Source organism: Mytilus galloprovincialis, chromosome 8 (assembly GCF_965363235.1).
Source record: "Mytilus galloprovincialis chromosome 8, xbMytGall1.hap1.1, whole genome shotgun sequence".
Taxonomy (NCBI): Eukaryota; Metazoa; Mollusca; class Bivalvia; order Mytilida; family Mytilidae; genus Mytilus; species Mytilus galloprovincialis.
In genome coordinates, this window is record NC_134845.1 from 42,961,335 (window position 1) to 43,105,513 (window position 144,179).

The following is a 144,179-nucleotide window of genomic DNA, read 5'->3' on the forward strand; positions in this document are numbered from 1 at the left end:
TAAAAATGAGTAGTGTCACATACATGACACAGCAGAAACCTAAATATTTTGATCACGACAGGATATCTCTAACCAGAGATATACAAAATGTATGTCTCTCCTGCAACTACATTATAATGGAAAGAACATGTTTTTGTTTGTTCTTTCATTAGGCAGCAACCATTTGATTTTCTGGGGGGGGCTATGTTTTTTTTTGGAAAAAAAAGTTTGTTTCCATTTTTTTGAGAAAAAAATAATTTGTTTTTGATTCTGAGAAAACAAAATTGTTTGTTTCACCCTCAGCTGCCACTATATGTAATGCTAAAATTGAAAGAAAAAAGTTGTTTTCGACTTGTCGCGAAAAAAATAGATTGTTTTTCGCCGCAGGCGAAAAAAAAATTTGTCCAGAAAAAAAAACCATAGCCCCCCCCAGAAAATCAAATGGTTGCTGCCTTATCAATATTCCAACGTGCAAACCACATGACATGTGTACTGATATTAACTTTTCAGACTTAATAAAATAGTTTTCACCAGTTATTTTTCAATACTGTATATTGACTAATTAATGTTACTCATGTGTGACCTTGGTTTTTCGCATCTTCATTTCTTTTTTATTCATTTATGGTAAATACTTTTGCAAGTTTTGGTTGGCAGCTTTCAACATATGTATTTGTCATATAACCTTACCTTATTTAATGATTGTTGCAGAACTTGCACGTCTGCACACCTTTGTAAGACAATTTAAAGGCGGCGAGACGATCTAACAATCGTATCAGTGATGACTCATTTTGTCAGCAAACCTATGTTGACATTTTTATTTTTTTGAAATACGCGGTAATTAGCCCGGATACATGTCAACTCGTACTTTCGGCAACTCGTACTCAGCCAACTCGTACTTTCGGCAACTCGTACTTCTACCAACTCGTACTTCTACTAAGTCGTACCCAATATTTTTTTAGCATTATAATATAAGTTTTCTACGTTTATATCAGTAGATATGGATATTTTAACTCCCTGAAGTATCCCAGTGCACCCTGAGGTAGATCCATAGAATATGAAAAGGATATTTTTTTACTGAACATTGCGTTGAACATGTCTTAGTTTTTTCGTGTTAGTAGAAAATATTTTTAACATTATAATGCTTCATATTTTATTATTCACCTACTGATTTATCTACTGATAGGATTTGTATCTGAAAAAAAATCCTCAAGTGTCAAGGTGTGCTCGATCCTTAGAATATTTGAAGAGATTTTTTACTGAATATTGCGATAAACACGTTGTTTGTTGATGTGTTAACACTTTGTTTTTTGTTGTTTTTTTTTTAAATAAGTATGGCAGTCAGTTCGTTTTCCGTTTGAATTGTTTTACTGGTCATTATAGCTGACTATGAGGTATGGGTGGGTTTTGCTCATGGCTGAAGGCTGTACGATTACCTATAGTTGTTCATTTCTGTGTCATTTTGGTCTCTAGTGAAGAGTTGTCTCATAAGCAATCAGACGAGATCTTAAAAAAAAAGGACTTTGTGGCAAATAAATCAAGATTTTTATAGAAAATCCACAGCCTTTAAACATAAACCTTAATACACAAATTATTTATTGCAGTTCGCGTGCCGGTGATTAATTGATTGATCATTGCTTCACACCTGAAGTATGTCGATTACCAGTTAATCGGCCCTTATTCACACACGAAGCGTGCCATTAATTATTTAACCGTTATCAAAACAACTTCACACCTGATCTAATCTTTCTGCATGTACGTTTGCACTATATTTTAAAATGTATATTTCATCACAATACTACTATCATTTATGTACGTATTGACCTCAATTATGATAAAAGTTAAAATAAAAATTAAGCCAATATTTAGAAGAATTACGAGAGGCGTATTAAAAAAAAACACTAGTATCACTATTATTTACACACACATTGTAAGACATTTTTACAAGGCTTTGTTGCTATTAATAATAGTAATAAGGGTCCTACAAATACAGCTTTTTGAAATATATACTCTTATTGGCCCCAAACATGGACCAAATAACAGGATTAGGGGAAAATATTATTGAGATACACAATTTATATATCGTCTTGCATACATTACAACGTGGACGAACCATGATTGCAATTGAAGATGATCATACATTTCACCATAGTTTATATATTTTTTCTCTAAGCTTGGTTTTTACAACGTTTAAGCCATGCATTTTCTTTTCGGTGAGGATGGTGATTGTTTAAGTATAACTCAACGGCCTTTGATGATCATAGTGCCGCACTTATACCGATTTTTTGTTTTCATTTACTTCTCTCTGTTTATTCTACTTTTAACAAATCCATTCTATTTTTGTAGGTATGTTATCCACTAATGACCACTGATTAGCATATTGTGTACTCATAATTATTTTAATGTGCATATCAAATAAATTGCCGTGCTAACAATTTCAAACAATCAATTCTAAGGAATACTAATGATTATAACGATTAGCATTTTATAAGCTTATTTAAAACAATTATGATTGAATTTTATTAACAATGAAAGTTGTTTTTTTATTTGTATTTTGCTATATAATGATATACGAAAGAAAGTTACAATAACTATGCATATAAACTTGATAAATAATATCAAATAAAACATGGTTACGAGTTGGCAAAAATAGGGTACGAGTTGGTTGAGTACGACTTGCCGAAAGTACGAGTTGTCGTGTACCCATTAGCCCACTGACGGTAGCTGCAAAATAAACTTTCGAAAATGAAAAGTGGGTTTATAAAGTTCTGGTTGATACATTATTTGGAGAAGCACGTTACTCTTTATTACTCATTAAATTTCTTTTATTTTGTATTAAAATATATATACCATTTACAAATTTATACTTTGCGATATATTGCGACATAAACAATCACACGTGGTGTTCCAAATTCCAAATACACTGAATAATATATTAATGCAGTAACATACCCACATAATTTTTGTACATTAAGGTAGACAAAGAGAGAGGATGTTACTGTTCCTTATTAACTGTTGAAATGTTTTCAATACATATCAAGAAAATTTAAGACCCCTAGATTTCCACCAAAATTAGGCAAAAACAGAAACAAACGTAAATAATTAGTAATTTGATAGTAATTTAGTAGGCATGCGAAAACTCTAAATATTAAAGTAATAAAGAGACAAAAAAAAAAAAAAACAACATCGCAATATATCTGCTGTATGTCTCTTTCTACCTGATAGTAGGGTCTGATGGTCTATAGTCCGAGATTACTCTGACGTCCAACGGCTGTTTTGCCAGACAAGCTGGGGCCGTGGGCAAAACAGCCGTTGGACGTCAGAGTAATCTCGGACTATAGACCATCAGACCCTACTATCAGGTAGAAAGAGACATACAGCAGATGGATATACATTGTCATTTTGGGACCTTTTATAGCTGACTATGTGGTATGAGCTTTGCTCATTGTTGAGGACCGTACTGTGACCTATAGTTGTTAATTTCTGTGTCATTTTAGTCTCTTGTGGAGAGTTATATACATGTAATAGTAGAATATTTAAAGAGTTCAATAAGCAATTTCAAGATTTACTTAAGTTTAAGTTAGCCCTGAAGAGTCTCTTTCCTGCGCCTAAACAAAGAAATCTTACACGTACAGTGTGACATTTCTCAGAGAAACTATATATAGTACCAAGTTGAAAAAAAGCTAGCACAAAGAGACCAGTTGTGTCAAAATAATATTGACCTTATGATCAGTATCAGGAACTCTCCCCAATTATGGGATGCCTGGTCAATATTTACAGTCGTCTACAACTCCTGACCATTATTGGAAGATGATGATGGGCCTTTATGGCTAGGTGGAAATGTTAGACTAAATCAAATCTATGTTTTCTTCTTTTCATTCTATAAGAGGATGTCAATGGGAAACTAAAAAAAATGAAAAATATGAATTCTTCATAAAGTTGAAGTCTTCTAATCATTATTGAAAAAAAACCTTCTAAATTGCTGGGGAAAAGAAAGTCTGGTTTGTCTGCATTATTGGATTTCATTGCCATTGATTGATGGACTCAAAACCCAGAATTTACTAAATTCAGAAAAATACCATCAATTCAGATTGTTTAATAACTTGAGAAAACAAGAGGAAACAAATGCACAATGAAAATAAAAACATTCAATGCAAAAAATGCTGAAGACTAACATTGCCTCATATGTTTTAAAATGTCATAATCAATATCTTTATTATTTTTAAGATTTTTCTTTATGCTACATGAAATAATGATGCTGTTTCCTATGTCTGCTGATTTTAAACATCCTGAAGAAAATGGTGTAACATGACGCAACTGAATAATTATTTTGACTTGCTGTGGTGAGGTACTAGTTATACTAAAGTTTGAAATATAGGTCTTTGAATGCATTAATTCTCCTGATTGATAACATTGAGCATGCATGATGTGCAGGTACCCAAGGGTCAGGAACAAAACATGTGTTATTGCTTTTAAATGTCATCAAGTTTAATCATTCATTATTGACATAGAGTCTGAATGAAATAAAATATGATGTGAATATATATATATCAATGAGACAGCAACTGAACAACACAATATTACAAAATTCATTAAATAATTTAGAGGTCCACCCACAGTCTATAATAACAGTTGACAAATAGTCTGTGTGTAATTATTATACGACCGCAAAAATTGAAAATTTTTTGGTCGTATATTGGTATGATGTTGGCATCGTCGTCGTCGTCCGAATACTTTTAGTTTTCGCACTCTAACTTTAGTAAAAGTAAATAGAAATCTATGAAATTTTAACACAAGGTTTATGACCACAAAAGGAAGGTTGGGATGGATTTTGGGAGTTTTGGTCCCAACATTTTAGGAATTAGGGGCCAAAAAGGGCCCAAATAAGCATTTTCTTGGTTTTCGCACAATAACTTTAGTATAAGTAAATAGAAATCAATGAAATTTAAACACAAGGTTTATGACCACAAAAGGAAGGTTGAGATTGATTTTGGGAGTTGAGGTCTCAACAGTTTAGGAATAAGGGGCCAAAAAGGGGCCCAAATTGAACTTTGTTTGATTTCATCAAAAATTGAATAATTGGGGTTCTTTGATATGCCGAATCTAACTGTGTATGTAGATTCTTAATTTTTGGTCCCGTTTTCAAATTAGTCTACATTAAGGTCCAAAGGGTCCAAAATTAAACTTAGTTTGATTTTAACAAAAATTGAATCCTTGGGGTTCTTTGATATGCTGAATCTAAAAATGTACTTAGATTTTTTATTATTGGCCCAGTTTTCAAGTTGGTCCAAATCAGGGTCCAAAATTAAACTTTGTTTGATTTCATCAAAAATTGAATAATTGGGGTTCTTTGATATGCCAAATCTAACTGTGTATGTAGATTCTTAATTTTTGGTCCCGTTTTCAAATTGGTCTACATTAAAGTCCATAGGGTCCAATATTAAACTAAGTTTGATTTTAACAAAAATTGAATTCTTGGGCTTTTTTGATATGCTGAATCTAAACATGTACTTAGATTTTTGATTTATTTTTTAATGGGCCCAGTTTTCAAGTTGGTTCAAATCAGGATCCAAAATTATTATATAAAGTATTGTGCAATAGCAAGAAATTTTCAATTGCACAGTATTCAGCAATAGCGAGAAATCTTCAATTGCACAGTATTGTGCAATAGCAAGAAATTTTCAATTGCCACTATTGGGCAATAGCAAGAAATCTTCAATTGCACAGTATTGTGCAATAGCAAATATTTTCAATTGCACAGTATTGCGCAATAGCACGAAATATCTAATTGTACAATATTGTGCAATAGCAAGAAATTTTCAATTGGAGTTATCTTTCTTTGTCCAGAATAGTAGTTGAATCAACTTAAATCACTGTTTTATACAATATACAATGCATATTCACTTTTACTACCAACTGATAAATTAAAACAATCTTTACCATTCAGTGATAACAAGCACTTTATTTTACATTTTAATATTTTATGATGTATTAAATGAGTAGTTATTGTTGCAAACTCCATTAGAAATTTGAATTGAGATCAGTTTTAGAAAAAGGGAAAGGGGGATGTGAAAAAAAAAGGGGGGGGTTAAATTTTTCTTATTTCAGATTTCATAAATAAAAAGAAAATTTCTTCAAACATTTTTTCAACAGCATAGTGAATTGCTCAAAGGCAAAAAAAATATTTTAAGTTCATTAGACCACATTCATTCTGTGTCAGAAACCTATGCTGTGTCAACTATTTAATCACAATCCAAATTTAAATCTGAATCCAGCTTGAATGTTGTGTCCATACTTGCCCCAACCGTTCAGGGTTCAACCTCTGCGGTCGTATAAAGCTGCACCCTGCGGAGCATCTGGTTTTTAAAAATGATTTTAGTCTCTGCATGTGAATTTTGTTGGAACAAATGACATTGTCACAATGAAATCTCAATACAATCATGACAATTGCGATCTGCATTTTTAAAAAATTTTGAGAATTTTTGCATACTTTGATCCATATATAAACAGTATATCTAAATTTAGACTTAGCAATTAACAATATTCATCATGTCCATGTTTACCAATATGAAAATAAGGAGATGAGGAATGTTTGATTTTCAGTAAGTTTAAGATAAAGTGGTGATCATCCAGTTCATTTTAAGATGAAACTGAGTAACTGATCGTGAAATTTTATCAATTAATTATGTTTACATTTTGGTACGTTGGTAAGTGGTGATCAGCCAGATTATTTTGAAATGAAACTAAATAACTGAATGTGAAAATACTAACTATTATCCACAAAACCTATACACTTGAATCAAGGAAGATGTTCTAGTGTAACCAACAACTAAACAGCAACCCAACAAATTATAAATATTTAAAGGTTTATGTAATGATATGTATAATAGTGAAGTTTGATTCTTTCCTTTTTAGAATATATTTATTCATTATATTCATTTTCCAAAAATATTATGGCTGCCTAGGCTACAGAAGTCATTGTCAATGAATGATAAAATGAAGAATTAAGAACTGAAGATAATTGGAAAAGAGTATTCATGGTAGAAAACACTCAGATGTTCTACACAAGATAAATGATTAGGTAAGTGGAATGGTGTATTCATTTAGACAAATTATAGTCAAATTTTGCAGATGACAGCCAACTTAGTGGTTCGAAAAATATAGGAACATACCAGTTTGTCTGTCTCTTTGAATGTTCTATTGATATGTCTAAATTTACAGTACTTATATTTGTGTCAAATAATTTTCAAATTTTGTGATAAAAGTACAAGAGTTATTTCCCTTTAAATGTAGATGACTCCAGCTTAAACATTGTTTTATGAATAAAACCCAGAGTAATTTTATTTTGTTTTGATAGTTTAAAAATTTTGTGATTAAAAAATGTAAAACTTATTTCCCTTAATAAACATGATAAAGCAGTATACATATTAAGAATGAATTAGATTGCCAAAAAAAATATGATATGAACAGGAAAATAAAAGAACGTTTCAGAAATGTTTGAATTTTTGTTGGGAAAAAGTACAAGACTTATCTCCCTTAAAATGAAAAGGTAGACAAAAATGTAGATTATTAAAATTATATAAATGGTTGTGTAAACAGAATCCTATGAAAGGTTTTTTGTTTAATTTCAATATTTATTTATCTCAAAATGTACAGTTTTCATAATTTAGCACACAATATATACAGATATATATGTGTTACAATTATGAAATCAGACAATTTATTGAATATTGAAACTGTAAAAAAATACGCTGAAATGTTCAATTATGAATTATCTTAATTGTTCTATGTAAAACCAGGTTTTGATATTGTACTGAATGTAATTTTTTTAATATTTTAATGTTCAGTAATAAATTCACTTCATCTCCTAGATAAAGGGTTTTGTTATTGTATAAAACGTATTTTTTCTTATTTTTAAGTAGCTTTTTTTTTTTATATATTTGACACCTCCTTGATTTGAATTCCCCATATTACATGTATAAATTGGATCACTAGATTGGGCTTATATTAGAAGTTTATGATTATCATAGCATGTATTATTTGAGTCTCCTATTGTGTAGGAATGAAAACGATATTAGGTGGAAGTATGTAAGACAGATATTTTATAAAAGGCTAGATAATAATCAATACTCCAAAAGGAACAGTACTATATGTCTGTTTTTAGTGCAATAATATTGATTTTGTGCTCTTAGACCAGACAAGTTACATAAGAAAATGGAATCCATTATTAAAATTTCTATATCATGTTTAAGCAAACAATTTTACAAGTTAAGGAAACAAATAAGGGTATTTCCTGAATATGCAAGCTGGGCTCATGCATAACAAAAGTCAGTAGTCCAACATATCTTCTTTGTAGCCCAGAATAAGCATTGTAAATTAAAAGACTGGTAGCACTCTTGACATCAACAGAGAAAAGTTTTGGACACAATGGTGATTTCTGGGTGTTATTTAGCTGACTATGCGGTATAGACTTTGCTCATTGTAGAAGGCCACTCAGTGACATACAGCTGTTAATTTCTGTGTCCTTTGGTCCCTATGTGGAGAGTTGTCTAATTGGTAATCAAACCACATCTTTTTTTAATTATATTTGTTTTTCGTAAAAAAAAAATTATAACTAGTTACTAGTCTTAGTTTTCTGAATTGATTTGTTTCTTATTTTTCGTGCTGGGGCTCTTTATACTTGACTATGTATTTCTCATTTTTAAAGGTTATATGGTTGCCTTTTACAATTGCTTCTATCTTCTTTATATGAACTTTGGTGGATAGTTGTCTCATTGGCAATCATACTACAACTCCTTATTTTTATTCTAACTGTAACGAACTTGTTTTATTGACTGTCTGACACATTATTTCTGTGTTTTCCACTGTTAGCGTGTCCATTAAAATTAAGTTGCTTCTTTAAATAGAGTAACACTTTTACTTATGGTGTTGGCTGAAGCCTGATAATAATTTATATTATTTTGTTCATTTAATTGTTTTTAATAATTATTTTCATCATGTATGACCCAACACTAATGTCTGGCCATAACTGATATAAATGATGAATTTAATTATTTACGCTAAAATTGTTGACTTAGATAATTTATCCCACCCAAGAGTATATCTATAATCAATAAAATAAAAAGGGAATAATTCCATAGAACAATGCAGAATTAGTCTCTTTATGACGATTTTACTCTTAAACAGTCAAGTTAGAAATCAATAGTTGTATATGAATCACAGAGTACAATTATAATATGACGTTAGAACATTGATTTTTTTCTGCATTGGATCTCTTAGTATGATTCCATCTATGGGAGGGAAGTGTCTTATAGTAATTGATCAGAATAGGTTTTGTGTCTGGGCTAGGTTTAATGTAGGATAGGTCAACCATCTACCATATTAATGAAGAATTGTAAGTACCTCTAATTGGTCTTGCTTCTTGATTTTACTTTTGTTTTGTTTTTTTATAGCATGGATGTTGTTAATCATATAAAAATTTCAGTTTGATATTGACTGGTAAATATTGACCATTGTTGATACAGAATGAACCTTATGGTTAACACCAGATGGCTTTTTCCTGGTTGAAGTATTTTGTTGAGCTGCTTTTCCTTAGAATTATGCACTAAAAAAATCTCCAGGATTCATAATTTAAATTTTCTGGCATCTTTTCTTTCTGATAATCTTGACATTTGATTGATTATAAGTTCAGTGCTCCTCATCCTTTAAGGAAACTGTGCTATACATACAAGTCCTTTGCTGGCAAAGCCTCAAGGAATTAAAGAATTTGTCATCTTTCTATTTGTCTGTCTGTCTGCCATGGACCAGTCTGTCGATCCAACTTTTACAATTTCTTTCAAAGTTATAACTTTATATGTTTATGGAGTTACAGTAAAACTCTGTTTAAGTCCCCCCTTTTTTTGAGGAATTGTATCTTTGAAACTGAAAAAAAATAAATTTTTAACTGTTCCTACATGGATAGTAAGGTTGACTTGATTTGTTTATTATCATGTAGGTCATATTACAGATCATGCTGAATTTTGGTCTTGTTTATCATTTCAATACAAAACAGCCCCTCAACCTTAAAATATAACTAACAGTAGACCAAGAAAAATCCAATTGCACAAGTCTGTTATCTATTTTTATCTATATTTATGTTTATATTGCTTATATGCGCACCAGCAGTCTTCGGAGGTCAACTGGATAGATAATAAGATGCAGGCGGCTAGACTAAAATACACATGAAACCATGATACAGATAACAAGTCCATGCCTTGTAAATTGTTTATTTTAGACTTTTCATAATTTAGATATACGTTTTAGTGTGTTATTGATTAGATATGATAATTTGACAGCCAATGCCCCTTTAAAAGGTTAAAAATGAGTTAACTTTTCATATTTAAAAAAAAATGTTTTTATTTAACTTATCACTATTTGACTTATCATTTAAATAATACATTGGAAATGTAATTTTTCACCCTATCTGTTGTTATATGATTAAAGCTTTTTGTTTTAGAGATTAGCCTCAATTCATTTATTTCATCATATTTCATTATGTTTAAAACTCGTTATTATATCAGGTGTTTTCTACATGTTATAGGACACACCTTGTTGATCAAAGAATTACACAGAAGTGGTAATTTTATTAGATAAGACTTTATTACTAGAAAATTGACCGAACACATCCAAATCTCCATTACTAAACATTATATCATTTTAATCATCAATATTTAAATAACCGTGAGGATTTTTATAAAGTTCCCACAATTCTCCATCGTGGCTATGAATGAAACTCTAAAATACGGTTAAATTATTAATTATAAGCAGCTTAAATTCTATCTGTATTATACAATTTTTGTATATAGTAGTTTTTCACTATAAAAGAATTTATATAGATTTACTGGATCACCTTCTGTTTGGTGTAACTGACTATTTGACATAGTCCAATCATCCAAATGTATATGTAATTTTATATTGAAAAGTCTAACTTTTGACATAAATTCATTTTCAATAGGGAATCAATTTAAATAAACTAGAAAACCTCAGCTTTAGGTTTTGTTGTCATACCATTTTATAATTTATTGAGGTGATATTGACTTTGTATTTGTATATTGAGTTGTTTTTGTTATGTAATGTCTTATCTAATGCGTTTTTAAATTTTGTGATATTGAATAGATAAGATGGGAAATTGATATCTTTTTTAAATTGGTAACCAATTACGTTAGAGGAAATTCGGTTCTTTGATATTGTGACAAAAGTACATTTGCATTTTGGTGCAATTTCGGTCATGGTGACCGAGTTTGACTTGGGTGCACGCAGATCGACATTTGTTTACTAAACAGGGTCATTTATAAAAGGAAAAGACTTAAATACTTGTATATGAAAAGGTCATACAATTTTTGCATGCATTATTTCACATCTTATCTATTCAGATAAATAGAATATTTTTCTAGTCTTTTTGTGAGCTACTTGTATTTTTACAAGATAAGTCAAACAATAGACAATTGATGGGGTTGAAAGCTTAATTTATATTAAAGGTAAAAAGAAAAAAATGGATTTAGATTAAAATTATTGATGGTTTGACTGTTATTAAGTTTCTTCAGAAATGATAATGTCAGCTTCTGGCTTCCGTTATTATGCCTTATTTTAATACTGACAGATGATTTTTCTTTTTGCAATGTATAGATATAATAAATCTGAATATGAAATTTAATTAGTCTAAAAAGGTGTGAGTAAAAATAAAATACTGTTCATAAACAGATGTCATATGAATATAGGGCAAATCACACATTTCATATTATTGATCAATTGTATGTCTCTCCTAAAGTCTGGCTAAAAGGTATAAAGATCAAATTTATAGCATACTTAATCATACCTTATATACAATTGAGGAGATGTGGTATGATTGCCTATGAGACAACTACTAACAGCTACCAGATTTAAAATAATTTGGTAGTAAGCAGTTATATGGTAGCAGAGCTTTTTCATTTGTCCTTAGATCCGAATGATAGTGTGTATTAAAGTAAATAGGGTTTTCCAATTGTCCATACTTTTATGGTATTCAACTACTTTGAAACAATTAAGTCTGTGAAATTTAGTGAAACTGTCAAAGCTAAAGTAAGGGAGGGGATAGGGGGTTGGGCATATATCAAAACATAAACTGTTGCCATTTATCAAAAAATGAAACATTTTGATATGGAGCTGGAATTAATAATTTGCCAATAATGCTCATAAAACTTTGCTCAGTGCTCAGAGCACAAAAATCATGCTCGAATCATGAAATCCAGCAATTTGATTGGTTGATTTTGGAATATAAGTACAAAAAACTGACTCGAAAGTTTTATGACTTCAGTTTTATTATAGGTATACTCAAGAAGTCAGTAACTGAATATAAGAGGAATTTCATATGTAAACAAAAAAAGGTGGTCTTAATTATTACTGCCCATTTTTGACCTCTAACTATAGCAAAAAGGTGAAATATTAATGTAAAGTTTAAAGTTTTATGAAGTAAAATCACTACCAAAATTATGATCTAGTTTTTATGACCCACCTACGATAGTAGAGGGGCATAATGTTTTCTGGTCTGTGCGTCCATTCTTTCGTTCGTCCTTCTGTCCTTCCATCCATCTGTCCCTCTTCAGGTTAAAGTTTTTGGTCAAGGTAGTTTTTGATGAAGTTGAAGTCTAATCAACTTGAAACTCAGTACAAATGTGCCCTATGATATGATCTTTCTAATTTAGATGCCAAATTAGTGTTTTGACCCCAATTTCACGGTTCACTGAACATAGAAAATGATAGTGCAAATTTCAGATTAAAGTTTTTGGTCAATGTAGTTTTTGATGAAGTTGAAGTCCAATCAACTTGAAACTTAGTATACATGTTCCCTGTGATATGATCTTTCTAATTTGGATGCCAAATTAGAGTTTTTACCCTAATTTCACATTCCACTAAACACAGAAAATGATAGTGCGAGTGGGGCATCTGTGTACAATGGTGTACTATGGACACATTCTTGTTTTATAATATTTTCATAACATGCTTCTTGCTTGAGATAGAAAATTATCACTAGAAACTAAGAGCACACATGCTGTTATCAATGTAAACATCTATGACATCATGGGCCAAATAGCCTTTAAAAAAAAGGATGTTTCTTGGCCACATCTCTTCTCGTGGCTGTTTGTGCCCTGCGCTGAGTATGTATCTGAGAAACACCCTTTAGTTTGAAAAACCATCAATAATCTATAAGTCTCCTCAATCATCTTAAAGCTGACAGGACTGGAAGTTGACGTAAAACTAGGCTTATAACTTGATAATCTTTTCTACAAAGTACCATAAAACTATCGTCATAACCCTGGTTAATTGTCCTGATTTCACAATGTAGTTGGGAAAAATATAATTTATTTTGCAGTTTTGATTTGTTAGGTATTAAATTGAATAATTTAAAATAATAAGGAACATATAATTGATTTCCATGTTATCATGATCATATTTGTGTTTATTGTCAGGCTTAGATAGGTCTGTATTTGAAGATCAACAATGACAGCATATCAAGTACACCTTGTAAGAAATAATTTAATTCTTCAGGTGTGGAACTGTCATAATTTGTAACACTTAATAAATTATAATACACAATTGAATTCGTTTCAGATATGAAATTCAAGTGTTTACAAGTGGCACTCATTGGTATTTTAACATTATATCAATCCTGAAGTTGTTCAATATCATGTCAAGGTCACACTTCATCATTCAGGGGGACATTATTATATCTTTTGATCTTTTATCAAACACTGAAGTAATTTCTTAACATAATTCTTTTTCTGTCAGTTGAAAGCAAAGAATTACTGTATGAATTGTATTTTATTCTTTTCTTTCTTTTGAAAGATTTGGATTTGAAATTTTCGGAAGCTAGAATTTGAATGTAATTGTTTATGAAATAACTCTTCCTTTCATGAATATACTTACTCAATTTATGAGTGTACCACCATGCTTGAATATACCTCCATAACTGATAAGCAAATTGTCATTTATAAATATGAAATATATACAGTTTCATTATCACATTATATTAAATAATCTTTCTGCATTATTTATGACCATGATGTTGCATTTAAATTTTTTTAGAAAATTGTAAAGATAATATAATATTCAGCATTTAAGGTTTCATTTTTTCTGTTCCTATTGATATTAATAAATTTCAGTTTTGATGTTATATTAAATTATATTAATTGAAGTTAACTTTTATTCAGGTTGTTGAAAAGTGTTTCGTCAATGTTTTGTCTAAAAATTATAGTTTATATATGAATTAAAAGAAAAATGTGTAAACCTAAGTAAGAAAGCAACCCAACAACAATATGTAAAACAATAAGACACCTTGAGGTCAGTACAGGTCTTCAGTGATGGTTAAGCAAATACCATATTTAAACATCTAGCTGAATCTAGACAAATTGTTGACTGCAGCTCTGAGGTAAGCCCCAAATTAAGATTTTTAACAGGAAATTTGCGAATATTCTGACAGGTATCAATTTTTGTCTCAAAAAAGTAATGCTTATACAACTATCAGTTTTGTAGTGAATAATATTATTTCAAATTGCATATATCCATCAAAAATATTTGCAAGGGAATTGATAATATATAATGTTTTACCACAACATAATGCATTCCAAATAGTTTCAACACTTTTTTGTATATTGTTGAATATTCATGGACTTTTTATTCAGTCATTCAGATGATTTATCATATTAACTTTACAAGGCTTTATTTCAAACTTATTAAAAGGATAAAAATGTTGCATGCCAAACTTTTCTTAAAATTTATAACATTTTGGGAAGACATGACACATGAATATGTGGGGCAATATTGGCTAATAGTCTCTATTCAACAACAACAGCAACATAGACAGGTGCAATTTAAAAACTAAAAACCAAATACATGTAATAACCATCTCTCCAATACAAAATCATACTCCCTTCAAGATGAATAACAACAATAATGAGCTATTCCTGGCAGATCAAGTAATTTCCAGCATGCATTTTGACAGGTGTCTAGTGTACATCAATACATGTACCAGCTTTTCCCCCAATTATATATTATTAGATATTTGATGTTCTATTGAAAACATTATAAGAAAAAAAGGGGGAGGAGTAAAATATTATTTGAACATGCTTAGTGGGTGTAGTGTCTCCATAATAGAATAATTACCGTAGTCTGTTATACTGTGGAGTCATTTATTTTCGTGGGTTGAGGAATACTTGCATTTTTGTGGATATTTTATTTCGTGGTTTTGCCAATCTCTGCATTTCTGCCTACAGAAAATTTGTAATACGTTGACCATTTAAATTCATGGTACACCTGTTCTCACGAAACACACAAAAATTGGTATCCAACAAATATTATGAAGCCACAGTAGTTACAGTTGTAAGTAAATGGGATTAAAAAGTAACGTACCCCCCTATAAATGCATAATCATAACCTATCATTACCGTGGTCATGATCTGACATAATACATCAATTATTGGAAACTGCATATAATCATTCCATATTATGCATTGTCTTGAATCTGATAAAAAGAATCTGCTCTGCATCATCTAATGATTTTATACTTAGTTTCTTCTGTCTACCTTTAACGACTTAAGACTTATTGTTATATGTGAGGTGCACCAGGTGTTTTATAAGATAAGGACATAGTTATTGATTGATAATACTGGTATCATATGGTTAATTACAATTATAATCTAGATTGAAAATCTTAATAACATGGGATGTGTGCAAGACACACTTTTATTTCGTAACAACTAAAGTGGGCCTCTAGATGACAATTGATTGATAGACTTAAGGATGAGCTGGACATCAAAACTGATTTTGTAAGTTTAAAGAAACATGTTTTTTTCAATACATTCAGACTTTTAAAAAATATAAGTCGCTTGAAATAGTTTTTTTAACCTGAATATTCTTTGTCGCAAATTGATCGATCATTGATCTGCAAAAAACTAATCAGTCTCAATTTAAATTCTGATTACTTGATGATTACCCTCTTTAAATAATATGTTTAAGGTTACAACTAAACATGACAAATGATCACAATGTTATCAATAAATCAACAACTTTAAGATGTATAGTTTGATCAAATCGAAAGGTATTCAAAAACTAAATGTGCATAAAAATGTATTTTCCAGAATTTTCTGTAATGACCATGGTTACAGTGAGATGATATGTATCCTCATGAAAACAGAAATAAAAAGGCTACACAATCTGCTTAAATGGTTTCTGAATTTTTATGGTACAGTGTCCTGCTTCTGTTATATTGTTTTGTTGGGTTTTTTTACCCTAATGTTGCAACCCTTGATTAAACTATATCATCTGATAAGGGTCTGAATAGGGGATCCTTCATTTCTGTATTCTTTATATTGAAGCACCTCATCATTCTCTATTCTCTTTTTCCTGGCCCCCATTATTCTCTATTCTGTAAACCATCCACACCTTCATTTATCCTAATATCTAAATTAGAATTCATAGCAAAAATCTTCAAGCTAAGAAAACAAATTGAAAATCTAAGCAGCTTCTGATAGAAATTAACTTTATGCATGTGCACATGTACATGTAAATGAATAAGACTTTTATCAATTTTAGAACTTTCTAATATGAAATAAAAGATGAATTCTGGCCTGTTTCGTAGGGTTCTTTTTACACCTCAATTTTAAACGGTTGAAGAGTTTGCATATGGTCAATTTCTATCCCACATAGTTAATATGAAAATCATTTGTTTTAAACATTTAAAATATGGATATACCCTTTGCACTTTGCAGTGAATATTCTAGTTGTCATAGATCTAGTATTGAGTAGGAGTAAGCTGTCACTATGTCTAGGAATGATGCATTATATTTGATAAACATGTAATTTTATTCTGTATCATTTATTTGTCTGACAGTCGTTATGTCTAGTACAAAGCTGTAGTGTGTTAAGTCTAGTCTGTAGAATTAGTGTAGGTCTTGGACTTAGAGTTTCATCTTGAGATAATAATTTTGTGACAAATCCTTCATGCTTGGTGTTTAGTTGTGCAACAGAATAGGTCTTAGATGAATCTAGGATACCTTAAGTTACCTGCAGAGTAAACAGGATTTAAAGCTGAGATACCAGGATACCTTGAATTGGAGTACTTTATCCTTAGACAGAGTTATTACAGATATGGGATAATCTAGTCTTAGATCATACCACATCTTCCTAGATCTATTAGATGCATGATTTTTTTTTTAGTTGTTAATGGCTTTGAACTAGCTGTCAGTAACTGTGTGTACTCTCAGATCTGTACTTAGTGTCTTTTTGTTGTTGGGATGTACAAGTACTGGGCCACGTCCACTTGTATTTGTAGTATATTGTATTTTTATCCATCTGATGAATTAAGCCTTTTTGAACTGATTTTTATAGTTCGTTCTAATGTTGTTCTGTTAGAACACTGTCCCATGTTAGGAAGGATGGTTGGGATCCTGCTCGCTAACATGTTTAACCCCGCCACATTCTGTATGTACGTGCCTCTCCCAGTTCAGGAGCCTGTAATTCAGTGGTTGTGGTTAAAATGTTTATGTGTTACATATTTGTTTTTCGTTCATTTTTTGTACATAAATTAGGAGGTTAGTTTTCTCGTTTGGATTGTTTTACATAATCATTTCGGGGCCATTAATAGCTGACTATGCAGTATGGGCTTTGCTCATTGTTGAAGGCTGTATGGTAACCTATAGTTTTTAATTTGTGTCATTTTGGTCTCTTGTGGAGAGATGTCTCATTGACAATCATACCACATCTTCTTTTTATAATCTAAACAGAACAATTTATTACAAGGACAAAACTGACAATGACTGAAGTTAGATCTAAGGTGTTTTTTTTAACCTGTATGTGTTGATGCTAGTCTTGAGATAAAGTTCAATCTGAGGGTCCACAAGTAGATTCTGAGTGAGTTTGAACAGTATTTATTATTGAAAAATAATAACAATTAAATTGTACAATTTTACATAAGAGTCAAATATTCTGAGTTATTAGGATAAAATATATGTGGTAAGAAAAAGTCTTGTTGTCTTGAATATAATTTATAGGTAGTTAATTTATCTATCTTATACCATCAAAGAAAGGTCTTTAGCGTTTAATCTTGATCGAGGTAGAAGTTTGAAGTGGATGCACTGATCGTGTATGTTGCCTGGATGCTGGAACATTTATAAGTCTAGGGTTTGAATTTAGATGTGCATGCACTGCTCTAAGGAAAAATTTAAAAAATTTAATTTGCCTTAAAAAACAAATTGAGATGAAGTTTCATATCTTCTTTTGCTGACTTTCATTCTTTCTTGGAAATTAATGCACCTTTTTTGCTGACAGTTGAACATAATAATTTAAGGATTTTATGTGTTATTGTTATAAAACTCATTGTTTGTTGTTACATAATGCATCAGTGTATGGAAACAGATTGTCAGGGAAATAATGTAATACATTATGTAGTTATACAATTTATAGTTTTCACGGTAAATGTTCAAAAGAAAAAGAGTGACTCACAATCAACTTAATATTTTTTTTCATATTGATTTTAGATTTTTTTTAATGACACAGTCACCGTTTCCCATTGTCACATCAACATCCATTTAAGACACCTTAATTACAATCTCACGATCGGTAGAAATAATCGTAAATGATGCAGCTTAATTATTCCTAGAAATTATATTGATTTTTTCGCCTTGTTTGTATGTTGTAAGCTTTGGTAATCTAGTTAGAATATCTGATGAAGTTGTGAACTGTGTTTCATTGACATTTCACATTTTTTGCAATGAGACTCCATGTAAATTGATGGTTGTAGAATTATTGACTGGAATTGTATTGGCTATTGATTTCACTATTCCATGACGTCTGGGATTCCAAAATGGCAGAAAGTCATTTTAATCTGATCAGGTGATGTAATATTATGTTTTTTTTTGGTTATTTTTCACTGGATTTTAGAGTTTTATTATCTGTCATAATGGTTTGAATAAAACACACCAATAAGATTTACTATGAAAAGATAATTCTTTGTGTTGCTCCTATGCATTAGGTTTTGTCATGTTTGTGTAGGGAATATGTGTCATAAATTAATGTACAAGATCATTGATTTAATTACATTTAGTTTAATTGTCTTGTATGCTGTTATTATTATAACCTGAGTTTTAATTGCATGCACTTATATATATGGCATATATATTATTGTGATCTCTTCTCTATGATACTACCGGTACATGTTTCTCTTTCAGACTATATTGTCGCTGGTCTTCTAAAATGTTGTAAATTACAAATTTTTCAAGAAAAAAATATCTCACAAACAGCCTTGAAAATTTTGGCAAAATGCATGCTTCCAAAATGTTGTATGTGAACTTGAACATTTTTGTAAATAGCAGTGAAATAAAAACTTTGACATTTCTTGATTATCCAAGAACTTAAAATTATTTTCACAGAAATAAAGAAATGTACAATTATTTTTTTCCCAAAGCCATTCTACAACGATTTTCAAGTTTTCATACAACATTTTGGAAGCAAACTTTAGAAACAACTGACAAATTGGCAATTTTATAATATGTCTTATTTCACACATTTTGATTGGTCTAACTGTATGCTATTTTTTAATACCAAAGATTCCATTGGTGTCAAAAAGTATTTTTAGCCAAAAAAGTCATACACGACATTTTAGAAGCCCAGCGACGATATATGTTTATTCAAATTGGTGTGCAGTCCACCAGACTTTGTTTTGCTATACTTTTTCAATATATTGTATCTTTAACATTTATCATTTAATAACGGACTTAACATGCTTAAGTGCTAGCCTACCTAAGAATCAGGCAGTGGTGAAAACATGACAAACAAAAACCCACTCAGGTTGACATTAATTTATGTTCAAAATGTATAATGATGCAAAAATATACCGTTCGTTTCATTGTCCTGTTCTGGTAATTGGAGTTAAAATTTGGTTACAATGCACTAGAAATGTACAAATAAGGGGAGCTAACTCTGTTATTTGCTATCATTCTAACCAAAGTTTATCTAAAGATTTCTCAAGTTACCAGACACGCAGATATTAAAGACCTACCATTTCTAACTCAGGATGAGTGTTACTTCAAAATAGGATGGCTAGGTAGGTGGGTTTTTTACAGCCATGTCTTGATTTTTTTCAAAATTGTCTGATTCTTACAAAGACTGGCACTTAATGTGCACTGTGGTTCATTTGTTTCTGTATTTGATAATGATTTTGTTAGGTAAATTTTGAAAGTCTTATGTTGCACTGTTCACCAATGTCTCAGGTTAAGGGAGGGTTTGTACCTTCAAACAAGTTCAACCCTTCTACATTCTACATGTGCCTGTCCCAAGTGAGGAGCATGTAACTGAGTGGTTGTTGTTTTTTGCTGTTACTCATATTGTTGTTTGTTTATTGTTTTTCATAGTTTGATCTTGTTGTGATGTTACACCATTGTTCCAGGTAGAGGCAGGAATTTGGCACCAAAAATTCTTGTTTAACTCTGCTATATTATGTTTGTGACTGTCCCAAGTGAGGAGTCTGTAATTCAGGGGTTGTCGTTTTTTTTGCTGTGTAACATATTTGTTTTTGTTTATTATTTTCTATATACATTAGGACGTAAGTTTTGTATTTTGAATTGCTTAGCATTTGTCATTTAGGGGCCTTTTACAGCTGACTATGTGGTAAGGGCTTTGCTCATTGTTGAAGGCCATACAATGATCTATAGTTATAATAACTTCTATGTCATATGGTCTCTAGTGGAGAATTGGCTCATTCTCAATCATACCACATCTTCTTATTTTTACAACTAAAAACTTGGTGTGCCCTGTTGTTTATTTGCTACTGTATTTGATGTTGAAGTTGTCATGTATATTTTGACTCAATTTGTCAAACTTCTTTGCCCCTTATACTCTTTAATTTGTCAGTATTATCCTGCTTCTAAGTGCTTCAAAGCTCAGAATTATCATTGTCAACTTCTAGCAAATAAATCCCCTAAACTTCATGAAATTTGAGTGAGGTCAACTTGTAATCCATGATAAGTAGGGTCACTGACTTTAAAAGAAACAAAAAGAAAAATATAGGTCACTGTTCTACCTTCCACAATAAGCAAAACACATTACACATAGTCTGCATTTTACTATCAAAACTACAGGCAAATATTTCTGAGGGTCAATAGTTTAAATAAAAAGTAGACTATTTGTTATTATTCTTGATGAAGTTACTGCACATTTGACTTATTAGGGGAATTTTCACTTTCATCATTGATGCATAATGTTACTATTTTGGTTTTCATTGTTGTAATTTGTACACCGTTGTTTTTCAGTCTTTTTTTTTATATTTTTGCCATGATGTTGAAATTTTATTTACAACTTATGAGTTTGAATGTCCCTTTGATATCTTTTGCCCCTCTTTAAAGGTATATTTAGATGTGTATATAAAATAACAAATGATGAAGAAAAACGAGTTGATTATAGTTTCTAGATAACCTAAAGATTTATGTCACTTTATTTACATGTTAACTGTTGCTGGGGTCATTAAATATATATACATGTTCACTGGAAACACCTTATAGAAAGACAACAAAAGACATTTTGATTGTAAAAAAACATAATGATCTCAAAGACCAAGCCGTACATTTATGTACCCAGAGAATTAGACTAACTGAGACACTTCAAAGTATCTTAAATATGCTGCATCTGTTGTAATAAACCCAATTATGACCGAAATATCTTTGTGAAATAGTATGCCCAAGCGGACATGTTCAAAGCCCCAAACGGACATTTTTAATGATCGATAGTTTATCAAAATTGAAATGACCGTTTTATGAAAAATGCCTTGAATAACAAACCAATTCTATTTGACCGTTTGAGGCTTAGAGCAACCAGACTTTTTATGAAAGTTTCGGTCAAGTTCGGAATATATGGCCGTTTTGGAAGCTTTGTCTCAAACTGTGGTTAGTCTATACCCAGGAAATCAACAAAAGATTGTTATCCAACAAATAATAATCCATTAAATGTTAATGCATTAGTTTAAGCATGCTATAAAGAAAGAAAGATAAATGTATGACACAGACAAATGACAAATAGAATTTTTAAGTTTTACTTTAAATCAACCAAATCAAATGTATTTAGATATGAAACTATGCGACCCTTTTTATATACATTTTCTGATTACTACATTTAGATATGAAACTATGCACCCTTTTTATATACATTTTCTGATTACTACATTTAGATATGAAACTATGTGACCCTTTTTATATACATTTTCTGATTACTATATTTAGATATGAAACTATGTGACCCTTTTTATATACATTTTCTGATTACTATATTTAGATATGAAACTATGCGACCCTTTTTATATACATTGTCTGATTACTATATTTAGATATGAAACTATGCGACCCTTTTTATATACATTTTCTGATTACTATATTTAGATATGAAACTATGCGACCCTTTTTATATACATTTTCTGATTACTATATTTAGATATGAAACTATGCGACCCTTTTTATATACATTTTCTGATTACTATATTTAGATATGAAACTATGCGACCCTTTTTATATACATTTTCTGATTACTATATTTAGATATGAAACTATGCGACCCTTTTTATATACATTTTCTGATTACTATATTTAGATATGAAACTATGCGACCCTTTTTATATACATTTTCTGATTACTATAAGTGATACTTAGCAGCAATGTTTACATATATCTGATATACATTGAACTTATTCTACCCTTCATCACATGTAGTATGACAGATATCATATCTTAAGATGACATTCTCCACAGGAAATAACATGCCCAGTGATAAGGGGAGATAACTCAGATAAAAAGTATCCCCTGTGAAGTGACAATATATATGTCATTGTGATTAGATATTTGGGATAGTTTGAAAAACTATAATAAAAGAAGATGTAGAAAATATTAAGGGTATCCAACTGCATAGAGAAATGAACTGAAATAGAAATATAACTCGTTTATTCTAATAATTTTCTTTATTTCTATATTTTTTTTAAAAACTGAAAATTATTTCACATTCATTCTTCAGAAGTTCAGATTAAAATATATTTAGAATTCTAATTAGCAAGATAAAATTTTGTGTTTTAATTGATTAACAATTTCTATATTGAATAGTCTGAGTCACTTTTGTATCATTATACGGTAATGATAACAAATTACAAAAAATGTTTACCATTAAATTTGCACAGCTTCCAAAACCTTTATTCCATTTTGTGGAGAGAAAAGTTTCGGTAAAAACAAAATAAAGGTTAATATTTTTAGGCAAAAGCCATAGTTTGCTCTTTTTAACACATCAAGCTGTACAGCTTTTAATTATTGTGTTTTCCACCTAAACATAATTTATTGACTATGTGTTGTGTAAAAGGAGGAAATGTTTCAGTTAGTTTATGAGTATTAACAATAACAATGTTGTTTTGTGTGTTTCATTTGCATATTTCCTCAGAATTTTAGGTTTCAAATCAATACTTTTAAGTCAATACATTATGCAGATATAGATAGATTTATATAAATATTTTGCACTTCTTTCCAATTAATAATCTTATAATCAATATGCATCAATATAAATGAAAAATAAACATGTTTGCTCCATGTTTACATGCTGAATTAATATTTGATATAAAATTATGAGGAAAATTGATGGATTATGATAAATGCACATTTCTAAGATGATTTAAAAGAGATAAATCTTGATTGGCTGCCAATAAAGACCAAATTTAGCTATTTAAAACACTATAATACAATGACCTCAGAGTTAAATAAATGTAAATTATGTTTTTTCATATAAATTACAAGTCTCTTTTAAATTTATGTTTTTGTCCGTATATGAGTCTAATTTCTGCGATATTTGAAAGTGCAGACATAAACATGATGTCTTTTTCGCTCACATGACCAAATCATATGATCTGACAGATAACATATTTGTTTTAAAGTTCTGACGTCATACTCATCTTCAATTTTTTTTTTGATCAGTAGGAAAACCACATAGGAATATGTAATTTTTGTTGCACTGAAACAAGTAATATAAGTACTTAGTACTGCTTTACTATGGTACAATGTGACATTGATAGTAGTCATGTGATTCTTTTGGTTTTGTTTTTTTTTCTTTTAAAATTTATGTTTTTTATTATTAAACATTTACTACAAGGTTACTACAATGTAGTACCATTGCAAACCAAACAATAAATCTTTGTTAGACTTTGAGGTTAGACCTTTTTATTCTCATATAAAAAATGTTTTAGATGATATATGTACAGCATGGAACATATAAATATATGCCCTCTCTAAATATGAATAATTATTACGGAAACATGGGGTTTAAATTTGTGTGTCAATAAGATAAAGAAAAACCAACCTAGCACATATATGGAAATTTAAAAAAATAAAAGAGGTGTGTATATGGTCTCAACATTCTGTGTCATTGGTCTCATGTGAGGAGTTGTCTCATTGTTAATAATACCACATTTTTTTGTGTTTTCTACGCATACACTGTTCCAACCAGATCTATACCATAGATGTATGACAAAGTTTTTGAAATATTGGAAACATTATACATGTATAATCCAATTTTCCTTTTTAAATAAACTAAGAAAACAAATGCAACCATGTTACATGTGTACTTTACTGGTCCACTATAGTCAAAAACGATTTTTTTTAAAACTTTTTTTTAAAAGACCTTGAAACTTTGTCCTTGAACTTATCTCCTCCAGATAAATCAGATGATATCAATCAAATTAACTATTACACCAAAATGCACTCAACTTTTGTATTTACTTTGAACTTGAATATATGGGTACATGTAGACGCTTAAGTGCCCAAAGCCTTGGTCCTCAAACCCAAACATTATAGGTAAAACAAGTGTATATTAGAATAAGGAAATGTTATTTTATTGCCAATGAGACATGTTACTTACTATCCATCAGATACCAAACAAAGTAATGTTAATTCAGAAATTATTGTGTGCATTTATTATTGCCATTTTGATTTTTGCAATATTGAGAAAAATCTTGTTTAATTCAAATATTGCGATTATAACCCTGTTGCATTTTTTGCAATGATAAAAACGTCGAAATAATTTCTGAATTTACAGTAGATGTAAGCAACGATAGGTCACTGTATGCTTATTTATAGAAGTTTTTATAATCTTTAAGGTGGTACCCAACACCTTAACTAAAATTAATTTGGCTCGTTTAATTTCCATAAAATTTTGACAAAGTATTAACTTTGACCCTTTGACAAAAATATGAAAATTTCAAAAAAATTCAACCAACCGTTTTATCAGAAACATTACACTGGTTATATAGCAGTTTGACAAACACTTAGTTTGATCATCGAGAAGCTTAATATTCCCTAAACAACACAACGTAATTAAACGTTTAGCTGATTTTATTTTGTAGTGTTAGGTACCACCTTAAAAAAAGATTACTTCAAGTACTTTTTAGGACAAGTATCCATTGAAAACACATACTGAACAAAGAACAGTCATGATACTTGAACATTTTACAGGGGTTATTGTATTGATAAGACCATATTTGAAATTTATTTTATCTGGATGACTATTTTTGGTTATCTTTTTTGAAAAAAAAAATGTTTTTGCAATTACAACCTTTTTCATGAATAATTTTTTTAGCCTACAAATTTAATCTGAGTATAGCATTCCATCGGGAAATGGAAAAATCTTTTGATTATTGGAAAAGAAAATTCACATAATATGATGCATGCATGTTAAAATCTTGTGTACAGAACAGTTTACAGCTCAATCATGTTTGTATCTCAGTAAGATGTAAATTCCTGTAATTCTGTGATTATCATTGGTTAATGACATATATAATGTCTGTCATGTTTGTTTTTCGTATATATTGATTTGTAATAAATTAGGTATTTGTTTTCCGATTCGAACTATTTCACATTTTCATATCAGGGTCTTTTATGGCTGACTAAATAGTAAGTTTTTGTTTTTGTTAATTTTTGAAGGCTTTACAATTCATTTAATTACTTACATCCGCATCATTAGGTATTTGTCTCATTTGCAAACATACCACATCTGTATATTTTTTGATAATTTCTAGTGTGTCTTAAAGTTCAATAGTGATTTCTGATGATTTCCTATGTTTCTATCATAATTCCTGATTACTGGAATTTGTTAACTGCTTTCACAATTATATTGATACTGTTTTCAAAGATGTGTCAGACACTCTTTTCCTATAACATTAACAGTACTAATTTCATTGTAACAGATTGTTACTGGTTGTTGTTGGATTACACAGCCTGATATAACAATGATATATCTCTATTTCAAGAGTTCGACTCGTAACTAGGAAGAAAAAGAACACAAATTTCCCCCAGAAATATTTGCTGATTCCATAATTTCCATGAACTTGAACCCTTGACCTATTTTAGTCTATATGTACTTTGACACTAGATATCACTACTCAGAGCAGTTGTATAGACAGGTGCCTGTGGTTCGATTCAATAAATTAGCTGGGATTGTCAAAAAATCAATTGAGTTTGAACTTTTAATACAGTCAAAGGATTTATTACCATATACATTAACAGCATTAATTTTTCTAAGCTCTGAAAAATGTACCAATTTTCGCAACATTTTTACTTTACAAATTCTTATGTTCCGTAAACATTTGAGTTCTGTTGTAGCATGATGAAGAAAGTGTTAAATTATGAGAAATGTCTAAAATAAATTTTAAAATCTATTTTTTGACATATAAGAGATCAAAGGATTTTTTTTTTTGTTGTTCTTTTCTATTACTTGAAATATTACTGCAATATTTACATTTACCAAATTGCCTTTTATTGCTCCCTATGTGGTATGGGTTTTACTCATTTGTTGAAGGCTGTACAGTGACCTATAGTTGGTAATTTCTGTGTCATTTGGTCTTATATGTATGGAGAGTTGTCTTATTGTAATCATACCACATCTTATTTTTAGCTCACCTGGCCCAAAGGGCCAAGTGCGCTTTTCCCATCACTTTGCGTCCAGGGTCCGGCGTCCGGTGTCGTTAACTTTTACAAAAATCTTCTCCTCTGAAACTACTGAGCCAAATTAAACCAAACTTGGCCACAATCATCATTGGAGTATCTAGTTTAAAAATGTGTGGCGTGACCCGGCCAACCAACCAAGATGGCCGCCACGGCTAAAAATAGAACATAGGGGTAAAATGCAGTTTTTGGCTTATAACTCAAAAACCAAAGCATTTAAAGTAAATCTGACATGAAGTAAAATTGTTTATCAGGTCAAGATCTATCTGCCCTGAAATTTTCAGATGAATCAGACAACCCGTTGTTGGGTTGCTGCCCCTGAATTGGTAATTTTAAGGAAATTTTGCTGTTTTTTGTTATTATCTTGAATATTATTATAGATAGAGATAAACTGTAAAAAGCAATAAATGTCGGCAAAGTAAGATCTACAAATAAGTCAACATGACCGAAATGGTCAGTTGACCCCTTTAGGAGTTATTGCCCTTTATAGTCAATTTTTAACCATTTTTCGTAAATCTTAGTTATCTTTTACAAAAATCTTCTCCTCTGAAACTACTGGGCCAAGTTCATTATAGATAGAGATAATTGTAAGCAGCAAGAATGTTCAGTAAAGTAAGATGTACAAACACATCACCATCACCAAAACACAATTTTGTCATTAATCCATCTGCGTCCTTTGTTTAATATTCACATAGACTAAGGTGAGCGACACAGGCTCTTTAGAGCCTCTAGTTATATTTCCACTTCATAACTGATATTGGTCTTCCCACAGTATTTGATTTGAGCGCCACTGGTGAGCCTAAAGTACACAAAACCCAAGCCCCTTGCTTATTAAATTATAAGCCCTGAATCTTTGAGATTTTTTTACTGATCCAAAAAAAAACAGGCCTAAACTAATATGATTAATCACAGCAAAGTCCACATAGGAAATACAGTACAAGATAAAGGAGGACTATGTTGTAATTTATTGCGGTGATTTGTGACATGTAATACTAACATCTTATTTGGGAAAGAACACACCCTGCATTAAATGCACCAAGTATGTAAGATGTATGCATGCTAGGTGTGACCTCTAGTGACCTATTTATAATATATGACTCTGCACTTGATCATTTTCTCCAATTGACATGTCTTTCTATTTGAAATGGAAATCATTAATTGCATTAAAACCATGTCGTAAGTAACTATTAAACACAATTTTAAGATTTTGTTTCAAATCTATCTATGTAATTTAGAAATTCTATTCTGCCTATCATGCTTAAAGGTAGTATTTAAAAAAAGTTTAAATAGCAAGACTGGCAGTCATTTCAATTTTCGTTTTTTTTATAAAATTCGTAACTTCCAATGCTTATCACAGCAGAAAGCCATTGCATCACATGCAACAATTTAATGAGGGGCGTAAAGGGGGGTATCTGCTTGGAAGAACGCGAAACAAAATGGCCATTTCACGATGAATGAACGAACAATTAAAAATTTCTTGCACGTTGATGTTTTTACCTATTTCACAATACACAGTGAATAACCAACCTTTTTCACGGCTGCATGTGAAAAAAAAATTGGAAAAACATATTGCAGGAAAAGAACCCTTTACCACCCTCTTTAATGTAAAATAAAGATGTATCTTAGATGTCCTGGACCACAGGTGTTAGTTGTAGGTAAAATTCACACCTGGATTTACCAGAAAAGACACTTTATTTCTCTAATTCTGCACTTCTACTTCTTCAAATATCACTTAATATTTTATCCATTTAAAAAAATTTACATATTTAATTTAATTACAATTAGATAGCTTGTCAGATCTTTTAACTTTTTAATGCATGTACTGTTGTTGACAAGTGTGTAGGACATATAAAAGTTTGGTCTGGTAAATAGTATGTACTTTAGCAACAGGTTCATAGTGACAGAAAACATTTAGCTGCTACTTAAGGGTAAGTAAGTCAGTGTACTGAACCAGAGTAGACACAGGAGGATACAGGTACTTGTTTTGAGGATTTTTGAGTTTTGGGGATATAAATAAGATATGAATGCATCATTTTGGAAAATTGATAATGACGATTCATTAATTTTTGTGGGTCTCGGTTTTCTTTGATTGAGAAACTGACTAACTTGCATTTTCTTGGATATTTTGTGGTTTTACCCATCTCTGCATACAAGTTAAAAGCCTTTGAAAAGTTAGTAATTCGCTGAACATTTGAATTTGTGGTTTACTTGTACTCACAAAACTTAAGAAAATTTGGTATCCAACGAATAATGAGGAATCCACGGTAAGGGATAGATACATTTAGAAATTTTAAAAAATAATGCAATTATCCATTAATTATTTACCAAGTTTAACTATAAATCTATGCACAACGAAGTCATTTAATATCCGCCGTCTTATTTTAAAAAGGACTTGAATTTATGTATATCTTTGACATGTAGGAAAGCTATCTAGCATAAGAAAATCTCTTGATGAGAGTATCTACAATGTAAGATAAGGCATTAATTTGGTTCCTCAAATCAAAACTTACAAAAAACTAAGTCAAGTTAACATAATTTTGACAAGAATTATGGAACGAGAGAATTTAGGTTTCAGGTGTTGACAGTTTTTTGTATGACATATGAAAATAAGAAGATGTGGTATGATTGCCAATGAGACAGTACTCTCCACAAGAGACCAAATGACATAGAAACTTCTATTGTAATGTCAAATTTCCTTAATTAAGGTTATGTTTCTTGCTGTTAAATCAGAAGACTGCAATACCATAACCTGTATTTTGGAAATGTTAATGTGTTTTTGATTAAAAAATATTTGATATTCATTCAGGATGGAAATTTTTTGGCCTCTATAAATGGTTTCATTTTTTGCTTGCATATACCAAGGACGTGTCCTTGAATATACAAAGTATTTTGTATGTTTTTATGTTCAAACAGAATTATTATTAGATTTTTTTTTACTATTTCCATTTGTTTTTCAACAAAACCATAACAATATAGATGTCAATATGTTACATGTTCTTTATTATTTGAGGAAAATTAATCAATACATCTTATTCAGTGATATTCACCATTTCTGACAGAAAAATAGATTAAAAGAGTAATTCAATTATCATAAAAAAAATCTATACAAATCATCATCAAGCCTGATTTATAAAACAATATTTAATATTTTCTTTCGCAGATTAATACAGTTGTTCTATTGAATAAGTTATGATTATTTTATTGACAAAAACCACAGTAAGACATTTACCTGTTAAAGGTACCGTTTACCTATATATACAACAGGTGATTGATAAGTCGTAGTATCGTGTTTAACCACTAGTGGGGATAGACTATAACTATATATGACTTAGGATGTGGTATACAGAATCAGTTTAATTTATTTATTTATGGATAAATAGGATAGCGTAATATATATTGTTAAATGAGAAAAATGGATATTGAAACGTGGAAATCACAAATTTTCGATGAAATTGAACAGGTATAGATTTTTTTAATTAATGTTATAGAATATGCAGAGCGGTGTAGAAAATATTTGTAAAAATACTTTGAGTTAGTAAATTTTAACATTTTTTTTAATACATGTATTGTAATTTATTATTTGGAACTACTATTGGGTTACCTATAATTTTGAATGTCCTATTGAGTCTAAAAATTTGAATTCAATTTGTTGATTTGAATGCTAAGATGTTATTTAGCAATTTACATCATTCCAGAAAAATTTCACTCTAATATGGCATTGAAAAAGAAGTTGATTTATTGTTGCTTTTTTAATGTCCAGTGGCAACTATTTCAAGCCAAAATCGGGCTCTCGTATTGTTAAAGATAATGTTGAAACATTTATTGTGGCAAAATTACAACAGGGTATCATTTAAGTCAGGGTATGATTTCCTCCTCTTTTTTTTTTTAATTTAGTTGATATTTCTTTGACCTATAAGCAGTACTTAAGTCATTGTATTTAAAAAAAATATTGTTTTTAATTCATTTTTAATGAAAAATACTGGTCACTTGTTTTGTATCTCTATTTATAGCGATTTTTTTAATTTTCATTTGCTCATCCTTTTATGATAGCACAATTTTGTACACAAGAAAATTTTAGATCTGTCTAATTTACTACAATCTTAATTTGTTCAAAGCTTATAATTTGTTTGATTGTCATATAATTTATCTAAGAATTTTTTTCTGATAATTCTTTCTTTGAAGAACATGAACGGTTTATTTTTGTGGTAAGTTTTTGTATACATAGTAATATATGTATTTGTTTGCTAGATAAATTTTAATTGAGATTATGATGATTGATAAGTACAAATGTACATATAGTTTTACATGTAGATTATGTAATCCATAGATAATACCATTAATGGCTATAGCTATCTTATTCTTTTTAAGTCGTTTTTGGAATGGCTATACAAAGTTTTAAATTTTTTTTTTACAATATGTGATTTTTTTTCAGACAAGTAACAGAACAAATACAAAATGTCTTTAGATCCTACAACATAGATTTTGCTTAGGCTGTATATTTCTTTCTTAATGTCTTATTAATGTATTGAACCACTGATCTGAACATTTAAAGTGCATGAATAGTTCAAGCAACATATGTTGAAAAAACTGCTAAAACAGTCATCACAAGAATGATTAGATGAAATAAATAGGGCAAACATGTACTGTTGGGTTGCTGTCTATATGATGTTTACCCTACATTTCCTTTTATTTATACTTGTTGAAAATTAAACTTTTCAAGGTATTTCAATTTTCATAAAAATTAACATCTACTCCTGTTTTTATTCACCAATGGAATGATAAAGTAATTCAAGAACAATTAAATTTTATTTTATGTTCAAATTACGGTAAAGTTTATGATTTCTTTATTTGTATTAAACTATCAGAGCGTATACCTTTAATCATGAACAGAGGTAAAATCTACCAGTATGGACATTACGGTCAACAATTGACACGAGAGTCTCCTAATTAGGTATGCTAAGGACATGGTCAAAGATAGAAATCTAGTTTATTGGTCAGTGGACAAGATATATCAGTTATGTACTAATTGATCTTACTTGTTTGGGCAAACACGGAAGACTGGTTTGGAGATCTGAAATAGGTCATTATTTTATATTACAATTATCTTCATCCAATGTAAAGTGTCATTGAACCCATCCGCAACAATAGTAACTGACTCAGAAGTTCAGAAGTAGTTTAGAAACTGTATAATAAACTCATTTTATGTGGACTAACAGAAATTTATTTATATATTAAATTACTGTGAATGACTGAATACATAAAGTAATATTTTTCTTAACTGTTAATTTATTTTTGTTATTTATTTAATGATTACACTACTGTTGTGAGCCTAAGGGTGCCAGAAAGAACTGGTAATGATATTTGGTATCAGCTTACTAGAAATGTAACATTTGTAAGTCAGAGTAGTCTAGATTTAATTACAACATTAACTGATTTGAATTAACCTATAAACCCACTGCCTTAAACATTAGATTTTTGTTTGGTTTCAAAATAATTTAAATGCAGATTTTTATATAAAAAAAAATCTATCTGGGATACTGTTTGAAGTCTGAAATAGACCTTATCTATGTTTTACTAAAAAAAAATAAAAAATTATGGCTAGCTTTATCTTATATTTGAATATTATGACATAATGTGTTAAAACAATAACAGTCTTTTGTATCTGTCATTATATATTATTATGGACCTGAGGTAACAGTATTGACCTCATCCTATGACCTCATTGAATATTGATAAATTGGGTCCATGAACACTGATAAGAAGAACTCTGTTTCATTGACTATGACCTCATCTCTTGTTTTTCATATTGTTGTATGTTGATGATGCACTTAAGGAGGATATTTTTTTTGAAATATGCAGTTGGTTCATGTTAAGTCATATGAAAAAAAATCAATTAATGTACTTATTTTACTACTTGAAACATATTTAAAAAAAGATTGAGCCATGAAAAGTACATTTTTGTATGGTACTACAAAATTGTGTTATTTATTTATCTTGGGTTACACAGTGATGACATTTTCATTAGAGGTTACATGTTTATAAGACAACAATTAGGTTGTTTATTATGCAAATATAATACATCAAAGTAAAAGTTATTTTAGGAAACTATTACATTATTGTAAGGAGACAGCGCCATGAAATAGTCCTTTCTTTGCTAAACGGCAGTAGAATGCTTTCAGTTTTATTTTAATTAATAAAATAAAAAATGTTTGCCAGACAGCTAGGTGCATATTTTTTTTATATGTTGAACAAAAGCTTTACTTTTTTATTAAATAAAATAACAATTTTTTTGTTCGGAATTATAATTTGTTTAGAAATTATTTACTGCATTTGATTTTTCCATTATTTTTTGTAATTCATGTATTTGTAAATAAAAGTCACAACATGTTTTATCGAAACACAATCATTAGCCCTAGGCCAAGTACTGTCAAAATTTTAATTGAATTTACAAGCTACCCTAAAGATAACAGTATTGCATTACCTTAATTGAAAGTAATTTTATCACCTTCATTTGAAAACTTTGACGTTTTTAAAGGGTGTGTTAAATTAAAGCATTGAATGAAAATCGTGTATCGTATCTATCAACTTCTTATATCCGGAGTCGGAACCACGAAAATCACATTATATTTTTTAATTTGATGAATTAAATGTTTCCACCTGTACAGGTTGTCATGAATTTATCTTGTACCTCAGGCATAGGAAAAGATCCAATATTTGCATACACCCAAACAATCTCGATATTAACCTTCATATTCGTCAAAATGTAAGCGTAAACAGGGTTGATAGGTGCATAAATATGTTTTGTTGATGGAAGTAAGAGTTGATGAATATCAATATAATAGTTTAACCACAATTTTAGATTTGATGGATTATAAATTGTCCTATAGGAAGTTCTTTAACAACTCATTTATCTTAAAAGTGCAGAACTTTGCCATAAGATATCATGTTGATGTTGTCTTTTCATGATATGTTAGCATTGTAAATGGCATTATGTTTTCTGGTCTGTAAGTTTGTCCGTCTCAGATGCAGATCTAGGATTTTGTTAAAGGGGACTTCCTGGAACACCAAAGTTTAGAGTGCTACTTGTAAAAAGTCTCAGTTTAGAATGAAGCAAACTAGTTATTTGATATTTATGCCAAATTAAAATTTGGACCCAAATTGCAACAGTTCATTGTACATTTAAATATGATATTTCAAACAGAGTATAGTGTCTTGTTTAAAATTGAAGTTGTTATAGTTACTTTCAACTTCCTATTGCCCTATTTCTATAGACAAGAACTTTCGAACTGCATAGTCTTGGGACAAATGGTTAAAAAATATATAGAACTTCCACTCACAAAATTTGCAAAATTCCTTCAAACAATCATGTATCATTAGCATGCTCCTTTCTTTCATCACTTAAAAAGAGGGACATTTTAAAGCTGAAACGGCCCCTTGTAGTGTAAAGCCTATGAAACTCCCTCAGCCCTTATTTCAAATTTGTAGGTCAGATTTTAAATTTATGTTGATAAGGAATTAACCAGTGGTTATATTCTTGGTTAAATGACTAGGGAAATGTAGTATTATCTAACACGAAATCCACAAAGTTTTGAAATTAGGAAGCCACTTTTGCAACCTTGTGAAGTGTAAAAAAAAACTACAGGTTAATATATATATATAAAGACTGTTTTGAAAAAGCTATTAAACGAACATGCAATACAAATTTTAAGCAATTTGATCAGACATGTCTGACTACTTTAGGTGACATCCTTATTATGTAGTATATGACATAGTAATTATAAATTCAATAGATATGAAAGACAATATTGTACAAACATCAAACTTCAAAGGCTTTATTTGTACAAATTTGTTCTTTGAAATGATGTGCAAATAACAGTTAATGTTTTAACATATGCATTACATGGGGGTGGTTTATCATGCAAAGTCTAAAGGTCTTGGAAACTTATTACTTTGCTGAACAACTAAAAGTTAGATTTATAGGAGGAAGTAATACCTTTTATGCACGTGTTTGTTGGTAGGGAATTTTATTGTGTGTTATGTAGGTCTGTGGACAGTTTTCCCAATAACTTTTATGATCAATCTTCATGAAATTATTACTTAAACAAGGATTGATTGTGAAGTAAAGGCCCTTTCCATATTACATATGTCTTAAGTCTCATTCAGAGTTCACAAAATCTTTTTTTCCCTGGTGGTCCTTGGAAGAAAATCAGCTGGTCCTCACTATTATTCTTTTGCAAAATACTAAAATTGCGTCTGTCTTTTGCAAAATTTTGGTGGTCATATCCTTTGGACTACAACTTTTAGCGATGTCTGCTTATTTTGGAGTAATGTGGCTTTAATAGATCTGTTTAAGAACCAGATTGTGGCCTTTTTGATAGTTTATGATAAAGTTGAAAGTCAAGGCCATATATTTTGTTAAAAGTGAACCCTGTCCTTTTAGGACGTTAATTTGTATGATGAAATGAGTGCAATGTCTATGAATGCTTGCTGTGGTCTAACTACTATGGGACCAACGGGAAGGTCTTTACGCTGAGACAATGAAATGATAACAAAGAAATCCAATACAATTTGGTCAGATATTGTTTTGGCAAGGCTAACAAAAATAAGCTATCAGTTTATTCAAATAATTTTAATATTAATATAAACCAAAATAGTTATCTATGAAATAAAATTATGAAAAGAATTGTGATGCAAGCATTATTTTTAACATTTTATAAATTTAAAACTTTCAGTATCACGCCTTTGTATTATTGATGTGTGTTCTTTGGTTTTGAAATGGATAAAATTTCTGTAAAATTTTCACATGATTATTGATTGTTATTGCAAATATATTTATGAATGAAAATGACAGTTTTTATAGTAAAATTTGATAGATTAATTTGACATTTATTTATTATTGGTGGTCTATTAGCATAATCAATTTCTTAGGTATTCCATGTGATTTGAAATTTATATATCCTGATTGAACTAAACAGGATTGAAAATTGATCGATGGGATAAAAATTGAGAAATTGTGCCTGTTACAAGGTGTCTTTTATTAATCTCTCTAAAATTTATGGCAGAATTAGTAAGATTTATGGACTAGAAAAATAGTGATAATGCTTATTAATTACAAAATTATATAATTATGTTAGGATAATAACTGAACTATATTTCAGATACATTAATTTCTGCAGAAATTGAATTTTTCAGTGATATATTTTTTTGTTCAAATGTTTTACTGACTTACTTATGCATCATATTACACATCTAAGTGATGAATTTCAGCAATATATAATTAAAGCTTTCTTGTGTTGCTCAAATTACCATTCATTGTAGAAAAGAAGAAATTTCAACGTTTTATTTTATGTTTAAGAGAATTTTTAAAGAGGACTTCTAAACAAGAAAACACTACAATTTCACTATTTTTTTGTCTTATTATTGTGCTAATTATTATAAGAAAAAGAAATCTTTTTATAGTGCCTTCCTTTTCATGTTATACATGTTTTAAGAGTGCTTACAGCAAACAGTTTGTGGTTTCAAAGCCAAATTTAGACCTCTTGATACATGGGGAACAACCCAACTTTTATATTAAAGCTAACTTAGTAATGAAAGTCAGACTGTTAAAGTTATTTTGACCTGCTGTATACAATATATAGATTTTATACAAAAAATCTTCTATAAAAGAGGCCCTTTTATTTTGTGATGTAGGATTTGTATTGTTAAAGCCATGAAGTGTTTCCTTTCAAAAAGCCATTTAAACGACTAAATAAATAAGATAAGTATTAAATAAATTATTAACAGCAATGTCGATTTTAATTTATCTATTTTGTTTAGATTTGACAATATCGAATATGACCTGTACAAATATTAGTCCAGTGATTTGGGTCCTTTTATGAGATTAATTTTATTTACTTAAAAACGAAACAACTACTAAGTTTTGAATGGGTGAAAAGTTCATTAACATTTCTCGATTGTCAGAATGTCAGTATTATAAAATCATATATAATAAGCTTTAAAGTAATTAAAATGTATAAAATTGTACTATTGTGGTTTACAGAAAGGAATCTATTCTTTCCGAAGTGATCTATTAATGTCAACATTTATTACTTAATGGGTAACTGACCTGTTTATCAAAAATAAGAAAAGAAAAATGATAATATTCAACTTATTTTTGCACTTTGAATAGACAAAATATTTATTTGATACAGATAATATCTCCAGGCTATTATGACATTGAAGTAATTAGAGCTATAATTTATATGAGCAAAGAATATTTTATTAATTTTCTTTGACAGTTTTGACAGTGCCACTTTCTATGACAACATAAAATACCTAAAATTCAAAGTGTCCATTGAAAACTTTTATTCTGCCCAATAGGCAAGAAATAACTATTGCAATACACTAGAAGTCATTATCTGTTGACTCCTGACTGAATACTTTATATTTTCAAAATGTTTTTTTCCTTTGAGTCAAATTTGTTATATTATTTGAATCATTTGAAATGACTCAAATCATTTAAAATTGTCAAGTTTCAAAAGTATAACTTGAATGATGCCACCTGATTTTTAATACTGTCGTAGTCATCATAACAATTGAAAGAGACCAAAAGGATACACAGATAAAAGAACCCATCAGACATATATCTATCTGAGGCGTTTTCAACAGATGTTGGGACTTTATTCTTTTGGTGGGCAACTTGAAATTCAATATTTCATTACATAATATTTTCACCAATAGTATGTATTAATTTTATTAAAATCACCAAAAACCAGTTAATATTTTGTATCGTAGCTGTAAGAGTATCAATGGTTTTTAATCAGGCATGCTTAAAATTCGTGTTAGACAAGATATCACCTGACAATACAAGTAGATTACCTTTCTTCACATCTCCAGGTGTTATCTTATATCACAAGTACATTAACAATTAAAGGGATTTTTATGAGGCTACGCTAAGTCCGTTGCATGTTTTATCGATGAAAAACGATCAGTATTACTGCTTCCAGAACTATAGTCTATTGGATTTAAATGTTTGGTTTTTACATAAACCTAAATGACTTTAATTTTGCATTTAGAGGAGATGTTAGGTATAAAATTGAAAATGAAATTGGGAATGTGTCAAAGAGATTGAAACCTGACAAAAGAGTAGAAAGCAACCAAAGGCCTGACTAATGGATCTTCAACACTGCATGAAAATGTAGCTTCTGGAGGCACTCTTCAGCGGGCCTCTGGACTTAATTTTAGGACTTTCAGGAAGATTGGTTTGTACTAATAGGATTATCCTCTTGAAATAAAGATTATTTATTAATTAATTTAAACAAAAATGTTTATTAGTTCAGTACAAAGGGACGTCACACAAAACTTCAAAATATATAAATGAACTTAGAATTAAAAAAAAAAAAATTCAACACTTACGAAGGCCAGAGCCTCCTCAAACTAGGAGCCTAAAATCATAAAATACTAAAACTCTATATAGAATTTCACATACAGTATTTAGCAGTGGACAAATCTCTAAATAATATCTCAAGCTCTAAATTGCTTTGAGCTTTAAAAGTCTTCATGTGAATAATGTAACAAAAGTTATTATGCTTCTAAAAATTGAGCTCTTCCTTCAAATCTTCCAATCAAAGATTTGTGATAGTAGGACTAGAATAAAGTTCAATTTGATCGGAGTAAATTTTCAATTATGATATTACACCATACACTAATTTGAATTAGTATTTTATTGATATGAAATAATCTCTTGGGGCTGTTGGTGTCAAATCACCATTTTTTTGTGGTCATAGTCATATTGGTAAAGTACTATGTTTCAAGTATTGACAATATGTAAAAGTGCAATTTGTAAAATAGACCGTCTAGACCCTTCTATTTACTTATACTGACATAAAGTCTTTTACAACAAAGTAATTTTGGCAAAATGGTAGTGTTTGTGATAGTAATATATATTTACAAGTTGTAAAAAATGGTCTCTTCAGTAAATGTGATCATCAATCGTAACGTGAATATTATTAGATTTATGGCATGTTTGAAAGTACTTTAGCAACCATTTTTTAATAGGTTTTAGTTCCGTGTATTATAAGAATGCCATATTATTAATTCCGACATGCAGTCTTATGATAAGACATGTAAGAAATTAGCATAACAAAAGTGTCAGCCCGTTTTGATGGTATTATACTCTTAACTTTAATTTGTCAAATAAAATGGATCTGTTCTATGATGTTTATACTGCACTTAGAACTGAACAACCAAATTAGATATAGACATCAGAAAAAAATTGAAACAACTAATGGATGATCCGTTGCTAGGATTTTGAAAATTTATAAGTAATTTACAATTTTTATGTATTACTACGTTTTAAGGTGTCACAGCCTTTGAAATTGATGAAAGTTGGTTTAAAGACATTGACAACTTATAATACAAATCAATGTTGGTTTGTGTGGGTCTTCATTTTGGAAGTGAAAGATCTAGATTAAAGTAAAAGATAACAAATAATGTCATATTATTATGGCAGCGTACTTATTATAACTCATACAATGAAAGTTAAGTTTACATATTAAATTAGGTTGAAATTTGTCAATCAACTGCTATTACTGACATAGGGTACCAGTATGCAATGTTATTCTGATATGAAGTTTTCCACTTAAAGAAGGATTAATGGCTTGCAGGAGACCAAGTGCAGGGGACCAATTCCAATTTTAAATAAATAGTCCAGAGTTATTGTCAGTTTTATCAACCTTTCAAAATCTTAAGATTTACAAAAGCACAAATATTTGAAGAATAAAAACCTTCTTGTTCAAAGTAATTTTTACATTATTTGCTCCTTGTAAAATTTAATTGCACAGTTTGAAAATTTTAATTATATACTTAAAAAGTTTGATTAAAAAGATATTTGATAAGGATTGATTATTTTGTTTGACATTTTTGAACTATATAAGGGTTACAATGAATTGTGGTGCATTTTCTCACAGCAGGGTTGTTTTGAATTTCTATTTAGTTATATCGTTTTATCTAAACTCATTGAGATTAATTGAAATATTTTGAGTTTTGAGAATAACAGTTTTCAGTTATTAATTGTTTATGGGATTTGTAACAATACCAATTTTAAAAGAAAAATATTTATATATGCTCTATTTTTTAAGCAGCATATAATTACATTTCGTACAGGTATTATTTGTTACAGTGAGATGATTTAGAAAAATATTCATTCCCCAATTTTAAGCAGGTGCTTTAAGAATTAAGAAAGGAAAACCTTCAATCTAGTTTATGAGGGTGTGTAATATGCATCATATTGCTCTATTAACATGCAATATTTCGGTACTTAAAGTTTTCCTTTCAGAATTCTAAAATTCAATTTTAATTGTTGCTCAAGAAGAAAAGTTTTTAAAAAGTCAAAACAAGTCCCAAGGTCTTGTTTATAGAAACAAAAATGTACTAGTTTACCCAGTCATAAAATTATTATATTTTACAATTGAAAAAAAAGAATTGATCAATTAAATATTTAATGTCTAAAATGACATGATATTTTAATTGGTGTACTCCATTGAACTTGTTGTATTTGTGTATTAGAGAATTAATGGTTGAAATTTATTGTAAATTTGTATTTATTGACACAAAGCGAAGACATTTATGTTATATTTTTAAATTTGTTGTTGATAGATAAAAAAGGGCTGAAAAGATATAATAATTGATACTATGATATTAGTGGGCCATTACACATATAATTAGTCTACGTTTGGGACTGTCAGTGATGGATAACTGTGTAATACATGTCAGATATTGATGATCAAAAATGATGATGAATTGATATTAATAACCGCCTGTAAATTAATTCTAGTAATTAGACTTATTTATATTGATGCACAATAAATATTTCATCACACAGACTTTGGTAAATTCTTAATTATATATGTAAAGTATATGATAAATAGCAGTGTCAGACTGACGAGAGATTTATAGATAGGTATATGTCTCAATATTTTCAAGGTAAAGGAATTATTTATTAAGATATCACATTCCAATGGTAATTTCGTCATCTTTTCTAGTGATGAAAAATGTGGAAATGTTTTTTAAAGGCCCATGCCACTAAGATTGGTTTTCATTCTCTAACTTAAGTTTGCCTCAACCAAAGGTTATAAAACTTATACCCAACGCATATTTTCACAAAACACAGATCTCATACGAAATTGGAAGGTGTCACTTTTACTGTTCTTGAGTTATGCCCCTTTATAAATGGAAAATTTTATAAATCTGTTGTTTCAGTTCTCTAACTTGTGTTTACTTCAACCAAATGTTATAATACACAATGCTTATTACCACAAAACACAGATCAAGTTGGAAATTGGGTGGCGTTACTATTAAAAATTGTGCATTGACTCATGTATATAAACAAGCAGGGGTATCTTTGGTCTTGGCATTCATTACTTATTGTATTGAAGGAAGTAATTAATCTGTAGCCATTCTAAATATAACAAGATGATTTTTACTTTATTCTCAAAATTAATGAATTGTTTGATTATCAGGGCAGTAAAATGAAGTTGTACATTTTCAATGAAATCTTTTGTTTATTTGCAGGTCACCTTCAAAAGAAGGGACATTTTCATCATGGCTGACAACATTCCTGTCATTCGGCAGATAGACAGACAACTGTTGAATTGTGGGATTTGTCTGGAGCGATATAAAAGTCCAAAAGTTTTACCGTGTTTGCACACTTTCTGTGCCACCTGTTTATCAGACTATATTCCATCTGAAAGTCTTTCGGTTACATGTCCAATCTGCAGACAGCAGTCAATTTTACCACTAGAAGGAGTTTGTGCATTACAAACAAACTTTTTCATTACAAATCTAATGGAGGTTGTGGATCAACCTAATATTTGTAGAACCTGCAGTGGACAGCCAGCACGTCCAGTGTCAAAATGTATGGACTGTAATGAATACCTGTGTGATAATTGTACCATGACTCATCAAGCTTTAGAACAAACACAAGAACATAATATTGTCTCGTTACAAGATATATCTGGTTGTAGTGACAGTTTGGAAGAAGAAACATTGGTTTGTCCAAGTCATGATGGGAACCAGTTACATTTTTATTGTTGTGCATGTGAAACAGCTATGTGTGAAGACTGTACTGCTGTTGAACACATGGGGCACAAAATGATCCCATTGGAGGACGCAATACAAGAACATAAAATATTACTTCAAAGTTTAATACTTGGTGCTCGAGAACAAGTACCGTGTTTAGAAAGTTCAATTACTATGGTGTCCGAAGTCGCTGAATCTCTACAAAATAATAGCAAAGCAGCAGAAGATAAAATCAATCAAACTTTCAATGATCTAGTCAATGTTATTAGTGAACGGAAGACTGCACTTATTGCTGAACTGCAAACAATTTATGATCACAAATATCAAATATTGCAAACACAGAAGGATACTTTAGAAAACATTCTGACCAGAATCAATAATTGCTGTGATTTCACTGAGGAGAAACTAAAAGGAGGAAATGAAACTGAAATCCTCTTAATGAAAACCGAAATGTCAGAAAAATTGCAGGAGTTAGGATCAATAAAATTACAATATCAACCAGAAGAAAATACATGTCTAGTCTATGATTCATCAAATTTGTCTAATCTACACAGAAGTATTGAAAAAATTGGCTGTATTCAAAGTAATAGTGCAATAGCTTTCGAAACCACAGCAACAGGTGAAGGTCTAAAACTTTGTTACATAGGACGACCTTCTGTTGTTATGGTTACCACAAAAGATAGGAAAGGGGAACTAGTCAAATTGGGTTATGGAACATTAACGGCAGAAGTTAAAAATGAAACAGAAGAAAAAGTCATTCCAACAGTCCTGGATAATCACAATGGAACTTATGAATTGTCCTATTCATTGTCAAAAGAAGGTACATACAAATTAGAGGTCAAATTGTATGATCAACATGTTAAGGGGTCGCCATTTAAAGTCAAATGTATTCCTGGAGGAGAAGAACTAGATCATTTTGGGGGCTCATCCAAAATTCCAAGGACAGTCAATGTCAAACAGAAAGGAACAAAAAGGCCCTCAAGTTCAAGGTCACATGGGTCAAACAGACGTAGCAATCCAATAGAAGATGACTTGCTAATGAGGGTAGGCACTAAAGGAAGAAACAAGGGAGAATTCACTAATCCACAAGGTGTATGGGCTGTAAATGGAAAAGTGTTAGTTGCCGATAGTAACAATCAAACTGTTTCAGTGTTCAATACAGCTGGTGAATGCAAATTGCGATTCGGTGCACCAGGCAGAATAGCAGGAAAATTACAGAGGCCAACTGGAGTGTCTACAACTGTCAATGGGAACTATTTAGTCGCAGATTATGATAATAAATGGATCAGTGTGTTCTCCCCAGATGGAAAGTACATTAACAAAATCGGCACCGGAAAACTTTTGGGACCAAAAGGTGTCGCTGTTGACAAAAATGGTCACATTATTGTAGTAGACAACAAAGGAAGTTGTGTTTTCATTTTTCAATCAAATGGAAAACTTTTGTCAAAATTTGGTTCTCGTGGTAACCGTGATTGGCAATTTGCTGGCCCTCATTTCGTAGCAATTAATTCAAACAATGATATTATTGTCTCAGATTTTCACAATCACTGTGTTAAAGTATTTAATAGTGAAGGGAATTTCCTATTTAGTTTCGGATCAAATGGTGAAGGAAATGGACAGTTTAATGCTCCGACTGGAGTTGCTGTGGACCAACTAGGAAATATCCTTGTAGCAGATTGGGGGAATTCAAGAATACAGGTAAATTAGTTTATTTTGAAATTTGGAGATTCAATATGATTGCCAATGAGACCACCATCCACCAGGGTTCAAATGATTTGGATGTAAGCAGTTCTGCCAACCTTTCCTAAAGCAAATGCATGATATTTGTCCAAAATTGTAAAGATCAAAGAGAAAAAAATAATTAAAGGAAAATGCTGCCAAATAAGTATGAAAATGAGACTTGGCAGCCCTGTGTTAGCAAGTTATATAGGTCACTATATGGTCTGCAATAATGAAAAACCCATACTGCATAGCAAGATATAAAATGCCTGAAATTACAAACAGTTCTAAAAAAGATCAAATTATGTACCTTATAATTGATGAAAACTTTTTGAATTAGTGTTCTTTAAAGATAGGTTTCATCTTAAATATACATAAACCTAAGCATGTGAACATGAGAAAATGTAACCTATTTAGGCTTTCTGTTTTGTACTTTTCCCATTTTAACAGATTATAATTCAATAAATATATCCTTGATTAGATTGTGATATACCATTTCCTGTTTGTTATTGCCTTGTGACATTGTCAAATGAAATCAGGCAGAAACATGGTCGTGTCAAACTTTCATTGGCAAAAAAATTCCTATATCCTGAATGGAGATCTAACTTTAACTAATGCTAACCATAAAAATAAACAAAATGTATGATTGCCAATGAGACAACTATCCACAAGAGACCAACTGACACAGAAATTAACAACTTTAGATCACTATATGGCTTTCAACAATGTCAGAGTAAAACCCATACTGCATGGTCAGCTCTAAAAGGCCTTAAAATGACAATGAATTGGCTATTTGCCAATTCCCGTCAATTGACCCTGTTATTAGAGATCCCTTTTTAGTTGTCTCCCTTATGAGGGACATTAATTTTTATTTACAATGGGGAGCTAGCAGAAAGAGCAAATTTACCTGTGCGTAATGTGAGTAATCTTTAAGGTTTTCAAATCTTTTAATTGCATTAATTTGTTGTTAAGGTAAATACTTTTGACATCAGAAATTGTTTTTCGAGAAAAAATAGTTGAACCGCTGACACACCACTTTCAATTTGCTATGCTTTGCATTAACAAAAGCCAATTTTGTCCGGTATGGAACCAGTCTACGAGTTACAAAGGGAAGTAATTCGTTTAAAAAGTGTATAATATCAGAATCAAATCGGTAATTGGCAAATGGACTATTGGAGGGAGAAACAAATGATATTAAAGTAGCAGTAAAATTCTGGTATCAGAAGAATTTCTTACCAAGGAAAAATTTCTGATGCCTCCCTATACCCGAAATTGCCTAACAAATTTTAACATCACATTTAGTTTTCATTTCTTATACAAAATGTAGTTTGCCTATACCATGCAATGTAAATTTACTTAACAAATTATTTTGAACATGTAGAATAATTCTTTGTCAATGCACCAAAAACACAGTCATAGCACATTCAAAGATTTGGAAGGTTTGTGTATTACAGAAGCAAAATCTTTTTTCTCTGCTAAGGCTGTTCTATGTCAGTTGGTCTCTTGTGGATAGTTGTCTCATTGGCAATCATACATTTTGTTTATTTTTATGGTTAGCATTAGTTAAAGTTAGATCTCCATTCAGGATATAGGAATTTTAAAATTGACAAAAAAATTCTCATAAGCAGATCTACATATATACATATGATATACATGAAAAATATTGTGATTTTCATTTATTTAAACACCACATTTTTTGATTTGTTTTTGTAAAACCACCTTGAAGGTATTGGTCTTATTTAGCCTTGAAAAATGTTTAATATCAGTGTTGTTGTAATTTAAGATGACAGTTCTTCGAATTGTTCATGCTATATCTCCTGTAAATGCATTAAAGACTGAATTAATTTGACAACATTATACACTTTGACATTGAGATTCCATAAGACATTAGAAGACGAGGAAACTACATGTACATGACTGTCGAAGGTTCAAGGATCATTCACACAAACAGGATTAAAACTATCATTTATTTTGAAACATTTTATATTGACCTTGTTAGATCGGCATTGAACAGTTTATCTTATCAACAATTTCAAAGAAATATTGACCTGTAAATTTTTATTGACCAAAGGGTCATTTACACCTGTCTTTAGGTAAAGCTATTCAAACTAATATCATTTGGTAAAAATTGACATTTATAGCATGTATAGTCTTGTACAACATTGTATGTAAAACAGAAGTTAAACTTTTTAAAATATCTATAAAGATGTGGTATGATTGCCAATGAGATCAAATGACACAGAAATGAACATTTATATATAGCTATAGGTCATCGACTCACCGTACAGCCTTAGCAGAAAAAGAAGATTTTGCTTCTGTAATACACAAACCTTCCAAATCTTTGAATGTACTATGACTGCGTTTTTGGTTCATTGACAAAAAAAATGTATCATATATAAATATACACTATGTATACTAAAAATGGTATTACCTTCAATGAGCATGAGAGACAAATTCAAAAGTGATATATATATATCATGTATATGAAAATGATTAAATAAACAAAATCAAGATTGATGAAATTGTAATAATAGTTAACTTTCAGAGCTATTTATGTTTGAAGAAGTGGTACGATCTTCTGCATTAAATTGAACACTTTGGTATTTGTTAGGGCTGACTGCATTCTCTGTTACTTTTTACTTTGCCGATCATGATTTACTTCTGTGCCTTACACAAATCTAGCAATCCTTGGTGACATGTCAGTTTTCTAGTTCACATTAAAAATAAATCTTTTGTTCAATACAAACACAAAAATATTAGTATACAAACAGATGTCTCACTTCATCATAAATATTATTGATTTCATGTACAAAATGTCTTCATAAGATGTTACCAAGAATTCTAAGAATTTATCAACAACATATATTTTAATTTTGTGTTAAAATCCTATAATACATATTTGATCTTTTATTTACAGGTTTTTGATAGCAATGGTTCATTCCTGACTTTCGTCAATACATCAGCGGATCCTTTGTATGGCCCCCAGGGACTGACAGTAACACCAGAAGGGCTTGTTGTGGTTGGTGACTCTGGTAACCATTGTTACAAGGTGTACAAATATCTTCAGTAGTTCTTTTAACACAGACATGTGACAAACTACAAGTAAACCACCTTTCCAGAATCAAAAGGACTATGGGTTATTTCGTTGTACGTACACCAAATGAAAAGGAAAACATGTCATTGGTTGAATTTTTAATTATTTCGAACATTTTTAACCAATCACAATGTTCCAGTGTAAGCTTTTGAAAATATTACCCATAGAATTAAATTCTAAAAAGGTGATCTCTGAAATCAGTGTAATAAGTTTTTCGACATTTGAATCCTTATCAGCTGAAATCTCACTGGAAAGACAGGCGATCTTTCTTTTACAGATATTTTTGTTAAGTGAATGTATTAGAGTTAACAAAAATCGTTTGAACTAAGACACTTTAGGCATTGTACTAAGAATTGGCTGCAATCATTCTATGCTGAAAAGCATAGAATGATTTGTTGGTCTTTCTCGCTACATTGAAGACCCATTGGTGGCCTTTGGCTGTTGTCTGCTCTATGGTCGGGTAGTTGTCGCTTTGACACATTCCCCATTTCCTTTCTCAATTTTAGATATTTCAAACAGACTAATTTAAAGTTTATTTTTGAAAAAATAAAGTAAAAGAATAATCATTTCAAAAAATGAAAGTGTAAGCACATACTATATGTATTGTGTCAGTACCTTTTTAAACAAGGGTTTTGCTAGTCACCATTTGTTGGTAAAATTGTCATTACAAATGTACTTTGTATAATTTTGTCAGCTTGCCTTAATAACCATGATTTGACAGTATTTTACCTGAAAAATTGTAACATAAATATATTGGACTCCTTTAGTAAAATTGAAACAGATCTATTTATATAGTAGTTGTGGCCAAAACTGAACCTTCTTTTATAAGAATTTTGCTAAAGATAACATGGTATTGTACATTTTTTTAGGGTCAGATTGTTCCTCACATACATTTTGTTAGATCATTTCTTTATGTCTTGATGTCAAAATGCAACCAACTTTAGAATTTACAAACATGTAACAAATAGTGTTATAAACAATTGTAACTCTTTTTCACATTCAAAGGGAAGTAATCGTTATCCTTTTTAGAGAAAAGTATAGTATCCTTTGGAGCTGTTCCTTATCTTTGCAGTTATACACAGTTTTCATTCATGTAAATGACAACTATTTTTGACACTTTTTGAACTTTAGTTACAAAAATAACACATCAGAGTTTGACCAATGTTCCAGTTGGAGGATATTTTAGAATACATTTATTGGTGTTTCACATTTCGTATGTCATGTAAATAAGCAAATGTAAGTCAATGTATATATGCTTATTTGTGTTTTTCTTTTTTAAAAAGATGACCATGTAATCAAATACATTTTATACATGTTGATGTTGTAATGATTTGAAAAAAGTCTCCCTTTTACCTTTAAAAATGTATCTATATAAAGGTAACTAACTGTTTGTGAATGATTGCTTTTACACTTTGTGCCTTTGATATTAGTGCTTAAAGATCTTCCAATTTTTTTTTAATGTTTGGTTTATATTTTGTTTTGTAATTTGTTTTTTACTCTAAAGTAGGTAACAGAGAAATGAAGGTACCTGATATTCTGTCTTGATTGTGTCTGTTTATAAAAAAAAATTAATTGATCTGCTGCTCTATTACAAATTATGTTTTAGGTATGTAGTTTTTTTTAAATGAAATACTCTTTCACCAATGTTTATAACAGCAAAATGTTTAATCCCTGTATGAAGAAATGAACTAAAAGCTGTTGGAAAAAAAGGATCCCAACCTAAAAATTGTCGAATAACACAAAAAGGAGGAAAATATACCCAGAAGTAGAGGAAGTTAATATTTTCAAAAGAAAAGATGAAAATTCATAGATTATTACATGTAATTGAAAGTTTTGTTTGCCATCGTTCATTTCTACAATGTTTATATTTAGATTAAGAGTTAAACTAATGCTTTGTTAAATATATTTCTAGTAATAATGGTGTAAATTATATAGATCCTTTTAGCAATTATGATGTGTATGAAAAGGCTTGTTTATTAGAGCAGAAGAACTTTTGATTTGTTTGCCAGATGCAGTGCATATGTACTTTCTCAGGCTGTTATATGTAAAAGCATACAGGTTAGTCATACTTTTGTTTTAATTGCAACCATCATGAATGACAACTTTTTCCCTCTAATTAATATCTTCTTGAAATGCACATATATCAGTCACAAAAAGCATCAACTCTATCAAACACATGCAACAAGATATTTCATTGTGTGGTGTAATTATTTAATATGACAAGGTAGTTTTATTGTTTTCTGTGACTAAATATGAATAATACAGCTTGCATCTTTAAAACAATCATATTGCTCGCTGCATCAATCATGTTAATATATAATGTCATCTCTCTAATGTGTGCTTTGTTCTTTGTAGAGCAATGAACGAGAGAGTATTTTTAATAAGTATACCAGTGATTTAACAGTATTCCATAAATGTACAACTTAACTTATACTACATGTTGTTTTGATCTTCCTGCTTTAATTGATGAGGGCTCCAATCAATTTTTGGACACAATATATATTAGCCAATGCAAAACATTATATCCATTCCAAATAATCCCATGTTTGTGATTTATGTAAATTATTTACTGCAGAACTAAGGTTGTTTGCATAAACTTATAAAACATACATTCCTCCATTGTTTTTTTTTAAATTAATTTATGTTGTATGTTGCTAATTTATTGAAGAATATGTTTATTTATAATTTTTATTATTATGTTTTCAATTTGTGTTGCATTGTTATAAATAATAAATGTGATCCAGCTTTTATTCGAGTTACTTAAGTTATTAGTCTCTTATTTTGAATGAGTATAAGAAGATTGGAGGTAAACATTTATGAGATACCACAGAACAGCTTAAAAAGTTACAGGAAAGATATCAAGATATGAACCAGTTATTTGTTGTGGCAGTTTGTTTTAGATTTATGAGTTTTACTGTCCCTTTGGTGTCTTTCGTCCCTCTTCCATAAGTATTAACACAGAAACCAGAAAAAAGTTAAATTTTGTAGGAATGACTTTGCGACTTATGTATTTATCCACATAAAAGGCTCTAACCATTGTGATTTTCAAATACACTAAAAACCTTGTATTGTGGTTGTTAAGGTGGTACCCAACACTTTCACTAAAATAAATTTGGCTCGTGTAATTTTCATAAAACTTTGACAAATTATTTGCTTTGACCCTTTTACATAAATATCAAAAAATCAAAAAATTTGAACCAAGTGTTTTATCAGAAAAATTACACTGGTTATATAGCAGTTTGACAAACACTATTTTTTAGTCCGTTTCTGTGTGTGTTACATTTTAATGGTATGTCATTGTTCTCCTCTTATATTTAATGCGTTTCCCTCAGTTTTGGTTTGTTACCTCGATTTTGTTTTTTGTCCATAGATTTATGAGTTTTGAACAGCGGTATACTACTGTTGCCTGTATTTGATCATTGTGAAGCTTTATATTGCCTTCACAAGGCAATGTAATTAAAACGTTTAGCTGATATTACAGAGTTATCTCCCTTTAGTGTTAGGTACCACCTTAATAAGACAATGAAATTCAATGAATTAGGAAAGTAAAACATTTGGAGTTCAAAACAATAGACATCTGTCTTAAAAATATGTTACGGTCAGTAACAGTCAGAGTCAAAAAAGGTTGTAAATATAAATTAAATAGAGACTCTCGAAGACCATATTTTATAAATGGCAAAAACAACACAATGACTGAAAAAAAGATATATTTTACTCTTTCACAACCTTTTGTTTATTGTTGGTTCACTTCAAGAAGGCAAGAGGTACAAAAGGACAACCAAATGTCTCTTATTTTGATTATTTTTGGGGTTGCTTTCTCATTTACATACCACCAAACAATCCTTTTTCATACAAGCAATTAACTACTAAGACTGTTAGAGGCTTATATCTTACTAAAAACATTGTTTAACACGTTGAAAAAAGTAAAATAAAAGAAAAAGCAAGCAAAGATTTATTTTCATTAAGTATGAAAATTGTTTGTGAATAAACTTCTTTACATTAAAATATATCCTACATGTTGGCCCCTTTAAACAGTGGCTAAACTTAAAAATATATACAAAAAGAAAGTACAGCTAAAGGTAAACAACATGTATTACAACATGAAAAATAAGACGCAGGGTATGCATATCATGATTTTTACGTGTGCAAGGACTACTACTAGTTTCTGCTCAAATTTCTGTGAATACCTTCACATGCGTATATATCTTCACGGCTACCGCTTTGGCGGCGTTAGCTCACTTCTTAAAAGCTTTATATTTTAGAAGGTGTAAGACCTGGATGCTTCATACTTTGTATATAGATGCCTCATGTTACGAAGTTTCCGTCAGTCACATGTCCAATGACCTTGACCTCATTTTCATGGTTTAGTGACTACTTGAAAAAAAAGTTAAGATATTTGGTAATGTTAAATTCTCTCTTATTATAAGTAATAGGATATCTATATTTGGTATGGTCGTACCTTGCAAGGTCCTCATGCCGTCAGACAGTTTTCACTTGACCTCGACCTCATTTCATGGATCATTGAACAAGGTTAAGTTTTGGTGGTCAAGTCCATAACTCAGATACTATAAGGTGAATATGTGCAACTGGCAGGTGTCATCTGACCTTGACCTCATTTTCATGGTTCAGTGGTTATAGTTAAGTTTTTGTGTTTTGGTCTGTTTTTCTTATACTGTATCCAATAGGTTTACTTTATGTGGTGTATGGAATGATTGTAAGGTGTACCTGTCCAACTGGCAGATGACATCTGACCTTGACCTCATTTTCATGGTTCAGTGGTCAAAGTAAATTTTTTTGTGTTTTGGTCTTTTTAGCTCACCTGGCCCAAAGGGCCAAGTGAGCTTTTCCCATCACTTTGCGTCCGGCGTTCCGGCGTCCGGCGACGTTAACTTTTACAAAAATCTTCTCCTCTGAAACTACTGGGCCAAATTAAACCAAACTTGGCCACAATCATCATTGGGGTATCTAGTTTAAAAAATGTGTCCGGTGACCCGGCCAACCAACCAAGATGGCCGCCATGGCTAAAAATAGAACATAGGGGTAAAATGCAGTTTTTGGCTTAAAACTCAAAAACCAAAGCATTTAGAGCAAATCTGACACGGGTAAAATTGTTTATCAGGTCAAGATCTATCTGCCCTGAAATTTTCAGATGAATCGGACAACCCGTTGTTGGGTTGCTGCCCCTGAATTGGTAATTTTAGGGAATTTTTGCTGTTTTTGGTTATTATCTTGAATATTATTATAGATAGAGATAAACTGTAAACAGCAATAATGTTCAGCAAAGTAAGATTTACAAATAAGTCAACATGACCAAAATGGTCAGTTGACCCCTTTAGGAGTTATTGACCTTTATAGTCAATTTTTAACCATTTTTCGTAAATCTTAGTAATCTTTTACAAAAATCTTCTCTGAAACTACTGGGCCAAATTAATCCAAACTTGGCCACAATCATCTTTGGGGTATTTAGTTTAAAAAATGTGTGGCGTGACCTGGCCAACCAACCAAGATGGCCGCCATGGCTAAAAATAGAACATAAGGGTAAAATGCAGTTTTTGGCTTATAACTCAAAAACCAAAGCATTTAGAGCAAATCTGACAGGAGTAAAAGTGTTTATCAGGTCAAGATGTATCTGCCCTGAAATTTTCAGATGAATCAGACAACTGGTTGTTGGGTTGCTGCCCCTGAATTGGTAATTTTAAGGAAATTTTGCTGTTTTTGGTTATTATCTTGAATATTATTATAGATAGAGATAAACTGTTTACAGCAATAATGTTCAGCAAAGTTAGATCTACAAATAAGTCAACATGACCGAAATGGTCAGTTGACCCCTTTAGGAGTTATTGCCCTTTATAGTGAATTTTTAACCATTTTTAGCTCACCTGGCCCGAAGGGCCAAGTGAGCTTTTCCCATCACTTTGCGTCCGTCGTCTGTCGTCGTCGTCCTGCGTTAACTTTTACAAAAATCTTCTCCTCTGAAACTACTGGGCCAAATTAAACCAAACTTGGCCACAATCATCATTGGGGTATCTAGTTTAAAAAATGTGTCCGGTGACCCGGCCAACCAACCAAGATGGCCGCCATGGCTAAAAATAGAACATAGGGGTAAAATGCAGTTTTTGGCTTAAAACTCAAAAACCAAAGCATTTAGAGCAAATCTGACACGGGTAAAATTGTTTATCAGGTCAAGATCTATCTGCCCTGAAATTTTCAGATGAATCGGACAACCCGTTGTTGGGTTGCTGCCCCTGAATTGGTAATTTTAGGGAATTTTTGCTGTTTTTGGTTATTATCTTGAATATTATTATAGATAGAGATAAACTGTAAACAGCAATAATGTTCAGCAAAGTAAGATTTACAAATAAGTCAACATGACCAAAATGGTCAGTTGACCCCTTTAGGAGTTATTGACCTTTATAGTCAATTTTTAACCATTTTTCGTAAATCTTAGTAATCTTTTACAAAAATCTTCTCTGAAACTACTGGGCCAAATTAATCCAAACTTGGCCACAATCATCTTTGGGGTATTTAGTTTAAAAAATGTGTGGCGTGACCTGGCCAACCAACCAAGATGGCCGCCATGGCTAAAAATAGAACATAAGGGTAAAATGCAGTTTTTGGCTTATAACTCAAAAACCAAAGCATTTAGAGCAAATCTGACAGGAGTAAAAGTGTTTATCAGGTCAAGATGTATCTGCCCTGAAATTTTCAGATGAATCAGACAACTGGTTGTTGGGTTGCTGCCCCTGAATTGGTAATTTTAAGGAAATTTTGCTGTTTTTGGTTATTATCTTGAATATTATTATAGATAGAGATAAACTGTTTACAGCAATAATGTTCAGCAAAGTTAGATCTACAAATAAGTCAACATGACCGAAATGGTCAGTTGACCCCTTTAGGAGTTATTGCCCTTTATAGTGAATTTTTAACCATTTTTAGCTCACCTGGCCCGAAGGGCCAAGTGAGCTTTTCCCATCACTTTGCGTCCGTCGTCTGTCGTCGTCGTCCTGCGTTAACTTTTACAAAAATCTTCTCCTCTGAAACTACTGGGCCAAATTAAACCAAACTTGGCCACAATCATCATTGGGGTATCTAGTTTAAAAAATGTGTCCGGTGACTCCGCCAACCAACCAAGATGGCGTCCATGGCTAAAAATAGAACATAGGGGTAAAATGCAGTTTTTGGCTTATAACTCAAAAACCAAAGCATTTAGAGCAAATCTGACAAGGTAAAATTGTTCTTCAGGTCAAGATGTATCTGCCCTGAAATTTTCAGATGAATCAGACAACTGGTTGTTGGGTTGCTGCCCCTGAATTGGTAATTTTAAGGAAATTTTGCTGTTTTTGGTTATTATCTTGAATATTATTATAGATAGAGATAAACTGGTTACAGCAATAATGTTCAGCAAAGTTAGATCTACAAATAAGTCAACATGACCGAAATGGTCAGTTGACCCCTTTAGGAGTTATTGCCCTTTATAGTGAATTTTTAACCATTTTTAGCTCACCTGGCCCGAAGGGCCAAGTGAGCTTTTCCCATCACTTTGCGTCCGTCGTCTGTCGTCGTCGTCCTGCGTTAACTTTTACAAAAATCTTCTCCTCTGAAACTACTGGGCCAAATTAAACCAAACTTGGCCACAATCATCATTGGGGTATCTAGTTTAAAAAATGTGTCCGGTGACTCCGCCAACCAACCAAGATGGCGTCCATGGCTAAAAATAGAACATAGGGGTAAAATGCAGTTTTTGGCTTATAACTCAAAAACCAAAGCATTTAGAGCAAATCTGACAAGGTAAAATTGTTCTTCAGGTCAAGATCTATCTGCCCTGGAATTTTTAGATGAATCGGACAACCCGTTGTTGGGTTGCTGCCCCTAAATTGGTAATTTAAAGGAAAATTTACTTTTTTTGGTTATTGTCTTGAATATTATTATAGATAGAGGTAAACTGTAAACAGCAATAATGTTCAGCAAAGTAAGATTTACAAATAAGTCAAACTGACCGAAATGGTCAGTTGACCCCTTTAGGAGTTATTGCCCTTTATAGTCAATTTTTAACCATTTTTCGTAAATCTTAGTAATCTTTTACAAAAATCTTCTCCTCTGAAACTACTGGGCCAAATTAATCCAAACTTGGCCACAATCATCTTTGGGGTATCTAGTTTAAAAAATGTGTGGCGTGACCCGGCCATCCAACCAAAATGGCCGCCATGGCTAAAAATAGAACATAGGGGTTAAATGCAGTTTTTGGCTTATAACTCAAAAACCAAAGCATTTAGAGCAAATCTGACACAGGGTATATTTGTTTATCAGGTCAAGTTCTATCTGCCCTGAAATTTTTAGATGAATCGGACAACCCGTTGTTGGGTTGTTGCCCATAAATTGGTAATTTAAAGGAAATTTTACTGTTTTTGGTTATTATCTTGAATATTATTATAGATAGAGATAAACTGTGAACAGCAATAATGTTCAGCAAAGTAAGATTTACAAATAAGTCTACTGACCGAAATGGTCAGTTGACCCCTTTAGGAGTTATTGCCCTTTATAGTCAATTTTTAACCGTTTTTCGTAAATCTTAGTAATCTTTTACAAAAATCTTCTCCTCTGAAACTACTGGGCCAAATTAATCCAAACTTGGCCACAATCATCTTTGGGGTATCTAGTTTAAAAAATGTGTCCGGTGACCCGGCCAACCAATCAAGATGGCCGCCATGCCTAAAAATAGAACATAGGGGTAAAATGCAGTTTTTGGTTTATAACTCAAAAACCAAAGCATTAAGAGCAAATCTGACAAAGGGTAAAATTGTTTATCAGGTCAAGATCTATCTGTCCGGAAATTTTAAGATGAATTGGACAACCCGTTGTTTGGTTGCTGCCCCTAAATTGGTAATTTTAAGGAAATTTTACTGTTTTGGGTTATAATCTTGAATATTATTATAGATAGAGATAAACTGTAAACAGCAATAATGTACAGCAAAGTAAGATTTACAAATAAGTCAAACATGACTGAAATGGTCAATTGACCCCCTAAGGAGTTATTGTCCTTTATAGTCAATTTTCAACAATTTTTATAAAATTTGTAAATTTTTACTAACATTTTCCACTGAAACTACTGGGCCAAGTTCATTATAGATAGAGATAACTGTAAGCAGCAAGAATGTTCAGTAAAGTAAGATGTACAAACACATCACCATCACCAAAACACAATTTTGTCATGAATCCATCTGCTTCCTTTGTTTAATATTCACATAGACCAAGGTGAGCGACACAGGCTCTTTAGAGCCTCTAGTTCGTAAATCTTAGTAACCTTTTACAAAAATCTTCTCCTCTGAAACTACTGGGCCAAATTAATCCAAACTTGGCCACAATCATCTTTGAGGTATTCAGTTTAAAAAATGTGTGGCGTGTTCTGGCCAACCAACCAAGATGGCCGCCATGGCTAAAAATAAAACATAGGGGTAAAATGCAGTTTTCGGCTTATAACTCAAAAACCAAAGCATTTAGAGCAAATCTGACATGGATAAAATTGTTTATCAGGTCAAAATCTATCTGCCCTGAAATTTGCAGATGAATCGGACAACCCGTTGTTGGGTTGCTGCCCCTAAATTGGTAATTTTAAGGAAATTTTACTGTTTTGGGTTATTATCTTGAATATTATTATAGATAGAGATAAACTTTAAACAGCAATAATGTACAGCAAAGTAAGATTTACAAATAAGTCAACATGACTGAAATGGTCAATTGACCCCCTAAGGAGTTATTGTCCTTTATAGTCAATTTTCAACAATTTTTATAAAATTTGTAAATTTTTACTAACATTTTCCACTGAAACTACTGGGCCAAGTTCATTATAGATAGAGATAACTGTAAGCAGCAAGAATGTTCAGTAAAGTAAGACGTACAAACACATCACCATCACCAAAACACAATTTTTTCATGAATCCATCTGCTTCCTTTGTTTAATATTCACATAGACCAAGGTGAGCGACACAGGCTCTTTAGAGCCTCTAGTTTTCTAATTCTATAAGCAATAGGTCAACTATATTTGATGTATGGAGATATTTTATGATCTATATGTCATTCGCACAAGTTTTATTTGACCTTCACCTCATTTTCACGGTTCATTGCTCAGTGTTAAGTTTTTGTGTTTTGGTCTGGGTTTTTTAATCTATAAGCAATACATTTGTTGTATGGAAGAATTGTTAGCTATTCATGTCTGCCTTGCATTGTCCATCTGACCTTGACCTCATTTTCATATTGTTCATGAATCAATGTTTAGTTTTCTTGGTTAATGTTAAGCTTATGTGACAGTTGAAATAAAGCTTTATATTTAGGACTATCAACATAATATCAGTGATTAGTAAAGAAGGCGAGACATTTCAGCGTGTGCACTCTTGTTTTATAGGGTTCAGAGAGAAAAAAAAAAGAAAAGCATTCTTGTTGAACCAAATTGAGTGCACCGCACTCGATCTTGTTTCAAATACATAATTAATATGAACAAACGGAGAAATAACAACATGCAGTCAGTTATATTCTTTTGTTGGAATTTTCAAAAGACTGTTATTGTTTACCAAAATATAACCACCTGAATCCCCCCCCCCCAGGCCCTCTTTTCTGTTTTTTTTTCTTTCTGCAAGGTCGTATTGCTCTTTTTTCGTTTATTTGTGAATTGAGTTCATTGTGTTTTTTAAATGTTACCGAAACGTAATGTTGTCTCGATTTTCTTTTGAAAAAAAACTTTTATAAAACGATCATTGCGAAGAAGTGTGAATCGGACACACGATTGGTTTGTTTGACAGATAAAATGCGATAATGTCTTCCTTTATTCTGCTTCCCATATTCATCGTCGTTCATAAGCAAAGTGTTGCATTATATTCATATTTAAGCAATAACTTAAAAAAAACTTGTAAATCAACGCCGACACCTGATAATTCTAAAAAGAACTGTAGTCCCCTACCTAGTTCACGAAGGATGTTCTAGATTCGCACTTTGTACACAGGATAAGAGTTAGGTTGTTCGTGGCCCTTGATTTGCGGTATGATCCATAAAAGTTTAGAAGCATTACTTTATTGCTTTTTTCATTCTAATAGTAGTTGAAAATTATTTACCTAAAGACGGACGAGAATAAATCTTTTGAAAAAATAAATTCATCAAAGCAACAAACACAAGACTTACAGCCTAGTCAATTTAGCTCTAAAATCACTCAACCTCCAACTAATTGCAACAAACTTTTATTAGTGCAAAATATAATATAGACTTGTACTAACAACATACTAAAACTATACATTGATATTATTTGCGGAAAAGGTTATTTCAGGTGAAATATGTGCTTTTTAGAGAAAAAATGGTGAAAACTCGTAAAGAAGAAAAATTATTATTTACTGTTGCATTTTTAGACCTAAAGCTTGTGGAAGACAGGAAACTTAATCTCAATAGACTATTATGTAGTCTTTTAGCTATTATTTTTCATATTGAAGTAATTTTGAGGTGAAATGAGTGATTTTTAGTGAAAAAAAAGTCGAAAACTGGAAACAAAGAAAATCCGTTGTTAATGGTTAATATTTTTGAAGTTTGATCTATATAGAAAAAGGAACATACTATTTTATGTTTATTTTATGAAGTCCTTTAGTTATCAGTATTACTATTTGGGTAATTTAGTTGAATATATGTTTTGAGACAGAAAACCCAATAACTGGAAATGAAACTAGAGGCTCTAAAGAGCCTGTGTCGCTCACCTTGTTCTATGTGAATATTAAACAAAGGACACAGATGGATACATGACAAAATTGTGTTTTTGTGATGGTGATGTGTTTGTAGATCTTATTTTACTAAACAGCTTACAATTATCTCTATCTATAATGAACTTGGCCCAGTAGTTTCAGTGGAAAATGTTATGAAAATTGTTAAAAAATGACTATAAAGGGCAATATCTCCTTAGGGGGGTCAATTGACAATTTTGGTCATGTTGACTAAATTTTAGGTCTTACTTTGCTGCACATTATTGCTGTTTACAGTTTATCTCTATCTATAATAATATTCAAGATAATAACAAAAATCTGCAAAATTTCCTTAAAATTACTAATTCAGGGGCAGCAACCCAACAACAGGTTGTCCGATTTGTCTGAAAATTTCAGGGCAGATAGATCTTGACCTGATAATTAATTTTATCCCATGTCAGATTTGCTCTAAATGCTTTGGTTTTTGAGTTATAAGCCAAAAACTGCATTTTACCCCTATGTTCTATTTTTAGCCATGGCAGCCATCTTGGTTGGTTGGCGGGATCACCCCACACATTTTTTTAACAATATACACCAATGATGATTGTGGCCAAGTTTGGTTTAATTTGGCCCAGTAGTTTCAGAGGAGAAGATTTTTGTAAAAGATTACAAAAATTTACGAAAAATTGGTCAAAATTGACTATAAAGGGCAATAACTCCTTAAGGGGACAACTGACCATTTTAGTCATGTTGACTTATTTGTAATCTTACTTTGCTGAACATTATTGCTGATTACATTTTATCTCTTTCTATAATAATATTCAAGATAATAACCAAAATCTGCAAAATTTCCTTCAAATTACTTATTTCGGGGCAGCAACCCAACAACCCGTTGTCCGATTCATTTGAAAGTTTCAGGGCAGATAGATTTTCACTTGATGAACGATTTTACTCCGTCAGATTTGCTCTAAATGCTTTGGTTTCAGAGATATAAGTCAAAATCTACATTTCACCACTATGTTCTATTTTTAGCCATGGTAGCCATTTTGGTTGGTTGGCCGGGTCACGCCACACATTTTTTAAACTAGATACCCCAAAGATGATTGTGGCCAAGTTTGGATTAATTTGGCCCAGTAGTTTCAGAGGAGAAGATTTTTGTAATAGATTACTAACATTTACTAAAAATGGTTAAAAATTGACTATAAGGGGCAATAACTCCTAAAAGGGGTCAACTGACCATTTCGGTCATGTTGACTTATTTGTAAATCTTACTTTTTTGAAAATTATTGCTGTTTACAGTTAATCTCTATCTGTAATAATATTCAAGATAATAACCAAAAACAGCAAAATTTCCCTAAAATTACCAATTCAGGGGCAGAAACCCAACAACGGGTTGTCTGATTCATCTGAAAATTTCAGGGCAGAGAGATCTTGACCTGATAAACAATTTTATCCATGTCAGATTTGCTCTAAATGCTTTGGTTTTTGAGTTATAAGCCAAAAACTGCATTTTACCCCTATGTTCTATTTTTAGCCATGGCAGCCATCTTGGTTGATTGGCGGGGTCACGCCACACAATTTTGAAACTAGATACCCCAATGATGATTGTGGCCCAGTTTGGTTAAATTTGGCCCAGTAGTTTCAGAGGAGAAGATTTTTGTAAAAGTTTACGACGACGGACGACGACGACGACGGACGACAACGGACGCCGGATGCCAAGTGATGGGGAAAAGCTCACTTGGCCCTTTGGGCCAGGTGAGCTAAAAATGAAATTCTTGTGTAAAATATGATGTGTACAGAAAAATTGTAAAAATAGAAATAAAAGATTCGGTTATTCATGGTTGTTCATGGTTAAAACTTTTAGCATAGGATCTTTATAGACAGACTTAATTATCTTATGTTTATATGAATATGTATTCAACTTGTTATCAATATCAATAAAAACAATTTGTTGTGTGAAATATTTTGTTTTACGAACTAATTACAAAATAAGAATGTGTCCATAGTACATGGATGCCCCACCGCACTATCATTTTTTATGTCCAATGGACTGTGAAATTGGGATCAAAACTGTAATTTGGCATTAAAAGTAGAAAGATCATATCAAAGGGAGCATGTGATTGGACTTCAACTTCATAAAAAAATACCTTGATTAAAAACTTTAACAGAAACAGGACAGACGGACGGGCTAATGAACGGACGCACAGACTAAAAAACATAATACCCCTAAGTTAGGGGCATAACAAATGAAAATTTTTAAATCTTGGTTACTTCCAGCTTGATTTTTAAAAACATAAAATTGAGAATGGAAACAGGAAATGTGTCAAAGAGAAAACAAGGTCCCTATAACCAGTCTTCAACATAGCAAGTAAATCCGGCACATGAACTAGAACTATCAACAACAAAAACCATAAATGTAAGACAAACTAAGGCTAGAGGTTCCTGACTTGGGATAAGTGAAATAATGTGGCTGGGAGAAAAACAAGTTGTGTGAGAACTCAACCCTCCCATAGTTTCTCTAGACAATGTAGAATTAATAAACACACAGTAAAACTCAGTTTTAAAGAAGTGTATTTTGTGGAAGTTTGAAATTGTTATCTTATGTAACTGTTATGTATTTATAGTTATTAACAATGTAGGTATAATAAACCCAAAAAATTACTGCCTTTGATTTTGTAATGTTAATTGCTGAAAGAGTTATTTTTTCTAGTGTCATTGCATCGTTTTTATTTTTTTGTGTATTTTTTCATTAGCTACTTTTTCAACATTTGAATTGCATAAATTCACAGTTAAACACAGACCAATTTAACTTAGCAAGCTCTATCAATAACCAGGTTTAATTTCAGATATGTAAGCTTTTTAATTTTTTGAACATACACTAGTTCACTGAATTGGAATGAAATGTAGATATTGTTTAAGACAATTTCAAGGGAAGCTTGGTCAATATGATTATAATTTTACCGCAAGAGCTTGAATTTAAATAGTAATTGTACCAAAGTTGTCCAATTTTGAATGTTGAAAATGAGATAAACCGACTGTTGAATGAATTGATGGGATCACTTCCTGGAAGAAGTGTTAATAGTAACAGCGCTTTTTGTGTGTACCCTGTAAACCTGTATGTGGTGGTCTGAAACATTAATCAAAGGAAAATGACAAAGAACTAACATGGGTTGTCTGCTGTATGAAATTTTATGGTCAAAGACATATATATGTATATAAAGAAAAGCATTACCAAGTTCCTTCTATAAGATATCTCATTGAATTAATTTAATCAAAGAAAATCAGCTTTAGCATAAGAACTGTGAAAAAGTGGGCGACTTCTGGCCAAAGATATTCCTGTCTAATCTAAAATTTTGTTAGTTCTTTAGTTTGCTTTCTTATTGAATTTAAAAGCCTCAAATCTCTCTTTATTAAATGAAACTATAAAAATATTTAAATAAAATACACCCAATGCCTAAAGAATATAAATGTTTAGCTTTTAAGGTCCACTAAACTTTATCAGTGATCTCTTGGTAGTATGTTTGAAAGCCATGATTTATTGTAAAACCTTCCACTCTAAAAACATTAGAAGATGTTGTATGATTGGCAATGACAAAAATGTCAACAAGAAATAACAATGATGAGGGTGTGGATGTCAAAAACTATAATAGCTCATCGTTAAAATATAAAAGTGTTTTGAATGGAAAAATAAATATGACAGACAGCGTACAATAACCACCATATACTAATGGGCCACTTACTTGAAGTTGTGGTAAAAAAATAAATTAACGTCTTTCAACTTTTTTTTATTTTTTTAATGGTCATAAACATGTGTTTCGAGGAGACCTCTCCCAACTAAAATTAACTTTAAAACACAGGGGTACATTTCTTTCAAAAACATAGTAAGATTTTGACATTGTTGGTTAATCTAACTTAGAAAACGTCTTCTGTTACATGTTGCAAACCATCACCATTTTGGAGAATTAGATCTTTGAATTGTAAAATAACAGAACACAATCTCGGTCTATATCTGTATTTAAATATACAAATTCTGAGACAGCAAAGTGATGCATTTGTAATATTATTCTTTTGAATTGAGATAATTATGCATTGTATTGTATTCCTTGAACTGTTTTAAAAAATACAGAACATTGGTTGTATAAACTTTTTTTCAACTTTGGCAAATAAGGGGAAGCAACTCATATTACCTTACTTTTACTACAAAATATTTTCATGAATTAAACCACTTTCCGCAAACTATATTTTTGTATAGTGTTAGTATGTTGTTCATAGATAGTAACAAACTTGTTTTTCAGAGAAAAAAAAACATTGTGTCGCAATTAGTTGCAGGTTGTTCACTAAATTGACTAGACTATTACAACGAGTATAACCAACTGATTGAATAAGTGCGAAAAGAGACAACCCAAAAACATGAGACAAATGTCTGTGATATAAGTATTGGTAGTGTTAAAAATCAATTTGAAAATTATTGTATTGGAAGTTGAATTAAATAAAATGTTTTTTTTTTTTAAATTGTCATTTGTTCTTTGGTTGTATTTTTCTTTACATGATGAAAACAATTAGGGTAATTAATAGTTTGTTTTTTTTATTTCAGTGATTGAACTATCATTTATCTGTAAGAATCAGTTATGCTACCTTTAGCTGTCCAATATTTTTAAGAAAGAAGAGAGCTATTCTTAAAAATATTGGACAGCTGAAGGTAACATAATGGTCTCTTACAGGGAAATGATAGTCCAATCACTGAAATAAAGAACAAGTGAAACAATAGAATGACGTCACAACAATGTTTTAAGTTGTAGTATAGAGTTGTGTTTCTGTTGTGTCATAGTTCTCGTTCTCCTCTTATATTTGATGTGTTTCCCTCAGTTTCAGTTTGTAATCCGGATTTGTCTTTTTCTCAATCGATGTATGATTTCGAAGAGCGATATACTACTGTTGCCCTTATTTGTATCAATTCATGAAACAAAATCATTTTTAGTACATGATATGAACAAAGAAAGTACCCGTACCAACAGTTATATTGCTGATCTACACCTCAAAGATAATACAGGAGAGTCTTCTGTAGAGGTAAAATCGTAAGCCTGCTATCATAATGAGTTTTTCTACACAAGAAAATGCATGTACCAAGTCAGGAATATGACAGTTGTCATCAATTCGTTTAATGTGTTTGAGCTCTTGATTTAGACATTTGACTTTTCTTTTTTGAATTTTCCTCGGAGTTCAGTACTTTTGTGATATTACTTTTTTTGAAACTAGACCGGAGGCAAGCAATTGGCATGTGCCAATGATATGTTATAATGAAAGTGCCATGTGCCTATGATATGTTATAATGAAAGTGCCATGTGCCTATGATATGTTATAATGAAAGTGCCATGTGCCAATGATATGTTATAATGAAAATAAAATCATTTCTGTAGATCTTTTTTTCTGTTTTTTTTTTTTTTAAATTTTATAGTGTTCAACACTACATTTTGTCGAGGTTGTTTGTATACAGTAGAATAAAGATATTGGGTATATGTCGAGACAATAATTTTTTTAGAGGTATGGTCTTAAAAGATTAAGGGTTTCTATATGGTCTACATTAATTGGTGGGATCAGTCATGTTATACTTATATGATGGAGGTTTAACATGTCTAGGACGGAAACATATTGAAGATTTGATATCTTTAGATGGAAACATAATGAAGGCTAAACATGATTAGATGGAAACATAATGAAGGCTTTTTAAAATATGTTAAGATGGAAACATAATGACGGCTAAACATGATTAGATGGAAACATAATGAAGGCTTTTTAAAATATGTTAAGATGGAAACATAACGAAGGCTAAATATGTTAAGATAGAAATATAATAATGAAGGCTAAATATGTTAAGATGGAAACATAATGAAGGGTAAACATGATTAGATGGAAACATAATGAAGGCTAAATATGTTAAGATTTAAATATAATGAAGACTTTCCGAATAATTTAAGGCTGTGAGGTTGTTGATACACATCAGAATTAAGACACTAAATGGGTCTATCAATGTCCATGCTACGTCTGTCTTTAAATACCCAAATGTTGCATAACACTTATCCTACCTCCATGACAAATATGTTGTTGTCCCCGCAGATAAAGCCCCGAACAACATCGTTTGTGTGTGTAAAAAACTCATTACATTAACTACTTGATAAACGTTTCAGATATTTACAATTCACTTGGAAACTCAACATATACCCTCACGACACTTACTAAAGAGGAAGTCGTGGAATATTATAGGTCTTTTCTGTGCTCCTTTGGAATTTCAACAAAAGAAATGGATCTTCCATCACTGTATTGGATATATAAACTACATAAGTGTCCTTACAAACAACGATAATTGCTGGGTCTTCCAAGTGCCCCACGAAACCTCTTTCTAAATTATTAACATCTATTTTATCAGCAATCAAAGCCGGGCTTCAACGTTATTGTGTAACTGCCTACTCTGGAGGTGGCGTGAATCAGATGTGGATATAAAAAAAATCCAAAGATCTTTTAGAGTACACACCATCTAACTCTCTTTCATCTTGCAATAGTATTAACACATTTGACTTTTCTACACTTTACACAAGTATTCAACATTCCAAACTAAAAGACAGATTGAGTTGGTATTGCTTCGTTTCATAAAAAACGGGCAACGTAGATACAAGTATCTTGTCTTTAGGGAGAGATAAATCCTACTTTGTAAAAGATCACTCTGATTCCAACAAAAAATTCTCTGAATCTGACATTATCAAGATGCTTGATTTCTTGATTGACAACATATTTGTTACGTTCGGAGGACGTGTTTTCAACAGACTGTCGGCATTCCAATCGGAACCAATTGTGCCCCTCTTCTTGCCAACTTGTATCTTTAATATTATGAGACTGACTTCATACAGGAAATTCTTAGGAAGAAATCCTTTAACTTTACTTTCCGCAATATAGATGATGTTCTATCACTAAATTTAGTAACTATGCTGAACGCATCTATCCAATCAAACTAGAGTCATAGACTATCGTTGATCATCTTCCGGGACGGCGAAAGCGAGAAAAGCAATCGAGTTGAGATGACCAATGCTAATCTGTTTATTGATGTTTTACTTTGACGACGTTGTCAATTTCATGTCAATTTCATTAGCAACGCCACGTGTCTCCTTAGTTTCAATTGATAATTTTCCATCTCAAGCGAGTAGCATGATATGAAAAATAATCACAAAAAAAAGATGAAAGGGAAAATGCACAAAATAGCGATAAATAAAGGATACAGCAGATACAGTACTAGTTAAGTCGGCGTCATATCTTGACTTGCATCTAGAAATTGACAATGAGGGTCGGTTAAGGAGGTTCGTGGGTATAAGATTTTCAGAAAAAAATTAAACATTTATTTTTCATTACAAATTTTATTTTACCTTTAGTAGTTGTTACTTTATCATATGGTACAAAATTCATTCCAAAAAATCAATTCGTGTTGGCTCTGGGTGACTTTTAAAATGTAGATATCATTGAAAAAGCTCCAAATTATCTCCCTTTGGTGCAAACATGCCATTTTTGGCATTAAAATTGAAATATCTTTTTTAACTCATCGGTGACCTATATTTTTTATTGTTGTTTTCGAATAAGCTGTACATAAACTAAATAATTGTAAAATTTAAGCGATTTCTGTAATGAAGTTCTTCTTTTATTTAGATATTACTGCTATTTCTCCTATTATTTCAACAGAAAAAAAAGGACATTAACAAAAATGTATGCTTCTTTCGAAGGCAGATTGTGAGCGTAAATGAACGTTGACCCCATTTTTTTTAATTTCATTTTTCTATAAGTATAAGATAAAGTTCGTTCATAGAAAAATATAGCGAAATCCTATATTAAATTTAAAAAATTGATTTAGACCCGCAAGCCCCCGTTAAAACAAAACTTTACGACAAAAGAGATGATTTCAGCTTTCCAATTGTGAACTTTCCATTTCTTAGTAGCAACATTGCAGCAGCACCTGCATACGGGGTATATATCTCCATATTTATACGATATTCCCGTGCTTGTATTTCCTATCATGATTTTCTTGATAGAGGGTTGCTACTCACAAGGAAGCTATCAAACCAAGAGTTCCAAATTGGGAAGTTGAAATCATCCCTTCGTACATTTTACGGACTCCATCACGAGTTGGTTGACCGTTATGGAATAACCGTTTCACAGATGATATCGGATATGTTCCTTACGTCGTAACTACATTGTACAATCCCCTTCTCTTTCATTTCATGAATGTGACCTACCGAATTAAACTATTTACCGGACTTGTTATCACATAAGCAACACGACGGGTGCCACATGTGAAGCAGGATCTGCTTACCCTTCCGGAGCATTTATGTTGTGTCATGTGTACTATTGTTTGTCTGTTCGTCTTTTTCATTTTTAGCCACGGCGTTATCAGTTTATTTTCGACTTATGAGTTTAACTGTTCCTCTGGTATCTTTCATCCCTCTTTTCTAAACATGTTTAGGATGGAACCATTATGAAGACTAAACATGTTTAGGATAGAAGCATAATGAAGGCTAAACATGTTAAGGATAGAAAAATACTGAAGGCTAAACATGTTTAGAATAAAAACAAGATGAAGGCTAAAAATGTTTAGAATGAAAACAAGATGCAGACTAAACATGTTTAGAATGAAAACAAGATGAAGACTAAACATGTTTAGAATGAAAACAAGATGAAGGCTTAACATGTTTAGAATGAAAACAAGATGTAACATAACGGAGGTTTAACGAAGATGGGATTAGAATGGGGACTTAACATGTTTATGATTTGCTCTTAATGAAGGATAAATATGTTAAGGATGGTAGCATAATAGAGTTTAACTTGTTTAGGTTTGGAACATGTTTAAGGCTAAAGACCATGACAAAAAATGGAAAGTTCACAAAAACCACTAAATATACAATATGACGATTTGAACAAGGTAAGTGATCTGTCCTGGTTTCTTTGAAGATACGTACGTATCTTCTTTTTTTTCCAAACTACCATATTATTGATTAAAATAACGTGCAAACGAATTGTTGGAAACTTGATATGAAAAGTGACATTTTTGGACCAAAAAGGAAAACTAGATAGAAATAGAAACTAGAGGCTCTAAAGAGCCTGTGTCGCTCACCTTGGTCTATGTGACTATTAAACAAAGGAAGCAGATGGATTCATGACAAAATTGTATTTTGGTGATGGTGATGTGTTTGTACATCTTACTTTACTGAACATCCTTGCTGCTTACAATTATCTCTATCTATAATGAACTTGGCCCAGTAGTTTCAGTGGAAAATGTTATTAAAAATTTACAAATTTTATAAAAATTGTTGAAAATTGACTATAAAGGACAATAACTCCTTAGGGGGTCAATTGACCATTTCGGTCATGTTGACTTATTTGTAAATCTTACTTTGCTGAACATTATTGCTGTTTACAGTTTATCTCTATCTATAATAATATTCAAGATAATAACCAAAATCTGCAAAATTTCCTTAAAATTACTAATTTGGGGGCATCAACCCAACAACAGGTTGTCTGATTTGTCTGAAAATTTCAGGGCAGATAGATCTTGACCTGATAAACAATTTTACCTAGTCAGATTTGCTCTAAATGCTTTGGTGTCAGAGATATAAGCCAAAATCTACATTTTCCCTCTTTGTTCTATTTTTAGCCATGGCAGCCATCTTGGTTGGTTGGACGGGTCACGCCACACAATTTTTAAACTAAATACCCCAATAATGATTGTGGCCAAGTTTGGTTAAATTTGGCCCAGGAGTTTCAGAGGAGAAGATTTTTGTAAAAGATTACAAAAATTTACGAAAAATTGGTCAAAATGGACTATAAAGGGCAATACCTCCTTAAGGGGTCAACTGATAATTTTAGTCATGTTGACTTATTTGTAGATCTTACTTTGCTGAACATTATTGCTGTTCACAGTTTATCTCTTTCTATAATAATATTCAAGATAATAACCAAAATCTGCAAAATTTCCTTCAAATTACTTTTTTCGGGGGCAGCAACCCAATAACCGGTTGTCCTATTCATTTGAAAGTTTCAGGGCTGATAGATTTTCACTTGATGAACAATTTTACCCCATGTCAGATTTGCTCTAAATGCTTTGGTTTCAGAGTTATAAGCCAAAATCTACATTTCACCCCTATGTTCTATTTTTAGCCATGGCGGCCATCTTGGTTGGTTGGCCGGGTCACACCACACATTTTTAAAACTATATACCCCAAAGATGATTGTGGCCAAGTTTGGATTAATTTGGCCATGTAGTTTCAGAGGAGAAGATTTTTGTAATAGATTACTAAGATTTACGAAAAATGGTTAAAAATTGACTATAAAGGGCAATAACTCCTAAAGGGGTCAACTGACCATTTCGGTCATGTTGACTTATTTGTAAATCTTACTTTGCTGAAATTTATTGCTGTTTACAGTTTATCTTTATCTATAATAATATTCAAGATAATAACCAAAAACAGCAAAATTGCCTTAAAATTACATATTCAGGGGCAGCAACCCAACAACGGGTTGTCTGATTCATCTGAAAATTTCAGGGCAGATAGATCTTGACCTGATAAACAATTTTACCCCGTCAGATTTGCTCTAAATGCTTTGGTTTTTGAGTTATAAGCCAAAAACTGCATTTTACCCCTATGTTCTATTTTTAGCCATGGCGGCCATCTTGGTTGGTTGGCGGGGTCACGCCACACATTTTTTAAACTAGATACCCCAATGATGATTGTGGCCAAGTTTGGTTTAATTTGGCCCAGCAGTTTCAGAGGAGAAGATTTTTGTAAAAGTTAACGACGACGGACGACGGACGACGACGGACGACGGACGACGACGACGACGGACGACGGACGACGACGACGACGGACGACGGACGACGACGACGACGGACGTCGGACGCAAAGTGATGGGAAAAGCTCACTTGGCCCTTCGGGCCAGGTGAGCTAAAAATGTACAAATGAAAATCAATTATCTATAGCAAACCGGTTTATGATGGTCAATTTAGAAATTTAGACATTATAAAGTAACTAAATGGTTTTAACTGCCTCATGAAAAAGTGAACTTAGATGGATGTGGCTTTCCTTAAATGTATCTTTTGGCCATAAAGCGCCTCTCCTCGACTGTTTCGATATTACCTTCCTTGGATCTTCCTATATTGGGCATTGAACGTTCCTGATGAAAGCAAATTCAGAAAAGACCTTCAGAATTTTTCATTAAAAAAAAGTACTCGACATGGATTGATTCTGCTGCTGGAAAACTAGTACTTCCCAATGGTATCAACAGTATTGAAGTCAGTGGTTTCTAATTGCAATAGTCATAACCAAATGCGTCCGACACGATTTCTGGATTTACTTTTCATCGGGAATGGTCAAAGCCGAATTTTGAAAGCCAAATATGTATAAGAACAGAAACAGTTGAAGAGCTATGTGAGTGAACAATTAAAGATGACATAAAAGGTCAAACCCATTTCAAAGTGTCATGTAGAGTTATAAAAAAACTGCAAAACAAAACAAAATATTATAAAACACAGAAATTGCTGAAAAACATAAAAATGACCGGACTTTTGTTTCACTTTAATTTAGTCTTTTTGAATTTAAGACAATAGTTCTTTCCATTGCTCGAATTTCATAAATCGACTATGAATATAAATCAAGAAACTTTAGGAATTGCACAAACTCCAATTGGGGCGAAACTGGGTGCGAAGACAGGGCGAGCCTCTCCTACTGTGAATGAATTCCCGTCATGCGAATCCTCATGCACTCAGTCAAAATGTCACAACCAGGAGTAGGACACAATCGGTAAAACTTACAGATTAGACTACTATTCTTGTATCTAAAGATCTAAGACTACGATAAGCAACAAAGACCTTGACGAAATCCGTCGTCCTTGTCCACATTGAAGTGTCCATATTGATTCAGGTTAAGGGCATACTGAGGACAAATATTGAACAGCGGGATACTATTTTTGCCTTTATATACCTATATATGTAGCTCCTTTTTAATTTGATATCTTAATGGACAAATTGACATAGTGGTATAACAGTACAACATATGAAAAAACTATGAAAATCATTCGAAAAGGTCTCAACTCATCAAATTGATACAAAGCAGAGAAAACACAAGACTGGGCGTGGCAGGGTAAATATACATCCACACAAAAACAAACAGACAATAAGATCGGATCTTAGAATACGTACTCTAAGTTACTAACAGGTATTTCAATCTTTTACAATATACTAGTAATATAAGAGAAAAAAGTTGAATAAGTTTTGAGCTTTTGTAAAAAAAAAATCATCAAAGATACCAGGCTTATTATTGATACACCGGGACGCGTGTTTCCTTTACGTAAGACTATGATCTGTGGCGATAAAATGAAAACAGTTGAAAAGCATTATCAAATAAGAATCTTAACAGCATCGACAAAATAAAGTTCTAAATAGTTGTGTGCAAAAAACGGCTGAGCATATCAGGAATATGACAAGTTAAGCATCTATACTATGACTTGATTACTGCAATCCATATTCAGCAACATATCAATTGATGAAACGTGTTATACTGTTCATGGTTCAAGTTTAAGACTGAATAAACTTGTTTCTTAAAGGTGATAGGCACAGTAATAACCAACCAATCGTTGATGACAACCGTAGAATAATGCAACAATGTTTATGTATTTTGCCACTGATGATTGTTATGTAAACGCTTATTGTGTTTTATAAGTCTAGCAGGAATATATCATGACTTGTTTTTTACCACATAACGTCATGACCATTTTATAGCAAAACAAGTGCACCAAAGCTAGAATTTTGAATAACAGTGAATTTATTGCATATTTTTTCAGAACAAAATAGAACAGATATAATCGTTAAAATACAAAAGTTGTTCGAATCTTAGAAGACAATAAAAGTACTGTACAGGCAATTCAAATAATGTGGCAGAGATATATCTAATACTTATGATTTATAAAAATTACATTCAAATATAAATGTTCAATCAGTTAAGTTACATATACACAAGACTCGCAATGAAATTGTGTTCAGCAATGATACAGATATAAACTGAAGAATAAGTTTGGCAAGAAAATGTATTTGAACACTGTCCAGTTATAAAATACTGTTAAAAATATCATATCACAGAATATAGTTATCATTTGGTTAAATGAAATGACGCAATGTCTCTGTATCTACCAATATCTATGACTACAAATGACTGACTTCGCGACGTATATTTAATTTGAGCGGAACAGGTTCCTTCTTTCTTAAGGAGAGACGACGAAGAACTTTTCCTTGTTTAATTTCATTAACAATGCTATCAACAATCTTCTTGTCCTCAGATTTACTGGCATGTAAAAAGTTACCACCTGAAATAGAAAAACTTGTCTTATTGCAAATTGTCTCTGCAAATACCAATATAAATCGGATAAAATACAGAAATTGTACAATTTTCTATTTCTTTTTACCAAGGTTATAAAAAGTGATAAAACATGTATTTAAATTCCATTTCCATGCAATATGTAGGTCTCTGACAAAAGTTCTGTCGTAATACCACGCGTGACTCATTCAAAACCATAGTTATTATGTAGACTCCCATGTAACTTATTGTGATATTTAAGTTCTTGCATTATATACTCACAAAGCTATTTTTTGGACCCTTGCCTACTGATACTATATTTACGTAGTATGTAGACAATAAGATTCAACCATCATGTTATATGCATGAGACAACAATGACACACCTATTATAAAATCCTAAATCTGCATAACAAAACTAATCTTTTATTATTTGACAAAAACTCCAATTTCACACGTGTAATTAATTTATTATCAAATAAACATTGATGCCATTATACAGTCACTGTTACTGCAAACGAAAGAAATCGACATTACATAAGTTGTAAGGTTATCACCACGTTTAGGTTACGGAAAAGTATACGTGTTGTCTTTACTCACTATTATTATAGCGACATGTTTTGTGATTCTAGAACTTTAGTTTCCAGTAAAGTCATCTAATGTTGAGTCCTACTTTGAAATTTGACGGAGTCAGGATGCTCATAGCGGGTAAAACATGCATTACAGGATACTTGTACTCTATCGACAAACTCAGACAGTATGGCTCATTTAAAGGATATGGTTCCATTCATTTTTCTTAGTAAACAGGATTTGTCCCATTTTAATCGATCTACGAGATTTGAATATTGTAAACTACTGTTGTCTTAATTTACTGCATCATATTGTATTTCTCAGTACGTTTGACAGCCACCAATCCATCAAACATCAGAAGACTGCAAATGCATTGCTTCGCTGTTCTTTAGTATTGTTAATTTACTTACTTCTCCTTTTGCTATATATTTCTTCCTGTACTTTCCGTCTTTTCTCTGCAGTTTCCAGTTGTTCTTTCTGTGTTGTCAGTTCCTTCAAGTGATACATCGAAATGAAAGATAATGAATCAACTTTACATTTCAATATTATTGTTTTCAATAACTGCTTATTTATAGCTTATTTGTTTACTAAAAAAAAATGTTTAAAGACAGGTATAAAAAAAAATAATGCAAGTAGTACATAATAAAATAATTAACAACGGTTGGAAGTAAGATAACACAATGTCAATAAATATAAATGCAGTACTAGTATAACAAAATCAGTTAAAAATAGAATGTTAAATGATGTTTTATATAAGTGTTCATAGCATTTAAAAAATATCTCATGATGTATTGGTTTTTGAATACATGGATCCATATCATTAAACTTGAAATAGAGGAGCATAGAGTTATAGCCATACGGTTCATTTCTAAAAGTTTGCAATGAAGTTATGTCACCAATACAAAATGCTTAAACTAAAATAGATTTTAATGATTAAAACAAATAGGATCTTACTTGTTGGCAGGTCTTGATATTTTCAGTGAATTCTTTGAATGTTTCCAAAAATTCATCCAAACTAAATGATCTTTCATTTTCACAGAAGTGTTCAGCCATCTTAGTAGATAATGCCTTTACACGGCTTATTCCCTCTTCCACGTCTTCCAAATCATTCATAGCTTCCTATTAGTAGAAAAAAAAACGTTAATGTGTGTGTCATTTTGGTCTCTTGTGGACAGTTGTCTCATTGGCAATGAAACCACATCTTCTTTTTTATAGTTACCCTAGTTTGCATATTGAGAGCATTTTTGTAAAAGAAAAAATCGTTAAAATAATAGCAAGGTCATTTAGACTTATTACTTATCATATTTATTGCTTTGAATTTATTTCAGTCAATAAACCAAGAAATGTTCAAAATTTTATCAATCGTGTAGCGAATAAACAGTCATATCATAATCTATAAGAAAGACAACTGCAACAATAATCTGTGTTATAGGAATAAACTTAATACAATGCCTCATTTATGAAGCCTTTTAAAGTAGTATTTTTTGTAAACCTTTCCGGAGCACCTGATTCAATCTTGATTTATGGTGCTCAATCACAAGTTTTCTTTATTTAGTGCTTTGTGGACCTTTTTTTTCTTTTTCGTTTTCGTATTTTGCCAAGGTATTTTCAGTTTTTCGCCGACTTACGAGTTTGCAATGTTCCCTTGGCATCTTCTGTCTGTTTTAAAATATATTCGATGTGCTTGAATATAAATCAACAAAAGAGGTTTTTTTTGTAGATAAATGAAAAATATCAAAACTTACAGCCATAAAATCAGCAAATTGTCCTTTGACTTCCTCATCTTCTACCTTATCTACTTTACTCTTTATGTTTTGGACGTGCTTTTTAAGGTTGTTAAACTCTGCTACGGTTTGTGCTAATGTAAATCTAAAAAAATCAAGGTACAAAATAGGTTATTTGAGATAAACGTCAATGAGACAGTGGCACTGAAATCAAAACATCTGCAGTAATATAAGTTATCTACGTTCATATCCGTAGATATGGATATTTTGACACCTTGCAGTATACAAGTTTACCCTGAGGCGTAGCCAAAGGGTGCACAGGGTAATGAAGAGTGTTGGAATATGTATATATGCAGATATTAACTTAGATAACGATTTTAATTCGATCACAAAGTGTAACGTGAAAGCAACGTTGTTGTTTTTTCGTTTTCTTAAAATCTGTTATTGAAATTTTGGAATTTGAATTTTTTTAACGGGATGAAGGGTACTACCTGTGGTAGAATCCTACAGGTAGTCAAATATCAGACGTTTTTAATCCGGAGACAGAAACTAGAATGGGTCGAACTTGGCGCTTAATGCTGTGAGAGTTACATCACAGACGGCGTGACGCCAACGGTGGTCATTTGCATACCTAGGTCAGTAGTCTAATTCATTGGCAGCCAAGTGATGCTTTTACTAAAATGAGTACAAATGAAATATATAGTCACATACATCATGTATAACCTACAGATTCTATATTTCACAAGCCACAACCATGGATCTAAGAAACAAGCGCGTGAAGACCCCCCCCCCCCCCGGTTATGGTTAGCAACGTCCGGATATATGTTAGAAACACCCAGGGGTATGGGTTTTGAAACGACGTGTGTTACTCAATCAAAATACTAGAAATGTATAAAGCCGAGGATAATATTCTGTATTCTGTATTTTGTATATGAAATATAATATATTATATGTTATCATAGCGATACTAGTTTAAAATGTACTTTTTTTATGGCAAGAACAATAGTTATACTTGCTACATTTAGATAATATTATGTTTGTTTTCATGTTTTTTGATGATCTTTTCCTTGCTGTTATCAACAGCCCGTTAGTTGTCATTTCTGTGTTGACATGAAATATCATTTATATGGTTATATGTATAATCATACTGTTAACACAACTTCACAACTTTAAATTCTTCAGAAAACTAAGGATGTTATTTTCCCTACAAATGGATCACCTTATCTGTATTTATGTTTTTTTTGTCCTCAATGATCTTCACTTGTGAGTCTTTTCTAGACGAAACGCGCGTCTGGCGTACACAATTATAATCCGGGTATCTTTAATGATTTTCTTCTAAAATTATACTACATGTTTCGGCAGACGCTAGGTTGCAAAACACTCAGGTAGTGTATTTCAACAAATGACACAAGATTTTCGTAATTGACACTTTACGTTCCGCCGCAGATGAACATTGTGTGTGGTCATTGTTTTGTTGAATATAAACTTTTGCTTAAATGAGTATTTGAGTTTTTCTTTGACTCGAATTTTTTTTCAATGATTTTTTAACATTTTAAAAAGTCTGGGTTGATAGACTTTTACCGATTTATGTTTGTACTAATCAAATTGTTATTATCAAAATTTACCTGGCAGCTTTCTGGAGAAGGTCAAGTAAATCATCAACAAAACCTAAAGTATCCTTATTTTTTCTTTCCGTTTCTTCCACAAGATGATGTAGTAATGTCATTCTAGGTACATTAGATTTTGTATTTACAAGCTTTTTCAGTGAGCTTATTCTAAATCCTATTGCATTTCCACAATTATTTTTCTACAATATAAATGACTAAACATATCAAAAAGACGAATTAGTAAGATGAAAAAAAATATCGAAATATTATCAGCTAATTTCAATATCTTAATTAATGCTTTCAGAAAATTATAGTTCTCAAACTCTTTGTATGAACATGTGGATGAATTGAAATAAATGTTGAAATATTGAGACAAGTTGTTTTCCATTCGTTTGATGTGTTAGAGCTCTTTATTTTGCATTTTTAAAAGGGAGTTTCCCTCGAAAATCGGTATATGTTGTTGTTTTAACTTTTTCATGACTTGGTCAACAATTATTAACAGAATATCTGTGCTATAGGTGATCAGAGATATGTTCTACTTGTCGTAATCACAAATCTGTCTCCTTTTCCTCAATATTGACATTCCCGTATAGGACTTGCATGGGGATTTTTATCTGCAAGAAAACCTAGTGGCACGAGAGCTACTTGCCGATCTCCACCAACTGAGTTCACCCCTGAATTTTTGTGGGATTCGTGTTGTTCAATCGTATGTTTTTGTGCGGTTATGTTTTTGTTTGATGAATATTTGACGTTTTTGGCTATGTGGTTGTTTGTTTTGTTGGAATTATCTCCTTGTAATCTTCTCCTACTGTTGTTTTTTTAACCCAATATATTTGTAGTCTCGTTATACTGGGCTTGGAATGCATTATCCACATTTAAACATCACTCAATAACACGATTTCTGTGTTGACATGGATATCAATACTGTGGTCATTTTTATAAATTCCCTGTTTACAAAACTTTGAATTTTTCGAAAAACTAAGGATTTTCTTATTCCAGGAATAGATAATCTTAGCCGTATTTGGCACAACTTTTTGGAATGTTGGGTCCTCAAAGCTCTTCAACTTTGTATTTGTTTGGCTTTATAACTTTTTTGATCTGAGCGTCACTGATGGGTCTTATGTAGACGAAACGCGCGTCTGGCGTACTAAATTATAATCCTAGTACCTTTGATAACTATTTCCCGTCTTTCCGAACTGTAACTAATGAAATGTTTATCTAGCTATAAAATCAAGTTTAGTCCACCATTTCCTACACGAGGATATGCATGTGCCAAGTTAGGAATGTGACAGTTGTTTTTCATTCATTTAAGTGTTTAAGATTTTAATGTTCACATTTGACAAGGGACTTCCAGTTTTGAGTTGTCCTTGAAGTTTGGTATTTTTGCCATTTTACTTCTTATGAAAATACTATCAAACAAAATTAACTGATTTAAATGCAAAATAGACTTACTTAGTTTAAACTGCATTAATAAATGCGCAAAAATAGTGAGACTATTTGATACATGATCAACGTTTGACAGAATTAGTAAAGTTACATAATATTATATCTTATTCATACATGTATGCACATTGTTACTGGAGGAACCGGTATATTTTATTAAAAAGACTTCCACACAACCCTTCCGATGAATCATTTAACAGCGAAAAACGAATGAATATAATTAAAATCGTCTACGTTTGTTTAACTACTATCTAGGGATCAACCATTTAAGCAATGGAGTAGGTATTTCCCCCTGAAAGTGTGATAGATTTCCATAGTTAGATTTTTTTTTACTAACTTGGTTGTAGAAATCTAAGTTTCTTGCTTTAGAAATGACACTAATAGATCCCCTTTTTATCACTTCTTATGTATCATTCAATTAACCTTCGTACTCCTTTGAGATTTATCATAATCTGACTGATACAAAACATAAGGTGCATTAAACATTGAATCAATTCTTTATCATCGGAATTTTCTAGACATTAGATTATGACATCTCTATCAGGTTTTTTCGATGTAAACACATGAAGCTAAGGAATATTTTGGGAATGAAAATTGAAATGAAAATAACATTTAAGTACGTGCGTCCAAAGCACTTTCTGGATTTATATTCATAATAAAACCCAAACATTTTAAAGCTAAGGATGTATAAGACCGAAAACGCATGAAGATAGATATGAAACTATTCATTTTGTTTCGAAAGTAACAATTCAATTGGTCATTCGGAAAACTCACCTTGTTTATAAAGTTTCCTGCATGAAGTATATAACGAAAAAATGATTTGATCGAATGATTGTCATAAAGCTTTCTACAAACTTGATTCAGAATTTGAATATTTGGTCTTATTGATCCAATCAAAGAATTAAATTCTCCTTTCAAAATTATTGCTTCAATCCGTAATTCATATTCTGAAAGTTTAATTAATTCCATGAAAAACTTTTCAGCATCACCAAGTCTCTCTTTGTCTCCTTCAAACTGTGTAAAGGTGTCTACCTGTAAGAGATATTGCAATTTAGATAAACAAATTAAATTTAATTGATAAAGACATTCGCGTATTAAAATCAGAATAGATGTCTAAAGTATATTACTATACTATTGTTGGATGGCAGGCAGACTTACAGTGAACTGATATCGGTCCTAATATTTTTTTCATTGCACATATTTAATATTTATCTCTTTGGAGTTCCCCCGGGCAGTTTTACTTGCCTGTTCCGAAATATGATATAAACAATTTTTATTTTAATCAATATGCTCTAAAATATGTTAAAAAATCATGAAACGCCGTTTTCCAAAAAAACAAAAATGTCCTGAAGTTTATTAAAATACAAAGAGTTTATTACTAGGTTTAATAATACTGGTGCCTTCATTTTCAAAGAATTGTTATACAATAAATTTCAAATGTAGATCATATTTAAAAGATACGATGGTAGATTTTAAAACGAAAACTTTGGCATTGTTGCAACAACCCTCACGTCCACTTTTTATAGATTGTGTCATCACAGAATATGTACTAACCAAGCGCAACATGATGGGTACCTCCAAATAATAAGGATAAATTTTCCCTTCCAGTGCACATTTAGTCATCCCCACGTGTTGGTGAGTTCGTGTTGCTCAATATTTAATTTGTATGTTGCGTTTTGTCGACTATGTTTTCTTTCCATCTATTTTCCCATCGTTGACCTTTTTATTTTGATATATGATTTTTTAATGTTCACTTTGTAAAAACTCTTGCTACAGCAATCCTAATTAAGAACATACTTTTGGCGAGAAAGGCATGCCTTATTATTTTGTGTTCAATAAAATGGTCTTTGTATCTTTTACTCGTAATGTACCGTTAGCAGAACTCGCACTGAATATAATGCATTGTTCCTCTTAAATTCTTATCTATTTCCATAGTTTGGTGAAATTTGCTTAGGTCAATAACAGTTTCGATATTTCATAATCTAAAATCGAAATAGTATCACAATTTTTTAAACACTTCATAGATAAAAATAATTTCGCCTTACCTCATCACACGAAGGAAGAAGTTTGTTCAAACTTTTAAGTTTTTCTACACCAACTGATCTCGGATCTCCTTCTTTTATTAATTGTATTATCACATCTGGGGGTTTACGGAACTGTTTTAGGAATATATTCGCATTCATGCTTTTCTTTGCATCTAGTAAGGAAATCTATAAGACGAAACATACATGTTTAATGCAAACTTGACAGCTCTTCTTGACAATATCTATATAAGAGTGAGATTGTACAGAAAAAAAACCTATCAAACAGATTTCAAATTACGTTGATGTACGCAATATAGATCACCACACGGCCTTCACCACCGAGTAATACTCATACGGTATAGTCAGCTTTAAAAAAAACCACGACAATTCAATATGAAACATCGATGTTGCAATAAAGTTACCAACAACATGCAGGTATGGGAACTGCATGTGCGCTTATAATAGCAGGCTTGTTCCTGATTGCTACAAATCACAGTTCATGACCAAATTCAGTAAAGATCCGTCTTAACGCCATCTAATTTAAAGGTTATATGAAACTAACGATTACCTTGATAATGTTTTTGCTTACATTAATCTAGAAATTGCTTATTCTACGGATGTTGTTTACCCAATGAACTGCCTTGAAGCATATCTTATATAAACGGCAATAATAACTATGTAAAATAAACGTCCATGTCGATCTCCGATTTGTGAAATTTTGTTATGCAGTCAACTAATTTTTTTCTCCTCAAAATATTTAACTTATTAAAAAAAAACTTGTTAGGAATTTTATTTCACTGTGCACATGAAATCCTGACGCAACAACAACATATCAGCAATAATGTAGACTGATTGGCTGTTAACGTATAATGTTTGCAGTTTTCGAAGCAATTATCTTTACTACTAGCAGAACGCAAACTGCTTAAATTAAAAAAAAAAAAAAACCAACCATTTAGAATAATTAACGTATGTCAAACTATATGTATTAAAGCTTATTGGAAAATATGCAATCTATCATTGATATTTTGTCCTACACTAAACCAGTACTACATTTTCAATTTATACTTATAGAGGCATGATGCTAAATTGCTTTTTGGAATTTTTTATCCAGCACGAATCCGGGTAAAAGTGTTCGTATTATCAATATTATACCATTTGTGAAGTGGAATGCTTTCTTGCTAATTGTGCTTGATTGTTTTCTGGTTTCAATAGAACAGCTGGCGCCGTTTGCTTTTGTGAAAACCATTCCTCTAACTTCAGATATTCTACGTCTACCTTGTCCTCCATACCAAGGACATCTGCCCAGACGCTGGTTTCTGTGAATATAATTAGAAGTTGTTATTTAAACTGAATGATATATATGAACTATTCTTTAGTGACAATACATCAAGCCGATAAATGATATTTATACATGTATTATGACCAAAGATTAGCAAGTTCTATTGGTCTTGGCATGTCACGAAAAGTTAGTTTCATGAAGTAATGATAATTGTTGAAATATGTTAATAAGATGTATCTAAAAAGACTAAAAGATACAGTAATAATAATTTTAAATTAAAAAATCTAATAGGATAGTTCACTCTTCTTTAGAATTGTAAACAACAATTTTTTTTATCTTCTTTCTGTACTATAAATTAACCGCATCTCAAATTAGAATTATCTTATGAGAACTGTAAAAGTTTTTGCTACAACGAAACATTTTCAAAGATCAATTTTAGTTATATTGTTGGTTTGAAAGGTATCGTATCCATATTTACTTTTAAAAGAGGCAGGAGGTAGTTTGTTCCAGTTGAAGATCTTCATTTTACAATGTGGATCCGGTGTTGTGATTGCTGGCGGAGGAGGGCTTGGAGGCTTCAGTGCCCCTGGTGCACCAGGCGGAGGTGGAGGTCCTCCCATTCCTGGAGGCGGCGGCGGTGCAGGAACTCCACCAGGCGGAGGTGGAGGAGCAGGAATACCACCAGGCGGTGGTGGTGGAGCAGGAACACCACCAGGTGGAGGAGGAATACCGCCAGGTGGTGGTGGCGGGGGAGGAGGCGGTGGCACAACAATTGGTCCTGAGGTCATAGGCATTGCAGCAGTAGAACCCTTATATTCTTTAGTTGGTAAATCCGCTGTTGCTTGTGAATATGCTGATGAAACGGCTTGTATTGCTTCTGTTGCGAGTTTGTTTCTATTAGCCACTGACATTCGCATGCGAGGAAGGTCGTCATCGGTTTGAACTTCTTTATCCTCTCGTCGGAGTGTTTTTATTGATAAGCCTCTTTTAAGGTGAGATTCTGAAGAATCTAAACTTATTGCTTGTTGCGTAAGTTTTTCTACCAAAGTCCATGTGGCTTCACTACATTAAAAAATAAAAACGTTAAATATTGTACAATGGAAGATGTTATTGAAATAAAATTCAATTTAACTATAAACGTTTTATCATAATGCATGTAGCACTGAGAGTAGCATTTATTTTGTGTTTGTATTGCCTAACAAAAACAAGGCATCAATTACAAAATTGATAGTTTAAAACAGTCCGCACAAGTGACTAAATATACTGGTTCTGCAGACACGTCTCTCTTAAATCGCTTATCGATGCCCTCACATATTGCAACACGACATTGCTATCTCATTAGTTTATTAATGTATAGAAGGAGCGGGAAAAACTATCATTACACACTTTCATCGAAAACCATAGTTTCCCAAGCAAACATATTCCGAATAACAGTCTCAGAACTAAAACACCTTTGATTACATATGTTTTACCACAGCTAGAGAATATGAAAGAACAGAGGTTCTAATCCCCCAAACACATTACAACGCATTGCGCGGGGGGTTACTAGTTATCATAAAATTTGTATGTCAAGCGATTTCTTTGCGATCTTAAAAATAAGTTTAACCTGCATTGTATGTTTAAACTTTGACGTAATAAAATTAACATGTCTAATATATGGCTAAAGATTATATCATATAAACTATATTTAAAATATTACCTGTTACTATGATGTGGGTCAATTTGAAACAAACTATACAGTATACTCAACAATGAGTAAGACAGGGGTGTATGGGAAACCTGCAATAAAATTATGATAGATACTAAGTGTAACTGTGATAAAGATCAATTTAAAACAGACTATACAGTATACTCAACAATGAGTGAGACAGGGGTTTATGGGAAACCTGTAATAAAGTCAATGAGGGTGTTTTAAAACTTATGTTCTAAAGTTTTTCGACTTTCTTTAAATTTCTAAAAGAAAACAAATGTTTCTTGCATCCTCTATTGTTTATCTTTTTCAACTACAACAAAAATTAGGCGAAAGATACCAAAGTGACATCCGAACGCATAAGTCGAAAAGAAACTGAGAATGCACTAAACGTTCAATATCTTTACTTCATGCTGAATAGTCTAGAAGTTATTTCGTATATTTCGAGCAAATTATCTAATATTTATGACTTGAATCGAATTGAAAATATACTCATAATAAAACATTAATCCCAGACATTTTAAAATAAAATCTCTATGTATTATGCAGAGTTATTTTCTTAAATCAATATAGCCCAATAATTAAGAAATGTTAACTCAAATAATTTACAATATTCTACCTTCTTGTCAATAGCATCAAAAAGTGCTTTAGGATCCTGAATGTTAACTAAACTTTGTTCTCTAAGATCTTCCAGAGCCTCATTGTCAGCTGCTAATTCCTCTTCAAATACGTCACACTGCACGGTTAAATTTGGATCAACATCTTGTCGTAACAGTATCAAAATATCAAGAATTCCTAGTGCTGTAAAATATAATTCATAAAATCATTGTCAAAATTAAGAATGGAAACGGGGAATGTGTCAAAGAGACAACAACTCGACTCATGGCCACCAATGGGTATTCAACACATCAGGAAAATCCAGCACACTAAAGTTGTATCTTTTACATTATAAATGTTACATTATAAATATAGTTATAATGTTTACATTATAAATATAGTTATAATTATGGGTTTGTTCATCAAGATTTGATCGAACCTGATTAGTTTATTGTTCCAAGAGAAGGCATCAGTGTACTCGGAGTGGCTGTGTGTGTTTCCCATTTAACAGGAAGATGGAGAAATGTACCACGAAATGAGAGAATTTGTCCATTTTGTAAAGCTGGTCTTGGGGGTATGTACCACTATATATGTATATGTACCAATTGTGAAGTTAAAGATTTAAGGGGGAAGTTCATACCTCATATTATTTATAATATCCAAATGTTAAAAAAGTACTGGGCATGCTTAAATATTGTAATAATAATGTGGTGTCTAAGCTGTCAATTTTTTTTTCAAAAGGTAGAAAAGATGCTTGTCTGATTTAAAATTGAAATAAACAAAGTTTTATTGTATAATTTAAAAATGTATACTGTATGTATTATGAAATATGTTGTTATTTATATTGTGTATAATATGCTCCTGTTACGCAGTCTTCTGCGGCTGAGTTTTCTTTAATAAACTATGAAACTATATTTGTTTGAGTGTTTGATTATGGTTTTCAGTCTGTATACATTCGTTAACACATAAATGTCATCTCGAATATAATATAACTAAAGGAATATAAATTATTTGTTTTTGTTCATGTAACTATTGTTCGAATTACTAGACAGAAAAACAATGAAACTAATTTCTCATCAACACTTCACTGAGGACAATTGTATTTTCTGTAAAAGTAAAAACGTTATCACAAAAAAACAAAAAATTAAAATTCAATTATAATAGATTTTCAGATCAATTTTATTCGATAGTCGCAAATATACGTACACGTGCTCTGCTGAAATCGCCATGCAATTAGTACAATAGTCAAAAAGAATACTACTAATTTAATGGAACATATTTGATTAGTATGTTCATTATTTCCGATGTTTACAATGTTTATTTTGAACTGAAAACAGCTGTTTACAAGAAGATGAACAGATGTTGAACATTTATTTTGTATGAAATGAAAAGTGGACACTTGTAGACATGTAGAAAGTTTCATTCGTCAAACAAATTAAATCATAACAACACGCATTTTGCACATTTAAACTTCACATAAATCTTCTCCATTGTGTTAGAGAAAGAAAGACGTGGAATTCTGTTTTCTTCAGCTCAGTAATGTTAACATATTAATTATTCATATTATTGAATTGCAACAAGTATATATGTATTGCCTTTAAACCCAAAGGGATAAGTAAAAAAAGGGGGGGAGAGGGGGGGGGCGGTGATGCCTAACATTTAAAGTAATCGTTTACGAAATTATTATAAAGTTACATTATGGGACTACAAAGTGAAGGTAGAAAGCGAAATAATGCGTGTTGCTCAAGCAATCGAGTGAATTAAAACTTTCATTGTGATCCGAATGTCACTTCATAATCATAAAACGTAATATTTACAATGTTTATAACATAATATGTCAAATAAGGCTTGGATAATAAAAATGTACCTTTAGTTATACAAGTACTTATCTCATTACATACAGTAATGATTTTCGGTACTTATACATCTTCGGATTTCAAATGTTTGGCTTTAAGCGTTCCTGATGAAGGTAAATCCAGAAAAGCGCTTCGGACGCAATAAATTATTAAACGTGTTGTTTTATATTTTTACATCACTGGGTCGATACCTCTGCTGGTGGACTATCAGTCCCCGAGGGTATCATCAGCTCAGTAGTCAGTGCTTCGGTACTGACATGATTAAACAAACTTTACTAAAATTGTCCGTTTATAAATTTTGAAATTATTATGAAACTAAGGTTTGAACTCCCTCAGGCAAAGTTGGCTTTAGATGAATTTGGCTATTTATTTTAGGTATTTTTAACATATATAGCTCTTCAACGATTTTCGGTACTTATACATCTTCGGATTTCAAATGTTTGGCTTTGAGCGTTCCTAATGAAGGTAAATCCAAAAAAGCGCTTCGGACGCAATAAATTATTAAACGTGTTGTTTTATATTTTTATATTAATACATGAAATGAAAATTTACAAGTGTTTATAACTAAATGTTTGTATGAAATGTTATAAAATACGGTATCCATAATATGAAAAAAGAAGATATTAAAGTTAATACGTCAATGACAAATCAACCCAACGACAACAACAGCACAGCAAATAGATGTCAAGACAGTAAGTCCTTCAAAAAAGTTCATTGACTACACACTATTTCAGATTGTAAACCATCTCGAGTTTTGACAAGTAAAACAGACAAAACAAATAAAAATAAAACAATAACATGTAACTAACGATAAAAACATACTTTGTTCCAGACTTTGCCTGTCCCAAGTCAGGAGCCTGTAATTCAGTGGTTGTCGTTTGTTTATGCGTTACATATTTGTTTCTCGTTATTTTTATTTTTGTTATATATAAATAAGGCTGTTAGTTTTCTCGTTTGAATTGTTTTACATTGTCATATCGGGGGACTTTTATAGCTGACTATGCGGTATGGGCTTTGCTCATTGTTGAAGGCCGTACGGTGACCTATAGTTCTTAATGTCTCTGTCATTTTGGTCTCTTGCAGACAGTTGTCGCAAAGGCAATCATACCACATCTTCTTTTTTTATATTTGCTCACATAAAGGATGGATTCGCTTTTAACGCCTTAATCCCAACGTTTTCGTTTCTTTCAGTAGAATAGCAAAAGTGTTCTTGCATAAAAAAGATTGCACAATAAAAATCAATAAAAGTTAAAATCGTATCAAAGAATAGAGGCAGTTTAGATATGAAAACTCTGATATCGGTGGCTGTACTTCCGACTACATTCCACACAACAAGCGTTCATGCAAAAGCAACTAAATACTAAACTTCGTACGATTGTACAATTCTCGAAGAACATTTTTACAGAACAGATGCGGTAAAATGGTACAACATTGAAACTCTCAATACGAGCTTTTTAAGCCAAAAAGAATAAAGATTTGAAGGGCAACTGGTAATTTTGGATAATAGTGTCAACACATTCTGAAAGTATGAATAAAAGAAGATATGGGTCATGATATTTTAACAAAACAGCAACAAAACGTCAAAAATAACACAAAAAGACGGCTCAGTGTTTTCTGCTCTTTGGTTGGATTGTTGTCTCTTTGGCACATTCCCCATTTCCATTCTCTATATTATCTAGAGCGCAATATATATATAGTCTTCAAAAGAAGACAGATATTTATACAGTATTTCAAACTCTGAATCGTGCAGATTCTTTAAAAACAAACAGAAATATTAAAATATAAATAAATTTTGTGTTTATACTGTCTTCTGATTGGTTAAATTTATTAGTTTTATTTTCAATGTTGTCAATTTTTATGGCGACACGCCCACTTTGACGTTGTGTATTCATACGCCAACATGTGTGTACGTTGTTATTGTTAATATAAATAATATTAAAAGTTCTTTGAGCCTTAGTTTTGATAGAAATTTATTTATAATGAATGGCAATAATTTATTTTGATTTTATTGAACCATAAAACTAATTTTTGACTCTTCACATTTTACATAATCCGCTTCGCGGATTATTCAATGTGAAGAGTCAAAAATTAGTTTTATGGTTCAATAAATTCAAAATAGATAATAGCCATTCATTAAATGACATCAACTCCAAATGCTTCAAATAACAATAAATCATTAAGATGTGACACATAAGACAACACCAGACAAAATTTGTTTGCTCTAAAAGTATTATTGGCTCTGAAACGCTCTTCCTATTCATTAGTTCCTATTGGAATCATACTTCTGTAATAACAACCTAATATATTTCTTATTCAATTTAACAAGACTTTGAACAAATGTATGATATATGTTTTTTGATAAAAATGCTTTTACGTTCATTTAATTAAAATTCAGACTTTACTACACACACGTGAATTACGAACCAACTGTGAAATGTCTACTCTTTTGGACACAATCATAAACTTATCTAGATTCTAGACACTTTGTCGTGGCATTGTATATTTGTGTCTTTTTACGGAGAACTTGCGTTCAATTATTTAGAAATTTCATATAAATATATGAATATGTCTAGTCAGGTTACATCCTGATAATTGGACATGTTACATCATACAATAGTTATATTAAATAGTATAGGATACGGAAACATGTGAAATTATAATGAATGCATGTGGCGTAAATGTCAAACGTTAACTTGTATAAGTGAACCACAGTGTAATTGGTTACTGTATGTTATTTTGCGCATGCCTCATAGTAAGTGGTCCTTATTTATGATTACAAGGATGGATTTACAGAATAGAGAACAATGGGCCAAAATTTAAGAATACTGATTAATGGGTTGCTACGACATAGAAAAAACCGCTAAAAAATAACAAATATAGAAATAAGTCATACGACCCTCATTTCTTTGAGTATAATTGTCCTTTCATTTATTTATTGTAAGGAAGCTGGGATATGAACAATTTAATGATTAGTTGTTTGTTAGGTAAATATGAAACGATATGGACACGTGAACGACGAACCAACGAACGATCGGATGCAGATGCGGATCAAGGAGTTCGAAATGAATACGGCCAAGTAGGTAACGTTAGAGGTATATAATTCTGTAGCAAGTAGAACATGTAGAAAAAAATAGCACTTAACAATACTAGTATATGGAGCTGCATTAGCTCCACCTTAAAAAGCCTCAGGTCAATTATTGGACGTTCAAGTCAACTTTGCTCAATGAAAATCATTAAATCGGACATAAAATAAAAAAATAAAACTACACGTACATACGAAATCGCATCGTACACGATGTCGGTCATGAAGTTCTTCGTTTGATACCACAATAGAATTGACCAAAGCCATCAGTGTTGTCCTGTACGCTGTCAGATCGGCAGCACGAAGTTCCTTAATCAGAAGACTGAATTTATATGGCAGCTTTCTCCAGATCTAAAAAAAAATTAATAACAGAACTTCAATAAATTTATTCATTTGGCAGTCACAACTACCAATACTTAAATGATTTGTTAGGTTTTATTGTAAGATTATCTATTTGTATATAAAAAAAAAAGTATACTGAATTGCATATCAATATCTCACAGTAGTATTCACTCCGGATACTCCTGGCCAGTCCGGTTTCCCCGCCAATAAAAAATGTCAGTTATCTCATTGAAGACACTGAAATGTCTTTATGGTCCAAAAAAGAATATATAATAATTTGGTAAGCGCAACCCCACCCGAATTCACTTTCGAACGGCATAGCTCAACTATTAAAAGATTGTCATATTGAAATATTTCGCGTATATGCACATTTTTCAGTTATGACAATAGCCTAAAAATTATCTTTGATCTTTTCAAATACTAAATTAACATAAGGAATACAATAAGAAATATAAAAACGTGGTTATTAATATTACCCTGTATTGCTCCATGGCATCTAATGTCAGATAGAAACCTTCTTTAGAGTAAACACACAGAGCTGACAAAAGTTCAAACATTTGCATTTTTACCATTACGTTGTTTGTGTCTAGGGCTGAAATTATAAAACATTAAGTTTAGTAATCATTTGCATTTATTTTCCATCTATGAGTTTGACTGTCCGTCTGGTATATTTCGTCCCTCTTTTGAATTTTGACCATTACATTGTATGTGTCTAGAGCTGAACTTACAAAATTTTACATTGGGTTGATTAATCAATTTAAAATTGAACTAAAATTATTAGCTTTTCGTCCCTAGGGGACCTGAGGAGATAGAAATATGCTAACTCTAGGTCTTCTTCCGATCGGTAGACTAATAAAAACTTACCAAGGAGGTGCGTCCGTTAAGTTATTAGAGAGTTAAAATTCGCATACACGTCCTGTCGTAATGGAGACGTTTTAGGTGGCACGGTAGTATTTCCTGGCCCATAAGGGATAATGATAGCCTTTTTAGAATTTTCACCACTTTCTAACACTGCAAAAAATTCTACATTCACAGTTAACTGAAGTTTTTTCATTTTACTATTCAGAAATGAATTTGAATACGTATCATGACCGTTTACTTTTTTTGCTATTTTTAAAAACCTAAGGCCACTAGTACTTTTAGGTCTTTTATGGTGCAGTGAATACAAAATTTTAAAAAATTCTCAAAAATTCATTTTCATCTGTATGTAAAATTATTTCATATTTTTCTACACCTGATTCATCCCTCAGTTTGAGAAAGTATGTTCAGTTGATACTGTATTTTTTGTCCAATCACACTGTGTAGATACATTAACCTAAGTAGGGTACACAAAAGAGCAACCTAAATTCTGGAATGCAAATACTACCGTGCCACCTTTACTAATGCTTCGAGAAGGGAGAGTACAAAGAGCCATTTAAATATCTCTCTGAGTGCTCTGCATGTGGCCTAACGCAAGGCTTAATTTCTATACTTATATATATCCAATTTACTCTTTTTCAATAACAACCCCTATTACAGGATCTGACTATTATATGTATTGCTTGTTTGATCTCGTCTGAACGTTCACGAAATATTTGCCACTGGACGTTATGCAACAAAAATTCAATACATCAATCAATTAGGTTTTGTAGAACAGTTAAACATATTTGCATAGATATGTTGTTTGCCCTTTCGTCTGATAACATTTGATAAATAAATTACGACGTGAATTTGATAAAATTGTTGCATTTAAATCAATCAGATGTTAAGGTTCTTCTAAGTTAATGTGATTTCACAATTTATATGCCAATTATTCTTAAATGTCAAATTACTACGAAAGATTTGCAAAAACACAATTTTATACAAAATTCTTGGTATAATGATAGACAAAGAAAAGACATGAATTGCAAGGTAAAATAAATCATGTAAGGATGCACACGTGCATAACACAAGGTAATACACAATGTAAAACCTGAGAAACAATTTATTTCTCACTGTCTGACATCTTATCCATCATGATCTTGCGATGTTCTCTTTGTTAATAAAAGTACTGTCAGTTACACTTTTGCATGTACTAGCACTTATTATGTAACGAAATATACAAAATAAATGTAACAACATACAAGCGAATAACGCATAATTATTTAGTGATTAAAACGCAGTAAGAATATGATTTTACATGTTTTGATATTTTTTATTTTGTTTGCGTAAATCCGGCTACATCTGTTATGAAAAATTGTCTATCTTTTTCTTTTGATACGGTTTAGTTTAAACATATTTATTTATAATGGATTGGGAAACAAGTTATTACAACTTAAAATAATCCCTTTCCACTTTGTTGGTGTGAGTGCTGCCTCGTAGCGAAAATATTTAAGATGCATTATTTGAAGAAAAAAATTCCCAAACTTTACTGAAATATGAGAACATAAAATGTTCATCGAATTAAAAAAAAAAATAATAATAATAACTGAATAGTAGATCGGGATAGGGCAGCTCCCCTTTTTAATGTCAGACTTAAACACTAAATGTCATATACGCGATCCTTACAAGATTTTTTTGGATAGAAAGATGATAAATGGTGGTATTATTGGTATCTCTATTTTGTCAACATTTGTTTTGTCTACCTTTGCCACAGATGTTTTAAATATCAATAAAAGAAGCAACCTTGAAAACATTGTGTTTTTGATTTATTATGACCACAACTTAACAATCTTATTTACCAGGAATGATTTATTATAGCGATATACGCGTTTAAACCATTAAAATAAATGTCACCGAACTCACTAAAATTATCTTTACATTCAGTCATGAACTTAGAACTCTCTCTAAATAGAGTCTCGCAACATTAATTTAATCCTATTGATAAGCTAGTCGAAAAAACATGGTTTTTGAACCAGGCTTTTTCTTCGCTAGGTTGATGCATCTTATTGTTCGCTGCAGTGGTTTATTGTTCGCTAGCTTGCATTGAGTGTGGTGTTTATTTAAAATTTGCTTTTGCTTTAAAATATCTTTCTTAAACAGAAAATGGTCGATGCTATGTATATTTTTCTTTTTATATGCTTTTTTCTTTTCGTCACGAGTGTTATTTTTTGTGCCTATCTAATGGGTCAAGCCCTTTTCAACTGTATTCTACACATTAATACAGTTTGATCTTCTGTTTTACTGACACACCACTGGCCAAGGAAAGGGGAGAGTCAAAGCGGTCACAAACATAATATACTCGAAACTCGCTTACATGTGCCTGTCTCAAGGAAGAAGATTGTTAATAATTGCTGTGTCGGACATGTCGATTTTGTTTCTTTCTGTCTATTGTTTCAGTATAAATTAGACTTTTGGTTTACTTTTTGCATTGTTAACATTTTGTCATTGTTGAAATACTTTCATATCTGGATATACGGTGCTGGACTTATACTTATTACTGAAGACCGTGCATTGATCCCTAATTGTTTATAATTCCCTCGCCAATTTGTCTGGTGACAAGTTGTCTCATCGGTAATCATACCACACACAATTCCATAATTTTTATATGATATGCTCTCTATCTATAAGAGAAGACTGATCAGAAATAGACTTTAATAATGTTACTTGTGTACAAGTGTAATTTTATGTCCACTGTAATTAATTTTGTCATATGAACGTTTTGATTATCGTCTGTTAAAGTCATTAAGTCAAATGGCTATCCTGCTATAAGAGATTAAGATAGCATTTTTCTCCAAGGTCACATAGTAAATACTTTTATTTGATTTATATGTTTTATTTTTGTAAACAAAGAGTTGGAGAATATTTGGAGATCATAGGTATATAAGAGCTCTCTGTTTTAGTGTTTGGGGGGATTGAAGGCAAGAAATTTAAGAACAATACAATGTGAAACGTTATTTAAAAAGGATTATTGTTATTCTAGATAACATTTTTAGATATATCTTAGCAGATTACTGATAGCTTTGGAATTATTATTATTTCTTATATTTTTTTTGTCCGCACAGTATTGGAGACTGTTGCGTGGTTCCGCTCAGTATTGGACGCTGATGCGTGGTTTTGTCCGCACAGTATTGGAGACTGTTGCGTGGTTCCGCTCAGTATTGGACACTGAAGCGTGGTTTTGTCCGCACAGTATTGGACACTGTTGCGTGGTTTTGTCCGCATAGGATTGGACGCTATGCGTGGGTTTTAGTGTGTGTACAGTATTAGACACTGTTGCCGATTTTATACCATGTGAAAGTAATTTGCTAATGAATATTTCAATTATACATTTTTGTAAACTGTATGTTATGTAAATAGTGTCCGGAATGGAATTTTAATAAATAGATTAGTGAATTTACTTGTATATTTCTTTGACAACAAGACTACAGATTATTGGATTATTTTGTTCTTGAATTTTCTGTGATTTCATAATACCCGGCCTGACCAGAAAGTTTGATGTAACTCGACCGCCATGGCATTTTTGGTGTCAGAAGTGGGATACAACAAGAACAACTAGTGGATTATAATATTCAACATATGGACTACCAGATATAACTTTTGGATGTACGTTAATATATTTCTGAACTGTAAGTGTTTCGTCATTATATTTTCATTATTGATTATTTGAATACGTAATTATGGGCCGTACTAGGAAAACTAGAAATAGAAGTCTTTCACCTGCTCCATCTGTGTCTGTAGTGCGAACACCAATTTCATCTACACCTCATGAGCGCAGAGATTTGCCTGAAGTGAAATCACAAGTAACACCGTCGAAATTTTTTGGAGACGTTGGGGAAGAATTTGAAAGCTGGATTAAAATATTTGATAGGATCAGCCGAGCCAATCGTTGGAGTGATGGCAGGAAGGGAGAAATGTTGCCTGCGTACCTGAGGGGGAGCTAGAGCTGCTGACTATTTCGAGGATTTAGACAGGGAAATTCAAAATGATTTTGATACAGCTGTGCAAAAGTTAAAGCAAAGATTTTGCCCAAAAGAACTTGAGCGTATGTACTATAGTGAGTTATTTCAGAGGAAGCAGATTTCTGGTGAAAGTGTTGAAGACTACGGAAATGCAATCTTAAAACTGGCAAGACGGACACATAGTGGCGTGTCTTTTGACGAGCATGATAGGTTAGCTATGGAACACTTTTTGCAAGGACTTCATCCTAGTTTAAGACGATTTGTTATGATGAGCGACCCCCAGAGCTTTGAGCAGGCATTTCGAATTGCCAAACGGGAAGAGTGTAATGAACGGCTTACACGCATAAAAGAGGTGAGTACTGCTTGCGCAGTAAATGCAGTGTCCGCTGATGCAAGTGTTATTCAAAAACTTGAAGATGTAACTAAAAAATTAGATATGCTGGAGAGAAAAATGAATAGTGTAAGTGTTCAATCATATCCAGGACAGGGTAGTACAACCCAGTTCGCACAAGGAAATCCTAGAGGAAGTGGTTTAAGGTCAGAAGATGGAAAGCCGATATGTCATTACTGTCATAAGATAGGCCATATTGCGCGGTACTGCCCTGCTAAACAAGGGATACAACAACAGCAAAGGGGAGGTGGACAAACTGGTTTAAACTAAGACCGGCTTCCTTCATAGAGGGGAAGGCGGCCACTTGTGTAAATAAAAATCCCTCGTTTTTGAATAGGACTGATGTTCAACATTTCCAAAGTGATTGTGTAGATAATTTAGATTTTAATGATACAATTAAAATTAATTCTATTATTCCTGATAATGTGCAAGGAATTAAAATAAGAGGAAAAGTTTTCATGCGAGACGCAACCTTGTTAATTGATACAGGAGCAGTTGTTTCTTTAGTCAACAAAAATATGGTGCCAAATATTGAACTTTTAAATGTTAAACCGAATTATAAACACATTGTTTCGGCAACCGGCCAGCCTCTTAATATTACTGGAATTCTTGAATGTGAAATTAGTGTTAATTCGGAAGTGTCTGTGCACAATATGTATGTAGTTGAGAATTTGCTATATGATGCCATTATTGGAACTGATATTATGAAACGAATTGGAATAGTTATTGATATGAAAGATGAAGCTGCTTACTGGAATTATATGTATGTAAAGTTCATAGGAAGTAGTGATCAAAATAGCGTCGCATCAAGTTCTTTGTACGGGGTGAATTTAATTCAAACAGTTTATATACCAGCTAGATCAGAAATGATTTGTTTTGGAAGAGTAAACGGAGATGTTAATGGGATGATTGGGATCATTGAACCTAAGAGTCAATCAACTTCAAAATAGAGTGTTTTACCGGCAAAAGTCTTGGCAAAAGTTTGGTTTGTGACAAGGATGTTGTGTTTAAAGTGTTGAATCTGACTTCAAAACCAGTTAAACTATTCAAGGATACCAACATTGGTACATTTGAGGAAATTGATGAGCTTTCTGATGAGGAACCACTGCCAGAAGACCCTTATACAACATTTTCTCTAATTCTATATAGTGATGTCTCGGACAATGAAATTTTAATAGATGAAAAGGAACATTTAGATAATTTGGACAAAACGTTTTGTGATATCTCAAATGACTTCCAGCTTGTTGAGGACAGTGCCAATAAATCTGAAGACAAAGAAGACAAAACTGGTGATGACATTATTTCTATATCAGATACTTTGACATTTGGTGATATGAATAGTTCTTCTCATGTTGTTACAGAAGAAACATATCTATTATCATCGATTAACACAAAGAGACTTTTCTTATTTCAATGGGGTAAAAGAAACATTAAGTAGAAGCCGTACCCAATATTCAAACAGATTGAATTTAGAAGAAATAGACTGTTCTGCCTTGGCAGCTTGTACCGTTATAGTGAAGTCAATGAACATTCAAAAAATTAAGACAAAAGATTTACAAGTGCAGACAATTTATAATGCCATGTTTATGCTGGATTTTATTTGAACAATTAATCTGTTTTATTCATTAAGTTTTAATATAGAAGTAAGAGTTCGATGACTGAGGTCAGTCATCCTTTAGAGGGGAAGGAATGTACAAGTGTAATTTTATGTCCACTGTAATTAATTTTGTCATATGAACGTTTTGATTATCGTCTGTTAAAGTCATTAAGTCAAATGGCTATCCTGCTATAAGAGATTAAGATAGCATTTTTCTCCAAGGTCACATAGTAAATACTTTTATTTGATTTATATGTTTTATTTTTGTAAACAAAGAGTTGGAGAATATTTGGAGATCATAGGTATATAAGAGCTCTCTGTTTTAGTGTTTGGGGGGATTGAAGGCAAGAAATTTAAGAACAATACAATGTGAAACGTTATTTAAAAAGGATTATTGTTATTCTAGATAACATTTTTAGATATATCTTAGCAGATTACTGATAGCTTTGGAATTATTATTATTTCTTATATTTTTTTTGTCCGCACAGTATTGGAGACTGTTGCGTGGTTCCGCTCAGTATTGGACGCTGATGCGTGGTTTTGTCCGCACAGTATTGGAGACTGTTGCGTGGTTCCGCTCAGTATTGGACACTGAAGCGTGGTTTTGTCCGCACAGTATTGGACACTGTTGCGTGGTTTTGTCCGCATAGGATTGGACGCTATGCGTGGGTTTTAGTGTGTGTACAGTATTAGACACTGTTGCCGATTTTATACCATGTGAAAGTAATTTGCTAATGAATATTTCAATTATACATTTTTGTAAACTGTATGTTATGTAAATAGTGTCCGGAATGGAATTTTAATAAATAGATTAGTGAATTTACTTGTATATTTCTTTGACAACAAGACTACAGATTATTGGATTATTTTGTTCTTGAATTTTCTGTGATTTCATAATACCCGGCCTGACCAGAAAGTTTGATGTAACTCGACCGCCATGGCACTTGGTTAATGTACATGATGTATGTACTTTCCTTTTTATTGAGACTGATTACTCAATGAGATAGTAGATAAGCCAGAGTGCACATTTAGTCCATTTTAATATAGACAAGGAAGGGTTGAACATCTTATTGTAGTCTGTTAATATCGAAATAAAAATACTGCATAACAATTGCAATTAGAAGTGCAACACTTAACTTCATCGTCAAATGTAATAATAGCCATAATTAGTGTACAAAGAAAACTTTCTATAATGATTTCCGCAAAAAGTGACCATAATGTTCTTAAGAAGATCATGCACAGAATTAGTTGAGGAAGAATGATTAAACACGTGACTTAATTATAATTCAATTGTTTTAGTTATTTATGTCAAAATCGATTGATCTTTATCATCACTTGTAACAAGGGTATATATAATTAGAGTTCAAAATTTACATAAAACGTTCCATTACGGTTTCCGAAAAATGTGACTTTCAAAATTATTTTTGTAACGTTCTTAAAAATATCAGGCTATTAAAGAATAAGTTGAGGAAGAAATAAAAACTCGTGATTTAATTATAATTTAATTGCTTTAGTTATTCATGTCAAAATCGATTCGCCCCTCAAAATTTATTTAAAGTTTTCTGTATATATAGAACCATTATGGGTATAGTTCTGGTTTAATTGACTAAACCGTTTAAAAATAAAAACTTCATTGTTCTTTTATACGTGAAACATACCTGAAGCAAATCTCCGCCCAAAAATGTTGTCTTTTCTTTCCTTTATTTTCAATAAACAATCTACACCACTTTGTGAGTTGACCACCTCTCGAATACACATTATACATTCTAACTTCAGAACCATATCCGACAGATGATGGGTTTTATAAGCCCCTAAGTTTTTAAGGCATTGGAATAGCATCCCTAGGCCGTCAAACTGTAGAAATTCTGTCATCCAGTCAACATCGTTGGATTTAATACATTTCCTTAATTTTACCAAATTTTGAAGATTTGGATTTTTCAGCCACATGAGAAAATTAACAGCATCCATTTTAATTTCGTCGTCATCTTCCAAACTATCGATATCTTTACCAACCATAAATCCATCGGATCTATGTCTCTGAGCCCGTTTTTGTTTTCTTTTGTTTGCAAAACGACTGTTTTTCTCCTCTTTTGATTGCTCTCTCATACTCATCTTCAACGTCTGTGTAATAACTACTCCTTTATTAAATCAGAGCACAAATTCCTCCAGAAATGTTATCACAATCTAAATATACTGTGTATATCAGTCAAAACATAAAATATCAATATCTATATCTTCAGTAATCATGTAATCCGATAAAAGTTTTCTTGTTTATCTATATATTTCAACACGGTTCTTTGTAAAATTTTGAAGATTGTGTACACACTCCTGTTTACTGATAAAAATGCACTTCAAATGTTACACAGTACTGCATCATCATATGCGTTTGTTGTTATTCATGCACGTGCTTCAAATTCCATCACAATGATAATTTGTTCACCCACAGACAACCGTTAATCTTTAGTTCAATTATAATATTTTTCTTGGTTTAATGCCCAATCTATTCTTTCACCAAGCAATCTTCGCATACATATATTTATCATTTTTCAACTTTCCAGTGATACACAAATATCCGACAGAACATGTATATAGGTGGAATGCAACCTAAACTTTTCTATAGACTTTACGAATATTATACCTGGGAACAGAATATCTAACGGTCAATATATATGTTCCTGATTATCCTAACATTGAGGTTGGTTTACACTCGATATAATGACCAGTATTATAACTTTTTCCAGTGATACAAAATATCCAGCGTTACATGTATATAGGTTAAACACAACGTAAACTTTTTCTATAGACTGAACCACTATTATCCTAACCTTGAGTTTGGTTTACACTCGATACAATGACCAGTATTATTAAGCGTAAACTATATAACTTCCTTCATTTCACGCCTAACTTAGCTTCATTAACATTCATATCTTTACATATTTACATTGATGAATTTCTAATGAGGTAGTTACTATATCCATTAAAATAGATTTTCCCAGTGTACACTTTTCACCTGTGTCTTTACATGAACTTACATGCATTAAATTTACACCGTTACCTACTTCATTATGTATTAATGTACATATTTCACAGGAAAATCATTAGTATCAAAAATTTTAAAAGTGAAAATCACTGAAGCAAAGCATGTTCAAATCAGTGACTCGAAAAACGTTTTAACAAAAAGAACGAGGACGTATATAGATGTAAAAATATAAATTTTGAACTTAGTACAATAAAGTTTAACTATTTGTATGATTGAAATATTGATCGTTACTTTTTATAAATTTCGGTCCCAGGTAACAAATCTTATCAAACAAGGAAGCTCCTAGCTTGACAAGTTTTTTACTATTATATGCTTTTATTTTACTACACCGTAACTAATGAAAGTGGTAAAATGAATACAAAGTTAGAATAACAAATCTTTAAACATTGAATCAAATTGTCTTCAAATTCAATCTAATAGTGTATGTTTATGCACCTGCGACTAACTACTATGGCTACCAGGACATACATTATGTACAGTCTCGGTATACAGCTTTGTCCTTGTCTGTCGTTTTGTTTTACTAAATATTAATAAAGATGTCTCGATTGTATTTTCATTGTGCATGGATGTACTGTGCTGTTTTATTTTCACCTTATAGATATAAGAAGATGTGGTATGAGTGCAAATGATACAACTCTCCATCTAAGTCACAATTTATTTAATTAAACAATTATAGGTCAAAGTTCAGTCTTCAACACGGAGCATTGGTTCACACCAGGAATGGGGTCGATTACTTAAAATGTAATCGATTAAATTATAATAACTTTGTTCTTTAAAAGTAATTGATTACATTATAATTACACCTAAATTTAAATAATTGATTACATTAGATTACTTTCTTTAGAGTAATCATGATTACTTTAGATTACTTATGATAACATTGTTTAATGCATGTTGTATTTTTTTACTTAAAAAAGAGCTAATTTTGGTGACAGTTTTGTTATAATTTCCTTAATTTATTAAACTTATTTAAAATTATTAAGAATTCGGACAACTAGGAACAGAGTTAAATGTGCATAGTTTGATTGCATAGACAAGTGCCCCTTTCTGTGTAAATTAAAATATATAACCTTAGTTTTACTAAAAAAAATTAACCAACTGCCCAATTAACAAAAAACCTGATCAAATAAATGAAAATTCTTTTAAGTAAAGTTTTATTAGTTTGTGTGGGATTTATTAATTACACATTCATATAAAATATAGACAAGACAATATTTTATTTGAGTCTCACCTCTTATAAAACATTTACGTAATATTACAATTTCACATATAAAACAAGAGCCACCTAAAAAGAGTTATGGGAGACTATAACTAGAGGCTCTCAAGAGCCTGTATCGCTCACCTGACTCAATTTTTTTTTTGAAATCATAAAAAAAAAGATAAAAATTGGCTACAAAGTAACAACACTTGGCCAGCACCTCATTAAGGAAAGGAATATTCATGATGTTTGGTTTCATTCAATTCAGTGGTTCTGTAGAAGAAGACTTTTGAATGTATTTCCCTTAGGGTCCTATGTTAAACTAAGTCCCCCGCTGGCGGCCATCTTGGATGATGGATCGGCTACAAAGTAACAACACTTGGTCAGCACCTCATAAGGGACATTCATGCTATGTTTGGTTTCATTCCATTCAGTTGTTCTCTAAAAGAAGTCATTTGTATGCATTTCCCATAGGGTCCTATGTTAAACTAAGTCCCCCCGCTGGCGGCCATCTTGGATGATGGATCGGCTACAAAGTAACAACACTTGGTCAGCACCTCATAAGGAACATTCATGCTATGTTTGGTTTTATTCCATTCAGTGGTTCTCTAAAAGAAGTCATTTGCATGCATTTACCATACAGGGTCCTATGTTAAACTAAGTCCCCCGCTGGCGGCCATCTTGGATGATGGATCGGCTACAAAGTAACAACACTTGGTCAGCACCTCATAAGGAACATTCATGTCATGTTTGGTTTCATTCCATTTAGTGGTTCTCTAGAAGAAGTTCATAATGTAAATTGTTAACGACGACGACGACGACGACGGACGACGACGGACGAAGACGGACGACGGACGCCAAGTGATGAGAAAAGCTCACTTGGGTGAGCTAAAGATGGTATATACATTTACATATTATAAGTTATATTGTTCGCTACTGACCCCGTACGGATCCATAGAGGGTTAGTAAAATCCATAGGGGGTGAGGCCGGAGGCCGAGTCCCCTATGCATTTTATTCACCCTCTATGGATCCGTAGGGGGTCAGTTGTTAACCGTATAACGAATTTATCGGACGCTAGATTTTTTCTGCGGCTTTTTGTTGAAAAATAAACAATGGAACACAACAACATTAATAGATGACGTCGCCATTAACGCGTCATGAACCCCATATGAAACTTACTAACCCCATACGGTCTCATAGGGGGTCACCACGTGACGGCGTTTAACCAATCACAACGTGATAATTTATCTGTGGTCCGATAAATACATATATTAGTACTGCAACTGACATCGAAATAGACGCTTGGTTAACGAGTTTAATGGTCCGGAATAACACACGGCTGCAAATTGTTTTAAATGATAGAATGATATCTATATTTTAATTTTCGTCAGGTCTTACAAATTTTCTATGGTCACATTTTTGTATTGTATCCCTTTAATGGGGGTACTCCTCAATTTACGGTTTTGGGTTGTTATCTTAAAATCCAAAACTATATTTTTTGGTTAAATTTCCCGCTATGTTCGTAAATATTTTCTTTGTACATATCATCAAGGATCATCGGAATGATGAAGCAACAAATATAATACCATCTCCAAGTAAAACTTTCAAACTTAAAGTTGGCTTTTTTTTTAGATAGAAATTTAACTCGTTTTTCTTTGAAAACGAGAAAACATATGATTCAAAAACAGTATTTGACATTTGAGAGGACAAAACATATTATTGCGATACTGCATGCAAAATTTGTTGGGCAAATTCCAAACAATTTTGTCAAAAACTCAAAAATAAAAACATCATTTGTACCTTTTTTAATTACGGAAACTCCACCATTTAATTTTTCCTTCACAATCAATTTGATAGTTTCGATGTGATTATGTAGATTTTTTAGGAGAAGTTAATTTATTTTTGAGTGATTTGAATATATATAGTAGTTCTTTCGTATATTTTCTGTAAATCAGTTATATTTTTGTTAATAAAATTTTGACTCTTTATAAAAGTTAACCAAATCCGTCGGATAAGAGGTTTTTCCGGATAATGACTAGTTGATATTGTGTGACAATACATTGTATGTCAATGTTTAACCTCAGAGCAATTAATGTGCATGCAAGTGGTCGGGGAAAAAAGTACTATTGAAGTTTCTCAGAGATTTTGTGTGTGACAATGTGATGCTACAACCAACTTCTCTTGATATTCTGCTTTCCTTGGGCAAATCATCAATGATGTTACATGTATTCGACTTTCACCAGAAGGCAAAATTGTTGAGTCTTTGAATTATATTGATTGATTGATTGATTGTTGGTTGCTTAACGTCCAGTGACAAATAGTTCATGCATGTTCAGGACGAGAACAAGTTAACAATAAAAACAATAGGTAGCTACGAACCCCTCAAAGAGTTGTTGCAAGGGTTCTTAACGTGCAAAGAACGTGGCACTCTCTTTACACGAGGCATTTGATACATCCCGCGCAGCCAAACGAACGCCCCACTTCGTTTTACTGCCGGTCGGGAGAAGACCAAGTGACCATATTTCGTTGCCCCAGTCACCCTTAGGGAACTTTAAATTAGAAATAACAGAAATCCATATATGTGATCAAACTGATCGACATGTATCCTCACAACCAGACACTTTTATACGATCTCGCGCTCAGTTTCTTCCTTGTAGTTTGGATATGAAAAAAGGTTTTTGTGTAAAAGAAAAACCTTTAAATAAACCCAGAAAACTACACAAAGCTGATTCCTCTAAACGTGTTGACAGTCTTTTAATTTGTGCTTATTAATGTGAGTAATCATTTATCCATGCATTACAATGTACTTATTGAAGTCAACACCTGTGCAATTAGGTAAAACAGTTACTGAAAAATTAGAATTTGATCTTGCTGTCAGTTCATTAATAACGATTGTTAGTGATGATCTTCCATAAGAAAAAGCCTTTCTCATGTAGTACATCCTCTACATATACCAATCACGTTCACCCAAGATTGTCTCTGATGCTTAACTACAAAACTGCCAAACTCCAGAACTAACTAGATATTGTGACACCTTACAATTCAGGCACAGTGGGGCCAAGGGATATAAAATATAGAGTGTAGCTCTGAACTCAATAAAGGGGATGCCATATCTGCTGCAGGAAAATTGAAGTCTATGTTAAGACTTTCAGAATTACACCAAGGTGTGTCTGAAAATATCAAGTATACATTAAAAGAAGAAAAATTTCTTCGCCCTGCCGCCACTGCTCTTATGAGCTATGTCCTCGTTTGGGTATTTCTATGGATATGATGCCCGCATAGCTTCTTAAAAGATATAGGAAGATGTGGTATGAGTGCCACACACCATCCAAGTCACAATTTATAAAAGTAAACCATTATAGGTCACGGTCCGGTCTTCAACAGGGAGCCTAGGCTCTTAAGTTCATTTGTTAGTTAATTGATGAAAAATAACACAAAGGCGCTTCTGAACCGTATATTGTCCCTAAAGATAACAAAAAATCGTAAATGTATGGCTATTACAAAATCAGTCGTTTCTGTAGCAACATTCGCTCCATTACATTTGGGATTGACCGTGCAGATATATCATGCATATGCATCAATATATATGTGAATATGGGTCACGATTATTGATCGAAACTTTGAACTCACATTGCTATTGTGTTTCCTATGCAAAAGTAAGACTATAACTGGTGAGTTTGACCGAGTCAAGACGGTATTTACGCTCCAGATGGAATATGTACTCAAAAACTGTGTTTTCTTTGAACAAACACTGTCCTGCGCCGAACTTGTTCTTGTAAAAAAAGAGAAGTGTGTTGTCATGCTAATACGCGTACTGAATCCGCATATGATGACTAAGAGATTGATTCATGTCCCTATTTAATGAAAACTCGAGCTATTGTGTGTCGCTTTTAAAAGTTATATAAGGATCATAACTGATTTTGAATTTCAACATTAGAAAATTGGCATTACATTGTATAATTTTTCATCCTTCCCTTAAACAATCAATGAGTTAACTTTTTTACCAGGATTATTCCACTAAGAAAATGTTCATGCACCAAACTGACTTTGTTTTACACTCAACCAAACCCCTAATCAAGGCAAGTAACACTTATGATTTTTTTTTAAACCTCGCATTCGCCTCGTTTGACTATGGTATATTTTGTGTTATAACTAAAAATGTCCAGACTTTGCAAATAGACAATATGTATTTATCTATAACTACAGTAGATACTAATTTTCACAAACTACACAACCTTTTAGATGCAAAATTAAAAACAGTGTTTCAGCGCTTGAATTTTGTTTTTTTCAAAGACAGAAAAAATATTGAAATAATTTGATAAACTGGTGTTTTATAATTTAGAAAATAATTCTGTAATGTACTGTAGTGAAACACTAAACACAATATGAAAGTTTACGGATGTGAAAAGGTCAAGGCCACTTCTTCTTTTGCTATGTCATAAATGGGAAAAAAATCAGAAGGTTTCCAAATCAACGCCATTTTGTAAAGGCAGCTCTTCATATAAGTAGTCAAATTTGTCGTTTAAATATGGAACGCCATGACTGCCTTATGTTAATGATCAGCATTATATGCAGTGCTCACACCATTATATTAAGTGCTCACAACATTATATTAAGTGCTCACAACATTATATTAAGTGCTCACACCATTATATGCAGTGCTCACACCATTATATGCAGTGCTCACACCATTATATTAAGTGCTCACAACATTATATTAAGTGCTCACACCATTATATGCAGTGCTCACACCATTATATTAAGTGCTCACAACATTATATTAAGTGCTCACAACATTATATGAAGTGCTCACACCATTATATTAAGTGCTCACAACATTATAATAAGGGCTCACAACATTATATTAAGTGCTCACACCATTATATGCAGTGCTCACATCATTATATTATGTGCTCACAACATTATATTAAGTGCTCCCAACATTATATATGCAGTGGTCACAACATTATATGAAGTGATCACAACATTATATGAAGTGATCACAACATTATATGAAGTGCTCACAACATTATACGTTTTTTGTTGTATGATGAGATTGTTGTATGATGAGATTGATGTATGATGAGATCATTCGGTAAACATCGTTTTTTAGCGGAAATTACCGAATCCATAATTTGTAAATTACGGTAATGCCCAGCAAACAAATTTAAACAGTTATTAAAGTCATGTGATCATAAGGCAGTATACAATATTTAAAACTGATTGAAATAAGTAAGGAAAAGATGAAACTAAAAAGTGAATGATTAAAGTAGTTCTGTTCGTCGTAAGAAATACGAATGGCAAAATGTAAGTGAAATAATAAAAAGCTTATTTAACATGTTTAATGAAATATTGAAGGGAAATTTGTATGACATATTCCTCGAGCTCATTTCCTACTGAAGAACTTTAGCAAGGTGCCACTTTATAGTCCGTACTCAGTTTAAAAAAAGCTTAATTACATTTTAAATAAAACAGTCAGCTTTCTATAACACATAAGCGTTATATTACGCTAGCTTATATGTATGTCATGATTGAGTCATTTTTGGCATCCATTTTCAGAATTTGTTATTTCACATGAATAAGTATCTAACAGATATGGAAAATGCAGTTTAAAGCATTTCATTGTAGGTGTTTAACATAACTTTAGGCAGCAACCATTTAATTTTTTTTTTTGGGGGGGGGGGGGGCTATTGATTTTTATTTTTTTCGCGACAAGTCGAAAATATTTTTTTTAATTCAATTTTAGCATTACATATATTGGCAGCTAGGGGTGAATCAACCAATTTTTTTTTCTCAGAATCAAAAACAAATAATTTTTTTCTCCAAAAACTGGAAACACACTTTTTTTCAAAAAAATCAATAAATTTTACCCTTTCAAGACCCAGTTTAACATTATTTTCATTTAAAGTTATCATCTCTTATGAAAACTGAGTTTGTGGGGATGGAAAACGTTTACTACGTTTGTTCGTCATTTTGCACGGTTAATATATATAAAAAAAGTGGTATGCTTGATAATGAAACAACTTTCCACAAGAGACAAAATGACATCACAGAAATTAACAACTAAACGGCCACAGTACGGCCTTCAACAATGAGCAAAGCCCATACTGCATAGTCATGCAGCTATAGAAGGCCCCGAAATGATAAACGTAAAACATTCCTAATTTATGTACAAACAAACGATCGAAAAACTAACATGTATATGACACATTAACAAACGACAACCACTGAAATAAAGGCACCTCCTGACTTGGGACAGCCACATATACAGAATGTGCGGCGGGTTTTAACATGTTAGCGGGATACCAACCCTCCGTCTAACCTGGGACAGTGGCGTAACAGAACAACATAAGAACGAACTATGAAAATCAGTTGTAAAAGGCTTAACTCATCAGATGGGTACAAATATAAATCCATCTACCAGAAAATAGAGTAGACGTGGGCGGGTACTTCTATATCCCAACAACAAAAAGACACTATAAGTACTGATCTGAGAGTACTCGCAATTACTGACAGCTAGTTCAAAGCCACTAACAACTAACAAAAAAACATGCATCTAAGTTTTGCATTTAGGTAAAGATTGAAACAAACTGTGAGTAAAATAGAATGATTTACTATTATTGGATAGTAACGATTGTCCATGAAAAAGGAGTCATTTTCAATTTTCTTCAACTTTGTACTTGTTTGGATGTATAAATATTTTGATATGAGCGTCACTGGTGAGTCTTATGTAGACGAAACAAGCATTTGGCGTACTAAATTATAATCCTGGTACCTTTGATAACTACTTGACCTAAATTAATTCTGGTTAAGGTACATTAAGATACAAAGTATAATCAACTACAAGTCATAGAAGAATAATATCTTTTAGATCGCACTTCTTTGATAACAATGGACCTCGAAAAAAGATTCAAATTTGTGTTTAGGTCCAGATGATAGCAATAACACAAAAAAGAGGAATGCTATTTGTTGCTGAGCACTTCTTTGATTCTATTTAAAGTCCACACAATTTGTTTTGTAACGGAAGCACAAAAAAAAGATACTCATTATTATGTCAATATATAATTGTAATATAATTATATTAATGGAGAACTTCTAGTATTGTTTTACTGTGAATTCTTCTCGTTGTTGTGATTGGCGTTCTAATTCTTCTCACATACAAGCTTGTCTATAGTCTGAGGATTTCTGTTATTTTTGCTACCAATTTTTTTCCATATCCCATGTTAGGATCAATCTCAAAGGTTGAAAATTTCATATCTGAATATTTTTTTCGTTATCTGGAAAGTTACTTTTGACGGCGGATCTTGATTGTTTCTGTGGGGCTTCTTTCTCATGAATAGGGATCACTCACGGGGAAAAAAATGGAAAATTGTCGAAACTAATTTGACTTTTATGTATAGCATAAAATCGAGAATGGAAATGGGGAATGTATCCAAGAGACCACAACCCGACTCCATAGAAAAAACAACGGCAGAAGGTCACCAACAGTTCTTCAATGTAAAGAGAAATTCCCGAACCCGGAGGCGTCCTTCAGCTGGCCCATAAACGAATATATATTAGTTCAGTGATAATGAACGCCATACTAATTTCCAAATTGTACACAAGAAACTAAAATTATAATAATATAAGGAAAACAAAGACCAGAGGCTCCTGACTTGGGACAGGCGCAAAAATGCGGCGTATTCCGAATTATATTCTTAAAAGAATTTAAATTCACAAACTAGTTATTTTGCACCAAACATTAATAACTGTTTAAATTTGTTTGCTGGGAAGTACCGTAATTTACAAATTATGGATTCGGTAATTTCCGCAAAAAAACGATGTTTACCGAATGATCTCATCATACATCAATCTCATCATACAACAATCTCATCATACAACAAAAAACGTATAATGTTGTGAGCACTTCATATAATGGTGTGAGCACTTAATATAATGTTGTGAGCCCTTAATATAATGTTGTGAGCACTTAATATAATGGTGTGAGCACTGCATATAATGTTGTGAGCACTTAATATAATGTTGTGAGCACTTAATATAATGGTGTGAGCATTGCATATAATGGTGTGAGCACTTAATATAATGTTGTGAGCACTTAATATAATGTTGTGAGCACTTAATATAATGGTGTGAGTACTGCATATAATGCTGATCATTAACATAAGGCAGTCATGGCGTTCCATATTTAAACATCGTTTATAGCATATGTTTACGATTGAATCGTTTTTGTAGCATTCTATTGAATAAATATCAGAAAATTTCTCTTTTTTGTCTTTGCGGTTGAAATATTGATATTTTTAGGTCTGAACTTTGACCTCAATTTCACAAAAATGTGACCACTCTGGATTTTTACGACCCAACTTTTTTTATTGTACACGTTTTCCTCTTTCCATCGATATATAATTTAGGTGTGTGTTCTTACGGACCATTAAAGTTTTAAAAAATGAACTCTGGTTGCAGTACTATATATACACATAAAATATAAAACATAAAACATATTACAGTTCTTCTTTTAAAGTATGCAAACAAAACAATTGATTAACTTGCTTGCTATATTTGTTTGGATGTTTGTAAACAACAGGTAGGTAGTCTATTTCAGTGTGTTTACTATTTACTGGAATATGATTGGACAATAAACATCAAATTAACTTCATGTCAATTCTTATTGTCCAATCAAATCCCAGTAAATATAAAAACAGACAGAAACTCCGCCTACCTATTGTTTGCAAACAACCAAGCAAACATAACAAGCAAGTTGATCAATGTTTTGTTTTGCATGCTTTTATAGAAGAACTGTAAAAGTATACAAATTTTAAGAATATAATAAACATTTTCTTTTCAGTAAAATATGATAGCAGATTTTGGAAATATAAAAGTAAACATTTTCATCACTAAATAAAAATACAAATTTATCGTCATCTGACATACTATTAAAGTCATGACAAAAAGAATTCGCATGACTAGACAACACAGCACGAAAATCTGCATATAGTGGACATTTCAAAAATCTTTTAAATAAATGCATTAAAAATTGATTATAGGAAAATATTACTGTAAAAATAATTATCTACACAAATAAAATGTATGTTTACATTTGCAAAAATAATACTGGATATTGGTATAATTCATAATTTCAATAAATGTTCTGTTTGTATTCAAATCTTGAAAGTCTTCAATAAGTTATGAGCATTCATTAAAAAGATTGTATCGAAGATCGTCATATAATAAGCATTCCATTAGAAAGTGTTTTTCTGTTTCAATGCTGTTTGTATCGCACAATACACATATTCTGTGTTCAATGGGAGTAGGCGGCCTGGAGTATCTTCCCGTCTCACACGCAAGTGGAAGTGAACCAGAGCGAAACAGAGCCGTTGTGCGTCGCTCAGTTTTTAAAATGTTCAGACGGACATATTGTTCGGTTTTCACACTTTGTTTGTATTGCCTATAAGTTCGTAATTTGTTTCCATTCTTTGAGTTATGTCTATTATTAAAAACTTCCTCGCGCCATTCCGTGTTGTCTAAAACAGTTAATTTTTCGCTAATTGTACGCATAACAATTTTTGTAGATATATATAAATTGTATACAAGATCTCTCACGTTTAGCAAATCAACAGTTTTGTGCACTTGGAAAGCTCAGCCTTTTCTATACCTTGAAGTCCATTTTAGTATTTTATTACAGTTTCTATGTTGATTAGAGCGTAAAAGTCTACACAAAAGCCTACAGTAGTCAATTCGCTGTTTTGTATAGCACAACGTCCAGCCCATATCGCCACGACGCTAAATTAAACGTTCGTTTTCCGACAGACAAAAAGAATTTACAGGCCCTGTTCTGAATTGTCGATATGTCACTAAACGATTTAGTACACCAACTACCACTACCGTGCAGAAGAACTGGTTCTACCATTAATGTATGCAGTTTAGTGCAAACCTTATATGTCATTCCACATAACCTGTTTAACTGTTTAACTGTTTATTCAAAATATACTCAGACGCAGATTTCCTGCGTAACAGGAGCGACAAATACACATACATTTACAATTAACATAGAAGTGAAATGAGTTTACATCCCAGCTTCTTTGTTCTAACAGGAGTCAGATCACCCCTACCAGATCACCCCAGTTTAATTTTCTTTGTTATGCATGCTTTCCTTTGTTCTGTAACATTTTGACGGGAATATCAAATCCAGTATAAAACTTATGATTAATTATACGGAGACTATCTATCAAAATTCTGAAGTACGTTCACTATTCACTTTTCACTTTTCACTATTCAAAATTCATGAATAGTGAATTGTGTTTTTGTGCACTATTCACTATTCAAGATTATTCTTATTGAATAACTTTAATATCTTCTTGTATGTCCTGGATATATAAAAAGAAGATGTTGTATGATTGCCAATGAGACAAAACTTCACAAGAGACTAAATTACACAGCAATTAACAGCTACAGGTCATTGTACAGCCTTCAACTATGAGAAAAGCTCATACACCATAGTTAGTCACCGAATAATAACGGCCTTATCAATGTACAAAAAATTCACGAAAAACAATAAAGTATTTAACACAGCAAAAAACGACAACCACTTGATTACAGACTCCTTACTTGGGACAGGTACATACATGTATACAGAATGTGGCGGGGGTTAAACATATTAGCGTGACCCCCCCAACCTAGGACAGTGGTGAAACAGTGCAACATAAGAACGACCTTATAAAAATGATTTGTGTAAGGCTAAACTAAACTCATCGAATGAATACAAATAGAAATACATGTAACAAAAAACATAGAGTAATCGTGGACAGATATACTTGTACATCTCAACAACAAAAAGACACTAAGTACAGTTCTGAGAGTACTCGTAGCTACTGATACATGTATAATACATTCTATGCATATCTACAAGCTTACGGTACAATTGTCGCACTTAAGTTGTAACATATATTTCGTAAAGGGGGGAAAAGGGGGGTCCACTTTTATTCATCAAGCATTAATCTTATCATTCGTTTCCCCCATCATTACTCTATCGGGTTGTTCCCACCAAATGAAAACCACCGGCTGAACGGTACACATTGCCTTGTGTAAGGGGAGGGCAAACTAATTATAATGTCTCAAAGTGCCAATAATTCTTTTCTAAATCTCATTATCCAATTTAATATAAATACTCTAATCTCATTTTTTCACATTTATGTATAAAACATGGAAAAATATAAAAACTATAAATATATATATACAGGTAACAAAAGTTTCGTATAAAAAAAGTTTCGTATAAAAAAAAAGGGGTATTTTCTCAGAGAAAAATCTAATAGTCGCACTAAAAAAGATGAGATCTACCGAATATCGTAAACCCTTGAATCATAAAACAAGAAAAAATACTTCCAAAGGACGTTACGATCGAGTTTTGAACCCTCGAATCCCCTAATTTCAGGTATATCCTATATGCCATAAGAAAGCTTATAAAATGAGGAACACAAGCTATTTTGTGAATATAGTGCACGCATTCGGTTTAACGGGTATTACGGCGCTCAAAAATAAAAAACGGCCAAAATCAAGAAAAATTAATTCCAAAGGACGATACGATCGAGTTTTAAACTCTCGAATCCCCTAATTGCAGGTATATCCTCTATACCATAAGAAAGCTTATATAATAAGGAACACAAGATATATAGTGAATATAGTGCACAGATTCGGTTTAAGGAGTATTGGGGCGCCCGAAAATAACAAACGGTCAAAATCAAGAAAAATTACTTTCAAAGGACGTTGCGATCAAGTTTTGAACCCTCGAATCCCCTAATTACATGTATAACCTATACACTATAAGAAAGCTTATAAAATGAGGAACACAAGCTATATAGTGAATATAGTGCACAAATTCGGTTTAAGGGGTATCGAGGCGCCCAAAAATAAAAAACGGCCAAAATTAAGAAAAATTACTTCCAAAGGACGTTACGATCGAGGTTTGAAACCTCGAATCCCCTAATTACAGGTATATCCTATATACCATAAGAAAGCTTATAAAATAAGGAACACAAGCTTCATAGTGAATATAGTGCACAGATTCGGTTTAAGGGGTATCGAAGCGCCCGAAAATAAAAAACGGCCAAAATTAAGAAAAAATACTCCCAAAGGACGTTACGATCGAGTTCTGAACCCTCGAACCCCCTAATTACATGTATATCCTATATACCATAAGAAATCTTATAAAATGAGGAACACAAGCTATATTGTGAATATAGTGCACAGATTCGGTCTAATGGGTACTACGGCGCCCAAAAATAAAAAACGGCCAAAATCAAGAAAAATTAATTCCAAAGGACGTTACGATCGAGTTTTAAACCCTCGAATCCCCTAATTGCAGGTATATCCTATATACCATAAGAAAGCGTATATAATAAGGAACACAATCTATATAGTGAATATAGTGCACAGATTCGGTTTAAGGAGTATTGGGCGCCCGAAAATAACAAACGGTCAAAATCAAGAAAAATTACTTCCAAAGGACGTTGCGATCAAGTTTTGAACCCTCGAATCCCCTAATTACCTGTATAACCTATACACTATAGGAAAGCTTATAAAATGAAGAACACAAACTATATAGTGAATATAGTGCACGGATTCGGTTTAAGGGGTATCGAGGCGCCCGAAAATAAAAAACGGCCAAAATTAAGAAAAATTACTTTCAAAGGACGTTACGATCGAGTTTTAAACCCTTCTATTACCTTTCTTAGGATATATAGGATATACCTGTAATTAGGGGATTCAAGGGTTCAAAACTCGATCGTAACGTCATGGTGGAAGCATTTTTTCTTCTAATCGGCCGTTTTTAACATTCGGGCGCTCCAATACCCCTTAAATCGGATCTGTGCACTATATTCACTATATAGGTTTTGTTCCCCCTTCTATTACCTTTCTGAGGATATATAGGATATACCTGTAATTAGGGGATTCAAGGGTTCAAAACTCGATCGTAACGTCATGGGGGAAGCATTTTTTCTTCTAATAGGCCGTTTTTAACATTCGGGCGCTCCAATACCCCTTAAATCGGATCTGTGCACTATATTCACTATATAGGTTTTGTTCCCCTTTCTATTACCTTTCTTAGGATATATAGGATATACCTGTAATTAGGGGATTCAAGGGTTCAAAACTCGATTGTAACGTCATGGGGGAAGCATTTTTTCTTCTAATCGGCCGTTTTTAACATTTGGGGGCTCCAATACCCCTTAAATCGGATCTGTGCACTATATTCACTATATAGGTTTTGTTCCCCCTTCTATTACCTTTCTTAGGATATATAGGATATACCTGTAATTAGGGAATTCAAGGGTTCAAAACTCGATCGTAACGTCATGGGGGAAGCATTTTTTCTTCTAATCGGCCGTTTTTAACATTCGGACGCTCCAATACCCCTTAAATCGGATCTGTGCACTATATTCACTATATAGGCTTTGTTCCCCCTTCTATTACCTTTCTTAGGATATATAGGATATACCTGTAATTAGGGGATTCAAGGGTTCAAAACTCGATCGTAACGTCATGGGGGAAGCATTTTTTCTTCTAATCGGCCGTTTTTAACATTCGGGCGCTCCAATACCCCTTAAATCGGATCTGTGCACTATATTCACTATAAAGCTTGTGTTCCTTATTATATAAGCTTTCTTATGGTATATAGGATATACCTGCAATTAGGGGATTCGAGGGTTTAAAACTCGATCGTAACGTCCTTTGGAATTAATTTTTCTTGATTTTGGCCGTTTTTTATTTTTGGGCGCCGTAGTACCCATTAGACCGAATCTGTGCACTATATTCACAATATAGCTTGTGTTCCTCATTTTATAAGATTTCTTATGGTATATAGGATATACATGTAATTAGGGGGTTCGAGGGTTCAGAACTCGATCGTAACGTCCTTTGGGAGTATTTTTTCTTAATTTTGGCCGTTTTTTATTTTCGGGCGCCTCGATACCCCTTAAACCGAATCTGTGCACTATATCCACTATAAAGCTTGTGTTCCTCATTTTATAAGCTTTTTTTATAGTGTATAGGTTATACCTTTAATTAGGGGATTCGAGGGTTCATAACTCGATCGCTACGTCTTTTGGAAGTAATTTTTCTTGATTTTGACTGTTTTTTTATTTTCGGGCGCCTCGATACCCCTTAGACCGAATCTGTGCACTATATTCACTATATAGCTTGTGTTCTTTATTATATAAGCCTCCATATGGTATATAGGATATACCTGCAATTAGGGGATTCGAGGGTTTAAAACTCGATCGTAGCGTCCTTTGGAAGTAATTTTTCTTAATTTTGGCCGTTTTTTATTTTCGGGCGCCTCGATACCCCTTAGACCGAATCTGTGCACTATATTCACAATATAGCTTGTGTTCCTCATTTTATAAGATTTCTTATGGTATATAGGATATACATATAATTAGGGGATTCGAGGGTTCAGAACTCGATCGTAACGTCCTTTGGAAGTAATTTTTCTTAATTTTGGCCGTTTTTATTTTCGGGCGCCTCGATACCCCTTAAACCGAATCTGTGCACTATATCCACTATAAAGCTTGTGTTCCTCATTTTATAAGCTTTTCTATAGTGTATAGGTTATACCTTTAATTAGCGGATTCGAGGGTTCATAACTCGATCGCAACGTCCTTTGGAAGTAATTTTTCTTGATTTTGACCGTTTTTTATTTTCGGGCGCCTCGATACCCCTTAGACCGAATCTGTGCACTATATTCACTATATAGCTTGTGTTCCTTATTATATAAGCCTCCATATGGTATATAGGATATACCTGCAATTAGGGGATTCGAGGGTTTAAAACTCGATCGTAGCGTCCTTTGGAAGTAATTTTTCTTAATTTTGGCCGTTTTTTATTTTCGGGCGCCTCGATACCCCTTAGACCGAATCTGTGCACTATATTCACAATATAGCTTGTGTTCCTCATTTTATAAGCTTTCTTATGGTATATAGGATATACATGTAATTAGGGGATTCGAGGGTTCAGAACTCGATCGTAACGTCCTTTGGAAGTAATTTTTCTTAATTTTGGCCGTTTTTATTTTCAGGCGCCTCGATACCCCTTAAACCGAATCTGTGCACTATATCCACTATAAAGCTTGTGTTCCTCATTTCATAAGCTTTTCTATAGTGTATAGGTTATACCTTTAATTAGGGGATTCGAGGGCTCATAACTCGATCGCAACGTCCTTTGGAAGTAATTTTTCTTGATTTTGACCGTTTTTTATTTTCGGGCGCCTCGATACCCCTTAGACCGAATCTGTGCACTATATTCACTATATAGCTTGTGTTCCTTATTATATAAGCCTCCATATGGTATATAGGATATACCTGCAATTAGGGGATTCGAGGGTTTAAAACTCGATCGTAGCGTCCTTTGGAAGTATTTTTTCTTAATTTTGGCCGTTTTTTATTTTCGGGCGCCTCGATACCCCTTAGACCGAATCTGTGCACTATATTCACAATATAGCTTGTGTTCCTCATTTTATAAGCTTTCTTATGGTATATAGGATATACATGTAATTAGGGGATTCGAGGGTTCAGAACTCGATCGTAACGTCCTTTGGAAGTATTTTTTCTTGATTTTGACCGTTTGTTATTTTCGGGCGCCCCAATACTCCTTAGACCGAATCTGTGCACTATATTCACTATATAGCTTGTGTTCCTTATTATATAAGCTTTCTTATGGTATAGAGGATATACCTGAAATTAGGGGATTCGAGGGTTTAAAACTCGATCGTATCGTCCTTTGGAATTAATTTTTCTTGATTTTGGCCGTTTTTTTTTATTTTTGAGCGCCGTAATACCCGTTAAACCGAATGCGTGCACTATATTCACAAAATAGCTTGTGTTCCTCATTTTATAAGCTTTCTTATGGCATATAGGATATACCTGAAATTAGAGGGTTCAAAACTCGATCGTAACGTCCTTTGGAAGTATTTTTTCTTGTTTTATGATTCAAGGGTTTACGATATTCGGTAGATCTCCTCTTTTTTAGTGCGACTATTAGATTTTTCTCTGAGAAAATACCCCTTGTTTTTTATACGAAACTTTTTTTATACGAAACTTTTGTTACCTGTATATATATATTTATAGTTTTTATATTTTTCCATGTTTTATGCATAAATGTGAAAAAATGAGATTAGAGTATTTATATTAAATTGGATAATGAGATTTAGAAAAGAATTATTGGCACTTTGAGACATTATAATTAGTTTGCCCTCCCCTTACACAAGGCAATGTGTACCGTTCAGGCGGTGGTTTTCATTTGGTGGGAACAATCCGAAAGAGTAATGATGGGGGAAACGAATGATAAGATTAATGCTTGATGAATAAAAGTGGACCCCCCCCCCTTTTCCCCCCTTTACGAAATATATGTTACAACTTAAGTGCGACAATTGTACCGTAAGCTTGTAGATATGCATAGAATGTATTATACATGTATCAGTAGCTGCGAGTACTCTCAGAACTGTACTTAGTGTCTTTTTGTTGTTGAGATGTACAAGTATATCTGTCCACGATTACTCTATGTTTTCTGTTACATGTATTTCTATTTGTATCCATTCGATGAGTTTAGTTTAGCCTTACACAAATCATTTTTATAAGGTCGTTCTTATGTTGCACTGTTTCACCACTGTCCTAGGTTGGGGGGGGGGGGGTCACGCTAATATGTTTAACCCCCGCCACATTCTGTATACATGTATGTACCTGTCCCAAGTAAGGAGTGTGTAAATTAATCAAGTGGTTGTTGTTTTTTGCTGTGTTAAATACTTTATTGTTTTTCGTGAATTTTTTGTACATTAATAAGGCCGTTATTATTCGGTGACTAACTATGGTGTATGAGCTTTTCTCATAGTTGAAGGCTGTACAATGACCTGTAGCTGTTAATTGCTGTGTAATTTAGTCTCTTGTGAAGTTTTGTCTCATTGGCAATCATACAACATCTTCTTTTTATATATCCAGGACATACAAGAAGATATTAAAGTTATTCAATAAGAATAATCTTGAATAGTGAATAGTGCACAAAAACACAATTCACTATTCATGAATTTTGAATAGTGAAAAGTGAAAAGTGAATAGTGAACGTACTTCAGCCCGGTCAGAAATTTAACATACTTAAAGGAAGCAAGATATTTGAAGCAAGATATGTTTATAACTGGGGCGAGTTGGCAGACCTTTACTCAGTCGGGTTTAAACCCATTTCGTTAAATAAATGATTTATCAGACTGATTGTTCAATTTGATTTTACACTTTTTTAAAGTTGAGCGAGTCGGTTACAAGAGTGGGGCGATTTTTTCATAAAGTGGCGATATAGTGTGGGCCGATTGGCCAGTGGGGCGAGTTGACATTGTTTGATATCTACTCATCGTGTTAGGGGGGTCATAAAGGGTATACATCATACAGTAATATATAAAGTATATTATAATGGTTGTGTGGCGTTCTAAACTAGATATTATGAATTGTAAATGGTTTTTCGTCTAATCTAAAACAGCTGGGATGTAAAATAGTTATCCCATTCGGACTTGGTGATACTTATATTATTAATTCTTTGGTACAGACTGTATAAAGCTTTTTGAGCTTGATCAACTAATTTGTTTCTTATTTCTTCTTCAAAAATTACCATTATAATTAAACAACAAGCCAAGATATGTATATGTATCTTGGATCTCAATTTCATCATTACATAGATTAAATTTGAATTTCTTGTTACAGTTACGTTTAGAAAAAAATACAATTTTTGTCTTTGAGACATTGACAGTAAGTTTCCAAGTATTACAATATTGTTCAAAGATATTTAAAGAATTTTGTAAATCTTCAGCAGTATCTGCAAAGATAACTGTATCATCTGCATATAGTAATATAAACATTTTCAAATAAATACCTATGCTATGTATACATTCTGAATGTAGATATTCTAAACCATGGCTCAAATGTTGGCCTAAAAAGTCTTCTAGATCATTCAAGTATAGTGCAAAAAGAAATGGAGATAATTTTTCTCCTTGTCTAACACCCGTTTCACATGGAAAAAATGCAGTTTTCAAATTATCAAGTTTAACACAGGACATAATATCAGTGTACATATTTTGTATCAATGTAAACATTTTCCCTCTGGTGTTATTTTTTATAAGTTTTTGGAAAAGCCCAGCCCTCCAAACGGTATCAAACGCCCGTTTAAAATCCACAAATGCACAGAACAATTTCTTTCCGGCAGATAAATATAATGTAATAATAGAATGTAAAACAAACATGTTATCATGGACAGAGTATCCCTTGCGGAATCCACCTTGTGAGTCCGAAATAATCCCTATTTCATCAGATAATTTATTAAGTCTTGTGTTGAAAATTGATGTAAACACCTGGCCCAAATTTAAAGTCAAGCAAAGTGCTCGATAATTATCGAGATCATTTTCATCTCCTTTATTTTTAAATACAGGTTTTATAATACCAATTAACCATGCATCAGGAATAATACCAGTATCTAATACAGTATTAAATATTTTCACATATATAGGCAATAACTTGTCAACAGTACTTTTCAAAAATTCATTTACAATTTCATCATCACCTGGTGCTTTAAATATCATTTTTTAGACTTTTTATAGCTTTACATATTTCTTCACCAGTTATCTCACAATCTAATAACTCAATAATAACCTGATTATCTAAATTATTGACACTTTCATTAGGATGATCATAATCATCATCTTCACAATCATTTTTATTTAGAGACCTGAAATATTCATACAGTTATTCTATAGTTATATCAATATTTTTATTTGTTTCCCTTTTTCTAAAGCGATTCAAAATTTTCCAAAATTATTTGCTGTCTCGTTTTGATGTATTTCTGAGATCTTGTTCACAGCTATGTTGCAATTTATTGTAACTAGCATTCATCTGGTTCTTGTATTGTTTGCTTGCCTTTCTCATAGCATCTCTATTTTCTCTGTTTTTTACAAAACTGTATCTATTACGTGCTTTGTGGAATATTTTCCTTGTTTCAAAACACTTGTTGTCAAACCAAATTTGAAACTTTATTTTTATTTGTTTGTCATTTTCTATCATTAGCCCCAAAAACTTTCTTTGCAGAATTTTTAAAGAGTTCGCCAACTTTTTTCACTACTAAGTTTATAGTGTTTTTTGTGTGTTGACCCTGACCTTGTTCATCTAGTTCATCCAACAGAGATTCGATTGTCGTGAACATTGTGACGTCATTATTAATATACTCTATAAACTGGTTTTGTTTTGTGGGAATCCACCTAGGTGTGTGCGTGGGTGTGTTACTATCATCTATAGAGGAATTTTGTCACTAACGCTCCGAGGGTACGACTAGCCGGTTTTGATAGTTCCGTTACATTTGTTTTAAATGTCAAGTACTCGTCCACCCAGAAACCTAAGTATCTGTAGGATTCACAGTAGTAAAGGTTATTGCCAGAACAATTAAAAATCTGATCTGACCTTGCAATCGATTGATTTCGGATTTTAGTTTTGTTAATGTTAATTGAAAGTTTCCATGTAGAGCACCAGTCGGACACGACATCTAGCATTCGTTGTAAACTATTTTCGTCGGGTGCGATGTCATCAGCATATAATAAAATACTCGAATGAAAATCATCAATCTTCACTCTACAGTTTAACGCATTAATTCGGTCCGCTAAGGTAGCAATACACAGTTAGGAAAAAATACTAAAATTTGCCCTTATAAATTTTACCATCCCCTTTTCATTGCTTTTTTGCAATATCAAGCTTACTGTATGTAATCATAATCTTCCATAGATTTTATATCCAGTATATAAAATGGTCAAATATAATTTCTGTTGGGTGTATCCATGGCAACAATCTGCATTTATTTGTTATAAAATATTGCAAAAAGGGGGAAAAAGATGTTACATATTTCCCCCAAATTTGGCTAAAAGTATAATTTCAATCGCTTGAAGAAATACCTTTTCTGAAACTGTGTACATATATCATTCAGCAAATCCAATGAAAATCATATGTCTTTCATCTCATTTTTTTGTAAAATTGCGTCAAAAACTTCGTGTACAAAAAAAGTGTTTGAAACATTACATTAATTTCTGGACCGATGGCCGGTCTAGCTATGAAAATACGGATTGTCAAACAGAAAACAGCCCATAAAACATAAAAATAACCTTGATGCTCTTATAAACCATCTTTGAAGGCTATATTAGCACTCAGCTGTCTAAAAATGAATTTTATTACACAATAACTTTCCTATTTGAAAAATCCACAGGGTCCAAAATGCGAAACGAAACTCCTAACTGTGTATTGCTACCTAAGTCATTTATATAAAGGGAAAAACAAAGTCGGTGACAGGATACATCCCTGTTTTACTCCGGCTTCAATGTTGAACCACTCGGTAAGGTAATTATTTACAAGAACGGTACAGCTAACATCATCATACAGTGACTGAATTGCGAATAAAAACTGTCCCCTAACTCCTGCACGTTGCAGTTTATACCATAAAAAGCTATGCTCAACCGTATCAAAGGCTTTTTTCATGTCAACAAAACATGTACACGTGGATTTTCTTGATATTTTACGACAATTTATGATTGAGTAAATCGAATGTATATGCTCCTCACAGCTTCTGCCACGTCGAAATCCATTTTGTTAAACGATAATTTAAAATGTTACAATAAATTTCACAAGGCACCGAAATCAAAGTTATCCCCCTGTAGTTGAGCGGGTTTCTATTGTCATCAGATCCGTGTTTAAAAATCGGGTTTATAATACCACTTTTCCACTGAATTGGAACTTTGCCGAGATTGAAGCAGCCCATAATAAGTTGGTGTAACAAGTCAATAGGTGTGTCATTCTTTAATACTTCTGCCGGGATGTCGTCAATTCCTGTAGCTTTTCGTAATTTGGCACGTTTGGCTGCATCAAGAACATCAGCTCTGGAAATAGATGCATTAAGCGGAGATACATCAATTTCAGTGTGAGTTCCCAGAATCAAGTTCCGGTTTTTCGCTTAAATAATGAATGCAAATCGGTCTTCCACTTATTCATAACATCGCTTCAATCTGTTTGTGTTAACTGAACCGCTCTCTTCAACAATTACCATTGGAGTACAAGGTTTACGATCGTTGGCAATGCCCAATTTACCAATAGATTTCCAAAAATCACTCTGATTGGTTTCACACAATTTATTTTCAAGTATATGGCGTTGATTGGTTTGATATTTCCTGTTAAATTTTCGGTTAAGACGGTCAAAAGTTTTTTTCTTTCGGAAGAGTATTCTTTTTTTTTTTTTTTTATATATATTTTAGCTTTAATGATGTTGGTCCATTGTAACGAAAAAAAACCACTTCGTTTCAGTTTCAAAAACTTTACTCCATTGCCGAGCTAAACTATCATCCCAATAAGGTTTAAAACGTGACTTCTTCCGTTTGTCACCACTTTACTTGAACTATAATTATAAACAGGTAACTAGTTGTCCATTTCACATTTAATTAAAGATTGGAATTCGTTGTAGGCATTGAACTGAATTTTAATGTGCGTATTGTTATGCTTTTACTTTTCTACACTGGTTAGAGGTATAGGGGGAGGGTTGAGATCTCACAAACATGTTTAACCCCGCCGCATTTTTTGCGCCTGTCCCAAGTCAGGAGCCTCTGGCCTTTGTTAGTCTTGTATTATTTAAATTTTAGTTTCTTGTGTACAATTTGGAAATTAGTATGGCGTTCATTATCACTGAACTAGTATATATTTGTTTAGGGGCCAGCTGAAGGACGCCTCCGGGTGCGGGAATTTCTCGCTACATTGAAGACCTGTTGGTGACCTTCTGCTGTTGTGTTTTTTTATTTTGGTCGGGTTGTTGTCTCTTTGACACATTCCCCATTTCCATTCTCAATTTTATTTTGAACATCACTTGATATTTCAATATAATTTTCTATTTCCTGAATAGCTTCCAATACTATATGAAATACATCCTCATTTAGCAAGAAATCATTTGGCATAGATGACACATTATGCTTATATCTAGAATTATTCTAATTTTTATTCATATCCATATTCATTTCTAAATTAATAGATAAATTCTCATCACAATATAATACTGAGTGATCCGGAATACTATCAGGAATGTAAAAAACATTTTTAATTATATCTGACATTGGAACTATTTTAAAATCTTCAATATTTTCCATATCTTCGTAAGGAACACATATATATAGACAATAATAGTGCATTGACTTGACATATCAACGATATATAAGGATGAGGATTAGAAACGGGGAAATGCGAGGCTCTGTTATCTGGCAAATAACATATTGCAACACAAAAGCATAGTTTTGCTAGCTTAGCTGAAAACTCCAACAATGATACTCCCTCTTCCTCCTCATCTCAAACATTTATATCAAACATATCCGCTATATTGTTTTTCACAAATTCCCCTACTCCTGCTGAGCCGCGGTTGGCACGTTTATGCAATGCTTTACTATTATTTCAATAAAACTAAAACCATCAACGTGCAGACGTTCATTTCCACGTCAAAAATGTTTCACAAATTCCAATTATATCACAGAAGTTTTAAACTTTTCCCCGGAAATTTAAAATTTCGTTCGAATTTGTAGACCATCACCTGCAGTTCCATACTCCAAGCCGCACTGCATCCTATGTGCGCTTGGCTAAGAGTCGACTTACTGCAAATTTACAGTCTTTGTCTTTTCCCATTTCTTACAAAACTGTCCTCATCGCATTTTTGAAGTTCCTCGTTTCCAACGGCATATCTATATACACTTTCTCAAATTGTCTATTGCTTTTAAGTTTCGATTTGTTTTTCATGACTTCCTTTTTGTTTTCCATGTTGCTCGTTTCGACTACCACTATACCAGGGTAAACCCCCTACTTTATTATTCTATTTTAAAAATTGAAGCGAAATAGTATCATGACCAATTTTCAACAGAGCTTGTTTATGTTATCCATGCGCACCGTCATTTTACACCAAATTTATGAAATTTTGGAGGTCTTTTTGAATAATTCTCTAGAAAACATCTCAATAAGATCCAAAATTTAGATTGTAAATATACACACTGCAGTTATTCATAGGTAAATGAAAAAAAATATATTGTACCCTTACATCCAATCACAGCGCTCATAAGTTGACTTCCTTCACCTGCCTTGGGTAAACAAAAGTACCGGTTTCCCTAAACATAATTCAATTGGTAGCACTCACATGACATATCGTTAGGGCACCTGTCTATTGTTGAAGAGTTCAGTTAAACAGACAATCTAATACCGCATAGACAGCGAATGTCATACCATTCAGTTTTGTGTTGTTTAGTTACTGTTTGATTGACTCATGCCTTGTATCTTCTTCTATTCATATTTATGTTTAATATGTCTTAAACATGTCTCTTAAAAAAAAAGAAACAAAACAGAAAACATAAAAAAAACCACATAAAATAAAATAAAATCGTTTTTGACACATTATAAGAAGCAAAACAAGCCTTTTTCATTCAGAATTCAGAGGTAAGCTAATTGGATTTAAAAACCTTACTAAGTACACAATTTGCAAAATTTCCTCAAGAGAAACTACCGCCTACCACAGTCAAATACTGCTGGGAACATAACCACCTCCAGGCCCGAATCAAATATGTACATTTTGTACGTTTCTTGAGGAAACGTAATGCGATTAATTCTTCAAGTTATCTTTTCCAATATCTCTCCCAGTACGAGTACAAGAGAAAAAGGAGAGGGTGGGTTGAGATCGAAACATTTATTTTGATTATGTTCCCTTTTCAAATTCCTGTTCCACATCCTAGTCGGTGTATGTCGTATGTCGTATATCGTATAGTTATGTTTTGGTTTTGAGAAATGAGAGTTAAAAGCAGATCTCTGAATGTTTCTGTTTAGTTTATATGTATCTTTCATAGAATCAAAGCAATTTAAAGCGAGGCATACATTGTGTGGTCACCTGTTCATTTGTCGAGGGCTATATGTCTCCATCTAGATGTTTGTTTTTATTGTTTCTGTCGTTAGGCTTCTGGTGACGTATAACCGACATCTGGTTCTCCTCACTTAATATTTCGTGTACACTGCTGACTTTATCAAATATAGACAGTTGGCAGGCCACTTTCAACGGGAGGTATCCAACAGTACTGTCGATTATAAGAGATCATGTCCAACAGACAACCGAATGAACAAAATGTAGATATTGTACGTCTGACAAAAGTTTTAATGGTTTAACAAGTATACAAGTCTGTTATGACAGACAAAAAAAGGAGTTCAACAAATACAGTCTTTCATAGAAGGTCACATATTGGTTTGTGCTGTTGTTTTTAATTCAAGTATTGCAGTCTTGTACATTGATTTCAAAATTCCATTCGATTTCGATTTGCAATTTATGCTCAGTTTTAGTTATTATATTGACGTGTATTTGTGTAGCAGTTCAGTGTTTCTATTGTTTCGCTGTTTTCCTCTTATATATGATGTTTTTCTCTAGGTTTTGGTTTGTTACCTGGATTTGTTTCAGTTAAATTGATTTATGACTTTTGTACAACGGTATACTACTATTGCCTTTAATTGCATATAGGTTGCACTTTATAAATACAGCTGTTTCGCAAACCACGCCTCTTTTGGGGAGATATATAATATTCATATATATGTTTATTTGTTAACGTACTGGTTCCTATTTATGATCACTGTGTTTCATCTCATAGAGGCATCGCTTGGGAATGTAACCAGTATAGAAAACATGGTAGCGCCTAAATTTTCATTCTTAGGAAGTCCAAAACTGAAGATAAGGGTAGGATATAATTTTAGTATAAGTTGAAACTCTAAGAAGTTCAGGGCTTATAAATGTTGAAAATATGCCGCACAGCCCTATATTTTGACCTTTGAATAAAATAGTAGTGCATATAAACTTTCCATTCTGGGATATTATTTTTCACAAAACTTCATAGTAAAAGTGTCACAGTTTTAGTCGCAAAGGGAGTTCTTATGAGAAATTGCATTGTCTATATTCACAGAATTGCAACCTATAGTAGCATAACTCAGATCTAATTTGATAACCAAGCACAAATCAATTATTAAGGGGTAAACAAATCGTCATTTAAGGTCAATCACTCTTATCATCATAAAGAATCTTCTTACTTTTCAGATTTTCACTTGCTGATAATTTTTGTCACTCAATGTGTCTTTCTATCTATTTAAGTTTTTCCAGATAACAGATATGCATATGTAAAAACTTTATGCATAAGCAAAAACCACCAAAAATGATTCGACTGACGTTTCAGTCATATTGACGTATTGCAGATAATATTTTATTTGCCCTTTTGCTCTTAAAAGTGTTTATCTATTAACATGAATTGTAAGATGATAGACAAAAAAAAGACAAAAATAGAAAACAATTATATCGGATAACATCGTCATAACAGAGTAATCAATCGTATTTCAAGTAGACTAATGATTTTGCTCTGCGGCTAATTTGTAGACCCATTTCCTGTCTCAAGTTTCTTTTTGTCTGTTGTATCAATTGCCTTTATCATATCAAGTACAAACGTAAAAAAAAGTTAACAATGACTCTGAAAGAGGAGACATCTAACGATTTTGCACGAATTCATATGGCGAAAATTTGAAACTCATACCTGATTTTTCTAAGGATCTTTTTTTTTATGAAACAATTCATTCAATCCATACCAACACGTTAATGATTAAAAAAATGTTGCACCTCCATATTGCCGTGACTAAGCAATGAAAATCTGAATCAGGTCATACGAATATTGCAGGCAGGAATACGTAATGGTAGATGGAGTGTCTAAATTATAATCCATAGAATTTCTTAACAATTTGCCAAAATGTAGTTTATATGATGCTTTAAAAAAAAAAAAAAATAAAACGAATGGGTCACGGAGCTTACTTTCATGCTATAGGTTGTTCAAAATTGACAGATTTTGTATAGATTATGCATGGAAAACTCAATTTTCTGCCATAAAACGAAAACTGCACAATAGAATTTTGAGATGAAATATTAGAAGATAGCTTCATGACACTAACAGCTAGACATCTTGCTGAACTAGTTGAAAATGTATTTTCAAGTGAGTTTTGAAATCGAACATAATATAAAAAAGAAGATGTGGTATGATTTCCAATGAGACATATATATCTATTTCCTGAGTTATGAAATGATGTAATAATTAAATATGCACAAAATGAAAACTCACAAGGTTATTTGACCATGCAGATTTTTTTTTTTTTTTACTATAAACCAGAAATGGTAAACATCCTTCAAGACAATACAACAATCGAAACGTCACATAGTGTCTTAACTACATGCATGTTAAATCGTATAGTTTTTACAAATGGAAACAAAAAAATTTATATTGGATATCAAAACATTATATACCTATCTCCAAATACACCAAAATATGAAACGAGGTTGTGGTTAATAAAATAAAATTCTTATTTCTGAATGTTTAAAATATGTTTACGTTGGAGCCAGACGGAAAACAGTATAAGTGCTCTTCTTTTAGAATTCATGAATGATTCCCCTGTAACTGTCTTAATATGTAAAAGTTTAATCCATAAAAATTAGTAAATCTGTCATTATATGAAAAATTATGGCTTCTCTTCGCACTTCATTATTGATACTCAAACTGTTTAGCATATGAAAATCTCTCTCAGAGGCCGTATTGATATGATGCAAAACACGGAGTCTAATATGTACGTAATGAGCTGCAAAACAAGAAAAACACCCCTCACGCGGTTTAAGGTCAAAGGATCATTTCCAATGGATAGCAGTATTAGAATCCTTAACACAGATGTCACTGTATGAGTGAAGATCAGGGATAAAATAACATATAGAGCACGACGTTTACTTTTTATCTTATACTGCATAGTAGGTGTTGGGTACATACTGTTACTGATTTGAGCTTCTCTAATGTTGAATGGCTTTACAGAAATTACATGTATCCCGACTGATTGAAATTGCGTCTTTATATTACGAAAAGTTAATATGCAAAACAGTGTATCAATAATTAGTGTGACAAACAATATGGACGAACCGAAAGCATTAAGTTCCGGCTTAGAATGAAATGATTGCAGGGCATAACAGTCTCCCTCTCCTATTGATGTGCCACTTATAATTACCATACACATTATCAATATAAGCCAAACAATAGCGGTAGTAGAACCAAGTGTCTTTCGTCTCTTCATTATAACGGATGTAGGCAATGGTAACGATGATTGGTAACGATCAAAAGATAGAACGGCGGTCTGCACAAACGATAACCCTGTCATATACATTCCAACGGAAAAAACAATAAAACAAACATATCTGATTTTTTCGGAAAATGTTAAAATGACAATAGTATATCCAGTTACACATGTCGATCCTATTAGATTAACTACAACTAGCGGTATAAATAGTCTATAAAATGGACTTTCTCTTAGTTTTTTTGCTGCTAAAAATCCCACAAGCACTACACAATTTAGTACTATCGATATTAAACCAATCCCACAATTCATCTTAGCAAATGTATAGTTTAGAGAAGTATTCACCAAAGTCGCATCACTTGTTACATTCATGATACAGCTTAAACAGTCGATTGAATTATTCACACTAGTAATCTATATTTTTTCTAGTCTATAAGAAATTTCTGATTATGATATTATCTGTAATCTAAAGTTCATGCATCAACATACCATGTTTACTTTAAACTTCTTTAGGTACTGTTATAATTTCTCAAAATCTGCCTTTAATTTTATAAGTTACTATTAGTCTTCATGAATTAAAATAAATCACAGGTAATATGGTATCATTAGCAATATTCAATCTGAATTCAAACCATATCAATTGCGATACTGCTATGATTATCATTATGACAAATTACCATCTACAGTTAACTCATTGATTACTTGTAGATCCTTATATTCAAGTTGGAAATCAAATTGTAAGGATATGCGAATAAGGATAGGAAACAATTTAGTTATTTACTACAAGAGAACTAATTAATGAACTAAAGATGTATTATAAGAAACCTATATATGATCATTTTTTACGCTATATAAGATTATAATATTAAGACAGTCCGAAGACACAACAATGTATCATTAAAAATAATTAATTTACGATATATGATATACTAATGTTTAGGAATGTCAAAAGAACTGAAATTTAATACTCGAATATTTGGTCATGATACTTGCGAGTAGTCTACTCGCCGTTTCTACAAATAACCTATCATAATAGCTATTATTTGGTGAAAGTGTCATGAACCAAATTAGAAGCCAATAAAACCATAAATATTTGCTTATAAAAGTCTTTCATGGCAAAAAATCTGTATATCTGTTCTTGTGGAGTTGGTATTTTATATTTCGACTTTAAACTGTCAGCAAAAATATTGGACTTCAAATTACTTGTGCTTGTTCGTGTTGCTCAGTCTCTGGTATTCTGTGTTTAGTTTTATGCCCCATTTATTGGCATTATGTTTTCTGGTCTGTGCGTTCGTCCTTGCGTCCATCCGTCCGTCCCGTTCGTCCGTCTGTCCCGCTTTAGGTGAAAGTTATTGGTCTAGGTATTTTTTGATGAAGTTGAAGTCCAATCATCTTGAAACTTAGTACACATGTTCCTATGATATGATCGTTCTAGTTTTAATTCCAAATTAGAGATTTTCCTCATTTTCACGGTCCTCTGAACATAGAATATGATAGTGCTGATGGGGTATCCATGTACTGGGGACACATTCTTGTCTGTACTATAATTGTTTGCCGGTTTGTTTTTTTCCTTTCTAGCCATGGCGTTGTCAATTTATTTTCGACTTATGGGTATGAATTTCGCTCTCGTATCTTTCGCCTCTCTTAGAAGTGTAAATTGAACAATAGTTAAGTTTCAAATAGAGAGTAATTACATTAATTTAAATATACATATCATACCAATAAGGTAAACAGAGAATTAACAAAGTTTACGGCTTGTAATGAGTAGTTAATCCATGAAAGTGTTGATCTTTGTACAAACACCGTTACAAATGTCTCAGTTGCGTAGGGTTCACCGCAATGCATTTTGATTTTGTTCTTGTTTAGAAATATGATCAGGTCCACAACTTGATTTTGGTCTTGTTTATAAATATGATCTGACCCAGAACTTAAAGATGAAAGACCTTTTGACTTTCATATTTTTGTTACAAGTCCTGCACTTGAAAACATTTCCTAGAAAAGATCGAACGTTGCTAATTCTACTGTAACACATAGTAGTCTCAGGATAAACGTATTCACGTTGTTAATAGATTTTAATAAGTATTATGAAAGGAATTTTCAACGAAACTAAAGTGAGGGGAAATGTGAGGAAAAATATCTTAAGATTTATAAAAGGCAAACGAGTCTCCGAGTAGTAAAATTATACTCGAGGACTCAGCCTTTCGAGCGAGTACCCGAGTACTCGAGTACTCGTTGCCATCCCTACTAATGTTTCTTTAATTAATTTGTCAATGTACCGGAACTATAAACAGTTGTCATATACATTTACGTGGAAATTTAAAGTATATTCATTTACCGTGGATTGTTTTTTCTAGAATCAACGCTCCCTGAATCTGCCGCTGAAACGAGCTCACCGAATTATATTCATTTGTTCCCTTTGTTTGCCTAATTTCATTAAGTTTGAATTAGGTAATTTACTGATTTATGTTCACTAATGGTTTTATTAAAAATCTATCATCCTTTTTTGTAATTTTTATATGCAATCACTGGGAATCGAACCCCTAATTGACATTTTATACGTGTGACTGACATCCACACATCCACGAAACCTCTCGTTTATCAATGGTTTGTAATTTAGATATGTATTGTATACCATCTTTTCAGCAAGTTTACTGTTTTCTGTTTGATATTGAATTAATATTTAAGATCCATTAAGTTACATCTGGTGATCTGTTTATTTTGTAATCGCCAAGGCAGTCAGCAGATTTTAACAACATCTGTTGTTTGACCTGTTAGTAAAATGCGTTTCATTAAAATACTTTTTCACTTTTTTGGTCTTTTGGATAATGTTGATGGTTCTGTATTTAGACCCCGGCCTCTACCAAGAAATTTGTTTTGTATGCACACGTTTAAAAATCGTGGTTTTATTATTCAACGCAAGGATAGGTTTGAACGTTGTTTTCAATTTAGACTTGTTTATATTTTTTTCGTTTGGGCTTATATTATATTTTCCCTCCTGTTTATATAATCTGTTCAACCTATCTCGACTCTTTTAAAGTCAAGAGTCTATCTTAAATTTGGTAAATTATATGGCCTTCCAAATACCGTTTTGATTTCTAACATTAGTGAAGAGACATTAATTGTCGAAATCCAAATATGGTGTACTAATTTATGCACCTCATGATGGCGGTATAGTATCATTGCCGCAAGTTTATTGTTTTCTGTTTGGTATTAAATTAATATCAAAATCCATTTTGATACATCTTGTGATCAATTGATTTGACAATCGTCAATGGCAGTCTTTTGGGAAATGTTGTTTTGCTGTATTGGGACCCCTCTACAATGAAATTTGTTTTGCATGCACACGTATTAAAACTGACTTTTATCCAACGCAATAATAGGTCTGAAAGTTGTTTTCAATTTATAGTTGTATTATATACATAAATGAACATAGAAAGCACATCGGCACAACGGACACAGGGCTTGCACCATAGGCAATCGTATACTGGTAGTTTAAGTTGGTAGGCGTTAGGTTAACATGGTTAATATCAATAAGTTGAAGATTCAAGTGAAAGGTAAAGACTTTTCAGTTTAGATTCGAATATATGCAAGAAAATATAAACAAAATAGAATGGCTTCAAAGAAGAGCAGCTCGCTATATTTTCGACGACTACAGTAACGAATCGAGTGTCACAAGCATGATAAGCACGCTAAACTGGATACCTCTATACCAACGAAGAGTGAACATCAGATTATGCCTCTTTTCCAAAATTGTAAATGGACTAGTAGCAATTCCAACAGATACGTACCTAATTCCATTAAACATAACATTTATACACTACAATACCATGGCATACACCATCTTCAGCCAAAGACATGACTACAACAAATTCTCGTTCTTTCCTAGAACAGTAGTAGCCTGAATAAATTTCCGGAATAGACAGTGAAAGCTCCCACTATTGAAGTTTTCAAGACACTGGTTACCTAGATGATAGAATGTTTTTATCCTTCACCAACTGTACAGCATGCACTGTTATTTCTTTCTGATTTTTCTGTTCTTTAGTTTTTCCATTTTTCTTATTATGTTTGTTATTGTGGATAGTTTTTTTTATAGCTTGTTTCCATGTTTATTTTTGGATTATTATTGGCCAATTCAGATATTTGGAGAAAAAAAAAAATGATTACATTCAATTTATCTATTTTTATTTATATAGTATTATTTATCTGTTTTACTTCATATCATTTACAAATATTGAATTGCAAAAACCTATGCAAGTAAATTGTGATTTCTCAATCATTAGGGTTCTTGCTAGAATTTTTGGTAAAATACTTCTTATATATACTTATGCATAAATTCGATATGTCTTATTTTGTAAATTAAGGATAATATGCAGATGCATAACAATGTGAAGACAAACGTGTTATGTTGTATTTGTATTTCTCCTAACTAATTTATTGTGAACTTTGTTTTAGAAATGCATCGTTGAACATGATAACATGGTTATTTATATATAAACTTAAGTAAAACCATGAAGGAAATAAAATCAAAGTCCAAGAGACGAACAACAGTCCACAAAAGACAGCACAGCATGAAAACAATCACTGCCTAAAATAACGAATGATCTTATTAGGCCAGGAAGGGTATCCAACTTTTTCAATTTTATTTCTCAACTGCTAATAGTGTTTTATGGGGTTCGTGTTGCTTATTCTGTAGTTTTCTATGTTGTGTCATGTGTACTACTATTTGTCTGTTAGTCTTTTTCATTTTTAGCCATGGTGTTGTCAGTTTATTTTCGATTTATGAGTTTGACTGTCCCTCCGGTATCTTTCTTCCCTCTTTTACATACACAATGGCCTGCATTTGTATTTGTAAAGCTTATGTTGATAATACTCAAAGCATCTTTTATTCAAATGATTAAAAGATTAAGCATCTAAACACATTTAATATGTCTAACACGATTTTAAACTAAATAAGAAGCAGCATTATATTTAGTTCGTTTACATCCCATTTTTAGACAACCAAATGTTTCTAAACAAAGTTACTTGTTTTCAATGCTGCCTACGATTTAGTTGCAAAGTCATGTTTGCATTTAAACATGATTACAAAAAGTAAATAAGTTTGACTTCGTTAAAAACGTATTTTTACCTCAATTAGCTCGTATATATTCTTTTTGAACTTTAAATATCTCTTCTTTTATTATGAAAAATCATTCTCCTCCCTGATAATGACAATTAGCAATGGGCTATCCTATCTCAACATAGAATAACAAAATGATAGCAGATGGCAGATTTTTGGGCAACTGCAAACATTTCATTAGAAGGCTATTTATGAACAATAATTAATAATTGCTTCTTAGAATTACAAAACAAATATTCCTTGACCTAAAACATATACATTTTTTTTTTAGAATACAAATATTGATCCCCCAAGATATATTTTGCTTTTGGAACAATTTTTCATTTTTTGAGGATTTGTGATGAATTTCAATTTTCGGGAAATATTGCGCATCTAACCTCTTATTTTTTGTTTGATTTGGAAATAAGGTATAATATATTAAAAAGTACGTATGATCTTTTGGAAAATTTTATGGTACAAGAATTAGAAAATAGCTTTTTTATAAATAATCGCAAAACTTGTTTATTCATGACCTTTGAATTTGAATTTAACAGAAAATGCACCGTACGAATTATTTACGACCGGGCAAAACAGAAAGTACAGATTATTAGCTTTCGAATGATATATAATACAGCCATGTGTTAGGTGGGTGCATTAAAGTCGGTAACTAAGCGTCTTTTTGAAATAAGTCACTCGCCTACAATACCACCATTCCCAATGTGAAATTACAATTGTTTTGAATAAACATTGAACGACAATTTTTTTCCTTAGTGACGTTTACATTTTCTGACGTGAATGAATGTGTTTTTAATTTGATAGATGCTGTTGTACCTTTTTGTAAATTATTGTTTTGAGATTGTAACAGTGATGACTGATGTACCCATATTTTTACTTTTGTTTACTAGTATGTCTGTTTTGTTCACGCATAGTTGTAAATATAACGGATTTGATGCGACTGTCATATATGTGAGAGGTTAAGCGCTTTAAAACCAGGTTCAATCCACCATTTTTTACATTTGAAAATGCCTGAACCAAGTCAGGAATATGACAGTTGTTGTCCATTCGTTTGATGTGTTTTGTCATTTGATTTTTGCCATTTGATTGAACTTTCTGCGGAGTTCAGTATTTTTGTGATTTTACTTTTTTTGAGAATATTTAATTTTGCTATTCGCTAAATTTATGCAGTTACAAACAAGAAACTGGTAGTTTTTTAGCCCAACCTGGAACGTTTGTTTAAAAACCCGGGTGTTTTTGGTGGGGTTCGCTTTGTTTATTCTTTAAATTTCTATGTTGTGTCATGTGAACTATTATTTGTCTATTTGCCTTTTTCATATTGAGCCGTTTGTCAGTTTATTTTCGATTTATGAGTTAGACTGTCCCTATGGTATCTTTCGTCCCTCTTTATTAAATGTTGCTCTCAAAAAACCGTGGACAATGGAAAATACTGCATTGTTAATGAAATGATATACGTCGTTTGTGTTCCAATAATTTTACTAACTGGAGGTATAGTGAGCTTTGTCTGGTGCGAGGAAAGGCATAACTTTTCTGTCAAAATCGGACATGTTACATGAGTACTCCGTTTACACGAGACGGAGTAAACACAACACTATATTTCAATCAGAATAGGTATTTGGACCAGCTCTAATTATTGTAATGTTGAATACGTCCTATTTGGGAACATAGACCACTATTGTCACTAGTGGTTAAATAAATATCAATCGGAATAGGGAATTTGCCCATATCCAATAGTTTATTAGGATAACTTTCCATTCAGGGAGCGTAGACCAATATATTGCTATTAAAAGTAGAAAGATGAATCACAATCAGAATAGGGATTTACCAAGAACTGATTATGTTTATTTGGGTAACCTTCAATTTAGAGAACATTAACCATTATTAAAAATTGGTTGATGCAACACAAATAAAATTAAAATTAGAAAAGGATTTTGTCAATGTCTATCTGATTAATGTTGACATCGTTCCATCCAGGGAACGTAGGTCTATTATTTTTGTACTAAAACAACATGCATGATTTTGGATCTGCAAGTAACATGCATTCTACAATTCAGATTTAATCTTACCTAAAAATCATAGTTGATATTTTATTGCACACTGATGTTTAGAGAGCATAGACCAATACCTTAAGCATCGGTCACACCTTAACGGATAGCTCGAACGGTTGCCTAAAGGATAACTTTTTTTCAATCCGTTCGTGTCCGTTCGTATCCGTTAGACGTCAATCTATATCCGTTGCATGTCCGTTTAGCGTACGTTTTATCCATCGATGTCCGTTCTGTCTGGTGGAAAATTTTGAGCATGATCAAAACTTTGAACGGACGTCCAACGAATGAAATGTCCGTTGAACGTCCTGTAGGCGTCCGTTTTGTACGGTACTCGTCCGTTACGTTTCCATTTTGTGACCGTTACGTGTCCGTTATACATTCGTTGGAGGTCGGGTTGATAAATTCATGAACGGACTTCTACCGGACGTTTAACGGATAAAACGGATGTTGAACGAATGTTAAACGGACTTCTACCGGACGCATAACGGATAAAACGGATGATGAACGGATCTGAAACGGATAAATGCCTATTGAAAATTTCGTGTCAGAAATGCTAATTATTGGTATGTCAGATATCTTAAGGTTCGTGAATTCTTATCATTCATAATCTATCTTAAAGTAAGGGTACGTCTTCACAATCAAGCCGCTCTTATTCAGGCCAGACATTGCCCTTTGGTTGTATTTTGAAGAACAAACCAAAACCGGTTACACAGAAACATTTTGAACATTTATGCGATTTACGTGTATTATTATTGTCGCCTTTTATTTTTCCGTATATCTTATTCATCCGTTTTATCCGGTACGCCTCCGTTAGGTGTCCGTTTTATGAGGTACTCGTCCGTTGGATGTACGTGCGACATCCGTTCTGTCCGGTACGTTTCTGTTTCTCGTACGTTGCATATCCGGTGTGTGTCCGTTATGCATTCGTTACGCGTCCATTTTATTTGGTCAGTACATCAACGGACTCCCAACGGATAACAATTTTGTCAGCGGACAACTTTTATTTTCATCCGTTAGACGTCCGTTCGTGCTACATGTATCCTGTAAGGTGTGACCAAGGCTTTACAGAATTAAAAATGAAGTGACTGTATGTACACAGGTAAATTATGACGTAGGTGAATACGGTTTAATCCTGGTTTGCCCACTTTTAATTCTACCAATTATCTATTAGTTAAGAAAACAAAAAGGACAAAAGTTTTAATGAGCATACAATTGAATAGTCTGTTCCAACTTAGTTATATAGTTTGTAAGTGTTTTTTTTACATATTCAAGTTGTTTTTTTGGTCTAAAAATAATGAAAAAATCAAATATTTCTCAGTAATTTAAAATCAATTCAATCAATTTATTCAACATACATCTACAACATGTTCATTAGTTTCTGAATGATTTTCATGGTATAAATATATTGATACAAGTTCCCTTTTTATTGCAAACATAATTTAATAAATTAATCAATTTTATAAATGCATTGCATAAGGAAATTAATTAAGTACTATGTTAAATAAGTAATGAGGGCATTTTATGTAAAATGATGAGAAATACAATATCTTAAATATACACCAAAACTAACAAAACATTATATTTACAAAGTCACATTTTACAATATTTCACTTCGTTGTTGTGTTCAAATGGAGAAGATGGGATGCTGCGTCGGAGTAATCTACCATGTTGACTTTTCCTTGTTGTTATCGGCCTTTCAGTAGTTGGAGTCTGGTGTCTATTACTCTGTATCGTCGTCGTTTTGGTGGGCGGGCTCCTGCTGCTGCATACTGGATAATGTTGCATTCTGTTAGTGCCTGTTGTCACGGATAGACGAGAGCTGACTTAGGAGTTTGTACTTACAGATAATAAATGACTACTTCTTTAAACAAAATAACAATTTAATATTGTACAAATTTACAAATATAAATAAATGAAATCAAATGAAATAATAATGTCAAATATTTAATGAACTGTTCCTTCTTTATATTTAGCTTTGAAATCTGGATAACGATACTACGGAATTTTACGTATTTGGTTTTTGGTAACTACACAAAACTGGCCCAACATAAGCGGTGTACACATTACGGCTGCCCTATTGTCTAGACTCGACTCCAAATATTGTAGGTTGCCCAACTATTGATGAAAAACATGGAACGTCGCACCGTCAACAGGTTTCACCACCGTTTGTAATATATCTCCATACTTTACTAATCAAAACTACATACATCTAGCCCGAAACTGGGACCTATTGAAATACATACTGTACGTTAAAATACAATACTATACTCAAGAAATATACATAATTATGTTTATGTATTACACATGTCGCATAAATAATGACAAATACTTAGTACGACTACTTATGTTCAATCTATAGAAGATTACAGCATATTGAATAATGCATTACTTATACTCAAATAATTACGGCATATCGTATAATGCCTTACTTTACACAATACAAGCTACGGCATATCGTATAATGCCTTACTTTACAAGTCACATAATTGACTTTATTGTATACTATCATTATACAATTTCTACACACACTATACAGCTTTTAACGCTGAATATACATTTATGCTTATACGTTGCATATTACTTTACATACTTATGGAGATACATACATCATTGCATTATCGTACACAAACGTTCCTAAAATACCAAACGATTTCGACACTCGAATATTTACTACAACCGAAAACATATAATCGTGTTAAACTTTCATTATAATGAACATTAATTAACTTGTGACATTTACAAAATAGCCATGTCAAAAATTACAATTACAATTTAAATAATTATTCTATATTTGCGTTGTTGCAGAAAACTGAACACTTTAGAACGAATAATGATTAAATAAATAAGAATAAATTGAGTCCTACCTCAGAAATCCAGTGTGTGTGTCCACGCCACATTGTAAACTAACTTTATACAAAACATATCTGGCCACACCTTGACTCGTTAAGGTGTTACCTGAGAGTGAATAGTCAGCTCATCAAATACAGGTATCACATGTTACTCAACCCGTTCGACAAGTTTACAGGTAAATGCCCAAGTAAATAGTGGACACTACCTAATTAATTAGATGTAAAATGTGGACATGTATTATACACTGAAGTCTGCAGAATATAGCATTTATAAGATACTGACGCTCTGCAAATCGAAATAGAATTAACAACCAAAATAACAACATATATGTGAGTAACCAAAGTCACCCTGTGACACCTGTGTCTTCTTCAGTAGCTCAATGATCTCGTAGATGTTGGGGTGGGCATGTTTGAGTCTCCTCTTAAGTTTGTTGTGCCATCCTTCCAGGTGATTTGTGGTACGGGGTCCTTCTGTGTAATATTTGTTCTATAGAAAACGGTAGTTTTCAACACAAAACTCTGTTACGTAATCTGTAAATGAAGTTGTAGCAGGTATGTTTTCAGATTCTCCGATGTCTTCTAAAGTGTTTATCCAAACATCGTCAATGAGGTGGGGTGGAACAAGAGATATATTTAGTACTGCGGATCGTCGTATCAGTTGAGTAATGTCTTCATTTTCTTTTTAATAGGACTGTAGTCCATATTTCTGTGCTTTTCGCCATATACACTGGGTGAAGTGGAAGAAGCAGCCTTTCACGGTTACCCCTGGCCAGACTGTATGTGCGTTGTTGGTTGCTGTCTTGTAGTCAATAATTAGTGTTTCTGATTGAAATTGTAACTGGTGTTGTTGAACAAGGTCTCGTATGTGGCTGAAGTAGCGTGAATAGATGAACTGGTCTTTTCCTGGCAGTAGAGCATGCACTAGTGGGAACATAGAACCATATATCATTGCATGAACTGTGTATAGCTGGTGGAAGAGTGTTGGACATGAGTAGAATGTGCCGTCGCAGAATATTGTGTTGGCAGCAGCTAGGTGTGTCAAGCTGTTTGTTGTTGAGAAGATCAGCATGGGTGGGTAGATGTTGTCTGACGGTAACAGAAACTGTTGTCTTGTAGTAGTAAGGCACCATTCATCCTGTAGGTCGATGTCAATAATTGTCTTTGGTATGACGGGTCTATCGAGTGCCCTTTGGTGGTAGAGTGATGTCTTGCAGGAGTAGTAGGTTGGTAGTTGCTCAACAAACTGTTTGGTGTCGTCGTTCCATTCTGGAGTGCGAAGCTTGACAATCTCTTCCTCATAGATTGATTGTATAGGAGTAACTTCATTCTTGGCTCGTTGTTCCATAGTCTGCATTATCTTTATCACTTCTATCTTATATTGGTTGGCTTGATGGTTGTGTGGTGGAGCTAGTTTGACTAAATGACCCTCATGGGTGTTAACTGTTGAAGGGCAGGCTGGAACAGTACCTCGCCAGTAAACTCATATGTTTCTTTTTTTCACTCTGTAACGATGACCTCCTAAGACCAAACTGTCTCTACAAAACTTATTCTGTACATACTTAAGTGGTTGCACTTGTGCTTGGTTTGAATGATTTGAATATTGGACACTTTAATTTTTATAATACAATAATTTATGAGAACTGTTCACAAAAGAGTCTGAAGATATTAACAGCTTGGGTAAATTGTAAAAATTTATTAAAAATTTAGCAATCAGGATTATTAATTGAACGATATTTTATTGTTGTTTTTAGAGGAAAATGCTAGATTGGAAGCAGATTACTGTTTAAATTATGTCATACATATAGCTTGGCTACTGAACAGTTGCATTTATATTCTAGTTGTTAAATTTCATTGGATATTTTTTATATTAAATTTCAAAACAGTGTATTGTATTAAAATTTTAAATTACAAAAAAAAATAGGTTGAATAATTTTAAAGCTATTCAAATGAGATTTATTCTAATAAATCTTTATTTTCATTATTTTACTTTTTCTTTTTACTTTTTTTCAGAATGTACCAACAATTAAAACTATTTGTCGATAAATTGGAATAATAATTTATTTTTGGTACACATTTTTTTTTTATATATTTATTAACAAAATAAATTATCCTGCCAAATATATATAAAATATAGAAAAGTTTTACACATTTTCCTGACTTAATAGCAGAATGTAACATTATTTTTTAATTTTACAGAATTTTTCAGAAACAATAATTCCCTCTATGTTTACATATACATGTAATTAAAAATGGGCAAACCAGGATGACACCGGTGACTACATCTTATGAATGTAATTTTTAATTGCCTAGTTAATTGCGATAAGAACATGTTGTGAAAGCAAACATATTCTACATAAAATAAAAAGTATATTTAACCCTTAACATTAAATATAAAATCTCCGCTTGACGTTTCACAAATAACAATTTGATCGGATGTAATACATTTGTAATAGAATTAGAAAAAGTAGAACCATTCACAAGAACACTTTTTCCGCCGGACACTATACCTACTATGATAAAGATAGCATGGTCGTTGAATGTCAAACAGTGGTCTTAAATTCTTGAGTTCACTTCATTTTGAACTCTGGTGGATAGTTGTGTACTCGGCAATCATACATTTACTTCTCCTTATTTTTCTTAGATATTGGAAATATATACTATTGCACGACATAAATAAAGTTAAACCTGGTAACGTCACACACAGTTTGTTTTACGACCAAAGAACATCTTTATTGTGTAAATATTGAGTACCTTTGTACTGCTTAAAAGGGAGAAAAGAAGATACCAAAAGGATATTCAAATTTACAATTCGCAGAAAAAATGAGAACTCCATGGCTAAAACGAAAAAAGGCGAATAGACAAACAGTAACCAAAAACACAGCATGCAAACAATCTATAAAGACTGATCCATACGAACGCTGCCAAACACTGGGGCGATCTCTATTTTTTTAAGGGTAAGCAAATGCTACTCCATATATTGCATCCGTCATGTAAAAAACACGTTAAACGATAAGTCTCAATCAATGATGTCTCATTCGAGGTAAAGAGGACGGGATTATGGTTACAGGAATTGGAGCATATCCGTCGTCATCCATGAAATCGACATTCCATAATTGCCAACTCATGATAATATCTGTAAAAAATAGTAGTTAGGTAAAAGGACCTATACGTGTGTCCGTGTATCTGAAAGTATCTTTGTATGCGGGAAATTTTAATACCAGGCATGCCCCTCAAATACAGCTTTGTTGCGTACATTTTGCCTTTTTCTTCACACAATTTATGAACAGTTTACTTACACATGTAGAGTAAATCATAGCATTCTATAAGTATACTGGTGGTGAAAGATTCAATTACTTTGAAGAAAGGCAAATGGATACGTAAAAAAAGAGGGAATCATAAACATATGTCGAAAAAAGGTAAATAGCACCATTGCAAAGTAATTACTAGTATTAAAAATGTGGAATCCAACAGTCCTTAAAACAATACACAGGGTTAGGTGATTTTGTTCTATATTTCACATGTTGTTTTGCTCATTTTAAAATTCATTCAACAACATAATGTGATAAGGTTTAATCTAAAAACATATTGATAAAAGTATTTTGAAAACAAATATGATCAGTAAAAGTTAATTTTCTATTACCTTGACAAATGACATAAAGTGAACGATCGAAACAAAACTACGATAAATCATCTAGGTTTTATGAAGACAACATTATGACAGACAGGAAAAATGCATTTAAATAAAACATATCACGCAAGAACAACACAAAAAACTTTTGTAAAAGCACCACAAAGCAACTCAACACTTTTGGTGAAATCAGTTGATCAACACAAATTTCAGCGCGACTTGTGGCAACGTTGTGTTTCTCAGGACATTTATAATCTGAATTGGTTGATGGCATTTACCAAAAAAAACTAGTACAGGCAAACGAAACTTACGAGTTTGATAGTCTATGAAACAGATATAGTAATACTCAAAGACGTCTGTAAAATTTCCAAAGAGATGTCTTAAAATTAACCATAAGGACATCGTTGTTACCTTTAATTTCTTTGTGAGCATCACCCCTTTATTAAGGGATTAAGATGATACTACTGAATTGTTTATCCTTTACATTTAACTGGTCACAGTATACATTTTAATCACATTTACTTTTTTAGGTTTGTATATTAATGTTTCTGCGCGCAATTCATCGGGACTTGACGACGAGTCTGTTGAATCTCCAGGTCCTGAAAAGGTTGAACTTGGACTTGTATTTGGAAAGTTTTCATAACTCATAAGTTTGCTTCTGTTCCACCTTCCTCCGTTGTGCGTGTCTCCTTCAAGTCAATGTTTTCATAATTTTGTTGAATATTCGGAAGAAAAATGACTTCTTTAGGGTCAGTCTGTTCTGTGCTGTTTGTTTTCTCCTGTAGGCTTACAGTTTGTGACTGCGATGTATTAATCTGATCTGTGTCATGAGAAGAATGCAGACTTGTTATTTCATATAACTCAGTTTGATATTGCATTTCAGTATTCCTGTTTTCTTCATTTGTTTTAACTGTAGTATTTGCCTTGTCTTTCTTTTTAACATTACATGCTCCCTTCCCAGCAGCAATGCGGGTTTTTCCTTTACCAACGCGTAACCTTTTTCCGGATGTTTTCGGTTGCATAGATTTATCATTTTTCGGTTCTGTTTCCTCTAGATTTGTCGTATTAGTCTAAAAAAACCCAAAATATATATTTTGAAGATACAGATAAACTAAAGTAAAGTAGTTCTAGAAAAAAGAATAGCACATTTCAGTTTTGAGCGTACTTGAAAGTTAAACCAGGAAAATGATGTGGCTAGGAAACCTTAGCGTACTCTCCCCTATACTTTCACAATATGCAGACAGCATATTGATCATAGGATATGTAAAAAGAACTAAGGATACGTGCTTTGGTATCGTCATTTGAATCTTGTCGTATTCACTCAAACATCTCATTTACTTGTTATACGTATATATTGTTTAAATTATATGGTTTACTAGAACCATACATTGTATAGATACTGATCTTATATACCATAATGATTGTTGTCCGCGACCCATTTTATGAACTTTAACAAACGTTCATGAAATTCTATGAAATATATTTCTTCATGATCGAGAGACAACATCTGGAGTTATTTTTCTAGATATTTTTTTCGATGAGTATTTTATTGATAACCTTACATTTTGTTGGAGCTTACATTGAATATATCTACTATTTAATTTTGGTTTTAGGCGTAAACGATTTCGTAAAACGTTCATAGCAGTTTACAAAACTTGAAAATTCGTATAACCCAGCTCCTTATTTTCTCTGAAGGTTATTATAATTGCTTGTTTTTGTAGTTATTTGATTTGGTCAGTGTGTTGTCTGTGTTTATTCGACTTATGATTCTTATTGTCTTTTTGCCTTTCGCCTCTCATTAGCCAGCAGAGTACAGCATAGTGGAATAACAAATATTGGTCCCAAATGAGTTTAAAAATATTCAAATTTGTTCAATCTATCAAACTCCTCTCATAATTTTTTTCCCGATACCATGTTTATACTTTGATGTGTATGTCATTTCATTCTATACAGTGGGCAAGAAATTTAATGCAACGGTGAAAGACTGAACTTGCACTGTGAAATTACCGAATTTCTAACTTGATTAACATGTTGAGGTCACCGAATACGAAACAGCTGTCAATGAATTCAAGTACGGGAAGACAATAATTCAGAAACAGCACATTTTTTTAAGAGGTTTGGATAAATAGAGGATTTTCTTTTCAAAGAAAATCTATTAAGATACTATTGTCAGGTCATTAAAGATTGCATATAATTGCATTAATATTGATTCACCTATCGGGTCTTTGCATCGGAACTAAACACATTTATTTAAAAACCAGTTGTTGGCATGACACGGGTTATGTTCTTCTCATATATGTTATGATGGTATGATACTAAACCCCTATCGGGAAGGATTGTGCCTGATATTCATATGATGAAGACATAATCTTTCAATCAGTTTAATTGAAGTCTGGAGCTGGCATGTCAGTTAACTGCTAGTAGTCTGTTGTTATTTATGTATTATTTTCATTTTGTTAATTTTCTTTGGTTACATTTTCTGACATCAGACTTGGACTTCTCTTGAACTGAATTCTAATGTGCGTATTGTTATGCGTTTACTTTTCTACACTGGCTAGGTATAGAGGGAGCGTTGAGATCTCATTGAGTCAGGAGCCATTGGCCTTTGTTAGTCTTGTTTTATTTTTAACCTTAGTTTCTTGTGTACAATTTAGAGTTACGTATGGCGTTCGTTATCACTGAACTATTATATATATTTGTTTTGGGTCCAGCTGAAGGACGCCTCCGGGTGCGGGAATTTCTCGCTGCATTGAAGATCTGTTGGTGATCTTTTGCTGTTGTATGTTCTATGGTCGAATTGTTGTCTCATAGATACAACAGCAAAAGATATTGAGAATATATGTATAAAATTGAGAATGAAAATGGGGAATATATATATATATATATACAACTCGTCTAAACATCAACCCAACAATGTTAGATCTGTAAATTTGCTTTCGCAAATATTTGGTTCTTCCCTCGCCGGGATTCGAACCCATGCTACTGTGATATCGTGACACCAAATCGCCTGCACTGCAGCCGTCCCGCTAGACCACACGACCACCTGGGCTCTCAAAAAAAGAGCTTTCGGTGGGCATGTGTTACCTTTCCACGTCAGTTTTAATCTAGCGGCGTACTACAGTACATGATATATAAGGCATGAAGATGTTATTGTTACAGATCAGCTAAATTATCTATAGTAAAGGATCCTACAAATAAATGTAATATACAGTCACAGAAAATAATTATATTCATAAGTACGTCTGAGTCAGTGACAACTCTACAACAGATGTATCCATCGGATCGCCATCAATGATGGTGATACATGGCTGTGTACATAATGTATATACAACTCGTCTAAACATCAACCCAACAATGTTAGATCTGTAAATTTGCTTTCGCAAATTTTTGGTTCTTCCCTCGCCGGGATTCGAACCCATGCTACTGTGATATCGTGACACCAAATCGCCTGCACTGCAGCCGTCCCGCTAGACCACACGACCACCTGGGCTCTCAAAAAAAGAGCTTTCGGTGGGCATGTTTTACCTTTCCACGTCAGTTTTAATCTAGCGGCGTACTACAGTACATGATATATAAGGCATGAAGATGTTATTGTTACAGATCAGCTAAATTATCTATAGTAAAGTATATATATATGTGTATATTTTAAGTAGACGCCAAATAGGTTGCACTTTGTAGATACATCTGTTTTTCAAACCACGCCTCTTTTTGTTGAAGAAGTATAATATTCATAGATATTTCGTTGTGTTTACATATAATAGTTATCAAAGGTACCAGGATTATAATTTAGTACGCCAGACTCATCAGTGACGCTCATATCAAAATATTTATAAAGCCAAATAAGTAAGAAGTTGAAGAGCATATAAGTTCTTAGATATGATATCCATATTTTCTCTCATAGAGACATAACTTGGAATGTTAAAGTATAAAAATTGAAATCTGTAGAAAGCCCAAAGTGAAGGTAGGGGTAGTACCGAGTTTTAGTATAAATTTAAACTGTACCATATTTGGGACATATAAATGTTGAAATTATGCCGCACAGCTCTATGTTTTGACATTTGAATTAAACAGTAGTGCTTATCATCTTTTGGT

At 32.3% G+C, this 144,179-nt stretch overlaps 2 protein-coding genes and 1 pseudogene across 5 annotated transcripts; 1 reads left to right on the forward strand and 2 right to left on the reverse strand.

The window, feature by feature from the left end:
* Positions 1–6,898: 6,898 nt before the first annotated feature.
* Positions 6,899–49,619, forward strand: LOC143041999 (tripartite motif-containing protein 2-like). Of its 4 annotated transcripts, none has more exons than XM_076214199.1 (3): positions 6,899–7,057; positions 41,550–43,754; positions 46,693–49,619. In XM_076214199.1, exons 2-3 carry the CDS (start codon positions 41,580–41,582, stop codon positions 46,843–46,845), a joined length of 2,328 nt encoding a protein of 775 aa, XP_076070314.1. In that variant the 5' UTR covers positions 6,899–7,057; positions 41,550–41,579; the 3' UTR covers positions 46,846–49,619. The 4 variants fall into 4 exon arrangements, with proteins under 4 accessions (XP_076070314.1, XP_076070313.1, XP_076070315.1 ...); XM_076214198.1 differs by lacking the exon at positions 6,899–7,057 and adding an exon at positions 9,221–9,370; XM_076214200.1 differs by lacking the exon at positions 6,899–7,057 and adding an exon at positions 18,792–18,879.
* Positions 49,620–71,413: 21,794 nt separating this feature from the next.
* LOC143042000 (inverted formin-2-like) lies at positions 71,414–97,552 on the reverse strand. Its single transcript, XM_076214201.1, has 14 exons — positions 96,678–97,552; positions 88,649–88,764; positions 88,022–88,181; positions 82,915–83,096; positions 82,305–82,384; positions 81,084–81,667; positions 80,479–80,642; positions 79,348–79,512; positions 78,077–78,334; positions 75,878–76,059; positions 74,274–74,397; positions 73,483–73,647; positions 72,939–73,020; positions 71,414–71,969 (listed from the first exon to the last, which is right to left on the reverse strand). The coding sequence occupies exons 1-14, from the start codon at positions 97,129–97,131 to the stop codon at positions 71,809–71,811; spliced, it is 2,877 nt and encodes a 958-aa protein (XP_076070316.1). The 5' UTR covers positions 97,132–97,552; the 3' UTR covers positions 71,414–71,808.
* A 37,862-nt stretch (positions 97,553–135,414) lies between these two features.
* LOC143043297 (uncharacterized) lies at positions 135,415–138,002 on the reverse strand (annotated as a pseudogene).
* Between the last annotated feature and the right edge of the window lie 6,177 nt (positions 138,003–144,179).

What these genes read in the sequence shown, in the direction of transcription:
- LOC143041999 (XM_076214197.1), top strand. Translation starts at nt 30,403, where the DNA reads ATGAGAAAAATGGATATTGAAACGTGGAAATCACAAATTTTCGATGAA. An exon ending in TTTTCGATGAAATTGAACAG is followed by an intron (nt 30,460 to 41,549) that starts GTATAGATTTTT and finishes GTTTATTTGCAG; the next exon opens with GTCACCTTCAAAAGAAGGGA. An exon ending in GGGGGAATTCAAGAATACAG is followed by an intron (nt 43,755 to 46,692) that starts GTAAATTAGTTT and finishes TTTTATTTACAG; the next exon opens with GTTTTTGATAGCAATGGTTC.
- LOC143042000 (XM_076214201.1), bottom strand. Translation starts at nt 97,131, where the DNA reads ATGAGTATGAGAGAGCAATCAAAAGAGGAGAAAAACAGTCGTTTTGCA. An exon ending in ACCTCCTGCCTCTTTTAAAA is followed by an intron (nt 80,643 to 81,083) that starts GTAAATATGGAT and finishes TTATATTCACAG; the next exon opens with AAACCAGCGTCTGGGCAGAT. An exon ending in CTTCTCCAGAAAGCTGCCAG is followed by an intron (nt 74,398 to 75,877) that starts GTAAATTTTGAT and finishes TGATTTTTTTAG; the next exon opens with ATTTACATTAGCACAAACCG.